Here is a 124,248-nt window from a genome sequence, read left to right on the forward strand (position 1 = left end):
TGTCAGTTACAGCTAAAACTGGAAGCAGCTGCAGTTCTAATCCGAGCTGAGCCACTGATTTACTGTCTGACTTTAGATGAGTCACTTGACCTTCTTGCTCCTCAGTTCTCCCAGCTGGAGAGTTGATGTAAATGGCTGAGTGTATGGTCCATATTGCAAACATACCAAAGATTCAAAAATATTTGGGGAGTTTAGAATTAGTGGCTAATACAAATGTGTTGTAAACTAGTCGGCATGGAAAGCAGGTCTGAAGACTAAAAGACATTTCAAACATCACCTACAATTTTGGGTGTCATTTTTTGAGTGCCCAACTACTGACAGTTTGGAGCTATAGAGGGCATGGCAGGAGGGAGAGGGATGGCTGGAAGGCAGCTGCATTCTGGCAATTCACAGCTCCTTGGCATTATACTAGGAATAAATATCCTTTTGGAGTTTAATTGAACACTTCAGTACATTGTGGTCCTGTTTGGCTACACACTGCAAGAGTCATGGAAAACCCAGCAGACACTGTAGTTAGATTTCTGCCTTGAAAACTTTTGACCAGTTTGTCCCCTGTCCCTGAGCTTCATTTGGCAGAAGAGAGGTGGGGTGGGGATGTCAGGGAGCCATGAGTGACTCCTTGAACCTTAGGGCTGGCTCCAGCCTCTGCACCACTTTAGAACTGCTGATAGGGCTGCTCTCAGATACATCACTGACATGGAATTGGTGTAGCAGAGTTCCAGCCTCATGCCTAATGAACTTCTTCCTGCCCCACAACATGCCCCCTATCAAGGAGGAGGCTGGGGCAGCTGGTACAGGACCCAGGTTTGGCACATCCATTCCACCAGAGAATTCATCTACACCAGGAGAATTCACTGTTGGCCATTTGCAGCCAGTTTCTAATTTTTGTGTCTGAATAGATAAAGAAAGCAGACCTGTATCTGGGTAGCATCTGTATGTAAACGGCCTGTTACTGTGAGTATTAATGGCAGCTGGATGAGAGACAAGTGGAAGTGACTCACAGGCCGTTACTCACAGTAATTAGCCATGCAGAAGAGTGATGCCCACTCAGCACCCCCCTATTTGGCTGAGCATGAAGTTGCGGGCTATCCTCCTGTGGTGCCCCCTAGTGGCAGCTGCCCTGGCTCTGGATAGTCTGCTTCTTCACATGACTCAGCCCTTTAGTCAGGTCACATGCAGTCCCACCTCTTCCAGGATAACACAGAGTCTCCCAAAATAATCCAATGACCACATGCCAGGTCTTTAGCCTAACTCTGGGCTCGGTGATCCTTACACCACTTATCACACAGGGCTTTGATATCATTTTCCTTCGTGGCTGGTAGGGGAATCCAGGGCCTCCTTCTACTCTGGGTTCCAGTCCCAGGAGCCTGCAGCAAGCAGCAAAGGTCTGCTTCCTCACACTCCCTGATACCTCACTAACCACTTCCTAGCTCAGCCTATCCCGAGGCCCTTTTCCCCAGCCCCTTCCTGGGCTCCTTCCTCTGCAGACTCCTCACCCCTTCCTGGGCTCTGCACAGTTCTTTCCAGGTCCTGTTTTGAATGACACTTTCCCTGGAGGCATGGATCCTGTCTGCCTCTCCCGAGGCTGTGCGTGTACATCTCTTTCCTCTGGAAACCCAACCTCCAGGCTGCCTCCCTAGGATTTTGCTCTTTTGTTAAGGTTTCCTATAGGTGCCTGCTCCACCCATGTAGATTCCCATCCCAGTGTATGTCCTGGCCCTGTGCCAGAGTGCCCACCTTAGTAGAGGCTCCCAAAACCTATCTTCTGCTTCCCTTCTACTGCCTTGAAGTCTTTCCTTTATTAGTCACCTCACTTCTCTCAGCTGGGGCTCATCCTTAATTCAGCCACCCACCTCCTCCCCAACTAAGCCTAAAATCAAATTGGACTGACTCACCCTCCAAGTGCATCCAGGTGCACTAACTGCTCTGGATCTGGTTAATTTTCTCTCTGCTGGTGTGGGGTATACACCCTGTCACAAGCTGGTACGAGAATAGCTTTGTGTAGGCTGGAGAAATGTTATGTGAGCTCTGTGAGTTTTGTGTGTCTCCATTTCCCTCCACTGTATGAAAAAAGGAACTCATGGGATAGGAACCCTTCCTAACTGATCCCACCTGTACATCTAGCCTCTATGTCCTGGAATAACAGGATGGCAAGACTTTTGTTGACCTGCCTGTTTACAGGAGTTAGATGCTGCATACAGCTATTGAGTGAACTCCACTGACTCACTCTGGCAAGTGCAGTTTGTTAATGGCAGCTGGATGAGACACAAGTGGAAGTGACCCTATGGGCAGTGGAAGCAGGGAGAAAGGACATGAAGGTCCTTCAGGAAATCCTATGAACAGCTAGGCTAGGGCAGAAAGCTTATGCTGAAGCTGGTGTTCTGTTATTGCTATTTGAGTTACTAATGAAGTCAAACCCTAGCCAGAAGGAATAGTAACGTAGGTGTAAGCTTTATCTGGACTACGGTAGAACGTACACAGGAGCTTTCAAATAGCACCTCCTTTCTTCTAAAATTACCTGCAGAATATACTGTGGCATCCCACTTATAAATAAAATATCCTTTGTGAAATAAAACACTGTCTGTTTAAATGAATGGAGGCACAGCTAATAAACAGTACATCAGTCGTTCGTGCGGATGCATATGCATATTTATAAATAATGCATAATAACAACAAATATGCATCATTGCTTTAAAATGTACCCTGTCTTCTGCTCATCATAATATGAAGAGAGTGAAATTCTAGCTATATCCGTGGGCTGGCACTTACATAAACTGAAAAACACATCAACAAACATTTCCTAAATATTACTCATTGAATTATTTTCTGCCAATGTTCATTAAATCAAATCTTTTATCATAATCCACATAGCCAACTTTACAACATCATTCAGTAGTTCAGATGCAATACATTAAAATATACTAATGGCATGACATTTTACCAAGGAAAATTGTCAACAATGGAGAGGTGGTTTCTTGGCCATTTGCTGAGAAATTGCAGAAAATCTCTCTTTAATATGGATCACTTCACCTCACCATGTAGGAGAACTGACTAGAAAGTAAGCTTTAAAACTGGATGCCTAGCATCGTGACTAATATGGAAACATGTCTACATTCTTCATAGCTTATGAAGAAATCAGAAATACCCCCCACCAGGGAAAAGACACATACATGCTCCAGATCTTTCTCCTGTAAATTTCTACTGCAGTATAATGAATCACTGCTCACCGGTAGTTAAATTCTAATTGCAAACAACAGAAATGAAAGAGAGAAAGAGATTCATTCTTGAAAGATTCTAGTGAATACAGTGCAAAGATCTGCCACGATGGACATCTTTGCATCATTGGCATGATTTCTTTCCAGATTGGCTGAAGAGAGATATAATCACAGTCACATGGTAATTATGTGAAATTTTCTTCTGTTCAGAATATATTGTGGAATGTGATAAGTGTTTCCTGGATCTGGTAGGGTTTCTTTTTGTTTTTTGGGGGGGAGGGTTGCGGGGGGGTGAGAGTACAGTGACTTTCATAGCCCAGACCGCCTGGTTGGCTGATTCTTTTTCCCAGGCTGCATGCAAATTGTTCTCTAGTAAGTCACTGTTTAGTGTAGATGTCTGTTAATTTTCTTAAGGTGGTGGTAAAAATATCACAGAGGAAAAGAGAGTTCAGTTTGTAAGGGTGTGAGAGATACATTGTACCATTTTACAACATCCACCCCAGGAGAGAACACTTGCAGTGCTATCAAAATTCATTACTACACTGGGGACTTCCTCAGGAGGCTCAGTCAAATAATGCTATTTAAGAGAAAGATACTGTAACTTTTTGGGAGAGGCAGAAGTCATATCAAGAATCTTGTAAGGATGCTGGTGTACAACCTGATATACTCTACATCTCGTTTCATCAAAGCTGGTGCATGAAAATAGACATGATTAGATGGTACATATGCTTCCTGTCTCTGCACAAATGTAGCTTCAGTGTAGATGTTTCACATGAATGGATCAATTACTGGCACTATTTTGGGTAAGAGACATATTAGGCCCAATTCCCAGGTGTGTCAGAGCTCCTGGTACACAGGAAGAGAAGTGAAGCTTTCCACCATCTTTCTGCCTGTCCTGATCCTGGAGGCTGCTGAGCTAAGCCAGCCCCTGACACAACTGCCACTCTAGTTTGCACCAGAGGATAATGGCTCCCAGGGACTTCAGTAGCAAGGAGCACAATTCACTCTGGTCCTGTCTCCTCCCACTCCTGATATGACCCCTTTCCCACCGAAGAACCCCTCTATGGTTGGAAAGAGCAGGAGCAGCTACAGTAGGGTGACTAGATCAGTCTTATGCAAGCTGAGGATTCTCCCATGAGAGGGAAACCTCCAGTGCTGCATCAAGGCAGCTTTAAATCCAGCTGCACAAAGGGGATTTAGAAGGGGCTGAGGATCTGGCCCGTTATCTGGAACTCTTAAATGTTATACCATGGGCCAAATAGGTTCTGGGTTCACTTCTGTAACTTCCATTGTTATCTAAAGCTGAATTACATCATCTGGCCAGTCCAAAATTACATGCTTTGTACTGGCAGCCAAAAAGGAACATACATCACTATTAAAGACACACACTGGATTTTGTTGCAATGCTATGCTCAGTAAAGATAGCCACTCGCATGTTATTGCCCCTCTTCTTCCATATCCTGTTCAAGCCTTTTGTTCTCACATACAAGGCGAAGGACACCTCTATTCCCACCCACAGCTCCGACCCCCATTTCTTCCTGCACTCTGTTACACTCCCAGAGCAAAGTACTGTTTCAAACTGGAGCACATTATTAAAACATTTGCCATAAATCAAACAACATATGCACAGCTTGTACAAACCCCACTGCTGGGAAGTTTCTCTGGAACACCAAACTCTGCTATGTCTCTTCAACCTCTTCAGCACAGTTCCAAACCTTAAAGGGACAGGGTGCTGGAAAATACAGCCCTGGCATTCCATCTAGTTCTTGCACAAAAGTAGTTTGTGGATATAGATTCTACTTGACGAGTGTTACAACTCTACCCAGGCTGCTCTCCTAGCTTCCCCCTTTGTTCCCATCATGCACCCCAACTCAGTGCTGTCTAAAATGTCATCCTCTACACTTGGAACAACCTCCCCATCAACATTAGCCAAGCTTATTCCCTGTCCCCCTTCAAACTACACCTGAACACCCACTTATTTCAGAGCCCTTATGCTCTACCAATGATCACATGTATCTCCTTTTCCTACAGCTTCTGTATTACTCTGCTGCATTGTTTTATCCACATTGGGACCAATCCTGCTCCCAATTTGGTCCACTCACCGCTAATCTGCCAGTGATTTCAACAAGAGCAAGACTGAGTACATGCTCTTTGGGCCAGGATTTCCCTTTTTTGCTGTGTGTACTGTAATTTCTGTCATGTGCTACACACACCTATTTGGTATTATAGAATAATACAAAAAAACCTGTTTATTTCACTAGTCCACTCATTTATTCAGACAACATCTTGAATCCCAATTTTTATCTCAGAGCAATATACATATCCATTTACTATAAAGGTCTGAGGTACATAGACAGCTAAATATCAGGTGGGTTATAATTAAAACAAATTATGGAACTTTAATGACAGTACTGTAGATGAGACCTCAACAGTGTGCTGAATTTAAACGAACAAGAAGCAGCAGATATGTTTTGTGAAACTGAAGATGCACATGGGTTATTTTAAAGCCCATTTATTTATTAGGTAATCTATTTGCATTATGTGTGAATCCATGGTCAACTATTTTAAGCGTCCAGTGATGAATGCCACTAAATGATTATGCAGCACAAATGGAAATACAGCCAGTGTCCATATAAGCACTAAATGAGATCATAATGATTAGCTGTTTCAAAGCAATATCAGATTAATTCACAGGGGATACTTAAATTGTCATACTTCATTTATAATTTAAACATTGCAGTCATGAAACAAATATATGCATACCCTCAGAATCTGATATATTCACTGCCTCACATTTCTTAAAAATGTGTCTTCATTCCTATACTGTATAAATGTAAATCAGACAGCTGAGCTTTCAACTAGGTTCATCTATTTCAGTTTATCAGTAAAATGGGGTATCAATGGGGCAACAGATCTCCAATCAAGTCAGTAAAGGAAAGCTTGTAAATTGTAGAGAATTTATCCCTAGAATGTGTGTGTCAACAAGTTAATTATTATTAATATTGCTTAATCTCTGTTTGCTGTTCATACTCAGATAGGTTTATGTCTATAGAATTGCTTTGGAAGCTCACAAAGGAATGCAACGTGATCTAGGGCTAGGGAAGGCATCTGTGGGTCAGGGGTACTGGATTCCCTTTGTGAGTCTTCCACCATTCTTCTACCTCAAATGAAAGGTAGTATATATGTTTAAAATATCATCATAATTACTTGGAAGGCCTAATTTTGTGCTTATTGGGTGAAATTCATCCCTGGTCTACCTCCATTGATTCCAGTGAAGTTAGACCATAGACACATTTAGCCTATATTTTTTTTCCTTCCCATCTGCTCCCCGAGAAAAAATAATTGAAAATCAACACTGAATAGTTATGTAAAATACACTGCTGATAATTGTAGCTCCTTTCTTATCTACTACTGATGGGAATACAATGCAAGAGAAATACAGGTAAAGGCCAGATTGCAATTCCCTTACTCACGCAGGGTGATAACTTACTCAAATGGTCCCAGTGGTTTTAAAGGGACTGGAATAAGGTAGTACCTAACTTGTGCAAGTGCATCACAATCTGGATCTAACTGAGTTTAACTTTCCTTTTCAGACATGGACAGTAATTTACAGTTTGGTCTATTATTTTCCCACATTTCATCATTGCAAGCTACAGAGTATTTTCATTTGCACCTAACAAAACAAGTTGCCATGGTACATGTAGACTGCTAACATTACCTATGAATGGCTACGTTTTCTGCTGGATTTAGCTGATTCATAAACAGGAAAACTAAAAGTTGATAAACCTGTAAATCTGACCTCAACTCCCTTTCTTCTACTCCTTCTGCAAGGCCAGTTAGTGAAGGACTAACCAAAGAGAAGGAATGACAGAGAATAATTATGGAATTTGAGGAAGACTTTATGATTGAAGTAATAAAGCTTGGAGCTACATTTTACATTTACTTTGCCATGAGCCCCGAACAAGGAGCAATGCATTGCCTAACCCTAACCAGGAGCAATCTGGGAACCTGACAGACTCTGAAAGTCAATCGGTCTTACACGTTTCCCCTTCACCTTCACAGTGGAACCCCCTTGGTCATGTCTGTCTATACCTGATTCAGACTATTTCTTCTGATTAAGGTGGTTATATATAGTGTACTTAGGTTCTGTTCTAAGCAGGATGAGAACTTTACTTGCTCACAATCACTTTAAATCCTTATGTCAGGTACCGAGTGGTCTATGACTCTCGCATACAAATGCTCAAACTCCCCTCCGATATAAACAGGGCTTACCTCTTTTGGCTAACTGATTCTGAGCCAGGCATACACATGTAAAATGCAAACCGAACTTTAATGTCGCTAATCAGGAAAAAGTCTTATAGGAACACGGCACAAACAAGTGACAGCGGGGAAAATAATAACATAAGAACAGCCATATTGGGTCAGACCAAAGGTCCATCAAGCCCAGTATCCTGTCCTCTGACAGTGGCCAATGGCAGATGCCCCAAAGGGAATGAACAGACAGAGGACAGGATACTGGGCTTGATGGACCTTTGGTAAACAGAGGCTAGGGACACCATTCCTGCCCATCCTGGCTAATAATGTGGCAGTATTCCCTGAGATATGAACTAAGGACCAAACGGATGACACAACTTTTTTAAGGGTAAATTAAGTCAGTGGTAGATCCTGGAATAGAACCAAGTTGTTCCGTTTCCTAGTACCTTGCTTTATCTAATAGACTACCTTGCCTCCTGCTATAGCCTTGTCTACACTAGAAAACTTCACCATTGCACCTGCACTGGTGTGAATGAATGGGTGTAAGCTGCAGTGAAGAGAGCGTCTACAGTAGTCATCCTGTTTTGGGTTCACCATGTCCACATATCGTAGCACTGCAATAGGACGGTTTGGGGGATACCTGTCTTGCAGTTCTCTGCAAAAATGCCCATCTACTGCACTGTCCAGATTCCTATTTGTAATCTATAACCATTTCACATTTATGAGCCAGATCCTCTCCTAGTGTCGATATGTTGCATTAGCTGAGGATGTGGCTCTGCATGTATAAAAAGTGTACATATGAAATATAAACATCATATGGGAAATACCATATTGGTAGGGCCTTGATGGGAATGGTTTCTAGGGACATTGTGGAACGGTAACAGGAGAACCCAACTGGATCAGTGGATCCAAAATGTCAGTGCTTCTGAGCCTTCTGTCCACACAGATAATGCAATGATGCAGAGTGGCCTGATGAAGGCTGCAACTGATGCATGCCTAGCTCAGAGCAAGTGCCATTGCAATGATGTTGGCAATGCCTGTGTGTAACACCAACAGACCCCAGTCGTCGGCAGGCGGGATCGAACCTGGGGCCTCTGGAGCTTAGTGCATGAGTCTCTTTCTACTGCATGAGCTAAAAGCCATATGGCTATTAGCTAAAGTTGTAGAGCAGACTCATTCATCTCGCTCTCTCTCGTCTCTGGGCCACTAGATGGGACAGAACACCACACCCAGGAGATGTGTGGGTTACATGTGCACTGTTGCAAGCCCTTTTGATGAGTGTTGACACAATGGTTATTACCAGCATTGCAGTTCTTTGTAAGAGCGCTGGCAGCAATAAAACACTTTGGTATAAACAAGCCTCAGGATGGCTGTGAGAACGGGTTTTGTGTGCATCACCATTCTTCTTGGCTGTCCTTTGAGTGCGGTTCTCATCGTGATGAACAGCATATGATTCGTAACTCCACTTAGTGTTAATAGGCATTACTATACACAGACACATCACTAAGAAAACAGAGCCCTTTATCTTCTGAACAGACGCCTGTTCAATTTTCTTCTCTTCAAAACATGTGATAAAAACAAGGCTTCTTGTAACCTGTTTTATAAAGCTTTTTTTTTTTTAAGCTATCCGTTCTAATTCTTCCTTTTTAGAGCCTCAGAAACCCAATGGACTGAATGGCCCGCTGCAGCAGAGTACACTGTGTTTCACGACTTTTAAGAAAATCAGGTTTGCATTAAAGCAGAAGGCAGGGCAGAGCAGATTTAAGACATTCAGCCTTATATCCACAACTGAAGTGTGCTGTTTAATAAAAAGATTTACGGAACTGTATTTTCATAATTAATGCTGGTTATATATTTAAGATCAAATGGTAGCCTGGCTTGCTCGGAGGCACAAGGCAGTAATGGGAGGCCTGAAAAGGTACCCCCTTACACTGTTGTGCTGGCTACCTGCATTACAGGTAGCAGTGTGGGAGGGGAAGAAGGCATGGCAGAGCTGCTACATCCCACCTGCACAGGCACAGACCTCATGCAGTTTACTCCTTCCCAGGCTGCTTAGAGCAGACGCTGTAGTCAAGAATCTTTGTCCAGCTCTTATTGAATATTCACTTACACGCTTTGGAATAGTTTGTTCTTTCCCAATACAGTCTGAAACATTCAGAAATTATCTGTAACTAATCAGTTAATAGATGAATACACCAGAGTTATCCAGAAGCTTCTACATCACATGAGAGTGCAATCTGGAAAATGCTCCTTGGTACTCAACAGGGCTGAGTATTACAAATTACAAATAGAAGATGTGCACAAAAACCAAAGACTTTGGCCCTTGGCATTGGAATACACTCTTCAACTTTGGGGCAAAGTGTACATGTAAAGAAGGCTATGCCACTTCATGCTCCTCTGGTCCTATGTCCTCCAGTCTGGGCCCCTGAACATAAGAACAGCCATACTGGGTCAGACCAATGGTCCATCTAGCCCAGTATCCTGTTTTCCAACAGTGGCCAATGCCAGGTGCTTCAGAGGGAATGAATAGAACAGGGCAATCATTGAGTGCTCCATCCCCTGTCATCTACTCCCAGTTTCTGGCAGTCAGAAGCTAGGGATACCCAGAGAATTGGGTTGCATCCCTGACTGTTTGGCTAATAGCCATTGATGGACCTATCCTCCATGAACTTGTCTAATTCTATTTTGAACCCCATTATAGTTTTGGCCTTCACAACATCCTTTGGCTATGAGTTCCACAGGTTGACTATGTTGTGTGAAGTGTTTCCTTTTGTTTGTTTTAAACCTGCCGCCTATTAATTGCATTGTGTGACCACTGATTCTTCTGAAGGAGTAAATAACACTTCCTTATTCACTTTCTCCACACCATTCATGATTTAATAGACCTCTGTCATATCCCCTCTTAGTTGTCTCTTTTCCAAGCTGAAAAGTCCCAGTCTTTTTAATCTCTCCTCATATGGAAGCCGTTCCATACCATTAATCATTTTTGTTGCCCTTCTCTGTACCTTTTCTAATTCTAGCATATCTTTTTTTGAGGTGGGGCAACCAGCAGTGCATGCAGTATTCAAAGTGTGGGCGTACCATGGATTTATAGATGCTCTGCTGGTGCCAATCTACAAAGCTCCACAGAAGTCAATAGTGGTATACCCATTTATATGAGCCGATGATCCAGCCTATATTTTTAAAGTGTAACAATCTCTCTACAGTATCTATCCAAATTTTTAAATTGCACTCATCAGCAGAGTGTCTGAGTATTGGGTGGAGCTTGAGAAAGCTTAAGAGAATTTTTTGCCAAAATTAGGTATTTTACAAAAAGACATCTTCAAGAAAACCTTTTAAATTCCCTCCTAGTGCATGTTCTATATTTAAATTCCTGAACATTTCCACTTTTAATATAGAATAATAATTATATGCCAAGCATTGGATGTTCATTTCCAAGACACTGCAAATCCAAATTAAGTCTTGAGAGACATGACTCTGTTGGTTTTAGCTCATATACTACTGAACAGTAATCCACATTTCAAAACTAACATAATATAATTATGCCATATGTCACTTTAAAATCCGAGAACTGTGCGCGTTGAGAAACTGAAAATAACAGTTACCTCTCCAGCATAGGAGGCCACAAGTGGGGTGGTGAAGGGGAAAACTGCTTTATTGCTTCTTTCACAGAACTGTATGGGAATTCGCTATGATCAGCGGCGAGTGGAAGATGGATTTCATTCTCCAACCTTAGCAGCCTTTCACAGTTCACTGGCTAAATATTTTTAAACAATACATTTCATGTGTTTGCTCACATGCTTCTGTGCCATCACCACATATTCATCTGGGACCAAGTCACTGTTTGAAGTACATATTGATTATGCAATATACAACAGTAACACCATTTTAAAAATAGCAACAAAACTCTAGCAAGAGCAGACCAGGATATCAACAATAAAACCCAAAGGCGTTAATGTTCCTGACATGAGCTACCCTGCACAGGACAGAGGAAACTCTGTGTTTTTCCACACCGAGTTTCATGTCAACTCTTCTGAGGAATGGTTTGCCACTTGGAGCAGATTCCCCAAGATCTTCAGAGGTCACGGCCACCTGTGTGAAAGCCCTTGCTTCCTGACTGGCTGTTCGCTCGCTCCCCCACAGCTCTCCTGAAGCAGCTATACTGCCAGACAACTTTCTCAGCCACTTGTTGTTCCCAGACCTTCCCAGAACAGAAGTGAGAGGAAAGCAGGCATGTTCATGCTGACAGCTTCATCATTCACTTACCTGCAAAAGTCCCATGGCTTTCCAGTGGGTCAGGCAAGTTGAGTGTGATCCCACTCACACCTCCAGTTTGCCCTATCTCACACCTTGTGAAGCCCTTGTGGAAGGAGGTAACCATTCAGTGGAGGTGTATTTCCTTCTTCTCTCGTCTGATCCACCAGTTTCTTTTCCCCTCTGACCAGGGGACAATAGGCTTCAAGTGAAATTGACATAAGACTCGTCTTCTCTAATTCAGCAATCTTTATAGGTAATTTCCTTTTGTTCTCCCAAGCTCTCCAAGTGCCTTTATAGGTAATTGTTTAATAATTTGTTCCAGTGTCTTTCTAGGTATTGAAATTAGGCTGTCCAGTCTATAATTCCCTGTCCTCTTTGTTCTTCTTTTAAAGATAGGTAATATATTAGCCCTTCTCCATTTCTTTGGGCTCTCACCTGTGCTCCAGACGTTCTCAAAGATAATTGCTAATGGTTCTGAGATTGCTTCAGCTAGTTCCTTAAGTACCAATAAGATGAATTTCATCAGGCCCTGATGACGTGAATTCTTCTAATTTCTGTAAGTATTCTTTAAACTATTCTTTCCCCATTTTGGTTTGTGTTCCTTCCCCCTTGTTGTTAATTGTGTTGAGTATCTGGCCACCATTAATCTATTTAGTGAAGAGTGCAGCAAAATAGGCATTAAATACTTCCAGCTTCTTGATTTCATGAGTTATTAGCTCTTCTTCCCTGCCAAGTAGAGGACCTACGCTTCCCTTCATCTTTCTCCTGCTCCTACTGTATTTAAAGAACCCCTTTCTCATTGCCTTATGCCCCTTCCTAGATGTAACTCATTTTGTGCCTTAGCCTTTCTGATTTTATCCCTACATGCTTGTGTGCTTGTGCTGTTCTTTTGTACTCCTCCTTAGCAATCTGTCCACGTTTCCACTGTTTTGTAGGATTTCTCTCTCATTTTCTGGTCACTAAAGAGTTTCTGATGGTGTCATGTTGGCCTCTTCCTATTCTTCTAATCTTTCCATTGCATTGGGATAGTTTGCTCTTGTGACTTTAATATTGTCTGAGAAATTACCAACTCTCCTGAACTTCTTTTTCCTTTAAATTTTCTTCCCAGGGGATCTTACCTACTAGTTCTCTGACTTTGTTAAGGTCTGCTTTTTTTGAAGTCCTTCCTGACTTAAGTTACTACCTACACATACAGTGGAACTGTCATTTGAGTAGCATTTGCTTCAGCATTTGCTTCTGACCACCTGTGCATAAAGGTGCTGATTTCTCCAAATTCTTTCTAGCCGAGGTCCGAGATACGTAACCTAATACAATTCACTTCAGAGGAAAGACTATGTAATTAAAAAAAAAAAAAAAAACCACATGAGATTCAGCACCACTCAGTGCCTGTCCGCTTTCTAAGCTAACTTTCCGCCTAACCCTCCTGATCTGTAGAACTATCTGTTCTACCTCTAAATCAGTATTAAGGGATAGATTGGTGGGTTGTGGCATCTTTCGATATTCATCTATTTCCTTTTTCTTTTCTCCCATAGTCTCTATGCAGTCCCCTAGAAAAGGATGTATTTTAATTTCATATCCTCCTAATTAACTCTTCTTGTAATAACTAGGATTTGATGGATCAAGACGAGACTATGGCGATAAAGCTCCAAATCTCCCCAGAGCACTAATTTGGAAATTATGCTAAATGCAAGCACAGAATGGCATGGAAACAGCAAAACCTTTTGAAATGATGAGCAATTTTACAAGGGCGGTAAAATGGATACTAAGTGTCTTCTTTAGGAAATGTAACTGTTTGATAAAATTGTTTTGTGCCAGACTAAGCCTTTAGGATACGCACTCTTCAAGAGACAGAACTCAACTGTGCCTCCCTAGGAAAAACCTCATGAAGGCTACCTTTCTGCTACAGCTCTTTTTAGAGCACAGGGCATTCTACCCTTCCACACTCCAACCCCTCTCTTTGTACTATATACACTGTGTTTACTATTGAACTGCTCCAGCCCAGGGCGGGAGGAGTTGAGCAGGACTTTCCCAGCAACTGCTGCTGCATGCTGCTGTAGGAAACTATCTACTTAGCCAGCTCTGCTGCCTCTGCAGTGCACCCTCTCCATGCTTGCTTGGTTGCGGAACGCATTATCATGCACACAACCTCTACCTTCATCCCCATGCCCGGCTGCAATGGCAGCTGGCGCTACGGTGCTGCACAGAGGAGTTGGGAGCCTGTTCTCCTGTGAACATGCATGGGAACAAGTGGCCTTAAAAAGCATTTCTAAATAGAAAACAAAAGCCTATGCAGTTGTCTGTTCGCAGTAAAGATTACACCGAGAGTTCTATTGCACAAGTCCTATTTTCACTGCTCCTTTAGATTTACATAGAAAAACAATTTTGATCTCAGAACTTGATTATTATTTTCAGCCACTTGTAAAAATACTGGAAAGTCGGAAATAAACTGAGCAAACTTTTTTTTAAGTTATAGGAACTACATGGAAACCTTTTATTAAAGTGTTCTTGCAGTTTAATTCTGCACTTTAAACTGAAATATCTATGAAAACTCAAGTTTATATTAGATTTAAAATATACATGCTAGGTGGTGCTATCAGTTCTGTCTCTTATTAAGGCTGCCGGAGACTTCCCCTTATAATACTTGGTGATCAGTTAATTATAATTTTGCCAAACTTCAACTGTTTGGGCTGAATTTTTCCACACAGGCTATTTGCCTCAGACGGAATTCTTCTGGAAATTTTCAGCCAAACAGCTCAGCCAGCAAGGCTAAGGAAAAAATACATTGCCTTGCCTTTAAAAAATATCTGGCAACCTTTTATTTGAAAAGCTTTAGCATTCCCATACTTTGGAGTAGGGACTTGCAATATGCTTGAAATTTAGCAGGAGAGGGATGACCTTTGTACCAGGGATGTGCTTTTTGCTGTTCCTGTGAAAATCGACCAAAATTTGGCCAAGTTCTAACCCTTTGAAAGAAAAAAAAAATCAGTTCACCCATGAGAGAGAGACTTCTTTGAGTTTAACAGCTAAAATCTCTGAAGAGCCCATCTTCATTGAGCATGTTCCACTTCCTCACAGCTCTGCCTTGTGATCAGACAGCATGTGTGCCAATCCCAGAGAACAAATGAGCATCCTCCAGCCCAGGGCTGTATCTCCTGGCTACTGCAGGCTGGGCACCAGAACTGAGAACAGGTAGCTTGTTTTCCCTGTCATCTCAATGACCCCACTGTTGGCACCCTGCCGCAGGGCCAATTGCTGTGCCTCGGTTTCCCCTTTTAGCTATATAAATCAGTCCCCACTTAGGCTTTGCCTTCAAGAATCCCATACTAATTAATAACCAATAGCTAATGTAAAGAAATAGTCTCTGGCTTCTGTTTTCTCCTTTGTGGAATCTTATCCTTCTTCTTGCCTTCTGTCATCAGTAAGTCACCCGCAGCCCCTATTGCCCTCCTAGCCCATGCTGGGGTTCAGTCTTTACTTACTCTCTCTGTGGGGTCTCCCTGTCAACACACTTCATCTTCCTATTCACTTCCCAGGAAGCATATTCACACTGTAGACCTCTCTGCTTTAGAGGAGGCCACCAACCCTCTTCCTAACTGCCCACTCTCTCCCTTCCCCAGGTAGTCTGACAGTTCTCTTAGGAATCTTACCATCATCTCCTGTTTAGGGCTTGTTACACAGAGATCTAGTCTATCTCCTGTGCATTCCTCTGCCCGGAAACACTCGCAAGACTTCTCTAGAGAGAACTCCTCTAGTAGTGTAACTTCCTTTTTATACTGTTCTAGCAGTCTCTTCCTAACTCAGCTGCTCCATTCTAATTAGCTAAAGGGGCACCACCTGGAGTACCTGTCTGCTTCCAGGTATTTCCTACAAAGGTCATCGTGGGCCAGTTAGGCCCTGATCCTTCCTGAAGTGCAGCTGGCCTCATGACATACCCAGGCAGTATGAAGGAGGAAGCCACCTGACTAATGCACTGGGGAACAGCATTAGACTTGGGAAGGGGGAAACGGGAAAAGAATAGACTAGAACAAGGGGTCTGGTGAGAAACTGGGACTGGGAACAGACTGGGTAGGCAAGGAGAAAGGTGTGAATTAGAAGAGGAGTATGGGACTGGGAGCTGGTGAGGAAGAAGGTGGAGAAGAAGGGGACAATTTTGAGGGGCAGAGGAATACTGAGATCAGAGAAGGATATATAATAGAGCTATTAGCATTGTCTGTCATGACTGACAGATTCCGTATCACCAAAGCCAATGTATAGCATTATCATCATCAAGAATTTGTCATTTAAAAAGTTTCCAGATGAGAGGATTAGGATAGGGAAACTTCCTAGGTGCACAGATCCCTGCAAATTGTGAACCTCAGGGGAAAAAAAAAGTTGGCAATGGTCTGAATGGTCTCGGTTCTCCCCTTGGTCCATGTTGCTCATTATCTCCCTAGAGAAAAGAAGCCTTAGGTTCCAAGTCTGCATTCCCTCCCAACAAATCCACTCCATGTGAGGCACCTAGGCTCTTTGGGAAAAGTCACAAAATTTAGAATCTCAGGCCACATAAACCATGCATGCCTCCAAGCCATGTGCCTGTCTATGCTGAGTTTGGTGTGAGCATGGACCCAAGTTTTTGACTGGGAGTTGGGAAGGAGAGAAACGTGGGAGGGACAGGCACCCTTTATCCCATTCATTTTGTTTCACGTAGAGAAGTTTTTAAGGGCTGAAGTCTTTTCATTGCATAAAATGTTTTGCCACCATCTTTGGGCACTGAAAATAGTTCAGCGCCTTACACTTTATGTACATAACATTTTATGTGACTAAATGACTTGAGCGCATGGACTCACAAGCAGCCTGTAGAGAAGAGCTCTGCATTGGCTCAGAATAGTAGAAGTTTAGGGGTGGCCCCGAAGTTCAAACATCTATATAAAGGGCACAGAATTCAACAGCCGCTACATCAACCTATGGATTGAGGTAGTGGTGATATTCCCAAAACATTTTATTTCACTTACTGTTTCCCCTGGCTTCTGTCAATCCACACCCTGCTGCAACCAAGCTAATGAAGGAGGGGAAGCCAATTACAATACATCTGTCTGGATCAACTCCTCTCTGTAGGGAGTATATAACATTCTCAAACCAGAAATACAATATATACCTACACAGTTATTAACACATAGCTTTAACTGTCATCTTTGCAACTACAAGAGACTGCCCATAGATACGGACTCTCTAATAATCTGTGTATAGGGAGCACTTAGAATAGAGACAACAAAGCATTACATTAGTAGAGAGACAAAGTTGTGGAAATAAACTAGTCCATATTGGAATTGATTCTTCAGAACAACAGGGTGTCCTGAGTACTTTGCTTCTGAGATTGTCCAGGATATGTTCGCTGAAATCTCTCTCTGGTGTTGATAATGCACTAGGAATTAATTAGCGAACAGTCAAGTATGTACTAGAGAAATATCACCTTTTTTCCCCCCCTCCCCAGCCCCACTTTGGACCTAAAACTCACAGCCATTCCCTGCTAATTACATTGGGCGGATTACTTGAGTGCCACTGTAAGCTGCATGAAAATGATAACACTTGACTGGGAGATGAGTGAAAAGAATCTGACCTTCTTAGTCAAGGTCACTGATAGTGTAATTGTTCTGAAGTGCTAGAAGTAAAGATCTCATGAGCCATCAAGATACACAGGCTGTTCAGTACAGTGAAATGACATTGAGTATTGTAGAGCACAATACATGAATTTTGTTTAAAAATATATAATGTAGGCTAAACTCCAAGCCCCAGTGACCAGCCTGAATAACCAGACTGTGTGCTGGGGAGGTGTGTCAAGTGGAAGCAGGGAAAGGATTAAAGCTTGAAATAACATATGCCAGGCCCTTATACAGTCTTCCCACCAGAGGGGGACCAAAATAGGACGATTCATACAACAGTCGATTCCCTGTCCCCACCTTTCCTCCGCACTGTGCACGCCCTGCTCCTTCACAACCTGCTGCAGGCTACTGCAAAGCAATCATCTATCCCATACAAAGTGTGTACATTCCTTCCATAACAACCCAATAATCATGTTCCCCCACTGTGCAGTAGAACCTTTTCAATTGTGCTGCAAAGGGCCTTTGGTAGGGAATGAATTTGTTCCTTACCACTTAAAAGACATCAGTACGTTGCATTTTTGCTGTACAAAATACACCTCTACCCCGATATAAGTGACCCGATAGAACATGAATTTGGATATAACACGATAAAGCAGTGCTCTGGGGGGTCGGGGGGGCTGCGCACTCCGGCGGATCAAAGCAAGCTCGATATAATGCGGTTTCACCTATAAAGCGATAAGATTTTTTGGCTCCCAAGGACTGTGTTATATAGAGGTAGAGGTGTAGATTGTGTTGTAAAGAAACTCTGTGAGGTTGTGGAATTTTCTGGAGAACATTAAATCTATGTTGCAATATTTGAAGTTCAACCATAGTCTGATTGGCAGGCTGAGATGAGCCATGTGACTATTAATCATTTAGCATATATAGCTCTCCTATCTGCTGTTCAATATCTTTGGCACTAAAGACTATTGATTGGCTACCAAGAGCCTGAATAAGGTGACATAAGCCTGGCATTTGTAATGCAAAGAAACACCAGATGTGAACTTTAGGGAAATTTGGTTATGGCTCAGAATCCATCCAAACACTGTTGCTGGGACTCATCTCCAGTTTTGCATTTCACAGGATGAAGCCTTTCATCTTTTTATTAGAGCGACTAACATAGAATCATAGAACTGGAAGGGACCTCGAGAGGGCATCTAGTCCAGTCCCCTGCACTCAAGACAAGACCAAGTATTATCTAGACCGTCCCTGACAGATGTTTGTCTAACCTGCTCTTAAAAATCTCCAGTGATGGAGAGCCCACAACCTCCCTAGGCAATTTATATCCAATTTATTCCAATTTATTAACCACTCTGACAATTAGGAAGTTTTTCCTAATATCCAACCTAAATCACCCTTGCTGCAACTTAAGCCCATTGCTTCTTGTCCTATCCTCAGAGGTTAAGAAGAACAATTTTTCTCCCTCCTCCTTGTAATAACCTGTTATGTACTTGAAAACTGTTATGTCCCCTCTCAGTCTTCTCTTCTTCAGAGTAAACAAACCCAATTTTTTCAATCTTCCCTCATAGGTCATGTTTTCTAGACCTTTAATAATTTTTGTTGCTCTTCTCTGGACTTTCTCCAATTTGTCCACATCTTTCCTGAAATGTGGTGCTCAGAACTGTACACAATATCCCAGTTGAGGCCTAATCAGTGCAGAGTAGAGCAGAAGAATTACTTGTGTCTTGCTTCAAATACTCCTGCTAATACATTCCAGAATGATGTTTGCTTTTTTGGCAACAGTTTTACACTGTTGACTCATATTTAGCTTGTGATCCATTATGACCCCCAGATCCCTTTCTGAAGTACTCCTTTCTAGGCAGTCATTTCCCATTTTGTATGTGTGCAACTGATTGTTCCTTCCTAAGAGGAGTACTTTGCATTTGTTCTTATTGAATTTCATCCTATTTACTTCAGACCATTTCTCCAGTTTGTCCAGATCATTTTGAATTTTAATCCTATCCTCCAAAGACTTGCAACGCCTCCCAGCTTGGTATCGTCCGCAAACTTTATAAGTGTACTCTCTATACCATTATCTAAATTATCTAAATCATTGATGCCATAGTGTATGCTTTGTGTACCGCTAAGCTACAACAGGGATCTGCTAAGATGCAGTCATCAGCATCTTCAAGGTTGCCAAAGATCTGCTACCAGGGTCTGTGGCAGTGTTGTGGCAGCTGGTGAATCTGTTTAAAACTTTCAAAGGGACCCAAAGAAGCTAGGTGCTCAACACCCATTGAAATTCATACATACGCAAACTCACTTAAACCCATCACATGTATTGAGATAAATCTCTATGTATCATACAGAAAATGTAACCAAAGAACTCCTATTACCACAGTGTTAATGGGAGTTATGTGACTACACTTTGTACATCATGGTGATTATTTGTTTGCTTCTAGCTGTCATAGTTTACTTTGGAGTTAATACACCATTCAGACCTAATCCTGGATTTGGATTGGCTAACTTTGCTTTTCTGTGATAGTTTTTAGGTAAGACTTGCTTCTCTCCTATCTGCCAAACCAAGGCCAGGAGGTACAAAGCACAAGGGGCCAGATTTTTAATGAAATTAAGCACCTAAAAGGTGCAGATAGGCACCTAAATACCTTTAAAAATCTGCTCAAGGAACCTTTCCCTCAATTTTTTGTCCATGTGCAAGAGTCAGATGCATTCCTGATCATTCAGCTTCCAGTGCACAAGGACTAGAGTGGGCAGGGCTTCTAGACTCCCCAAAGGGCAGCAGTGGGGCTGTGATGGAGCCACCACTTATGCACCAGCTAACAGAGCAGAGACAAAGCGGTAGGGTGGTGGATCTTCCCCAGCAGTCCTAGCCAAATTAGCCATCATGCTTCTAGAGTATTCTCAGTGCATTATCCCAACACTCCCACTGCACATTAAGGCTCAATAGCCAAAATAGAGCACTAAAGAGAAGTCACCTGCTCTGTACAACTGGTTCTGTTTCGGGTAGCTGATGAAGCAAGTCTGTGTAGGTTTATTGTGGAGCTTAAAGTTCAGAGGGAATTGCTCTGACCCTCTCAACAAACACTGTGTTGAAAGAAATCTCAGTCCTCAATTAATCCCTGAATTTAAAAAAGCTGTAATCTGTATTCAAAAGGAAATTATTTATGCATGCACAGTAGACAAGACAAAATGCAAAGTTTCATTGAACTTCAGGCTGGCTGCACTTATTTTTCCCTTGAGCTGTACAAATAAATTTCAGCGTGACAATGAAAAGCAAGCTACATCATATGGATTCCTCTAAAATCCCTACATGGATTTACACTGTGTAGAAAATACATCTAGGATAACACGTTTTGGTACCACCAACATTAAATGTTGTGACACTTATGTAGAGATGTATTCACAAACATATGACCAAATCCTGCAGATTATTCTGTGTGACAGGCAGGAAATTATATATCCACCACACAGGATTCACATCACAATGGAAGGGAAAAGCAGCTGGAGAAAAAGCAGCAAGCGGAAGTCCATGGGCAGCTAAGGAGTGAAAGGCTTTGGAAAGAATCACCTCTTCAAGAGAGTGCCATGGGGTTTAGAAAGATCAGCTTGGATTGAGAGGAAGGGCTACGTCTCTGTGAAGAGCATTGGCACTGACAGAGTTTGGGAGAGCAAAAGGAAAATTTCCTATTGTTCAGACTGAATCAAAATGAATTAGTGCCCGCTGGCAAAACTGGTGAAAAATTAATCACATTTCTGCAGTTTCATGAAAACACTGAACATTTCACAGATTTGCTTCTAATTGGAAGTGAAAATGGAAAAGCTCTTTTTCTTTTTGTCAAATGGGAAGGTATTATCTTTCCACCCACAGAGGGAAATGCACTAGGGTTCCTCCCCTGGCCACAATTATAGGCTAGATTGTATTTGTAATACACACCCATGTAGCAGAGAAAGGCTGAGGAAGAGTCTCTCTTATACCCCATTGTGGACTATATGGACCTGGGGGCCAGGCACACAAAAGTGTAAGATTCCCCTACAGCAGGTGGCTGGTTAGTGGGCAGGGATGGGTGGAACTTTGGTTCTGCTCCTAATGCAGCAGCCATTATAGTTGAGCCAGTGCAGAGGTTTTGTAATGCACTCCATTGGCTCAGAGCAGTGCCTAAAGATATGCTTTAACTCATAGAAAAAACACAGTTGCTGCCCCACCGAGCTTTCAATCACTGCTAAGAAGAGCCTGAAAGTTGTTGGTAAAGGAGAGAGCAGACCAGAATCGGCAGAATCAGCACAAGATTGAGATCCAGAAAGGCCCATCTTAAACACCACTGAATCACCCGACAGTGTCTCCCTTAAGCAGAATTAAATAGGAATCAGTGCCATTAAATATCATTGGGCTTAAATCATTTCCCTGGGAGATGTTTGTTCCAGTTTGGGAGCAGATTCGGATATATGTCTGTACAAAAGACATTGCCTTATTCAGCAAGCAGAGCAATGTACTGCTTAGGGCAGAATCTGGCCATAAGTACAGTTTATTGTAGTTCAGTTGCATCATGTACTGGTGTAACTCAGTGTCGCTTCACTGACTTCAGTGAGGCTACACTGATTTACACCAGCTGAGGGTCTGTTTCCTTGATCCCACCTACAAGAAATTTTTTCCAACATACATTTGTGATTAATAACACATTTAAGCAAGTCTTGGCATTAAAATCACTTTACTGTAACCCGATACTGAGTTACTATGGTGTTTGTTGGGTTTATTTCTCTAATATATTGCCATTGCTTTCATTAGAATGGTAGTGCTATTATACTACTAGGATATCGTTACTAGATTACTCACTCTTCTATTGCTCAAATGCTTTCACATACATAATAAATCCACAGAAGTGCTAAAATGCCCAGAAAATATGCAAGAGAATGCGCAGACCCAAAGCGCCAAGAGTACCAGAGTCCCCCAGAAAACAGGGGTCTTTGCAAATGACATCCTTCTTAGTATACCAAGCCCTGAGGTTTCTGCTCTGGGCAGAACCACTGAAGATGGCTTAAGCTTTAAAAAAGAATTGGCCAAAGTCAGAGATAATGCCAGTGTTGCATTTCTATCTTCTTGCCTTGGTGATAGAACTTTACCAGGATGCTGAAATCCACCACATGACTAGATATTGGTCCCAATATCTGCTCAGAAAAATAACTATTGACAACTTCTTCCTCCTCTTAACCAAAATCCAAAAGGACAAATGGCAAATATGCTTCTTTCTTCTTCACCTAATAACCCTGATCCCTGGCTACATGCTATTGGCTTCCATCTAGGACCTGTGATAAGGAAGCAGACACTCTGGGTGCTTTGACCCGCCTACAAAATACTCTCAGATCCAAGCCATCACAGGAACTTCTTGGTCCCTGATCAGGGGATGCACTAACTTCAACATAGACAAAAGAAGTTTCTGCGTTACTGTATCAGCTGTTATGAAAATGGATGTATTCTAGTCTGTGCAAACCTCCCTCTGGCTTAATCCTCATTTCTGGTCAGGCAAATCTCCTTTTCCCTGGTGATTCTACCTCTCCTGTGGAATGCACATCTTTAATTACATTTTGCTACACAATAAGCATAAGTCATCCATTGTTGCAGATATGACAATCCAACTTAAAAAGTATTATACAATCAGGCTTGTAGCTAGGCAGAATAAAGGCTGCAGAGAAGAAAAAAAAATCTGAATGGCGAGTCCAGGAATCCCTTCTCTGGGGAAGTGTGAAAATGCCAGGTGTGTTTTCCTGCATTCTAGAAGATTCTAGATGGATTTTACATGAACAACAAGAACATAAAAAGGAGCTTTACCTATGATTTGTTTGGAATTCTAGACTAGCTTGCCAGTGGAAAATTATATTAAATCACAAAAATATAAAGCATGGACCCAGACTCCAACCGTATGCACGTAGTTTGCATTTAGAAAGCATCAAAATTAGTTTAGAATGTTATTTCCTTTCTCTCCCCTTTTATATCTGTCTTGTCTGTTTAAATTCTTCAGGACAGAGACTGTTTCTTGCGATGCATTTGTACAGAGCCCGGCACGACGGAGCCAATACTTATCTCTATGTGCTGTTGTACTGCAAATAAAAATAATAAAAGGAAAACCAAGCTCCATAGTGTCTAATGCTGAACCTTCGTACTAGGAAAATCACGCTCTCTACCTACTTTGGATTTATGGGAACAGAGGTGGCTTCTGAGGCAGCAATAACAGCCAAAGGAATTGTATCGATCAACTTGGGAAACAAAAACTGTACCACACATTGATTTATGGACTATTGCCCTCCAGAACAGAGCGAGATGTCAGAAAACTGCTTTACTTGTACTAATATAATGCAAATCCCACTCTCTCATATGGAAACCGTTTCTGGAGTTTTACTGTGAATTAATGACATCTGGGTTTGCCTTGTCAGCTTCCCCATCCCATATGCTCCTGGTGGCCAGTTGTGTAGGATTTGGGATAAACAGTAACATGTTTGGATTTTATTTGTGTCTTTGCCCTTCTTTTGCCCTCCTTTGTTTCTATCTATTTCCTTTTCTAGACTCTCTAGTATTATTAGGACATTGGTTTCCTTACACGATAGAATCCAATATCATACTAGAGCTGGGCAAATACTTCTTTATAAATAATTGATCTGAATTGAATTGTGCCCCTTTTTTTAGTTCATAAATTGTCAGTGCACAGACTGGCACTGTCTCGGGTTTGAAATTACTCATGAATAAATTCTGAATTATTGGCCGAATAATTCCTGCAAATAAATCCTGCTCTGAAGCATGTGAGCCTTTTGTTGCACGTATTCATTCTTCGAAAATATAAATGAGAGCAAGTTGGTCAGCTAGACGCTATGTTTCTGTTCCCTAACTGGAGGAGCAGAACTCTTAGAATCGGATTTCCAGTGGGCGTTTAAAATGGACCTTCTGCAAATATGATCCAACATTAGCTTAAGGCCATAACGTGGCTGGCTGCGCTATGGGTGTGCAAGAGCTGGGAGATGGCAAAGAAAGCCCCTGCCCTATTGAGCCCCCGTCCGGCAGATGAGCACAATTGCAGGCCCACTGCTTCCTGGCTGGGTGAGCAAGGGGATTATTCAATCCCCAAAGGTGTGTAGCCTCCCACACACTCCCTTGAAGCAGAGTGCTTACTGGCGCTCCCCAAATGCAGCCACATGCCTAAATGGCATGACAGAGCCCTTGAAATTAACGGTTTCTGCCATCATTCCTGCCAGTAAACGTATCCCCCAGAAAGTTTCCAGGAATTGGATGCAAAAGGGGTATAAAACTCAACCCAGGACAATTAATTAAAATACTTCCTACGAATATTGACAGAAATGTTTGTGCAGGACATAACTTTCCTCACTGTGCAGTTATCTTTGCCATTTTCTGTTATGAAAATTCAGGAACCCTTGACTGAGGAAAGCACACCTGCTTATACTTTATATTTGTGCATAAGTTGTTTGTAAAAGTTTGTCACTCTTTAGGAGCAAAGATACAGCCAAGATTTTCATATGTAAGTACCAGCGATTCTGGGTCCCTCAATTTTTAAGCATGCAACTTGAAGTACAGTCCAGGGGCCTGATTTTCAGAAAATACTGAGCAAACACTTTCTGAAAATCAGGCCTTTTTAAGGTGTTTAAAGTTAGGCAGCCGAAAAGCAAAGTACCCAAAATCGCCTCAGTCCTTTTAAATTGCCAAACCATGTCATGAGTCAAGGCACATAAACAGCAGGGCCGGCTCTGGCTTTTTTGCCGCCCCAGGCAAAAAAGCCTCCGGCCGGCCGGAGCCAGGGGGGGCGGCCAGAGCCCCGGCGGGGGCTCGGCTCTCCCCCCGGCGGCCGGGGGGGGGGGCGCGCGGGGGGAGGGCGGCCAGAGCGCCAGGGGGAGGGCGGCGAGCCCGGCTGTGGCCCCGCACTCCCAGGCGGCCGGAACGCCGCGCCGCCCCCCTCCAGGTGCCGCCCCAAGCACCAGCTTGGGTGCCTGGTGCTGGCCCTGATAAACAGTGCCAGCCATCTCCATGTCTGCCTCAGCGCCTTTATGCTATTAGAACGTATGATGGGAAGTCCCTTAAATAGGTGCCTCCTGTTACACTCTCTGCTACTGTACTTCTTTACTAGATAATTAAGTAAGAAATTGCAATTTTGTCATGTCTTCACTAAATTAAATTCTGCTCACATTAATCTGCTCCATATGGTCATTAGCCTAGTTACATTTCATCTGTGGGATAATAAGATGGGATTTATTGCAGTTATCCCACAATTGTAGATATGGCTGCGCAGACATGGGTTGAAAAAGTTAATTTCCCTTCCCCACCCCCATCCCTGTTACAGATTTTGCTTCTTAGAAGCCCAATAATATGCCAGCATTGTCTGATGAAGAACACCGAAGAATGCAATATAATAAACTCCAAGTGAATACAATTGCTGGTGTCCTCTGATTAAAAAATTGTAAGCTTATTTTGAGCTGTGGGGAGGCAAATATGGTTCAAATGAACAATAGGTATGGATGGACGGTAATAAATTCCCTAGTTCCAAACAAATTATCTTAATTAGGCAAGTCCTTCTTCTCATTTATTTCTGTGCATTACTTTGCTCAGTGATGAATAGCACAGGCTGTCTGCAAAGGAGTAATGGAAAAAGCAGCTGCATATCTGCATATGTTTTCTCATCACACTAAGAAAAAGGCAAATACACTTTTTTCAATCATCCACTTCTGATATGAGTGGAATTTTTGAGGCATTTAACTCAGTGGATGTCAAGAATGCTACAGTGATTGACCATTATCTTGTCACATCTGTTTAGAGGCAATGTATAACTCTGAAAAATCTAGGTCAGGCTAGCTTATTACCCATCTGCACTGGCAAAATATAGTGACTTATTTAAGGCTAAGACCCGTGTTAGAGAAACAAAGTAATAGAAATAAGATGTGGGACTTGTTAACGATAGGGCTGAGAAGAAATCCCCTATTAGCAAACAGTGGCATCTTTTGTCAAGTTCAGTGTCCCAGCTAGCAATGCAAGAGGTTTAATAAAATGGAAATAGGGGGAGAAAATTCAGTGAGGAGATTAAGCAAAGAAGGATCCCATTAGAAAAACAGGTGCATCTATGTGGTGTTTTAGGTGCTCTTTAATTAAAAAATAAAAAACAACACACAAGAGAGCAAAATGTGACTGTAAAAGAAAACTAACAACTAAGCCTGGCAGTGCTGCGTTAGGCGTCCCAGGAATCAAGACTCCCTTCAGCCACAGATTTGTGTACGGGCAGGTTCCCGTCAGCTTTGTCTCTCTGGGGCAGATGCTGTAAACTGAGCTCCATGTAGTGGACTGAATTGTGGGCCTTGTGGGTAAGACTTCAGAAAACGAATCCACTGCCTGTTCTCAATGGACATATTGGAACTAGGCCATGCTTCCTAGGAGCATGGGCTTGCTCCATATCTGGGTCACTTCCCGCAACACTTATTTCTATACATCAGTTATCTATCTGTACACTTATTTATGTTTTGCTAATTATTACACTTTCTAGGTGCTGGATACAAGTATTTTAAAAGCAGCCTCCCCCTACACAGATTATATCCTCGGCTCTTGGGGGAGGTGGCTTATATTCTATTACTGCCCTTATGTGGTCATCTTTTTCTTTGTATTGAACTTGCATTCGGGGAGATGGCTGGGAGGTGTTCCATCAAAGTGCTATGGAATCTTCTTGAGTTGAAGAACCTTCAAGAGTGAAACATTCTGTTTAGTCTGTATCCAGCTGGGAAGACTATAACCTCTGCTTGAAAGGAGATGATTCTATAACTTTAAGGAGCTGCCTACCCAGTTTGTGATGTTTAATCCTCAGTTAAATATGAAGTGCAGGTTATGTCCAGTTTTGTTGGTTGGGCTGATACCCTTGGAGAATCCTATAGTCACCACAATTGAGGTTACTTCTTAGGACACTGGACCATAAATGTCAACCACACGTTTCAGAACGTCCCAGGAGGGTGGATTGATGGATTTTGGAGTTTCCAGCCTCAAGGCCTGCTCTATAAAATCTGCCGTGAAGCCTGCAGAGGTGCTCGGTTTCCAAAGTACTGTGAGAATTCCCACACTAGTTCTCTCTCCCTGAACTCTCATATCAGCCACATGCATTCAAATAATTTGGTCTTCAGGGAAGGATCCCTTCTGCATGTGAGAACAGACAGATATACAATTGCTACCCCAGCCTTTTTTAAAAGTCTGGACTCAGTAGATTAGATCCTCATCTGGTGTAAACCAGCAATGCTCCATTAACCTGTACAACTACACCTCTACCCCGATATAACGCGACCCGATATAACATGAATTCGGATATAACGCAGTAAAGCAGAGTTCCGGGAGGCGGGACTGCGCACTCCAGTGGATCAAAGCAAGTTCGATATAATGCGGTTTCACCTATGACGCGGTAAGATTTTTTGGCTCCCGAAGACAGTGTTATATCGGGGTAGAGGTGTATATATGTTTATTGAAAACCTCATCCTCCATCCCCAGTTTCCTCTTTTTTGGTCACATTCACTTGTGTCTTTTCTCAAATTAGTCCCCAGTCCTCCAAACTCTTCCATGAAGGCTGTGGACTCCTGTGCAGAGCCCCATTTAAAGCAATGGGACTTTGTGCAGTTGAAATGGGTCTGTCTGCACAGAGGAGTTTGCAGAACTGGGGCCTGAGACTGTAAGGTTTCTGGGGCCGGGACGATGACTTCCCAATGTGCTTGTACAGCATGTTGTACAGTGATTCAGTTGTCGGGGTGTTTGTTGCAGTACAAGAGTAATAAGAAAAAAAAATAGGAAAGAATAGAGAGAGGAAGCACAAAAGCTTTGTAAGGGAAAAGGTCACCTTCTGCATGAAAATTCAATAAAACAGCAGGATAACTTGCCTATTTGCTTCTGTTGTGTTTTTTTATTGACAACAACTTTCCGAATAAGGCTCTCATAAAGCATAATGCTCAGGAATTTTGTGCCAATGTAAGACATATAATTCTATAATAGAACCTGCTGACATGATTTCAGTTGCTACAAACTGAATGTTTGTGGTTTCCCCTTTTCTTTTCCTTCTATTTAGTTGCAGGTTTTTACCTTACTTTTGTGATTTGTCTTCTTCTAAACACCAATCTGGGCAATTGTGAGGTTAATACATGATGAGAATTTTAGGGAAACACAGAAGTGGAATTGCTTATGCCATTACTGTTGGGAATGTGTCTGTTTTTTTATTTTAATCTTATTGTTTTGGTTGAATAAGTAGAGATTACTAGGAAGAAAACAAAAGCGATCATACTACTGAATTTCCCCTCCTCTCTACAATATGGACTGATGACAAAGGCATCACCTTGGCTGTAAATCTTTCAGGTGCAGGTGATCAGGAGAGGATAAAGAAGGTTTTCTTTGAGGAATCTAAGCTAGTCTTCTTTCCGGATTTCAGTCTGATCACTCAGGGTAACAGAAAGAATTAGCAACAGTGAAGAAAGCATTCCTAAGGGAGGATTTAGCAGCAGCAGCAGTTTTGTATCTAGTGCAATTATATGACACCTACCATCAGTTTTCTGTGTGTGTGTGTGTGTGTGTGTGTGTGTGTGTATATACACACATACAATAGATAGATTAAATTAGATAGATTAGATAGAGAAAGGCTCAGCCATGCATTTACTGAAAGGGCCATCAGAAGTGAGATTGTCTAGGGAAAAAAAGGGAGACCCACGAGACGGACTATTGTGTACCCAATTGTCAGTATAACAGCACAACTGAAGGAGTAGTATATACCTTCTTGCTATTGTGGCTCAGTCAGAACAAAACCTAGCGAGGGCTTTTTGTAGGTGCAGTAATGGAAGTTTTACCTGAGTAAGGACCGTAGGGCCCATACCTCTCAGGATGCATGTCTAAATTGCGATAGAAGAGCCGCAGCGCAGCTGCAGCTGGCCCGGGGCAGCTGACTCCAGCTCGCAGGGCTCAGGTTGTAGGGCTATACAACTGCAGTTTAGACATTCGGGCTTAGATAGCTGCACTGCAATTATATAGCCCCACTGCCCAAGACCTGCAAGCTTGAGTCAGCTGACCCAGCCAGCCGTGGGTCTTCTGTTGCAGTGTAGACATGCCCTCAAAGGGGAATATGGGGCAGAATGTTTGACAATTCTCCAGAATGAGGGACACCAAAAAATTAATCATGTAGGAAACTTAAAACATCGTGTAAAAGACTCTTTCTATAACCTCTGCTTTGTGATTTTTTGTTTCTCGTATAAACAGTTTTCAGTAATGAAAGTGAGGGAACCCCACAGGTGATTTTTGGGACTAAAATGAGTTACGTAGAGAGATGGCAGGGTTCATCAGATTAATGTATGTGTAATAATCCTGTGCTGATCCATTTACTTTTTGGTTTTCTTTATCTTGTTTCCTTTATCCTATAAAATTGTTCTTGTTTCTGCCTTGAATCAGAGGGTTGTATTGACTTTACTTTTTATTCTGCTTCTTGCTGGATATGGCTGCTCCTATTCTAAACAGTGCTGTGCAAATGTCAAGGCATCTGAAATTTGGGGTTGGGTCAGAAAAACATCCACAAAATTCTGATTCTTAAACCCTTGATTCTGTAAAACTGGACTGGAAATCTTTCAAGGACAGGGTTTTTGGCCGTCCCATCCCCATGCGATTCCTACCACTACAACTTCCAGGCAGCACAATGAACACTCCCCAACATCACTGCCCAAACAGTAGCTATAAAGGGCTATAAAAGAAGGGATATAGTGTAAATTTTGCAAAAGCTCCTAAATCACTTAGTTCCAGATCCTCAAAATCAGTGGGAGTTAGGCACCTAAATTCTTTTGAGGATCTGGGCCTTAGACATTTTTGAAAATGTTACCCACTAACCGTAATGCTTCAGGGCATAAGCCAACCTCTGACTAACTGAAAGACAGTATATGGGGTTAGATAGACCTCTGGTCTGACGATTTTTATGTGCTAGTGAGGTCAGTGGTAGTTGTGCAATAGGTCTGCTGTATATTGAGAAATTATTTTTCTACACATATTTCTGAGGCTGTGCTGAGAAAAGTAAAGAACCTCCTTATCAGCGATGACTGACTTAAAATGATACATGTTATGTATCTTTGCTTCACAGGGAGCTGAAAGCAAAGGACAAACTATACTAGAAATGGAAAATAAGAGAGACAATGAAAAATATATAGAGAGTAAAAGTTTATACGAGAAAGACAAGGGTGGAAAATGAATTATTGCTAGCTAACAGGGCTAACAGTAACAATAAGTGCCTTTATCAAATAAATACTAGAGAAAAGTAGTCCATTGATAAACGAGGAGGTAATCAAATCAACAAGAATTTTATAAGGGTAGGGTTAATGAACTGCTCTTTTATACCAGTCATTGAGAAGAAGAAAAAGGCATATGGGCAATTATGCATTAGTGAAGACCTTGATGGAAATAGTGGATTAACGTAATGAAATGGTACCAAGAACATTTATTGGGGGTATCTGGAGAAATGTCCTAAATTAAGAGCAATCAGACTATGGAATAAAAGGGAGTGTTGGAATCTCCATCTCTCTGGTGATTCAAACTTAATTTAGAAAACAGTCGGGAAAGCTAGGGAACAATCTTGCACTAGGAGGGCTTGATCCAAAGCACACTGAAGACAGTAGGAGTTTTTCCATTTACTTCAATGGGCTTTCGATCAGGCCTAAGTGGATGAATAGACTGGGTAAGGGGTCAATCCCACAAGGCGCGGAGCTCCCTGGCCCATATCCAGAAAAGCACTTAAGCAAGTGCTATATTTTAAACCTGTGACTACTCATTTGCTTAAAGTTAAGCACGTGCTTAAATGATTTGCTAGATTAGGGCCAGAATTGCTCTATATTTTGTAAGGCTGTGCCCTTAGTGAATAGCGTTTTTACATCTCAAAATTTCAAGATTCTGTAGTTACTGATACTTAATACTGTGTAGCGAGACCATTCACTGTATTTCCACAAAGGGAGGGAATGAACTAAAACCATAAATGGATTGTCATTAGAGAAGAAATCAATGAAGATTATTCTTTTTAATTAGAGTTCATGCAATTCCTTTTTCTCATGTCCATTGTAGGCAAGTCATCAGTTTCTGATCGAGGTAAACTGTAGAAAGAAAGAAAATCAGTGACATGTAATTGGTTCTTTTAGTAATATACGGTGGAGTAGCAGCAATTCTGGACACATATCATAACTGAACACAGCCATTTCTGCTTCTGTGGGCATAGATTTTATATCCCCTGAATTAAGATATGAAATATTCTGTTGCTGTTTTTAGTCATTTTCACACAAAAGATTTCTGTGTTGAAATTAAAAATTCAAGAAACTGGAAAGAATAGGAACTGCAAGGCTGTTCTCCAGCACAATGCTTATTTTTATATGTGCAATTGACAGTCAGAATTGTGATTTATAATTAGGAAAGGGACAATTCCCTGGCTCAGAACAGGTTCCACTTATTCACCCACCAAAATGTGAGTATCAAATAATTAACCATTTTATGGATCAGATTAAAAATAAGCAATCTCCTTTTCTAAGCAACTCAACATTTAAATTGACTACATATGCTTAATTCTATACATTGCTTGAAAAATAGTTTGCACAGTCTTCTTTTAAATGAATAGTATTAAAAAATAATGTAGTCAGACATTCAGTTTTAGGTGAGAGAATTTAAATTGTCCATCTTATAGTCTTTCCAGTTTAATATTTGTATGCGTGGATGCACGTTTTGGCAAAATAGCTAATGGGCCCCTTTTGTCCCCAGTCTGCTGATGGGAAGGGATAGAAGGGCTGTAGACTGATCTCCCTATAACCTGATGTATCCAATTGTGAAGGGGACGTGGTGCACTACTCCTCTTTTCTACAAGGTTGCTCATCCTGCACTCTGTGGTCTTCAGCCTACCAAGTTTGTCTGAAATACATCATGTACTTTTCGGGGCCTGGCATTCTCTGATTCCATCTCTGCCGGTTAGGTCCTCTCTGCTGCCGCTGTCCACCCTTTTCTCTGTCTTTTCAGTGGTAGGGCACTAGACACATGGCAATTCTGCATGGTGAGGCTATCAGTTCAGCAAGCTCATCTACAACTTCTTACCCTCTCTTTCTTTCTCGAGTCCCACTCCCGGCTTCACTGAACCTGTCCAGGGGACCAGCAGCCAGTCTCAGCACTACTTTTTCAAGGACTTAAGTGGTACACAGACCTTCTACTGGTTCTCTACTTTCAGATGAATCTTTTAGTCCAGATTTAACATGTGCAGTGGAAAAGCATTTTGTGGAGTCCACACTGAAAAGCAGGAAGCATCAAGCAGCCCATTCAGAAGTCAAACTTCAGTCTAGTTTGCCTCTATGCCCTGGCACCCCTCTTTATTGGTAGAAACAGATGCAGTCTCTGCCTGAACTAATGTTAGTTAATAGAAGACTGTGATATCACTTGCTATTGTCCAGCAACAGAAGAAAGCAGCTAGAATTTGGTACAGGACAATTTCTTAAATGGCGTTTTTTTCCACATAGATTCTTAAAAATAAAAACAGGTAAGTGCAGACAAAGGGGATTTGGATAATTAAACAAGTAAGAAAAACTGGTTCATTTAAGGTTTCAGAGTAGCAGCCGTGTTAGTCTGTATCCGCAAAAAGAACCGGAGTACTTGTAGCACCTTAGAGGCTAACAAATTTATTTGAGCATAAGCTTTCGAAGAGTACCCAGAAGTCACCTACTGCAGGACAGGCCCAACAAAGAAATTAACAGAATGCCACAAGCCGTCACCTACAGCCCCCAACTAAAACCTCTCCAGCGCATCATCAAAGAGCTACAACCTATCCTGAAAGATGATCCCTCACTCTCACAGATCTTGGGAGACAGACCAGTCCTCGCTTACAGACAGCACCCCAATCTGAAGCAAATACTCACCTCTCAACCACGCAACCACACACCAAAAACACGAACCCAGGAACCTATCCTTGCAACAAACCCCGATGCCAACTCTGTCCACATATTTATTCAAATGACACCATCATAGGACCTAATCACATTAGCCACGCCATCAGGGGCTCATTCACCTGCACATCTACCAATGTGATATATGCTATCATGTGCCAGCAATGCCCCTCTGCCATGTACACTGGCCAAACCGGACGGTCTCTACACAAAAGAATAAATGGACACAAATCTGACATCAGGAAGCATAACATTCAAAAACCAGTAGGAGAACACTTCAACCTCTCTCGTCACTAAGTAACAGACTTAAAGGTGGCAATTTTGCAACAGAAAAGCTTCAAAAACAGACTCCAACGAGAAACTGCTGAGCTTGAATTAATATGCAAACTAGATACCATTAACTTGGGTTTGACTAGAGACTGGGAGTGGCTGGGTCATTACACATATTGAATCTATTTCCCCATGTTAAATATCCTCACACCTTCTTGTCAACTGTCTAAAATGGGCCATTTTGATTATCACTACAAAAGTTTTTTTTCCTCCTGCTGATAATAGTTCATCTTAATTAATTAGCCTCTTACAGTTGATATGGCTAGTTCCACTTTTTCATGTTCTCTGTATGTAGATATATATCTTCTTACTATATGTTCTATTCTATGCATCTGATTAAGTGGGCTGTAGCCCACGAAAGCTTATGCTCAAATAAATTTGTTAGTCTCTATGGTTCATTTAACTATCTGGCATTTCAAAGAAGTACCTGGATTTCAAAGGAACAAAAGCATATAGTATCCACTCCCACCAACCTGACGCAAGAATTTATAACAAGAGATTCCTTGAAAACATAGGTAATTAGATTATTTCTCCATATGAAATACAAATACAATTTAAGTCCATGCATTGTCTGTTTTGTCATCAGTTAGAAATGCCTTCATAGAGACCCTTTGAAATGAAATTATTTTCCTTACCACAAAGAAAACTAAAACTCACTGTTTCCCTCATATTGTGTGTTTAAGGATCAAATGGGATGGAGTGAAAAGTTGAGAGTCCAAGCCCAGCAGGACCTTGCCTTAGGCAGGTTGTTATTCTCATATGACCTGAAAGCACACTGTCACAGTAGACATTGTTAAGAACAAATTTTGTGATTCTGTAGGTCTCTGTTATCGCTGTTTTTTTTTTCCTGAACTCTCTCTCACCAATGGGCAGTTTTTTCTAAGGCATGCAAACATATCTAAGTCCAATATATGTTTCTATTTAAACATTTTTATTTTCTTTCTCCTCTTGTGCAACGTAAACCTTGTCTGACTGTACTATACCAGTAAATACATAAATATATGTCAGGTAATGTGATGGAGTGTGACAGAAGGAGCTCAGATACTCTAGTGACAGGAATGAGAGAGAGCTCCGTGTACATTCATTGAGAAGACATTACTTCAAGTTTAAGGCCTCTCTTTTTGACTGAGCAGCAAGAAGCAATGCAAAACGTGGTGTGTGCACTCAAAACGTTTGATAAAAGATGGGGGCTCCAGATTTTCAGAGGTGATTGCCTAAGGTTGGCTCCTAGATGAAGATTTTCAAGGCACTTTGGCACACAAATTCCACTGAAAGTCAATGGGAGTTGAGCACCTAACTCCCATTTGTGCTTTTGAAAATCTCCCAGTCAAAGCCTTAATTAGTGGCCTGATTTTCAAACATCTTGAATCCTCATCTTTTGAGGCTTTATGATGACTTCACATACCAAGTTTTTCAGTGTTTCCTACAGAGAGAGACCATGCACCTTGATTAACGAACACAGAATATGTCCAGTATATTATAGCTATCTCTCTCTCTTGCTCAGACATTTTGATGATAAAGTCTCTTATTTAGGTGCCTAAATATGATTTAGGTGCCTAATTGGAGGCACTCTGTTTTGAAAACCTTGGCAGGGGATTTTACCATTCCCAAGTATTTTGGAGAAGGCTCACTGCACAACAGCAGTGAGTAGAGAGGCAAGGGCACCGAGAGAAGATAATGTATGTAAAATATCAGAGGGGTAGCCATGTTAGTCTGGATCTGTAAAAAGCAACAGAGAGTCCTGTGGCACCTTTAAGACTAACAGATGTATTGGAGCATAAGCTTTCGTGGGTGAATACCCACTTCGTCAGACACATGTATGTAAAATGTGCACTTAAAGGCATTGTAAAAAATCACCAAAATGGTGGAGGAAAAACGTCAAGAGGAGTTAAATACTGAGGGTGATTGTTTAAAAGAGAGGCAATAAACAGGGAAGGGGGGAGCCTGATATCAGGTATATATACACCAGTAAGGAGAAATCTAGAAGTTGCTGAGAAAAGACATATTTAAGAAGAGTAGAATCACTGCTATTTAAAAGTAGAGAAAGTAAGGCCATTATCTTGCTTCCAATCAATTGCAAAACTCCCATTGATTTCAGTGGTGAAGGAGAAGGCCCTACGTGGGTCACCTTGTAGTAGTAGGAAAGGTTTGCATTTTAAGAATAATTGAGTTAAATTTGGAAGGGAGGAAACACATTGATTACAAATGTTGCCCGCCTGTGATGTGGCGTATGAAAATAATTCAAGACGGTCTGCTATACTGAAACTATGGCAAAATGACTTAAACAGAGGACAACAATTCCGTTTCACAAAGGAATTTGAAATTTGGCTTCATTTTGAATTGCAAGAAAACTCAAAAATTTTGAAATGTTCTGCATATACATTTTTTTTTAAATGTTTTGGATTAAAACATTTCATTTTGACAAAAGTGAAACATTTCATCTTATATTAAAAGTCAAAATCGGTATAAACATAACTACGTAAAAATCAATTTTAAAAAATCAAAACATTTCAGTCCAAAAATGTTGCAAAGAGTTGTTTCAACATTGTAGGAACTTGTTTTAGTTTTTCTCCAAAATGAATTTGTTGAGAATTTGATACGATTGTCTGACATGTTTCAGTTTTGATGGAACTGTGCTTTCAGACAGAAAATGGTGCCATCAAAGTTTTTCTGACCAGCTCTAGTCATCACCATTTTTCGAGTCACCATTAAAACAGAGATGGGTTTAGTTGGTTAGGAAGATAGGGAGTACCCCTGAGCACGACAATGTTCTGAATCACATTAAAGAATAGGGTGGTAAGTTTGTTTCCAACCACTCTACATTTTATGGGTGCTGCCAGATAGACTAATATTGCAATATCAGAAATACAACTTGACTGGTGCTATTATGTCCTCCTCAGAACCAATGTGTCACTCTCTTTTCCCTTAGACTTAGCACGCTTGGTGGCCTGATTACCTTTTCGCTCTCTCACTAATAAGATCTTTGGTTCGTGCTTGTGTCTCCCACTCTAGCTGCTGTCACCAAGAATACATTCTTTTTGATTCCGTTGTTCACTTTCCTCCCTCCTGGGCCTTCCACCAGAGGATATCAGCAAATCTGCATCTCAACTTTAGAGGTGCACAACACAGAGTAAAATGGAGATGCCTTGTGACACAAGGAACTGAGAATGGCGTCGTACCCAAGGCCCATTTGATATACATGTTGGCAGATGTAGATTGTTCTCTTGTTAAAGCAAAGACTCAACACATCTGGGTTAAATCTGTGAACCAGCCACCTTTACAACCCCCTCCTGATGCACTGTGAATTCCTTGTCTGTAGCCAAAGATCAGGGTCAAAATCTTTCCAATTACCATTACAAGTAGTATTTGTGGTATTCTCTGTACTAAATCTAGGGCGTGACATGAATACCACCATAACATTGTCTACTTGGAGAGTCAACTTATAAAGGTTTTAATGGCAATCACTGTATGGGGAATATCTACAGCAACTCTCTGCAGTCAGTGAACTGGATCCTGAGAAACAATTTCCAGCCCTTCTAAGTCTCATTGGCACCAATGCTTAGTCCCTGCTTGGAAATCTTATTGCCCCAGAGGATCCTGAAGAAATATTTTTGTTGAACCAGAGCCTCTTATTTTGAGGAATATGTTTGTCTCTCCCTTGAGGCTTCATAATCCTTAAAAGCAAACACAGAATTGGTTAATTTTTAAACTAGCATTAAACTGACTTTGATTAGAGGAATGAATGGTCTGATTTTTCTCACCTAGCCAGATTATTTTCAAAAATGGTGTATTTGTATATTGCCCTAGTAATATAAAAAGAACTAATGCCAGTAGATCTCCCTTTTCCTCTGCCTGTCCCTCTCCATTTCTGCTTTAGGGACCATGGAAAAATAACCCTAAACTACTTGATGACAAAAATATTATATACACTTGGTTTAGCAGTAGGAAGCATGTTTCAAATCTTCATGGACTTCAGGCAAACACATCTATTATTAGAACATCAGCAAATACCCTCTTTTAAGCTGAAAATGGCAGACTTTTAATGACACTTCCTTGTAGGGAGGAGGGCAACTCTGAATTAACTTTTTCTACTTTTGAAGCCTAACTCTGTCCTTATTCAAGCAAAACTGTCATGACGATAGATAAACTGTGCTCTGTGTTACACCAAATTAATGTTAAATAACTTTACTGACTTCAGCAGATGAACTCAGGTCTTACCGCAAAGCCCACTGGAATCAATGCAAATCAATTGGAATCAATTATTTTAACTGGCTGTGTGGACCAAACCCTAAATGAGAGCAGACTCTAGTTCATATGGGTGTTTTGTATGAGTGAGGACTTAAGGATAGGGTTTGTGATTGGTTGGTCTGGGGCTAGGTAGGTGAAGTTAAACTCTCCTTCAGACTCTCCATAAGACACACTCTAAAGCATTAAGGAAAATCTTAAGAGTTTTGATTATGTCAAGAAATATCACTATTACAACCCTGGATATTCTGTAAAACATCTCTCATATGGTTCCATCCTGCCAGGCACTGGGCCTTCTGGCTCAAATCCAGCAAAGCACTTACGCATATCAGTCATCTCACTGAAGTCAGTAGGATGATATGTACTTAAAGTTACGCATGTGCTTAAGTGCTTTGGATTGGGGCCAGAATGCTCAGCACTTTGCAGGACCAAAGCTACAAGCTCAATTTTCAATCTCTAACAGATGTTGTTTCTCAGACTGTGTGTTAAACCAACTGTACTGCTTTACCAAATGTTGCAAAATTTAAAAAAGTGAATAAAACTATGCCATCACAATTGCTCAGATACTTACCACTGCATCGTCAGCAGGAAGGAGCAGTGAGATACAGTTCCTCCTTGTGATACAGTTTGTATCAGTTTTACTATAGGGAAAAAATGTACGTATAATTTTCTTTGCCAATAATAAGGCTTTTACAACAGTTTCCACTCAAATTTAAAACATCACCCTTTAAGAAAGTAACAAGGTTATACAAAGGATGGCACTTCCAATTAGATTTTAGACAAAAACGTTGTTAATCTGATGTTAAATTCAAACGCACATATCAATTATTTAAAGGTAAAAAACCGCACAAGAACATTGTCAGTATCAAAGAACAGCAGAGGTCAGAAATAAGACTAAAATTAATTCTATCACTATAGGGAGAGCCATACTGGATAATGATAAAAGGAGAATTTTTGTCCTAATCCCAGACAATTAGTAGCTGGCTGATATCCTCTAGCATGAGGGTTGACATCCCTTATACATTTTCTCCAAGCTAGTGTAACTACTCTTATTATTCATGTATGTCCCTATTCAGGACAGCACTTAATCTTACCAATATGCATTCTAACCTTGGGATATTACTGAAGAAAATAATATGATGAGCTCTTTATGGCCAGGATTCAGGAAAGTACTCACATTCAGGAGAGCCCATAAGCATATGCAGTGTGGAGGAATCCCGAGCTGACGTTACTGGTTGTATGTTACTCTTCCAGGGGTGGGGTAGGGATCTGCCTGATGGCTAGAGAGATGCTGAACTCTGGGCAGGGCCGGCTCCAGGGTTTTGGCCGCCCCAAGCAGCCAAAACAAAAAAACAAACAAACAAACAAAAAAAGCCGCGATCGCGATCTGCGGCGGCAATTCGGCGGGAGGTCCTTCGCTCCCGGGTGGAGTGAGGGATCGTCCGCCGAATTGCCGCCGAATATCTGGACTTGCTGCCCCTCTCCGGAGCGGCCGCCCCAAGCACCTGCTTGACAAGCTGGTGCCTGGAGCCGGCCCTGACTCTGGGGATCCCCATTTGGCCTAATAGTCCCTTGGGGGCAGTTACAGTGGGGTAAGTTAAGACAGCACTGGGCAAACCAATAGGGGGATCAGATCAGAGCCTTCCTTTGCCCCTCCCCATGGTTCCTCAGTGAAGAACAACTTGGCCACACTGAAAGATCAGAGCCTAGTCATTTTAGGAAATCACAACTCAAGCCACAAAGAATTTTCTACAGAATCATCCTACCACCCTTTCTAGGCAGATGAATGCAAAGATGCAAAGAGGATAAAATTCAGTGCTTTCACTTTTGACATGTAGTGTTTGTATTGATCTCTACAGGAAACCTGATGGGAAGCAAATGAGAAATGCAAATGAAGCCACCCAGTAGATAAAAGCACAAGACATTTTAGGGAAAAAGGCCGTTTGGTCATCAAAGCTGAGTTTTACCTTCCATATATCAGTATATCCTGCAGTGTAGCAACTAGCTGTAATTGTTTCATGAATTATCTTTGCTTTAATAACTTTGCTTCATAAGCTTTTCTTCACATTTCTTTTTCTATACATGAAAAATAATTCCTTATATCTTCTCTGATGTGCATGCTTTCATTTTTATTTAGTCATTGCCTTTTTTCCCCACCCTCTCTGCTTGGTTAAAAATAGTATCTCATTGGCAAAATTTGTACCACTTTAATTTTTATATTTTAGCCTATTAAACTCTTGCTCTCATTTTCTCCATTTCTGATGTTCTTTTTATACTTAAAAAAGAATTTTAATTTTTTCACCCTTGCTTCAGAGTTCCCCATTTTGGTCTGGTACAAATCATGTCCTCATTTCTGAGCCTTTAATGTTCCAAGTTAACATATTTCTGTGTTTTTCCCCCATGCAAGGAAGAACCAAAAGTGAACCCAAACTCTGAAGGGAAGTCTTTACCACAGAATGTAATTGTCTCACTTCCTCAACCTTACTATAAAGCTCTGTAGTGTTGTTTCTTTGTTGGTCTTTTAACTGGTTTTGTACACTGTCTGAATGCTCACAGAAAGGCAAATGAATTCACCTTCATAAACTCCTTAATGCTTCCATTTAAACATAGTCACAAGAAATACCTTTCCTTTCTGACTTTTGTTCTTTGTTTCCTCCTCAAGGACCATCTATTCTGTGTGTTTTCAGAGGCAGGGTTTAACATGCAGTGTTTGAATGGGTTTTCATTTTAATAAAGCTCCCTCAACTGGCTTTTTGTCCGCATTTGAAGCACTGCAGTAAATGTCCAATTAACTGAAGTCTAAGTCAAAGATAGCTTGTCTAATGGAGTTACAACCCTGTGCATGGCACTGAAATGTGTACACAAGCTTCATCAGGAAATATTCCCTGGTAGGAGGACTTTTATTCTGAGCTGCTTGTTAACTTTGCCTACCTGATGAAAGGCAGATGTTTCAGCCTCCTTTCTCCCCCTTTATATGAAAGATCCATGAAATTCAGAGGCGCATGTTTCTAGTTGTATCATTATCTGTGTTACTTTTACATTTTTATGTAAGTGTTTTCACTTACATAAAAACTGTAGAAGTGAGAGTAACAATAAATAGTAGTAACTAGAGGGCTAGCTCCTTAGCACTGCAATATCACTCTGCGGAGCTGAGAGGGAGATGGGACAAAAGTGGCTTTATGCCACCTTTGTAGTCTAATCCTGGGGTAACTTCCAGAGATTTCTCTAGGACAGAGCGATTCTCATGTATCTGATTAAGTAGCCTTCCCAGAATCTGGGCAGGCATGGTGATCTAATGGGTGGGGTGCAGGAATGGAAATCAGAAAACCTGGGTTCAAGTGCTGGCTCTGCTATTGAGCTGCTGAGTGACTTCAGCAAGTCACTCCATCTCTCTATTTTCCTGTCCCGCCTTTTTGTTCTCCCAAAGGCAGCTACTGTCTTTCAACGTGTGCTTGGACAGTGCCGAGAACAAGTGGGCCCCACACTCTGTCGGGACCTCTAGGTGCTACTGTAATACAAATAATTTGCATTTATATAGGTCTCAAAGCACTTGGCAATCATTCATTCATTATGCCTGAAACATTGCAGGGAGGCAGGTCAAATACTAAAATACACCTGCTAAAATATTAAAATACTTCTATCTGCAGACACAGTATTGGTTAAATACTCATGTCTTGCAGAAACAGTTATTATACAGATTAAGGGGTCCCCAATAATATGCATTGATGGGAAGCATCACAGTAACTCATCAGTCTTGTGTTTAAACGTTTGCGTAAAAGACTCATGGGTTAATGGATGTTTGCTAGTCATTGACACGGTGCATCACATGTAGAACTTTAATACAATAAAGTAGTTTATCTCTATGCACAGAACTTAAGTGGTGCACAGGGCCATGTGCTCTGCAGCGTGTTGAATTTCCACCTTTAAGCATGTGATATGATTGCTCTTATAGTCTCATCATCTTGACCACGTTTTGAGGCCCATTGAAGCCTTGGCACAAACCGCCATATCCTGGAGGCATTTTACAGCAAGTATCCTTGACAAAAAAGGATCCAAAGACATAGGCTGTAATTGCTTCAAGAACTCAGCAAGGTGTGCCAGGGCTCTACTGTTCCAGGGCAATTCACCACAGTGCCCCCTGTACCTCATAAGCCCCATAGGGAGGAGCTGCACGGGGCTTGCAGAATTCAAAAGGCACTGGTGTTAATTTAGCTCAGGAGAGAAATTAGAGAGCCCTAAACACCCATCCTTGTGCAGAATTTAGCAATTAGTCAGAAAAGTGACAGTACATACTCTAGGCCTCATCGACAAAGACCCTTTTTGCCCACTGTTAGTACTACAGAGCCAATGCAGCTCTGCTTTATGCACCACCAGCAAAACTGTTAGCTAAACTCTGAATGCAGGATAGTTATTACTTGGTGACACTGTAAGAAGCTGAGACTTTCAGCTTGACTTGCCTATCCCAGGCTCAAGTTTACAGCACAAGAAATTAGAAAAACCCAACCCAACCCTTTTTTTTTTCATTTGCAAACTGAGACAGGTTAGGGATAGATCGATCCCTCCCAGGATAAAAAAAGAAAAAAGAGGAGGACATCTCTGTGAGGTTCCCCATGGAGAGAGTTGACCACATTGAGTATGTGGGGTTTGTTGACAACCTCACCCCATAAAAGGCCACAGGGTCCACCTCCAAACCTGGTGGTTACCAGAGCTTTCTGCATAGAGGCCCTATGTATCCCTACCAGCTCTGTTTCCTCATGGCAGCTCAGCTCCATTGGAGCTATGCTGCAAGAGACTCCTCATGGTTCCAGTCGGCCCCAGGAAAGAGCTGAGGAATGATAACTCAGCCCCAAGCTGAATTATCTTCTCTAAAGACTCTTCTGAAGGGGTAGCTCACTCTGGTCTTCCCCTCCCTAGAACCCCTCACCCAGGAAATGCCATCTCTAGCGTCTGGAAGAGGAGAATGGTGCCATAGAGGTAGTTGAGTCCACTGTTCTCAATAGAAGGATATCCTCTGTACTTACGTGATGGCCACCATCTTAGCCAACACGCTGAGGATTGAATCAGGGCCTCCTGAGCTAAGCACATGACCTACTACAAATTTGAGCTAAAGCATTCTAGCTGAGGTGGTAACAGACCCATACCTCCTCTGCCAATCAGTCACAGTGACGGCCCCTTAGCACCCACTCACCAGTAGGTTACACACGGATCTAAGGGGAACAATCTGTGCCTTGGAAATCACTGAGAGAAAATACACATGCATGAGGTGCTTATGGTTGTTTTTCCTCAGTTACACCAGGCCCATTTTTCAGTAAGGAAATATATTGTTTTGGTAAATGACAATTTTTAACAATTTTGGAAACTAATTAAAATATTACTATAAAATGTGGAAAATTGTGTGTCAGAAGCGGGAAATAGGTCCATTTCAAACCCTGCAAAACAGAAACAACTTTGAAATTTCAGTGTTTCATGAAGTTGTTTCCCCATTTTTCAGCCAGCTCTTATGTGGACCAATATGCCTCAATTCTGATCTGGCATGAAAAAACTAGTTCAGTCTCTCTGTATGCGAAGACACAACCATGAAGTGTGCTAAGGGTGACAGTGGTTTCTGTGATATGGACATACCTCTCCACAAAGAACTGGACTAATCCCACAAGGTCACTTTTATATAGGTTACCAAACAGCTATCAGATGGTAATGACTTCTTCTGATCAATAATGACCTGGACAGATTTGGAACTGGTGATCTAGAAGCAAAAGGCTTTGTAGCCTATTACTAATCTCCTGAGCTATCCTTTTCCCTCTGAGGTGTAGCTTTCTAATGAATATATTGCACATTCAAGATGATAAATGGTTTCAATTAAAAAAAAACAATCTTTGGGAAAATATGCCTGTTGTTTAGCAAATGAATATATAGTATTATTCATTTATTCTCTTAGGCCATTGGAGTTAATGTGTCAGTTCTGTAAATTAAACGTTTTTGTATGAATCATGGGGAGGGGGGAACATGCCTAAAAGCCACATAGCCTTGGGAAACAGGCAGTTCCTTTTCCACTAACAATTAAATGAGAAGTATGGGGCGGTTAGGAGTGGGGGGAGGGGAGATGCATTCCCATAATATGCGCCTCAGAGAAAATTGCATTGATATTTATAGAATAAAAGCTCTACCTGCTCTTAAGGTTTTCTAATTGTTAAAGATGCCATCTATAAAAAAAGAACAGAGCCTGTAAATGCTGTGATGCCGAGGGAACCGGGTAAGCTTAGTAACTGTGAGAGGAAATCCCCACTGTTTCTCTCACTCCTGTGAAGCTGTGAAGCTAGGGAAAGGAGGGCAGCTGTTGCAAAATTGAGCTTTTAATTGGAAATTTTGCTCCTTTCTTCCTTATCTCAGGTTATTTTCCTACTGTTACCTGCTGCTGTGGAATGCAAGTGCATTCTTTCAACCCCGGTTGCTTGCAACAGATGGAGAGCTAATGCAGAGGTCAGAGTACACATACTGAGACAACAGATTTCTTTGTGAGCGCCTGACCATTTTATGTATGGTATGTTTTTCAAAGTTAAGCCCTTTAATCCATCTATTCGGGGCCAAATCCTCAAGTCCTTATTCAAACCAAACTCCTACTGATGTCAAGCAAAGGCTGCAGGGACCATGACATTTTTAGCCAAATCTCCCTCTCTCTCACTGACCTGACCACCAGACTTTGAAGAGCTGGTACTCAGAGACACCTGATAGATGGGCAGTATAAACAGTCTCAAATCCACCTGAGTCTATGATAGGAACTGGAGCGGGAGGGTGGGAATTTTACATTAAGAGTATAAACAAAAATGACTTATTCTTGGTCAATTTAATCTAAGTGTTGCCCTATTTACACTATGCTGTAGGGTGACAAAGATGTAAAGTCACAGAAAGGGTTATTGCCTATGAGGGATATAACTCATAGATTAATAGTTTAAGTGCTTAAAGATACTTGAATGAGACTAATAGGCACTGAGTGCTGACATATCGTTAGCAGCCAACACTCAAGCCCTCAAGCCAGAATCTCAGATGTGCCAAAGCTCTGTACAGGGAAGGGAGGAGCAAAGGTAGCTTTATACCATCTTTGTATCCCCCCAATTCTTCAGACTACTGGGGTTCAGGTCAACCCACAGCATGATTTAGAGTAGCCTCCGCACTGTTCTAAATTATGCCCAGATGCAATTGCTCACACCCGCGTACCCAGTGGCTCGCCAAGGGAGATCATTGGAGCATAGCAGCACACACCAGCACCATACCCTACCTCTGACAATGCCCCCAATACATACATATAATACATAACGTATGCTGGGGCCAGCTTAAGTGGCCCCGTGCTATCCAGAGGTTCTTCTATGCAAGGAAAATCTGCATATAGCTTGTTGGTGCTAGTCCTTAGCTCTACCAGAGAGACTCAAAGTGGCTTTATTGTGCTGGGTACATTGTGCTTGATTCTCCGGTGTTCTGCTTCTTGTGTAGTGATTTACATCCATGCAAAGTAGGCGTAAAACACTACATTTCTGATGTGGCAATGATTTACCCCCTCTTTGCACAGGTGTGAATGATGCCACAAGATCAAGTCACTAGAGAATAAGGCCAGAATCTTTAATGGCGCCAACAGCTTGATACTAGTTGCCCGCAGGATGCTTTATTTATAAAAAATGAGGCTTTGGAAGGAAGTTGTATTTCACGGGAATCACATCATAGCCTTGAATCTTATTGTATTAATGGTATGGCTGCGACATATACGCTGTTGTTTTTTTGTTAGATTGCTGGGAGAGATTTATACAGCTTGACTTTGTTAAAAGGTCACCGAGGTCATAAAGACAGCAATTTCCATCTGTCTCTTCTTTCTCATGTTCAGAGACTACAAATTCTAGATTCTCCTCTCTTTGAAAAGACTTCAAGGATTAGATTGTGGGAGGGGGAGTTCTTTTAGTGTGTTTATCTTGTGTATTTCAGCAAATATAAAGAAGGTGCCCACGCCTCCAAATAATCAAGTGGCTAGAATGGACCCATTGCAAATGCCGGGAAAATTAAGAGGACATAGGGATGAACCCAGCCTCCACCTTCATGGCTGGGAAGGGCCTGTATGCCCTGGAACTGCTGCAGTTCTGCTGCAGGAATGTGGGGGTTGGGGGATGATCTGGGGAGGTACGCCAGGGGAGGTGAGGAAAGGCAGGATCAGTTCAGAAAAGGGAATAGAGGAGCTGCCTCTACTGGGATCCTCCTATCCTTCCTATGGCTTCTGGAATGCTAAAATCAGCAAGTCTTGTTCATTAGCAAGTGATGCTCAAATAACAGACATCTAAAATTGTTTCCTTTAATGGGATGGTGCTTTTCACTAGAGGATGGAATACATGAAGAACTCCCTTGCACATCTAAGATGATGCTGACAACAGTGCTGACATGATTGCGGCTAAGGGTAACACAATACTGGAAGAGAAATCGTTGAAGCTGGATGATGCAAACAGCATCTACTAGTGCTGACATTGCCTCCTGGAACTAAAGCAAGCATCATACTGTCTTCAGCCTTTTGAACTTACTCCATCCAATGTTCACAAGACTGAATGAAGCCATCATGTATTACACAGTATAGCCAAGGTTCTCTCATCTAGGATATAAAGGCCAAGTGTTTTTAAAATGTTGTCTAAAGTTAAATGCCAAAGCGGTCTCACTTTCCAAAGTGTAGTGCACTAGTAGCTCCTATGAACTGTAATGGAGTTATACCTGGTGTGAACTAGGCCTATATTTTTCTGACCATAAATTAATTTTAATGCAGTTGAACTGGGGAGTAGAACCAGTGGTAATTTTTTCCTAAAATTTCCTTGTGTACACAGAGCCAAAGAGGTTTTGGCTGACTCTCTTCCCCGCAACCCGAGGAAAGGACTGAGGCTAAGGTAAGCAAGACACTTAGGTTTACAATTTTTTTTCTTTTTCTTACCACTTTTGACTTCTAACATACTTCTCTTTTCTATTGTATTAGGCTATTGGAAATTGAGGACACCACTCAGATTTACATCAAGCCCCATGGTTTTGGTTGGCAGTTCATTAATCTATGATATCATGATAAGCAAAGCAATAAGTTTAAGAGAAATCGGTTATTGTCCCTGTCAAAGAGCGGAAGTGCTTGGGGGGCAAAAATCTAGCCCACCTGGAAGTCCAATACTCTAAAATAGCTTAATTCTTCAAGTGTAGGTCTCAGCACATTTTCCTATCGGGTCTGGTAACTGTGCTAGTCTCCGGCACATCTGTCAGTACATTAGTGTTATTATTAAGCATCTGACAGTAACAAGACATCTGTAGCATTTCTGAGAGCAATAAAAACGTATACCAACAATAAGATGAGAACTCGGTGGTAAACACATTCATTTTCATTTGGTAGTGACCCTAGACAGCGATCTGAACACTAATTCCAGAGATGAGATAGGGAGCATCCAGAGGGCTTTAAGCTGAAGAAACTCACCTATGAATCATAAAACCAGATATACATTACAGACTGTACCAGGCATTTTCTCTGACACAGGAGAAATTTTTTTTAAAGGTTTAAAGTTATTTAAGAATTTCCTTCATACTTACGTTTACTGTTGGTTAATTTGTACGTGACTATTTGTCTTGTAGCTTGTTAAGTTTTCTAATCATATAATTTTTTATTAAGGATCTAGCCAAGGCTCTAAACCTGATTTTAAGAGCAGAAAAATATTATATATCCTTGTCTGGTCAATGGAGATGTTTGTATTAATGAACTACAGTCATCAATACAGAAGGTTTATATTTAATTTTTATGGAAGTTAACTGCTATGATCAAAAGGGTAGTAATGTGAAATCTTATTACTCAACAAATCTGTCCCAAGGATACATTCAGAGACCTGCCTATGGACATTTTGGACCAAAAATATTTTTTTCTGCATTTTGCTCATGTTAGAACTGCTGAGCAATGTCAGCTATATCAGAGAGAGAAGAATTCTATTCTGTCTCACACATCAACACGAGCAATGCTAAGTTTTATCTGTTAAATCTTTGCCTAGTGCTAGCCTACACCTCAAATGCACCTTATCAATGCCTGTAATAAGGGTCCATTGGGAATGAATGATGATTTATTTGGGCTGTAAGGTCCTTGCGGAAGGCAGTGTGTCGTCTTTTGTGTCTGTCAGGGCTTAACAAATAATAATCATAGAATATCAGGGTTGGAAGGGACCTCAGGAGGTCATCTAGTCCAATCCCCTGCTCAAAGCAGGACCAATTCCCAACTAAATCATCCCAGCCAGGGCTTTGTCAAGCCTGACCTTAAAAACCTCTAAGGAAGGAGATTCCACCACCTCCCTAGAGAACCCATTCCAGTGCTTCACCACCCTCCTCATGAAAAAGCTTTTCCTAATATCCAACCTAAACCTCCCCCACTGTAACTTGAGACCATTACTCCTTGTTCTGTCATCTGGTACCACTGAGAACAGTCTAGATCCATCTTCTTTGGAACCCCCTTTCAGGTAGTTGAAAGCAGCTATCAAATCCCCCCTCATTCTTCTCTTCTGCAGACTAAACAATCCCAGTTCCCTCAGCCTCTCCTCATAAGTCATGTGCTCCAGCCCCCTAATCATTTTTGTTGCCCTCCGCTGGATCCTTTCCAATTTTTCCACATCCTTCTTGTAATGTGGGGCCCAAAACTGGACACAGTACTCCAGATGAGGCCTCACCAATGTCGAATAGAGGGGAACGATCATGTTCCTCGATCTGCTGGCAATGCCCCTACTTATACAGCCCAAAATGCCGTTAGCCTTCTTGGCAACAAGGGCACACTGTCGACTCATATCCAGCTTCTCATCCACTGTAACCCCTAGGTCCTTTTCTGCAGAACTGCTTCCTAGCCATTCGGTCCCTAGTCTGTAACAGTGCATGGGATTCTTCTGTCCTAAGTGCAGGACTCTGCACTTGTCCTTGTTGAACCTCATCAGGTTTCTCTTAGCCCAATCCTCTAATTTGTCTAGGTCCCTCTGTATCCTATCCCTACCCTCCAAGGTATCTACCACTCCTCCCAGTTTAGTGTCATCTGCAATCTTGCTGAGAGTGCAGTCCACACCATCCTCCAGATCATTAATGAAGATATTGAACAAAACCAGCCCCAGGACCAACCCTTGGGGCACTCTGCTTGAAACCGGCTGCCAACTAGACATGGAACCATTGATCACTACCCGTTGAGCCCGACGATCTAGCCAGCTTTCTATCCACCTTATTGTCTATTCATCCAGCCCATACTTCTTTAACTTACTGGCAAGAAAACTGGGAGACAGTATCAAAAGCTTTGCTAAAGTCAAGGAATAACACATCCACTGCTTTCCCCTCATCCACAGACCAAGTTATCTCCTCATAGAAGGCAATTAGATTAATCAGGCATGACTTGCCCTTGGTGAATCCATGCTGACTGTTCCTGATCACTAATGATTAATAATGCTTAACAACAATCACTACATTTGAGCCAGGAAGAACACAGCTTGACTTTCAGATCCCAAGCTGGGTTTGGAGTGCTGGCACTGAGCTAAAATCATACTTTTACATGTAAACTGAATACACTTTGGTGCTCGTTCTTGCATGCGCCAGGGTAGCTTTGCATTGCTCTGGAGGGGACAAAGCAACCTAAAAAGGCAGCTTAGCCAGCCAGGGGACGAGTCTCACTGTCTAGGGGACTCCTCGGGTGGTGCTGAACCTCTGCAGTGGCTCTGACACTGCCCCCTGCCCAGCTCCCCTTCCAAGCCCAGGGGGCCTGGCTGGAGAATTAACTGTGTGGCCAGAAGATTTAGACATCCCCAGTTGCTGGTTGGCCCTTTGGGCAGATGTTGGCAATGAAGACTGTTATACTTTGCGCTAGGGACCACACCAGCACCACCATGGGCCCAAGATCAGGGAAGATAAAGGTGGCTTAAAATCATTCTTAGTTGTGCTGAGCGCTCCTCAGCTACAGCTCAGGATCTAGCCCTCAGTCAGTATGAGTGGAGTGGACAGCTCAGGTGTTATGGCATACAAGCTATTTGCACACCTACATCACTGGTTCACATTTGCCTCCAGCAGAGGCAAAGGGACTAAGGGCAGTTCAGTGGTCCCCCTAGGACAGGGCTGAGGCCTACTGGCTGGATAGCATTGGGGACGCTTGCATTGTTGCTCATCATATTGTGCCTGCTGTAGCGTATAAGTATAGATAATTGCTAGGTAAGGCATAGATATAAGTAAAGGCGTTAATGCAATGAAATTGAACAAAAGGCTTGTAAGACAATAGCTTAGCTAAACAAGGCATAAGGCTCAAAAGCCTTAGCAGCTAACCAGCAGTAATCTTAGATCACATGATACCACAAGAGAGAGCGCTGTAATGGCTCAACAGCTGCCAGGTAACCACAGGATGCCAGTTGATATCAGCTTTAGATATTTTTAAGATAGGAACATCAGCAAATGTCCGACCATAAGAATGCCAGGGTAGCTAATTGACGTATCTGCTAATAAACTGGAGATAAAAGGCCCAATAACCCATGGAGAAGGGCACCCCAACATGTGTCAGGTGTGGATGTTCAAACAAGGAAAAGGGGCTGAAACCCCTACCCAATATGCATTTGGCCTAGTGGTGTCAGCATAACTCATTCTGACAGCTGTTCCCTGGCCTGAGTGCCTTACGAGATGCTAGGATGATGACCACTGGTGGGGATGAAGATGAGGATGATGATACACTTCAGGTTTTTCTGCAAGGGATTGTGTGAGTATATGAATGCTCAGACACTCATTCTGTATCATCTCTATCTACCTGGCTGAGTGGGAGTGTGACACTATTGCAAATACAGAAGGTTCTGTCAAAGTGTGAGTGTTGCACTTATACACGTCGGGATTCCCAATTCTAATAACACTGGGCCTGGTCTCGGGACTAGAACCTACCACACCTCAGAGTGTTAATTGGGAATTCTTAAGTAATCAATCAATCAGGCAAAACTGCTGTATGGATAAACAGAATCTTTCTGTCCCCAGAGTGGTCTATCCACACACCCCGAGAATCCAAATAAGCCACATGCGTTAAAATGATATACCTCCATACCAATACCCTTTGCTTCCAGGTTCATTTATCATCACCAAGCTGCAGTGGGGAAGACGAGAGCGTGCATGCTCCTGTTCTGAAGTACTTATTGTGTGCCATTCCAAAAGCCAATAAGACACAGCTGAAGAGATATAGCTCAGGTTCCACACTGCTGAATTTCAGACATACTGGAAGTGTGTTCTAAATGGCTAAACTGAGCAAGGAATGATAGGGAAGTCAAAAGGTGCTAATATACATATTGCATTATTTTTTCTGCACCTGTGTCGTTAGAGGACCAGAACCTACAATAAATTGAGAACGTGGAGTTGCCTGTTTTGATTTTTATTTAGTAACAGTAGTGGAGCCAGCCTGTCATTTCTGCTGCTAGTTCCGGGCAAATGTACACTTGTTCTCCATCTGGACTGCCACTGAATACCGCCACTAACTAATGGAAGTACCCCTTACCCCCTAAAGAAAGAAAAACGCTTTGTGAAAATTACCTTATGTCTGTTCAAACATCTATTGCTGACTGCCCATCATGGTACCAGTCCCCCTCTACTTAGCCCTACTGATAGGGTAAATGAAGGAACTTTTTATGTCTTCAGACTTCCCATTATGATCCACAGTGTGGTGCCCTTAAATAGCACCCTTTGTGTGTAGGTGTAATTGGCCAATGCGAAGTAGTTTCTATGGACTCCTTTTAGTAAATGCACAGCACACTGAACGTGTATGCACATAATTTATCATGTCAAAGTCATTTTATTTTACCCAGTATTGTTCTTTCCTTTCCTCTCCCCCCACAAATTATTATTCTGTGTGAATTTCCTACATAATTAAGTGGTTTGGTTGCCGTTCCAAGGTCTATAAAACGACAAAGAGAAAACTGAAATAGCTGGCTCTGAAATTGGTTTACATTCAGCAGTGCTGCCTACCATTTGCTTAGACCAGCAGATGTCAGCCTAAATTGAGAAATGGAAAAGAAATACTGTATCATAACGTTAGTGTCTCATGTACCAGATGGGAGTTTTACACAACACGGCAGGAGCAGTTAGCCAGCAGTGGTTAAAATTCAGTGTTGGGACTAGCACGGTGACACTGCATGCACTGATAACGTTTTTTTGATTATGGAACTTAATTGTATCATAGATCAATGATAGTTTAATTTATGAGGATTGATTTTGTTAATTCAAGCAGTTCAAAAGGCACTGTTAAAGCTTCAATCCATTTAATTGTATCTGACTTGAGCTTTGCTCGCTGTATCGGAAGATAAATGACTGTATACAGCTAATACCTTTTAATTTTTCCTCTTTTTGTCTATTTATTTCAACATCTGTCATTTACTGTGAGTTACACTTAAATGAGAACTGTTAGTTATACATAGGGCCCTACCAAATTCACGGCCATGAAAAACGCATCATGGACCGTGAAATCCAGTCTCCCCTGTGAAATCTGGTCTTTTGTGTGCTTTTACCCTATACTATAGCGATTTTACCGGGGAGAGACCAGCGTTTCTCAAATTGGGAGTCCTGACCCAAAAGGGAGTTGCAGGGGGGTCGCAAGGTTATTTTAGGGGGGTTGCAGTATTGCCACCTTTACTTCTGCGCTGCCTTCAGAGCTGGACGGCCGGAAAACGGTGACTGTTGGCCAGGTGCCCAGCTCTGAAGGCAGCGCCCTGCCAGCAGCAGTGCAGAAGTAAGAGTGGCAGTACCATACCATGCCATCCTTACTTTGCACTGCTGCCTTCAGAGCTGGGCGGCCAAAGAGTGGCGGCTTCTGACTGAGGGCCCAACTCTGCAGGCAGCAGCGCAGAAGTAAGGGTGGCAATACCATACCATGCCATCCTTACCTCTGCGCTGCTGCTGGCAGTGGCTCTGCCTTCAGAGCTGGGCTCCCAGCCAGCAGCTGCCACTCTCCAGCTGCCCAGAGCCATCAGCAGCAGCAGCGCAGAAGGAAGGGTAGCAGTACCGCAAGTCCCCTATCATAACCTTGCAACCCCCCACATATCCTTTTTGGGTCAGGACCCCTACAATTACAACACTGTGAAATTTCAGATTTAAATAGCTGAAATCATGAAAATTTTATGATTTTTTAAATCCCATGACTGTGAAATTGACCAAAATAAACTGTGAATTTGGTAGGGCCCTAGTTATACAGGATACAGTTTGGGCTTCTGATATTTAAGCTCCAGTGGCAATCCCCCCCCCCTGTCATTTTACTATTACCAGATATCTGTAATAACAATTCGACAACTAACCCTTCATAAAAAATAATGTTTTGGTGCAGCTATATTGAATTGTACAAGAGGATGTCTGCTCAGGGAGACAGTGAGTGTATGTATGTGAGTGAGTGTGAGAGAGAGAGACCACCATCCTCCAGAGATGATGGTTTCAGGGTATTTTAGATGATCAGGCGGGGCATAAAACTTTCCAAAAGCTACAGACCTGGTGCAATTACCTCACATCCAGTACCAGCGAACACAACTGTTGCCAAGTCTCATGATTTTATTACAAGTCCCATGCTGTTTGGGATTTTTCTTATACCCCCACATCCTTAGAATCATTTTATCTGAGAAGCTCAGATTTCACTGACAATCAATCAGTGTGTAGCTCTCAAGGTTGAGGAGTAACACCTGGAAACTCGAACCTGAAAAGTTCAAAACCCAGAAGGCAAATCAAAAGAATCAAAAATGTTTTATTTTTTAAAATCTTATGAATTTTGAGCCCTCACTGATGACTTTTGAATGCTTGTGATTGGCAACACTGACTGAGCAAATCCCATGAGCAATAATAAACAAACAGTACAGGAACACCTTGCTGGCTTTAACTAGGTTGCTTTTCCAAGGGAAATCCTTTGCAGGCCCCCCTTTAGCCTAGGATCAGTTCCTGGCTCCTTCCTCTAACTCTGGCCTAGCCTGACAGATGGCATGAACCACACTATCAATAGAGAGCCTGTGTCCCTGCACTCTCTCTGGTGTATGCATTATACTCAGGGCCCAGTCTTGCTGCAGCCTAGGCCCTTTATAATGAGATTCCACCACCACAGCCAGGCAAATCAATGAACATTTTCTCTTTGCTTGAATCTTTAATCCCAATTTACCCTAAGTCACTACCAAGTAGAAGCCCAGGGAATTCTCTAGAGCCATCCCAAGTGTACATTGCTAGATGGGTGATCAACTTCGCATGGGCGCTCAAGGAATGGGTAAAGCCTCACCATGTGACAGGCACCGCTGTACAGACTGTTCCAAAAGCAAATGAATCATCACCACCCAGTAAACAAATGTCATATCGCTGGAGATGAGAAAATGGAAAGCTTTCCTACTATGTACTTTGTTACAACAGCACAGGCAGTGAGAAGACAGACTAGAAATGCAGGTATTGCTATTAACTTTGGTCTTGTGACTTTCAGATAAAAGACAACAACAGGCCAGGTTCTCAGCTGGTTCCAGTTTAGCTCATTAGAAGCCAATGGAGCTAGGCTGATGCAGACCAGCTCAGGACTCCGGCCCAATGTAAAAGAAGACTCCAGAGAAAGCTTAGTATGTGCTTCATGATTACATGCTTCCCAACCCCAAAAGCTCCAAAACCATGAGCCAGACCCCCAAATCATGAGATTTTTTTTTTTAAAAGGTGAAATGGTGCTTTTGGTCTGTCTTGTGATTTCTGAACTCTCCCTGCCCCTCCCCAGTTACAGGGTCACCAGCTCTCCCCCATTTGTACAGTAAAATGATTTTAGACTCCCCTGACCCCCTCTACAGGAGCTGTTGCTAACTGCCTGATGGTGCAGAGCTCCCAGCTTCTCTCCAAATCCCAAATTCTACTTAATTAATTCTGTGTTCCCAGCCCCATGTCTAAGCCTTGCCCCTCAGTGTACCTGTGCTTCTCCTGAAGTGGGGGAGTGGCTGCAGAGAGGTCTTCTTCTTCCCCTTCCTAGCTCCTGGATTTCTTCACTCCTTCTCAGTTAGGCCTGGCAGAGGGCAGCTGCAGCAGGGCCCAGCTCCAGGGCTTCTGTTCCCCCTTATCCCAGGCCTGGTGTTGTAGGTATGGGGAGGGGCAGACTGCTCCATTGTTCACAGGAGGGTTGGGGGAGGAGTGAGCAGAATCACCCTGAACTATTGGGCTCTTTCTGCTCTCCCCTTCCCTCCCGCGAGAACAGCATGCTGCTCCCTTTCCTCTCTTCTCCCCCAACACTCCTCTGGCTCCTGAGGGGAGGTGGGAGAGCTCTGGTTGCCTCCTGCAGAAGAGCTAATTGGCTACTCTTCCTCAAGAAGCAGGGAAGCAGCCAGTCAGAGGGGAGGCTTTCAGCCAAGCAGGGCTGAAATTCCCACAAGGTTAGAGAGTCTTGTTATCCTAAGACTGGTTTCAGCAGTGGCCAAAGTCACATAACTTGCAAGGCAATCAGGAGAGTTGGCAAAGCTGGCGAAGAGAACAGACTGGTTAATTTGCCCACTTACTATTGGTCTCCTCCCATGCCTTTTACAGAATTGCACCAGTCCTGGATGGAGAGCCTTCTTCTCTGCACCTTCTGTCCTTTGGAACAGCTGTCCCGTGCCTCTTCACCTCACTGTCTCTCCTCTCTTCAAATTTCAACTGAAAACATTATGTTTTTCCCTTTGTCTATGATATAAGATCCATCTCACTTCTCTCTATTTTGTATTATTTAAATCATGATGGGGTATGATTTGTAGGAAATGCACTGTGTAGTAAGGAGTTGTATTGTATTTTTGAGGAGATGACTAAACAGCAACTGAAAAAAAGGAAGTGATTTGGCTTTAAAATAAATAAATGGAGAGTGGGAAAAATTTGTTCCCCCTCTTCCTCTAAAATCCTTCAATTATGCATAGTGAAGTCTTGATCCTGCAAACATTTGGCAAATGACTTTGTTCATCTGAGTAGTCCTACTGAATTCAGTGGCACTACTCCCATAAGTGAAGTTATGCCTATGCTTCAGAGTTTGTGGGGTCAGGCCCTTAGTGTTTGAACAGTGCACTAAAATCATACCACTAATACTCACAAATTAATTCAGCAATTCCCACTTCCTTATTTGCTGCTCATTTTCCATGTAATCAGGAAAAATGTGCTAAACAAACACCTCAGATTGACTAGTTGAGTCACAGAATATCACCCTTTGTCAACACAAATGGACTGCCAGATTAACTGAGGACAGGGAACATCTACCCATCATTCTGTGGGAAAGAGAAATGAGCTGGAGGCACCAGTAGTAGCTGGACAATAAATAAAAACCAAGCAGAAGTATTTAAGTTATTAAGGCTAAACTATTAAGAGAGGAAGGATGGTCAAGGCAACAGACTAGGCCTTGGGAAACTTGGTTTAAGTCCCTGCTGCACCACAGACTTCCTGTGTGACCTTGGGTAAATAACTCATCCTCTTTGTGCCTCGGTTCCTCTATGTAATATGGGGATGATTGTGTAATGCTGACATGACCCCTGCCATTGGTGGGCAGGATTGAACCGGGGAGCTCTGGAGCTTAGTGCATGAGCTTCTACAGCATGAGCTAAAAAGCCAACTGGCTTATAGCTAAGGCTCTTTCTCTCTCTTTGGGTGGTCTCAGTGCCACTAGATGGGACATAACACCACACTAGGAGATGTGTGGGTTACAATTGCACTGCCCTACCTCACTGGGACGTGGTGAGGTAAAATGTATTAATGATTATTAGGCACAATAAGTTCCCTACAGAGGTAGCTGAAGGATGAGATCATTTTCTAATTTATTTGTTTCTGCCACTGTATTCCTCTGTTCTAGTTTGCTAAACAATTGTAATCATTCCCCATTGTTTCCCGAGACTTGTATGCATTATGAAATGCACCTCTAGGTAAGCTTCAGCCCTCTGAGTGCAAGCTAATGAATCAGTCATCTTTCTTTTGTGTTTCCTGTTTTGCTTCTTGTTCCTGCTATGTTCCATAGTCTTCTCCCTTTTCTCATCTGATTCAGCATTGCTTGCCAAGTATTGCTTTTCCTTTGTTACTTCCTGTTTTCCTGTTTTGCATATTATAATCTGTTGGCTTTGCAATGTTCAGGTTACATTGCAGTTTCTTTCCTTTCCATTTTATGGCTGCTTTCCCCCCACATCTGTTTCTCTCCCCCACCCCCCGCTCACTCCTGTTATGTAGTACTTTTCATCATTATTGGCAGGATGCATCTCTCACTTAGTGCTTTTAATTTTTTTTTTTGCTTGCTAAAGCTTTTTGTCCTGAATCTAGTTTGTCTCTCTCTCTCCATCTCGCATTTTCAGGTTTACATTCCTAGGCTCTGATCCCGCTGTGCAGCCGCCTGTTACAAAGCAGAGCATAGGAATCTCTGGGGAATGGCCTGTCAAATTCGTCTACTTGGCGATCAGTTACGATGGGTTGGCAGGTGGTGTGTAACTGATCACTGCATGAGCAGAAATGTATTAGACTGATAGCAATGTTGCAACAATCTAAGACAGATTCTGTAAGAGATACAAGCAGGAAGTTGGAGATAGAGAACTGTATGAACATTGGAGAAACAAAGAAGTGAACTCTGTTGCAATGTAATTGTACTTTCCAGAGTATCAGGGTTATTATAATCAAAATATTATTTTTAAGGGTCATGTTACTTGTTTTAATTGTAGCCAGAGAATGTGGTTTCAGTGGCACTAGAATGAGGGAAGAACACATCCGCAATGTAAAGCAGTCCCGGCCCCTTTTTAATGTTTACATTACGTTTTTCTTTTTAAGACTTGCCTTATAAACCCATTCCATGCAGACAACAAATATTTGGCAAAAAACATCGACAAATAAAGTACAATATAATTGGGCATAGGGATTTTGAGGATTGTGTTCATGTATGAAAATGTTGTTTTTGTAAGAATTTGTGGAATGTTTGTTCCCCCCACCCAGTATTTTTTGCTAGCTGTTTATGGTGAAACTGGTGGCTATATGCAGGTTAATTAAAGTAAAGTCACAAAAGCAAGATTTAATCATATTCATAAAGAAAATGACAGAATTTCACAAGTAGGTGTACATTTTCAAAATGGTACAGAGGATTTCATTTCATGCTTTCAATTAGAATTAGTGTGGATTAAACTAGTCAGTTGGTTTAAAATTTTTCAACTAGACCTTCTGCATCATGTGCTAAATAGTTACAGGCAGATTTGGCAGAGTTTGGGAGCCTTCATACTGGTGAATGGGGCATGAAAATAAAATTTTGTGGAATTTTCTTGGAAATGGCTGAACATTAATCTTTGTACAATTGAAATGTTAAGCAAAAATGCCTTCTCATTTTGAAAGGTTTAATTAACTTAGTTTGTTTTTTCTGAATTCATGAGGAAATGTAAAGTCTCTTATTGCAACAGTTTTTTTTAAATTTTATTTCATTTGTGAATATTTTGCATAAGAACAGCCATACTGGGTCAAACCAAAGGTCCATCTAGCCCAGTATCCTGTCTTCCGACAGTGGCCAATGCCAGGCGCCCCAGAGGGAATGACTAGAACAGGTAATCACCAAGTGATCCATCAGTAATAGAATTTTTCAGAAATGGCTCATTTGTGCTTCTGACATTAGCTGGTTCCTTTTCTTTTGCAGTGATAAGCCCTTACTGAGTCTGAGCCAAATTCTGCAATCTTTACTACAGCAAATCTCCACTAAATGTAATGAGAATTTTCATCAAATAAATATAGTAGAATTTGGTCCATAGTGTTGAGCCCTTTCTTTTTCAATTCCAAAAAGTCAAAGGACTCAGTGCCAACGAAAGATGATGTCTCACCCTGGAAGAAAGAACTCCAAGAGAGAGAGAAATGTGATTGTTTAACTGTATTACAGTGTCTGCTTTTTCATCATAAATAAATAGAACCTTCTCGGATAGATTATTTTTCAAAAAATACTTTTAGCCAGGAAGGAACACAGGGCCAGATTCTCCATTGGTATGGGGCAGCATGGCTCTATTGAAGTTATTTTACATCTGCAGAGAATGTGGCCCATCATGTTCTCTTTGGACACTCTTGCTTGACATGTACTGTGTGTTTGTGGACTGATCCTATCGGGTGCGATTGTTGTCTCCTAGCTGTTGAGCACCCTCAATTCCCTTTGAAATCAGTTGGGTAGACTCTGCTTTGAGTTACGCTGGTCTAAAACGGGGTGGATTTAGGTCACCATAACTGAGAGCACAGTCTGGTCTGAGAAGAATTAAGGGCGATCAGCACCTTTGAGAAGGAGCTCAACATCTCATTTTTGGCAGGAATGAAGACGAAGGAGTCCAGATGTAGCATTATGAGTGAACCACTTAGCTTCTTGAGACAAAACTTGTTATATCTGGTGTATATCTTCTATATATGCTGGTGTATATCATCTCAGTGGTGTTTTTGAGATGAAACTAACCTTCACCACTCAAAATGGCCCCGGACTGTTGAAAAGAAATGCAAAGCAGTATTTAGATGGTGGAGAAAGACACTCCTCACACTTTAACTTCAGGAGATTTTCAGACATCCCAGACTAAAATATCACTTAGGTACTTAATCAAATTTGAAATAGCTTCCCTGGGAGGTTGATAAATAAACCTGTGTATCAGCAGCATAACAATGACTGAAAATTGTGCTCCAGACTACTGAGAGAAAGCTGTGGACTCAGAACAGTGTTGGTTTAAGGATGGGGCCTTGTGGGACTTCACAGCACCTTTGTACTGAACCGGCAGAAAAAAGCATCTTACAAGCAAGGAACTGCGTATGATGCACTAACTAAGAGACTAAAACTACTAACAGGCAATATCGAGGCCCATGGAGAGATGAGCTCCCATGATCAGTTCCATCACACTCAACAGACAGATTGAGCAAGGTAAGGCCTGGCAGCATGCTATTATCAGCATACATGAGCACATGACTGGTAATGTAGCTCTGCAAAGAGCGGTAATCATGCTGTGGGAAGATCAAAACCCAGACAGAAATTTCTCATTAAGGTTGTTAGCTGGGAAGCAACTCTGTAATTTTGTTGTCATTGTCAGTGCTTTTTAAAATAATCTTCCTCAGAAAAGTAGCAATGTGGCGGTTGGTAAAAAAACTTGCCCTGAATCATCAGTCTTCCCCACCCTGGACCTTTCCTTTTATTTTTCCTCGATGCTTAGGAAATAAAAATTATCCAGTTTAAAAAGGTGAAAGCAAACAAAGAGTTACATACAACATTGCCATCAGGAAAGAGTACTGCTCAATGCCAATCTAGTACTATTCACCTCAAAAGTGATTTAATTAAATAATTCTGATAATACTCCAGGGATGTAGATAAATATTATCCACATTTTACAGCTGGTGAAATTGAGGCTCTGATTCAGCATCCTTTCTTTATTCAGCCACACTCAAACTGACTGTAGATGCGGAACTCATGATTCTATGACTTCCTTCATATAGGGCATCAGAGTGAAGTGGCACAATGAGTAGAGAAGTCCAGTGCTGAAGGCATAAACGTGAAATCTTACCCAAATTGAAGTAAGTGGCAAAACTCCCTTTGACTTCAAAGGGGTCAGGATTTCATGCATATTCTATGGAATCTATGTACAATGTGATTTCCCCACATTTTTTAATTTGCAGATATTCACACCCTGTGTGTGTGTCTGTAACACATTAGTTCCTTCTTCCACAATAGCCTTTCCAGATCTTTGTTTTAAATCTGTACAAATAGGGCAGTCTTTTCAGCATCACTAAGCTAAAGTACTCATGACATAAGACATTATAGTCATTCTGCATAGATCTCCTACATACGGAAGATATAGCTGTTCACATACATTTTATATTTATTCATAAATGCTCATTGGTACCTGTCACCATATTACCCTGGTTCTCAAAGATTTTTTTTAAAAAGACGCCTGTATATAGTGGGCAGGCAGAATAAAACATCCTTCCTCCTGACTACAGCTGGTTGAAAATTTTTGAACATTTTTGCTGTTGTTGGTAAAAAAAAAAAAAAAGGCATTTGAACCCCCCCCCCAAACATTTTTAGTGAAAAATTGTGAACATGGTTTTGCTTTCAATTAATTTTCATGCTGTTTTTAAGATCGAAATGATTAAAATGACTATAATGTCACCTCCATTCTCTTATTGGTCACCCATAGGCAATCCAGTAGCATGTCTTGAAATCTGTAAGGATCTCACCAAAATATTTGTATACTATGTCTAATATTTTCCTACCCAAAGAAAATTTCAGTCTTTGCTGCGTCAGCATGTTCTCAGCAACGGTCACTGGGAGAGTCATTTCAGAAAAAGTCACCTGTGCAAAGTGGAGCAAATCATAATGGTGTTCTCATATACTTGCTTTGCACTCACTTTACACAAATGGAACTGACTGTACCTAGTGCAAGACAATGGAGAGTCAGTCCCATTCTGCATAGCTTCTATTCAGAGTAGGCCAGGAACTCCATCTGCTTCCAACCAGAGAAATGTAAATCAATCATGTGATTGAAAAAAAGGAATTGTCACCAGCTCTTCCCACTTGTGCCTGAGAAATGGACCAAAACAAGCATAACAGAAGTAGGAAAAGAGGCTAAATATTTGTGTATGAATATATGTCTCAACACAGATTAGAAAATTGTGGGTCCAACCTTTCTCCCATGAAAGCTACTCAGAGTTTTTCTACTGATTACAATGAGAGCAGAGTTGATCCCTACAGTCTTTGCAGTTAACACAGCTGAATCCATATTATGAGATGGAAACTGTTGACTATTTTGTGGTTCTAAAAAACTTAGGCACAGAAGTGAATACATTGATTCTTTAAAAACAGCCTCCACAATCTGAACCACTTCAGATTCTGATCAGTTCAGGAAAGTATTATTCTCTCACAGACAGGTCTTTTCTTAGGTGATATTGGCATCAAAGCATTCAGCAGGTTTAAAGTTAGTCTGCCGCCCCCAGACAGGCTAATCTGTTGAATGGAGTTCCCCTCTGTCACGTGCTGCAGGACTCCAGTTTATGTTCATTAGGGAAGTGGCAGTTCTGATCTTAGGGAAACCCCCTGGTGTGCATATTTCAATAGAACCAACCCCTACTCAGCAGAGACTGACCGTCATCTCAAAATTATATTACTCAGGTTAAGGGCATCTAGCAATCAAGGAAAGAGAGGTAAGAGCTGGAAGAGGAAATAAACAAGGGAAGGTACCAGGGCTTATTGTACTCAAACCCAGGAAGGAAATTAAAGATGGGGCTCATGACAGGGGAGTTTGGGGGAAAGGATAAGGGTAGTGGGTAGGGTAGGATTGCATGTAGTTGGATTGGGAGAAGATTGGGCAGTGTTTCAGATTAGTATGGTGTCCAATAGTACTAATAACAAAAGTCTTTTCATAACGCTGATGACTAGAGTTGGTTGGGAATTTTCTATTGAAATGATTTTTTTGATGGAAAAAGCTGTGTCCACAACATGGACATTTACTCTTTAATTTTCAGCCAAACATATTTTATGTTTCTCCTGTGTTTTCTGTATATGTCAGTGGGTATCTGTGCACAAACTGCACTATTGTTCAGGTCTCTGGGGCATATAGTGTTAAAGGGGGTGGTTAAACAGATACATTTTGGGCTAAATCCTGGAAGTCAATAGGATCCTTGCAGCACTCGACCCACTGAGAATACACCCCTGTGTTCTGAGGCTTAATGCTGTCTTTTGTAAGTATAAGCAGGTAATGACACATTCTTTGATAGACACTAATCATAAACAACAAATGCACATGTATGTTTTTACCTTTTATGATAAAAATCAATAAGTAGACCAGTACTGAACTCATTTTTCCCCCCAGTAAGGAAATTTGCAGAGGGGTCAGATTGTTCAGATAGAGCCAAAGATAATTTTCCCTCTAAAGATGTGTATCATTTTAGCCATTTTTAATTGCAGTCTTTCGTGGCTTTGCAACAAGATTACAAGCTGGAATACTCTAACAGGGTCAGACACTTGCCATGCTAAATCTTCATCGATATGAAATGTACTGATTTTCAATAACGTGTTCACACAGCTTTCAAAAGACTTATGGTATTTACCAAGAACTTTTGTTCATTGCAGAGATAACACTTGTACAAATCCCATAGATTTGAATAGCAAGCTTTCTGGAAGCTGTGTATGCTATTTGTAAACAGTCATATCCTTGGTTGTGCTTTGTTTGTATGTTGCATTTTCTAAGATAAGAATCCTTTATAACAACATAGCAACCTGCCATCAAGAAGATTTTCATAAGCATTTTTGCTTAGGTATATGAAATATGTGACTGTACAGTTGGCGTTTCTGTTAGGTAACCAACCCAAATGTCTAAGTATTGGGTACTGGGGCACTGAAGTACATTTAAAGTGAACATGCTGCCGATAATATATTTCTTAGCAATTTTATTACCAAGATAACAGATTGAATTTTCTTGCTTAAACATTTACAGGATGAAACCCTATTTAAAAGGCAAAGGTTTACTAGATCTTACTCATGAAGGCAAAATGGCATTTACAACACACATTATTGCTATAGTTCAAGAAAGAGTGCCAATTTTTCACACAGAAAATGAAAAAAAAAAGATTTCACTGCACACATTAAATATACAGCAATGTTAAATTCATAGTATTTCTCATTGAACATTACTGAAACAGTGACTTGGATTAATGTGGTTCAGCAAATACAAAGGCTTCCCCCCAAACAAAACAAGAAGATTCTCCTTTTCCACCTACTTCATAGATCTCCAGAATGGTAATGATTTCACCTAGGTCAATGAAAGGGCCTGTGCATTCTAACAATAGGCTGAATGGGTAAAGAAGTGTGAAGTTGATCCATTAAGGATTAGATGAAAAATATGGACTCAAGTATCCTAGCTTCGGTATATCTGACACCCCTGAAAAGGTTAATCAAGTCTCAGAAGTTACTCAGTCACTGTGGAATGCACTCAGGATATGATCAGTCAATGAGAGTTTGATTTTACATTATAAAGCTCAGCATGGCAGGGTCCATGTCTTTATCTGTGTCTTGTACAATGCGAAGCTCAGTATCAGCACTTCATTAATAAGGATAACATAATGCTTAGACTGTTGTGGGTGACGTTCCTTTGGAAATAGTCTAAAATTGTCTTTTTGGCTTTCAGGAGTATGCATCGCTCCTGCTTATGTAGTTGAATCCTAAAGATTCGGATAAGGCTGTAATAGGACTTTCAAAAGCATGTAGGCTTCCATAGAAGAGTTTTCTCAGCCAAAAAATAAACAAAAGGAAAAGGACAGGAATGCAAGGAAGCCAATAACTCTTCTATCTACAATTCATGACAGCGATTCAGGTGCTAATTTTGAGGCTGGTTTAGAGGAGTGAGGTGGAAAGGACTTGGGGCAACGCTGCTTGTTCCGCTAGAGAAGAAGGTATACACAGTTTGCTAGAAAAAAACTGCAGATTTCAGCATGAATGATAAAAAAGATGAGGGGGAATGCATTCAGTGATAACTAGGTTTGTGTAGGTGAGGAAATGATAATGCGAGCTCCAGAGTAAATTGGATGGGCTTGTCAAAGCCAAACCAGATAATGTTGCCATGGTTATTGAGTCACCCAGATAAAGAGACCAATGTTCGCTATACTGTATAAAGGTTTGGGATAGTCTTTGTGATCCTTTATGAGGGCTTTCGGTAGATACTAATGTTCAGATGTGCAGCTGGGTATCTCTGTATCATCAGGGAAAACAAATCAAAGAGTTAAAAGGAAGGGGAAGGGATGTCAAAATGCTGTTGGAGCCATGATTTGGGACGATATCTAACAGGGTCTCATGAGAATCTAGACTGATTGATTTATCACTATTTTTTCTGCATAATGGGTAGTCTTACTGATTTTATTGATCCTCAGTTATGTTCAGTATCATGTGCTTTATTAGACCAAGTGGCTTATATACTTAGTCACATGCCCAGAAATGAGTTTTAAAGGCTGTGGCAGATACATACACACGCTGTAGAATCTGCATTTAAGTTTTTAACAGTTACACACAGGCAATTCTACTTTGTTTTATGAGTGAAATGATCATTGTGAGTTAATGCACAATATCTACTTGCAGGGAGATGCAGCTTGGTGTGTATTTTTTTAAAAAAAAGTTATTTTCCCCCTTTATTGGTGCAATAGGAATAGCAACAATGCTACTGGGGAAGATGATTTCCAATTTATTGCTACTCAAGACCTGGATACTAATCAGAGTTCTTGGTCCATAGCTAATTAATTTGGAATTTTTGTGGCAGAAAAATTAAAAAACATGATGACCTATCAAGAATCTGGCTGCTGTGAGAATATAATTAGTGCCTATGAAGCTGGAGACCCAGCTCGAAGGATTTTGTGGCAAGGGCAGCAAGGGCAAAGAAAGTCACATTAAAAAGAGATGCAATCTCTGGTGGGTCATTTGAATTTCATCTGCAGGGTAATTTCCACGCCATTTAGCCATCTCCACAGCAGGAATAAAGAGGACTAAATATGTTATTAAAATGACAAAGTCGTACAAGGGGGGGATTTGGGTATGTGGGCAGTATGTTTGATGAAATTCAGTGAGAGAGTAGGATGAGTTAGTGTCAGATCAGGGATTTCAAGTGTTCACAGAAAGATACGGTACACTGGGGAGGAAGGGGCTGGAACACACACATTCAAGGTTCATGGTGTGTTGAGGATTAGTCCCATATAAGCAGAAGAGAGGATTACAAAACCACTACACTAGCATGGTTTGCAATTCTTCCCAACACTGGTGACTGCTCATTTGGATGTGTAGGACAACGAGCTGCAGGATCTCTTTCTGACAACTTATGCATTGTGAGATCCATTAACAAATAATTAGTGGATTTAGACCTACAATACATGCACTGTTATTGAGGTTTTTTTCCTCCTTGAAATTCAGATTTTTAAATCTAGGCTTTTCAGAGCAAAGCATGTGCCTCACTTGTTAACTGTCTGACTGATATGGGCAAAGAAAAAGGAAGGGGCTTTCTTGCTTTCAGATCACACGGGAGTCAGAGGAAAAACAAATGCAATAGGTCAAACTGGTCTGTGGAGGTGAGATGCATTTTTTCAGTCCCAAACACGCCTACTGTTCCCCATTGGTGATGAACCCAAGGTTAGAACAGATGGTGATATCACTGTTTGCTCTCCCTTGGGGTTTTCGTCAGTTGAGAGCAGCCTCCATTTTCAGTGTAGGCTCCATGGAATCTCCTGCTGGCATCTGCTGCCAGGGGATATGATGAATCAACTCACCTCCTAACCACCCTAAGAACACCTCTACCCTGCTTGTGGTGAATGTAGCCATGTAACTCTCCTTATTTTGCTTTCTAGGCACGGCCCCTTTAACTTTCTACAGACTGCCCCTCTCCGCAGGGGGAGCTGCCATTTTATGAGGCAGGGTTAATGCAGCATATTTCAGAGGAGACATGCCTCGCCCTCTCTCATGGAGACTTTATTTTTGTTCTTTCTGGTTGTGTTGTTTTCCTTAATCTAAAGTAAACACCAGACTGCACAGGAAACATAACTGCCCATGTTTAGGGTGGACTATCTGACTGACACTCTTAAGGGAGGATTTTCTGTGGGAAGAATCCCTATCAGGGTCAGTTAGGACATAAGGTAGAGCAGACCTGGTGCAAATTTGGCCTATAATGTTTGGTCCTGCTACGTGTGGGAGTCAGAGCTTTTTGGAAGGACAAGTGCCTGTCCATCACCTTTACTTACAGAGAAAACCACTGACCTTCATTAAAATCACAAGTCCTGAATCGGGGCAGTGTTCAAATACCTTGAATTCCTAAAAAAAAGCAGTTATGAATAGTATGCCTAGCTTTATGCTATATTTTTGGATTATGGGACTCTAAATTCATTCTCCTTACTTCAGTGCATTTCTTTCTTTCTTATTTAAGATTCAGGTATATCTATTAATGAGTACTAAGAATAAACCTGGTGTTTTGTGACTTTCTTAGAAATAAGTTCCTGGCAAATGAAAGCAATATAATTTAGAGAGCATCCAAAACACGTTGGACCAGATTTTCAGCTGCTGTATACTGTATACTTCAATGAAACAGTGCTGATTTATAGCAATTGAAGATCTGAGCCGCAGTGAGAAAATGTATTTAAATAAGTCCGGCTAGAAGTCTGATACCCAGTGCCTTGTACCCTGTGTAGTCATTTACATCTGAGAAAAGTGAAAGCCAGTTGGGAGGAAATGCTACCAGAACAGAGTTCTCTGCTCGTTCATGTCACTGATAGCATTTTACACCCACTTTGCACTGGTGTAGATGACTATAAATGGTGTCAGGCAGTGGGGAATCATTCATAGATTCATAGACTTCAAGGCCAGAAGGGACCATTATGATAAGTCTAGTCTGACCTCCTGCATAACTCAGGACAAAGAACCTTATGCAATAATTTCTGTATCAAGCCCATAACTTCTGTCTGAGCATATATAATACAATATAGAATATATTTTTAAAAGATATCCAGTCCTGATTTAAAGGCTCAGTGTTGGAAAATCTACCAATTCCCTAACTAAGTTCTTCCAATAGTCAATTACCCTCACTGTTAAAATGTTGCACCTTATTTCTTGTCTGAATTTGTCTAGCATCAGTTTCCAACCACTAGATCTTGTTATGCCTTTTTCTAGTAAAGAGCTATTTGCTACCATGTTGTTTACATACAAGACAATGTACAAAAGTAAATATATCCTTAAAATACAAAGATATTCACAAATCATATAAGGCAAAAAAGAAAATATACATAGTTTTCACTTGATGCAATAAGCTAAAGAGGAGCCCAAATTCTGAGCTGCAAAACCTATGCAACACCTCGGAAGTGAAGCGGGTTGCACAGGGAAAATCAGGTCAAAATTTGACCCACCATATCCAGATCTGGTGGCTGATTCTCCACTGCCTTGTAAAAGCACGCTTACCCGTTCAAGGTGAGCACAAAACTTGACCAGATCAGAATTCTCCACTCACTTACGATGGTGATTTTTTCATCTTACAGTCCCTGTGGACTCTCTTGTCACAGGTGTAAATGGTTATACAAGGAACAAGGTTGTGGAGAATCAGGCCCGTGAAATTTCATCTGTCCTGCAGGATGAGAGTATCTTTCTTAGAGAAACTCTGTGTTATGCAATGGAATTTACCTTGCAGGAGAGGTGGAAATTCAAGGTACAGATAAATAATTCTGCAGGCTGCTTCATTCAAAGGTAGTATTTTGCATTTATGGCTGACTTATGTACGGTACAACAAGTAACCAGTAAATGTAGTGACAGGTGGATACTTGGCTGGGATGGAGCCACTTGCCAGTCTGAGCCAGACTTCTTGACCGTAGTTTAACTCCAGTAAAGCATGCCCAGTTATTACCCTGTCAATGTACTTGTTACCGTTGACATTTTCAGACTGGAAAGCGAGCTTGTCTATTCCATCAACCACTAAATAGCCAGAGACGCGAGGACTGAATGATGCAATGGTGTACTCGAAAACATACACCCCAAGATATGGAACACGGAACTTTCCACTTGCTGGGACATAGGAAGATCCATAGTTGACATCCAGATTATTAAATCTGATGGGGCCAGGAGTCGTCATCCCATAGGTGTGAGAGGCAAAGAAAGCCACCATAGGTGCATATCTGTAAGATCCTTTGGAAAAATCTGCAAAGAGTAAAGAGTATTTCTGAGATATGTTTCTTGGTCTTTCCCTCCCACTCCCCATCTGTTGCATGATTAAAGAGGACCCATACTGTATGTCAGAGTTTCAAGTAGGAATTGAAACAGAGACAGTGTAGAAACATTTAAGGCATCTCGTCAAGTAGCTTCAACAGCTAGAATAGAAACAAAATGAATCCCTATGCACTGCAGAAAATGCACAATTAGTGCCAAGTGCACCTACAAAAGCTATATGTCAGAAACAGCAAGGGAACTTCATTGTTGACTGTATTGCATTATTATTAAGAAAAGCTTTTATTTTTCCGCTTGCCCCCACTGCAGGATCTCTTTCTTTCCCTGTGTCACAAATCTTTACACAGTGTGTATGGGTGTTCTGAAGCCAGGAATTGTGCTCACAGGCCCTAGACAAATATGGGAGAGATTTAGCACTCCTGACAACAAACGGGGGAAATAAAAATGTATGGGTTTTTTTCCCATTCCAGCTGAGCATACACGCTAATATCCCTGCTACTGTACAAATGATTTTACTCACTATTCATATGTAGTCATGAATGAGAAGCAGCCAAACAGCTGCTGCAAGTAGCATTCAAATCACATTTCATGTGGCTTGGATGTAAAATGTGTATTTATTTATTTTTAAGCTTGGCTGAACAAGTATATTTTCTGCTTTCCCTGTTACCAGTAGCATTTATGTGGCTTTCAGGGTACAGATCATTAGGTGGCCTAGTAATTCCTCTGATTTGATTGACTGGCTGAGGATCTGGCCCCAGGCTCAGTAGTAGCTAATGGGATTTACAGCACACCCCAAGAGGTGCTGGGCCCATCATTTCCCAGTGAAGGGACTTCACTATTGTGTAATAAAATTCCATCTCAGTTTGTTCAAATACATTTCTAACACCTTCCCCAGTAACCTGTCTACTCAACCCACCATGGAGCTCTCTGGGTTTGTGGCTGGCTCTGTGACCCAGACCAATTAAACCTTGTGATGTGGGCCACACTAAAATAGGGGATTATGGGTCATCAACAGGGATTAAGTCCTTCAATACTAAAGCACAGGACTCTTCTACTTGAGCTAAAGGAGTAACTTTAAGTGGTAGCAGCAGTAGTAGGCCCTTATCCTCTGTGAACCAGTCTCTAGAGGGGGCCACAAGATATTTAGACAGTGTATTATGTTAGCAAATGCTGGCTGATTAGTGCATGATGCAAATTGCTCATATGCATTAGTATGCTACCTTGCTAAATACTGTACTTACCTACAGTCACAGAATTTTCGTCTACCAACTTCATACTGCAGTTGACTCCTCCAAAGGGGTGGCGACAAGCACAAATAAAACTCTGCTTTTCATTGATACAGGTTCCTCCATTCTGGCAGGGGGAGGTAGTGCAGCCCAAATACTCATCTGTTTTAAAGGAAAAAAAATAACCTGAATTGTCATGGTCGCTATATTCACAAACATTAATTACAATGATGCCTACTGGGTCTTGACTAGGGCCATGCAAAACTTTTTTATCCATACTTGAAATCAGGTGAAATTCCCCTTCTGAATTTGTGTGTGAAAGTCAACCTCAGAGAGGGTTCAGTCAGAGCAGGACCCTCCCTGTCAGTCAGTTCTACCTGCACATCTTCATTCCAGGCAGCCGGTTCCAGAAGCATTCTCTCTCTCTCTCTCTCTCTCTCTCTCTCTCACACACACACCCCTACCTACCTCTACATATCTTGTCAAAGTTGGCTAGATGAGATAAGATGGAAGATGTTACCTACTATGGGTGGATGGCCCAGGGTCATCTAACAGATTTGCAATTAGGCCATGGCAAGTAGGCCCATTTCTGGCCCTGAATCAGTGTCCACCAACCCACTGCAAGCTATCTCAGGGATGGCGTTCATTGCCCACCACTCCACTTGGTGCCAGCAGAACTTGGAAAGGTCACCAAATTTGGGTTATTCTGGACCAAGAAGGGCATCAAGTTCCCATGTCTTGGAGCTCTGCCAGCTGCCCCTCTCTTATAAAGTCAACAGGATTCAGCTTGGATTCTCCTGAAGTCGTGGCGGTATGGCACAGGGACAGAGGCAATCCCTAAGACATAATATCTGAGCTCTGGAACACCATGATTTGTTCACTTAAAATCTTGCCCCTGCAATTTTGGGCATGCTACCACAGAGGCTGTTTTGAAAGTGTGTCCCAGAAATTAAAGAACGTACAAGGTTCATACTGTTCAATGGAAGGTGATGAAGATTAAGAGCTCCCAAACCACCTGCAGGCTTATGCACTTTTCTGAGCAGGGAAGCTCGCAAATTTTTCTTCTCCTGTTATATTGGTCAATCAAAGCCAAAAACTGTAGAGAACATTTTTCTTTGCTATAATTTGCGGTGCACTCGTCTCAGCCATACTATACAACAGACTCTGGTCTTAAGAGCAGAGTCCAGCAATTGAAATTGTGTATAGTTCTATGAAAAAGACAGCAAGTTGGACAACTTCTAGGTGTGTAAGAATAGGATGGTAAATTTAAAGGGGTAGTTGAGAGATGAAAGGTCCTTTCAAATAAGCTCTGATTGCCAGGGGAAGTGTTGTATTGTCTCTTTTCACAGATAACTCCATGACTGCAAATGAGGTATCTTTAGTTTCCAGCACAGCCCTTTCAGGTGCTACTGCATTTAGTCACATTATTTATATGATGAATTTTATTTCACTGAACAGAATGTTAAAGCTTTTTTCTCTTTGTGCAATGTCTCTTGAGTTTAGACTGATCAGACTTATGGACTGAAATACCAAAAAGGTTCTTGTGTATCTCATGTAATTTTTTCCTACAGTGAGTATCATCCATCACAATAGTGCTTGAAATAAAGCAATGTAAGATTGCAGTGTCAAAAGTCACAACACAGGCAGCTGAAGATGAAGCACTTGTTTGCTCCTGCCTGGATAATCGCTTTGCTCTAGATTTAATTGAAGTGACTCTTGACTCACATTTCTCAGACTCTCACAACTGCTTTTGTTGTATGTGAGGAAGGATGGATAGTGGCTGATTGTGCTGTAGTTCAAAAGCACCAGCTCCTCTGGGTGGACAGCCCAGGGTGCATGGGATGCTGAATGCATCTCAGCCTGTTAACTGGCCTGTGTTTGTGCCTAGCTGCCAGGGACAACCAAAAAGGAACAAATAGGTCCATGAAGCAGCCAGGAGGAGAGGCCAGTGAAGCAATCTGCATTGGGGAGGAGAAGGTTGGTTAAAGGGCTGCAAAGGGAGGAACATGTGTATTGTGGAGAGTGAAGTTAAACTCATCAAGAGAGACCCTCAGATGATATAAATTGGCATAAGCCAATGGAGTTACACCAATTTACAGCAGCTGAGCATCTGACCCTCCAATTCCTAGAGAGGACCAAGCCAAGTTATTAAATCATCCATAAAAAGTGAGGAATTTCCCAGAAGGAGCTCATCCTCTAGCTGTCTGCTGAAGCACCATAGTCTCTGTGCTGTGCTTGTAGCACACTATGACCCTGTCAAGCCACCAAATATTTTCCTTCTCCTTGCACCATTCAGCACTACATGACATCCCTAAACACAACTGCCATACTGCACACATCTTCTGAATGAAGGAAAGTTGCAAACAGACTTCACTTAGGGAAATGTCTCTGAGCACAGCATTTAATCTCTTTATTTAAGCCTTCACAAGTCACTAGGACAGGTAAGTGGAGGAGAGACTTGGCAAGGATAGTTAAATGAAAGGTTTAAATGGCAGAAATAACTGCAGAGGATAAGATAAATGAGGTTACTAGTTACATGCAATTCAGTGGGACGGAGGACAGATGTAATATTAAAGCAGAGTTCTGCTACTCTTAGTAAAGGCACACAGCCACAGTCTCTCTTTAGGGAATATTCTGCTGATTGTGGCACAAACAAATCTTCAAACAAGTAATGAAACTCTGTCAGTATCCACTGAGGTGCTATTTAGAAAGAAATCAGATATTTAATAATCTGATGGAACAGATTATTGCAGTTGGCCTGCTTATTGAGAGGCATGAGTCCAATTATTTAATTTGGGAATGGCTTAAGAGGAAGGCATTTGGAAGTCATTTCTCAATGCTTGGTTTTCAGTAACTGTGACTGTCTAACTATCTGCAACCATTAAAAGATGGGCAGAGTTTGGGATTATCCTGAGCCAGATTGATTTCTAACACTCCCATAGGCTGTCATACCACAACGTAGTCGCAATTAGGTCAGTAGTCTGAATCTGGCCCAGTCTGACAGCGATAAAAGTAATGGCTGTTTAGTGGCCCAGGCGAAATGAATTCCGGGTCTCAGTCCAGTGGCTAGATGTCCATGGCACAAAAGGCACAGATTGACTGACTCCCCTGTAGGCAATCTCAGCAGAGAGGCCAAAGCATGGAATTACGCTGTCCCCTCACTAGTAGCATTCAGGGTTGAAGCACATTGGCCTTGCAGTGGGGAGGTAGCTTGTACTGCAGTAGCTCTATCCTTACTGGTTCTTTTTTAAAACAGAGAATGTGAGTCTCCAGGACTTCCATTGCAATGCCTTTTGTGAGCACTAAATTAAAAAAAAAAAAAACCCATCACCATCGCCTTTCATCTGCCTATTATTCTATCAAACTAAATATGCACAATTGAAGTATGAAGAGTCAAATTGAATTAGAATAATGATCAGTCTCTTGCAATTAAAACACTTAATGCAAAATACAAATGGGCTTATTTTACTGCAGGCTTGAATGATAAAGCAACAATGAAAGCTTAACATTTCTGTCAGGAAGAGTCAGAATTTACATGTATCAGTAAAATGTGACCCAAAATAGATCTCTAATTCCACATCTACAGACTGCAGAACTCCAACTTAACCCTCATTATGAGTGTCCCACCCCCAATGGAACAAATGGGAAGTGTGCGTTAAAATTAAATGGTCTGATATAGCTTATTGAAAGACAAAAACGTTCAGTCTGTACTGTTGTTATCCATTATTACACATACCATGCTTCTGGGAGTCTGGGCCAGAAACAATAAGGAGGAAGATAGGAAATAAAGTGGAAATATTTTTGAAACCTTAATAAACTATAACTTCTGGGATGCTTGATTCTCTGATGAACTGTGAACGGTTGACTTTAGTCAGGTCCATGTGAGTGTATTGAGATGGAAGGAATGAAAATAAGTTACTGGAGATGAGAACTAAGAGAAAATAACCTTTTTGCTTATCTCTCCCTTTCCTGGTCTCTTGCTCTCTCACACACAGACACAAAATACATCACCTGCTCAATGACTGTCATCCCACTGAAGTCGGTTACTTGGTGGAGCCATTACTTAGATATTACTTTGCATTCACCCCAAATTCCCATTATATTCAGCACAAGATAGGATGAAAGGGCTTGAATTGACTCTGCTTTCCTTGTGTACACCTGTAACCACAAATGGCTTCAGAACTGCTGTCTCCTTGATTTCAAAACCTCAGTCACAAAATTCCCATTCATTTAAGTAGGGCCAAATCCTGATCACATGGAAGTCAAAGGTAATTCTACCATTGACTTCAATGGGACCAAAATTTGGCTCTAGTTGCATATGGGTTGCAGGATTAGGCTCCTGAAGCTGTCACAAAACTAAACAGAGGGCTCGTCTTCACTATGGGGAGATCGACGCCGCTGCAATCGATGCAGTGGGTGTCGATTTTGCAGGTCTAGCGAAGGCCCGCTAAATCGACAGCAGATCACTCTCTGGTCGACTCCGGTACTCCACCATTCCGAGAATAGTAAGGGAAGTCGACCAGAGAACGTCTCCCACCAATGCAGTGCAGTGAAGACACCGGGGTAAGTCAACCTAAGCTATGTCAACTCCAGCTATGTTATTCACATAGCTGGAGTAGCTTAACTTAGGTCGACTTACCCCGATAGTGAAGACAAGCCTAGAAAAACAAACATCTAAGTCCTATTAAAATCTGTAATTAGAGACTTGTAACTCAATGGTGATGCTGACCATTTGGTGGGGGAGGGATACTTCAGTGGTTTGAGCATTGGCCTGCTAAACCCAGGATTGTGAGTTCAATCCTTGAGGGGGCCATTTAGGGATCTGGGGCAAAAATCTGTCTTGGGATTGGTCCTGCTTTGAGAAGGGGGTTGGACTAGATGACCTCCTGAGGTCCCTTCCAACCCTGATATTCTATGACTCTTATGGAGCTGACACATATCACTTGTGTTGTGTATGGTTTCTTAAAATATGAATAGGAAGAGCCTTTCTGGATGAGAAAAATCCATCCCACAAGGAATAGGACAGAGCAGACCAGAGGCATAAGAGGGATAATGTTTAGACTATTTGTAGAACTATACAGTAATAAACTAGTGACAGTGCTAAGGGGTTATCTACAGTGCATACAAAAGCCTCAATAGCTTTAGAAAATCCTATAGAAACCTTACTTTCAAACTGTATAGAAAAATTACTTTTAAAAAATTGTGTTTGCTATTATCTGCAAAGATCCCTGCTGTCTACAAGCACATCCAAAGTTATCAAGAAAGCTATTTGTGAAAATTCAGAGTCATATAAATAATAAATAGGAAGGACATTTATTCATTAATGCTTAAAAATAAGCAGCTGGCAGCTTCCTGTGCTCCAGGCAGTGGCCCTTGTGACAGTTTCCAACAAAGTGAAAGATCCAGGAGGGATCAGAGTGACATCAATTTTTTCTCCTTTTAGTTTTAATTAGGATCAAGGTTTTTTGAATTTCCATCTTTTGTGCAATGACAGAGGCAGGCAGAAAACAGAGATGGCTCAAAAGGAGTTGCTGTACTAAGGATAAATAATTGAAATTTGCTTTTATTGTATGGAAAGGGTTTTGCAAATTTCAGTGCATTTTTAAGCATCTTTCAGGTGCCAGATAAAAGATTGACATATCTTCCTAAGGATAAGACAACTTTGGGCCCAATTCTTTAATCTCTGGGTTAATGGGGTTAATGTGTGTTTAAACTGAAGCATGTGCTTAAATACTCTGCTGAATAGTTGGACTTAAACACATGCTTAAATACTTGAACTGAGGCCTTAGTCAGTGTTCATTCCAATAAAGCTCAAGCACTTGCAAGCTACCACAAAAGGGTCTCAAACAGAGTGAAACTGAAGTTGGCTTTTTAAATCAAATGGATTTTTAGGAATAATTTTTTTGCACTATTGACTTAGCTTTAGTAATGGATGTGTGGAAATCAGAAACTGATCACAGATGGGGAAAAAACTGGATAGGTTCCTGCACATAATGCAGATTCCAGTTAAACCTAGTAAAGAACCTGGGAGAAAATGGGATAGAAAATGTGGATGAGTGATACAAAGAGATTTGCCAACACTTGAGCACATATAAAAGGGAAGTGTAACATGGAAATGTTTATTTCCCTTACCATTACCTATCCTGCATAGACCGTGGATACATTTTTTAAAAAGTGCCCTTGTGACTTAGGAGCCCAAGTCCCATTTACAAAAATGACTTAGGCTCCTAAGTTACTAAACCATTTTTGAAAATTTTACCCAGCATCTTATTTTTTTCTCATTTTATTTCACTTTCACAGAAGTGACACAGACTAAGCATTTGCGTGTATTATAGAATTTCAGTCAAAGCTGATGCCTAATATTGTACCTCAAATTTTATATTTTTATTTTTTGCTATTAGACCTCTGACATGAAGTTAGGAAACCATTCACATGTGGTTCTTCTCTGAAAAGTGCCTTTGTAAAAATGACATCATCTTACTTGCTTTTTAGGTATACTTAGTCACACCCATTTTACTGACTAGAGCCCTGATCCTGCACATACTTAGGGATATGTTTAACTTTAAGTACACTGGTAGTCTTACCGAAGCTTTGAAGTAGCTAGCAGTAGTCCCATAAAATCAGTGGGATTGCTCACATACTCAAAGTGAAACATGTGCCTAAGTGTTTGCAGGCTTGGGGCCTATATTAAATTTTTTTTTTTTTTTTTTACTCCCGTTAGTACTGCAAAGCCAGGCCTGCCGACAGCAACCCCAGGCCCCAGGGCAGAACAGTCAATGGGCCCCCACGCACGCACAAGCCGTGCCCATGCGGACGCGGTCCGCCTGACATTTGGGCGACGCTACGCCTGTGCTGGCTGGTGCCCAGTGAGCTGCCGGCTGCACTGCTGGGTGCGCTCTTCCGGCACATTCAGGGCTTTCACATGCCCGCCTGGTAGGGTTGCCAACTGTCTAATCGCACAAACCCAAAGACCCTTGCCCCACCCCCGTCCCGTCCCTTCCCTGAGACCACGCCTCTGTCCTGACCCTTCTCTGAGGCCCCACCCCCTGCTCACTCCATCCTCCATCGCTCGCTCTCCCCCACCCTCACTCACTTTCACCAGCCTGGGGCAGGGGATTGGGGTGCGAGAGGGGGTGCGGGATGTAGGCTCTGGGAGGGAGTTTGGGTGCGGGAGGGGGTGCAGGGGCCACCCGGGCCCTTTTAAATTGCCTGGGCCCCTGGGCAATTGTACTCTTTGCCCTCCCTCCCCCATCGGCGGGCCTGTGCAAAGCTGATGCAACTCTTGAAGAGCAAACTGGATTCCTATTCTGGTTTTCACATCTTTATTCTGACATCCAACTGCAGAATCTTTATAGCTAATGCATTAGCTGGACTGCCACTTGATTTTCAGATTCTCAGTTGAATTTGAAAGGCTGGGCTGGTATTTAAAAACTAACCCATCGTTACTTTTACATCCTAAACTGAGCAGATGTGGCTTCACTGAGGAAAAAAAACCATGGGACCTCAGGAGGTCTTTTGCAAAAAGTCCATTTCCAGAGGACAAATACACTTTAAGAGTATGTCTACACTGCAGTTAGACACCTGCAGCTGGCCCATGCCAGCTGACTTGGGCTCAAAGGACTTGGGCTAAGAAGCTATTTAACTGTGGTGTAGATGTTCAGGCTTGGGCTGTAGACCAAGCTCTGGGACGCTCGCACCTCAGACGATCCTAGAGCCTGGGCTGCCACCTATACTTGAACATCTACACTGCAATTAAACAATCCTGCAGCCCGAGCCCCATGAGCCCACGTCAGCTGGCATGGGCCCACTGCAGGATTTTAATTGCATTATACAGACACCCATAGTCACAGATATGTTGAGAGTGATCGGCTGCATTATTTCCTCCTATTCATTTTTAGTCAAGTTCTCCTGCCAATTCTGTTGGGACTGCTAATTGACTTGGTTAATTACATTGATTACATAAGCCTTTATTATAACAGTAAAGACCCCAGCAGTTAGTGTCTGTAAAATGCATTACCTGGTTCTATAGCGTTGTCTGTGTTTCTCTGACTTCGGCCTGCCAGACTTGTGGTGGCATTCACGGTCCCTTTTTTCACCACAGCTGGTTTCTTTACAGCCTGTTTCATCTGTTTCTGGAGTTTGGTAATATTGCTCAGAGCGTCAGCCATGGATTTGTCCACATACCAGGTCAAATTAGACAGGATAGTCCCTGTTTTTATTTCTAACACAGACTCTATGAGCTCTTTTAGGCCTCTCTGCAGCAGTGGGATATCAGGTTGAGCAAGTTTAATTAACTGGGGTACACTAGCATTCACTTTTCGAATGCTGGCGGAGGCATCCTGACACAGCCCCCAAGCCTCATAAGCAGTCTTGTTTAAACGGGGGATATTAACTGAGAAACGGACAGATTTTGCTTCCAGTGCCTTGACTCTGGAACTCAGTGTCTGAAGCTTGGGAGAGACCATTTGTTCTTGTTCTGTTGAAGCAACTTTGCCTTTTTTTAGTGAAACACAATTATTCACCAAAAGCTTGGTTATATTCGACTCGATACTCTTCAGGCGAACTTCTTGATCTTTTGATACCTCTGTAGAGTGTAACAGCTTTTCTTCTAGGTGACTGATGTCTTGTTGGTGCTCAACCATTTTGGATGATGTTTCATTTAAAATGTGGTAAACTTTTCTGAGGTCAGGGAGGCTTATTTTCTCATGCTCTTCATATGGAAATTCGGAAAGGTCCTGAATTACTTTTGAAGCATATTGGTGCCTTTGCTTGTCATTGACCAGTGTCTGAAGGGACTCATTCAACAGTTGGAACTGGGGAATAAATGCCAATATGCTGTCCATCTTCTCAGCACCACCACAGCAGGCCTCGGTCTTATTTTGCAGGACATTTAGAGTATCTTTCAGAACGTAGTTATCCTGAATGGAATCAACAGCATTGTTTAAAACGGTCATGGTCTTATTTAAGCCATCTTCTAGGTCCATGAGGCATTCATTAATACGGCTGTCAAAGACTTCATCTCGAGTCTGAGCCTCACTTTTAAGTCCCTCCTGGCTTTTGACAAGTTCTTTGACGGTGGAACTCAGACTATTAACAACAGTGGTTAGATTTTCCAATGTCCTGCTGATTGCTTCCACTTCAATTTGCTGTTCATACTCTGCTGTCAGACTAAACGGTGGTCCCTGCTCAATCAAGGGTTGGAGGATCTCCATATCATAACACAAATCATTAATTTGCTCATTCATTTTGTCCATCTTATTGTCCAATGGAAAGACAACAGCAGCTAGGGTTTTGTTTAAGAAATGCACATTCTCTTCTGTGCCCTTTAGCTTTGTTTGGAAATCATTCCTGCACTTTGACAATATGTCTTCACATTCTGTATGAACAGAATCTCTCTGAATCTCTAATGTAACAGTGAGGTTGCTGATCTTCATATCTTGTTCTCTTAAGTCGTCATGCAGCTGCAGCACCATTAGGCCATGTTTCTTCACTTTCTCATGTAGAGTGAGAATATATTCTGTAACATTATCATTCACTGCTGTATCTGTTGGAGGGACATTTTGGTCTGACATCCGTTCAGCTGATAACAGTTGCTCGTGGACCTCTTTCATTTCTGTAAGAGTCTTATTCAGAGATTCATAGTAAATGGTGCTTCTTGTCTGCTCATGCTCCAAGTCAACTTCCAAGGATTTCTGCTTTGCCTGTAGTTCTTTGATGGGCTTGTCATAAGCAAGGCTCATCTCCTCTTTCATCTGCACCAGATCATTCTTCAGCTCCAGGATTTCATTCTTCGTTGGCCTGTCTTCTTTCTCCTGGGCATACTTTTGTTGGGTCTCATTCAGCTGTTTGACTATTTCTTTTGTGCTCTCAAGATCCTCTGATAAACTAGACACAGTCTTGAAAATTTGGGCCACTGTCTCTTGTATGTCACTTTGGTAGACTTTAAACTGCTCTCTGATAAGGTCTTTGACTAGTTCATTGATACTTTTAGACTTGAGACCTAAAAAAAAAAAGGCAAAAAACAAATAACTAAATAGTCTTTTGTTTATAGACATCCAACATTCTTTCATTTAATGAGTACACACAGTGTGTTGTAAGGAACTGGAATGTAATCGTTGTCTCATTGTGATCTGCTTACTTATCAATTTAATTTAATATGGTAGTAATTGTTGGTGTTTGAGGACCCGATACTGTTCCCAGTGAAGTCAAATGGAGCTTTACTGATGATTTCAATAGGCTCAGAATCAGAGATTGAATGTATGGGATCAACGTTCATTTGCCTAGTCCCAAGAAGAGCAACAGAGAAGATAAGTGTGTTCTCTTGGCTTACTCTGAGAAAAAGGCTTATCCTGCCCCTCAACCACCATGTTTAGAAGATTAGGGGAGGAAATATCTGTTTTACCTTGGCTGTGTTGGGTCAGGAGGGGGAGAAATAAAGAAAATTAATTGTAGCCTTCCTGTCATACATGGAGAGTGAGTAGGTAAAAGGAGATGGGAGGGAAAAAGGGAATCGAGATGGAGGGGATGGATCCTTCTAATTTTGGTACTACCAACACTTTAGAACTTGTAGGCAGCAGCAGACCCATTGAAAAAGGCTGGGGCTCTGCAGGTCACACCTTTGCCTAGTTGTAGTGGCGCCTCTTGTACTTTCAATATAGTTCACATAAGTACCAATTCTAGAAGAAGCTATGCCCATGGAGTTAAACCATGGTGAAATTTGGCCGAAGGAAGAGCATACGTCATGCCTGACACATGGCTCTTCCTGGGTCTTTACGAGTAGTCAAATGTTTCCAAATGCCACAGATGCTTTTGGTTCTTGCCTCTATAACTTCTGAAAATTATTTGGGCTGCAATTAGGATTCAAAATAAAAATTGTTTCATTCAACAAGCCTGACTATATAGGAAGCTTCTTGTGGTAAGCATCTTGAATTGTGTGTGTATTTCCAGCTGGAAAAGTAGTGAGCCAAATTGGTAATAGCAGCTTTTTAGGACATAAGAACAGACCTGCTGTATACTGTGTCTGGTGAAATGACCGGTAAACACTTCAGATGCTTAGACAAAGAAGCTGTCACTTGTTCAGCAAGTGGCTTTTTTGAGCCAAGAGATATAATAGGGAGGAGGGGCAGTTGGTGCAAGAGCATGAAGAGATGCCGTTTAAGAAATGGCAGGGAGTTCTCCTGGCAATTCACACACTTATTTATTGTGTTCTAGGGTCACAGATGTTTGGGTGATTTTTACACATAGAATAATAGAGCAAAGGAAGAAAATTGGGCTGCCCCCTATTTTTTTACTTTTCACCCCTACAAACAAGCAGAGTTTATATATAGTACATTGGTGCTTAACTGCTGGGCACAACTCTGCTGCAGCAGGAAAGCAGCAAAGTTAGAGAAGATTGTAAGGAGGAAACCTGAGAATGAAAACCCAATGGGTGAAGAACTGAAGATGTGGTTTAAGACTAAAATAATTTACATACATAATGTGGTGTCTTCACCCAGGATTCAAAAAAGTTGCTTCATTTTGGAATATGTTCCGGATTTTTAAAAGAGTAATCAGAGGGCAGGGCAGGATCTTAATAGTTATGGAGAGGGACAAGGTACCCTTATCAGATCTCTTCAGCTAAGCAGCATCAAGTCTTGCTAATATTTGGATGGGAGACCACTTGAAAGAAAATCTGGGTGCTGTAGAAAGAGATGTTTGTTGGGGGCTATATTGTACCCTTACCTTCCTGGTCACTCAGTGCTCCACCTTAACTAAAAGCAACCTGCCTGCTGTGGAGCACAACACCCCTGCTTTTCAGATATTCCCCCATTATCAAGCAGATCGGCAAAATGCACAAGCCTAGGTTCTGCCCTCCCACTGCTGGGGGGCATGGATCAGCGTTCACATTGCATTCCCCGTCAGTACCCGTCCCAGGCTGGGGAAGCTAATGATCCAACCAGCGGACCAAATTTGGCGATGAATCCTGGTCACATGCCACATGAAGCTTATGGTACATATGCTAAGAAGACGACTGCTTGCAGACCAGGGTAGCCAGCCAGCTGCTACACAGGGAGAAATCTACATCCTTTCAGTGGCTGCAGTCACCTTTTTTTTGCCCTGGAGAGAGCAGGGCAGGAATTGTGCCTTCGCAGGGTTTTCGGTCTCTGAGTCACAGTCCCTCCCTCTTGGGGCTACTCCTTGGGTGGTGCAACTTGTATAGCCCCCTTGCTCAGGGCCGTGCCGAAAGCTGCAGGTTAGTTAATTTGTAAAACCAAGATCCCTGCTACTGGTGGTCAGTAAAGATCCCTGGCCATTTTAGCAAGATTACAGGTATTAATCCCAGTTTCCTGGCCAAATTCCAATTTGGGTACTTAATTACAGTCTGCATCTATAAATTCCCTTTGCAGTTTCAACTATTAATGAAGGAATAGCATGTATCATAGTGTACATGCAAAAGAGGGCAGAGTTAAGGTTTCATGTCCAATTGTAACTGGCATTTTTGACTTCTAATTGCTTAACTCTACAGTCAATTTAGTGTTTTAAATATAATATAAAGATACTGTTATAATAATGGAAGGATTCAATTTAAATATGTCAGAAGAGAAAAAAAGCAAATGGGAGAGCAAGAATGTAATTTGGGGGAGAAAATAGATATAAAACCTAGACAGAAAATAGAGGGAAAATGTTCAGAGAGAATAACTTGGGCATGAAGAAGGAAGGGAGGTCTGGTAATGCAGTGAAGAACCTACTGAAAAGGTCTTTCTATTCTTGGAGTATCTGATTCTCATTATAAAAATGCAAGGAACATGACAGACACCCTGGTGATTGGTGCCATTTGTGTAAGGTAGGACAGAAGTATCCAAGTATGCTCTCAGGTGCAAAGAGATGAAGACTTTGGCATATATGGTACTGTTAGTACACAGAATAGATCTCAACAAGCAGCCATTGTGGCCGAGCAAATAGAGCACTGTACTGGACACAAGAGACATGGGTTTGAATCCTGGCTCTACTGATACCTTGCTGGGTGACCTCAGGCAAGTCACTTGTGGCTCCGTTTCCCCATATGTAAATTGGGGGAAATGATACTGGCCTCTTTGATATGATAAAGTGCTTTGAGATCCACTGATTGAGAGCTAGGTACTGATATTACAAGTGTTGGGATAAGGAGGCAGAGGAAAAACATGTGGCGAGCACAGGAAAGGAGCAGAAGATCTCAATGGAAAGAAAGATTGGCTGTAACTGAAAGAGGACAAACTGAGTGGCATACAATCCTTATGGGCTCAGTAGTGCTGTACAAGCAAATCACTGCATTGGGGTGGTGCAGATCTACCCCAAGTCAGGGGAGCATTCAGTGCTCCTGGGAAACATGTGCTGCTGCTACACCTTTTCATGGGGTGCAGCATCCTATCCACTGTGCATCTGTCCTGCTCCTCAGGTCAGTGTGGAAGTGGTCTGAGGACATGGCCAATCTGGTATGCTGTTTGCCCCGGGGGAATATGGAGGGAGTAGTACTTGTGTACTGCAGAGTGCAGGAACTGCAATTATTCCTAGCCCTCATGAAGACAGCACCGGGGGGAGATGTGACCCTAGTTCCCTGTCTCCCCACAGTGCACCTGAATAAAGATCAGCAACAACCCGGGCCTGAGGTTTATAATTAGAGCTAATAAACGCAGTTGATGGCAGCACTTTCATCAGAGCAACTTGATTAGGAGATTGATTTATGTTGGTAATCTAACACAGAACTAGTAATGGGAGATTTCATCTAGCCAGGTAAAACATGGGACATGATAGGTAAAGGCAATAAAGGCTCAAAAACTGTAGACAGACATAGTATAAAAGCTGCTATTCTTATAATGTACATTCATAATTAGGTTTATAATGATTCCAAAATAGAGGTGGAAGGCATGGGCATGGGATTTCAGCAATGCACATCTTGGAAGAATGTGGAAATGCAGAAAGGAATAAAGAAATGCATAGAAAAGATGCAGAGGGGAAATGGGAAATGTTTGAAGACAAATTAAATGTATGCCCAAGAGTCAATAAATGTAGAAGTGAAAGCAGGCCAATATGAATGATAGAGACAATATAAATGTGATCAAGGGTAAAGGAGAGCCACACAGTATGTGGAGTATACAACTCTGGAGACAGAAGGATTGGAAATGTGAATTACATTTCATAGACTTAGAAAAGCAAAGGCATGTTGTTTATGCCTACAGTACCAGTTTCCTAAAATTATTCTCAGCCAATAGATAAAAAAACAAAGTAAGTAGTTGGGGGCAAATCCTGGGAAACTGAACAAAATGTTGCAGTTCTGAGGGAAGGAATTTTCGGCCCTGATGAGCTGAGGTATCTGTGCCGCTGGACCATAGTTATTACTACGGGGTATGCAAGGGAGTAGTCAATGTGTGTCATTGCTCCTCCTTGTTTTCTACAGGCGGATCCGCACTGACACATTGGCCATGCCCTTGCCACCTTCCCAAAATAGCTATTTTCTATTTTCTTGCCTATTTTAGGGGTCAGGGTTCATGTCATCTTTTAAAAAAAAACATAGAGGTCAAGAAAGAACTTGACTTAACTACAAATAGATAGCAAGGTTTCATAAAAGGGAGATCATGTCTAATAAATATTGCTTTGAGTTTTCCTCTGTTAATTGGATCCACTTACTCTTTGAGGTCATGAAGAATTATTTTCTATGGGTGAAATCCTGGCTGTACTGAAATCAGTGGGACTTTTGGCACTGACTTTAATGAGGCCAGGGTTCCACCCTTCATGTTTAATCTAATCTTTCCTTCGTTTTTTCCCTCTGGCTAAACTTGTCTCTACTGTGCTTATCACTGGGGCATCTGAGCACCGCATTGGCTATCTTTATCCTGTTACTTTCAGTCTTTCAGTTGTATTAGCAGTCCTAGATTCTTCCATTGTGAAAGCTCCTTTCTCTTAGGAAATCTCTCCTCCCCCTGGCATCCATCAGGATTACTGGGGAGAAAGGTATCCCCTGAATTCACATTCCTGAGGGGGCCTCTCCTTTATTTCCAGAGAAAACTGTCATGTTTTAGGATGCATGAGTTGGGATAATGTGAGATTCATAGAGTCCTGATGAATTGGACTTTAAAAAAAAAAAGTGTCACATCAGTGCTAAGTTTACTACTGTATAAAACACATTTACCTTTGATCTGTACATGATTTTCCCTTCAGAAGAATGTGCAGAGCCAATTAAGTGTCACTTAGGTGGAAATTTTCATAGCAGTGTAAAGAAATTTTACCTTACAATGCTATTGCTGCCAAAGGGAATTGTGCTAATCATTTATTATTTGTACTACAGTAGTGCCTAGAAACCCCTGTGTGGTGGATGCTGTATGAATATAGAGTAAGGGACAGTCCCAACCCTAAATGCTTATAAACTATATACCCCTAACACACCAAGAAATCTGTTATCTACAGCCAGGCACTCAGATACCACAGAATATGCTCCAAGGAGAAAGTCCAGGACATACACTTTAACAAACTTAAAACCCCCTTCACTAAACAAGGATACACCATGAGACAAGTAGATCATGTCCTGAAATGGACCACCCAACTACTCCAAGAGAACCTGGTTCAATACAGAAATAAAACCCCCTCCAACCGCACACCTCTAGTTATCACCTACCACCCTACACTGGAACCTGTATGGGTAACAAACAACACAACTCATACCCAATGTGGACCATATCCTGAAAGAAATCTTTCCTTAACCCCCCTCATCTGACCTTCAAACAACCCCCCAACTTCTCCAAGCTCATTATCAGAAACAAGCTGCCTAGAGACCAGGACACATCAACTCAAAGCAGCACCAGATCCTGCCAGAACAACAGATGCAAAACCTGCAGATATATCTCCACTGCTACAATGATCAATACCCCACACATCACACCTTTCAAGATTCATGGGTCCTACACATGCCTATTACAACGTGTGGTGTACCTCATCCAGTGCACTAAACGCCCCAATAACAACTATGTGGGTGAAACCAGACAATCGCTACGCTCTCAAATGAGCTCACACAGGAAAATAATAAAAGACCAAAACACCACATCACCTGTGGGTGAACACTTTTCAAAAAGCAATCACTCTATATCTGACCTATCAGTCCTCATCCTCAAAGGAAACCTGTGCAAACCTTCAAAAGATGAGCCTGGGAGCTTAAATTCATAACTTTGCTAGATACTCAAAATCATGGACTGCACACAGACACTGCGTTTATGCCTTATTACAATAATCTATAACCCATTTAAACTCTGCCCCCAGCTTTTGTTTTTTCCTTCCCCCCCTCCATGACTGGAAAGGTGTTAACGGTTCACTTCAACTTGAATAGTCCCTTGAAGTATGTTAACTTCTTATGTTAAGCAATCTGTTCCTATTTGTATCTAGCTGTGTCACTCTGGACACGTCTACACTGCAATTAAGCATCTGTAGCTGGCCCATGTCAGCAGACCTGGGCTTACGGGACTCAGGGCTACAGGGCTATTTAATTGCAGTGTAGATATTTGGGCTTGGGCTGGAGCCCTGATTCTGGGATCCTCCCCCTTTGCAGGGTCCCAGAGCCTGGGCAAGCCCAACATCTATACCACAATTAAACAGCCATGTAGTCCAAACCCTGTGAGCCTGAGTCAGCTGGCACAGGCCAGTTGCAGGTTTTTAATTGCAGTGTAGACATGTCCTCTGAGTACATTTCCTAGACCTGAAGAAGAGCTCTGTATACGCCTGATGGCTTGTCTCTCTCCCCAACAGAAGTTGGTCCAGTAAAACATATTACTTCACCCACCTTGTGTCTCTACAATCTAACAAGACAAGACAGACCAGAGAAGTATTATCCCCATTTTACAGATGGTGATCAGAGGCACAGGTATGTTAAGGTACATTGATTCGGTCAAACACTTAAGCAGGTGCTTGATTTGAAGCCAATGGGACTTAAGCACTAAAGGAGGGATTTAAGTGCAGCCTTAAGCGCTTTGATGAACTGGGGCCAAAGTGACTTGCCAAAGTCATACAAGAAGTATGTGGCAAAGCTGGGAATTAAACCCGGCTTTCTAACATCAGGGCTTGTCTTCACTGCTTTAAAAAAAGAAGAAGTGTTTTTCTACCTCACGGTAACTAAAGCACATGAGCTCCCCAAAATAAAATCCCTTTGTGACACTCCGCACCCCATATTCACCATCGTGATATGATTATGACATAGTCATGATGCATCTTGTACAAAATATGTCATGTGAGGTGTCAATGGAAAAGTTATGGTTTGCTGAATATGATTATCCTATTTGTATGCATGTATCATTTTTTGTATCAGGAGTTATGAATAGTGAAGCTGTATTTCAAATATACTTGCTCCTGGGTAACTCCCACAAGTCAGTTTACATCCAGTCTAGCCAACGCATTGTGAAGGAACTATTCTATATAAAACCGCATCAGCAAAAACAATGGGCCACGGGAAAAGCTTATCCTCACATGAGGAGTTTTCCTGTGTACGCTTCAGTCAATAAATGGGTAATGGCTGCTATGACTCATCGAAGCATGAAAGGGAAGATGACCAGATCATGTAATACTAAACTCCATCTTGTGCCTATATTTTTCCACAAACTGTGATGGGGATTTTGCTTGAAACGACGAAGTTCCCTCCACATGGAAAAAACTATAAAAGGGGAAGTGACATTACCACCTGGCTTCACTTCCCTTACAATTCAATACCTGGAAACACCGTAGGAACAAAGACTGAACTGGGGAAGGTGGTCCCAGGCAGGAAAGAAGGTAGCCCTGTCTGTGTATGGAAGATTGGTGGACTGTTTGTACCATCACGGCGAGACACTGCTTAATTCAAATCATGTCTAGGGTACAGAACTTAGATTGCAATTTTATTTATTTCTTAGGTAACCAAATTTGATCTGTACGCTATTACTTATAATCACTTAAAATCTATCTTTCTGTAGTTAATAAATGTGTTTTATATTTTTTACCTAAAACTGTGTGTTTTGCTAAAAGTGCTTGGGGAATCTGCTCAGGAACAAAAACTGGTGCATGTCCTCTCCACATTGAAGGAGGGGCAGACTGGGTAATAAACTTATACTGGTCAGGTTTTTGACGCGGACAAGATGGTACATCTCTGGGTCCTAAGCTGTGGAGCTTAGGGGCGAGGGGAGAGCTGGCTGGCGCCTCTCTATTGTTAGTTCATTAGTGCCTGAGGAGAAGCATTCATGTAACTGCAGCTGCGTGTGTCGCTGCCTATGTAAATGTTTGTGTGAGTGCAGAACCGGGAGCGGTCTGCAGTTTGTCACAGCCTCACAATGTGAGAGGGGGCCAGATTGATATGCCAGAGGGCTCAGCGGTAAACCCCGTTCCAGGTTGCACCCCAGGGAAGCTCATCACCCCCTTATCTTGGCCAAAGTCAGCCTTATAATCCCCATGTGGGGTTGACCTCAGTGAGTTTACCTCATGCTAAAACAGAAGTGCCTTGTCTTTGCTATGTTTTTACCTCAGGAGAGCTCTCTCAGTTAAAAAAAGTAAAAAAGCCACAGCTTTTTTTTTTTTTTAAAAAGCAGTGAAGACAAGCCCTCATTCCAATACCTTAGCCACAGCTATCCTTCTCCTTGGAGATATGGCTAAACCCTCACTTACCATTTAGAAAATTTTACTCTTTATCACAAAGGCAAATTTTTCAACAGAATGAATGCTGGATTGTAAACCAAACAACAATAAACCTCCTCAAAGGTTTGCCCAAAACTTGCGTGAAACATGTATTGCACACACATTATTCAGACTTCTCAGAAACAGAGCTAATCCCACCTCTCCAACAGCAAGCAAAATGGAGAAAGTGCAAAGGAAAGGAAATTTGCAGAATAGTGACTTGGTTTAACTTACCTTGGAGAGTACACAACATATTGTATTGATTATTTGTTATTATTAAAGAGACCAAAATAAAGGCCTTTTAAAAATTGTACTCTCAGAAGAAACAAAGAAAGAGTTCCCTCTACAAATATGGAATAATAATAGAGGTCAGCATAAGAACATTTTTCCTGGCACCTTTAACGGGGTGAGTGATTGCCTTAATTTCTTTCTTTCTTTTACCTTTTAGGAAAGACTGGAACTCTCTGCCCTTATCTTCATTGATTTTGCCTTCCAGAGAGGAGAGTGTCTTGCTCACATCACTCATGGTAGCAGAAATGTTGTCAACCTTCTTCTGTAGAAAAGTCAGTTTCATCTCCTGGCTGCTAATCTGTTCATTCATTTTTTGTGTAACTGCTTGGTGGAAGAATAGAGCAAAGAAGAAGCTTTATTAAATCACAGGGGAAAGAGGAAGTAGATTTTTTTTTTGAGAAACATTAGCTGAAAGTAGAATGCAAAGTTTCTGAGTTACAATTCGTGAGTGAGTTGTCTTAATTTTTGTCATATATCACATATTAGTGACATTCAGCAGCACAGCAGTAACTAATTACTGAAGCATCCCATATCCATTATCAAGTATTTATAATTCTAGAAGAGCTCTTTAATCTTAATCAGCATAATCCCAGTCTTCTCCCACCTACTACCCGGTGGAGGATTCTGTTACCACTCTCTCATTAATTCTTTGTCCCTTAATAGCATCACCAAGATATTTATTTTTACTTATCATTTACAAATCAATGAACACATGTAGTTTCAATGCTTCAGTCTAAAGAAGATATATCCATTTATGAGTGATAGGATCAAAAGAAGGACCCTCTAAACAGGGCAGCCAGATCCTACAAGAATGAGCACCAGAAAAAAAAATACAGGCTAGAACCATTATAGTTCTGACACTATCATTCGAAAAAGAGTAAATTGCCCAGTCTGGGAAGTTCAGTTATTAAAATATCAATCCAAATTGTCCCTCCTTGTGGTTGTAGTCTATTGAGATTAGTGGATGTCTGGTTCCCAGCTTTTAAATTAGCCAGTAGAGAAGTAAGGAACTGATCCTGCATTATTGGGGCTCCACGCATATGTCTGCATTGAACATCTTGCAGGAGTGAGTTTTAAGATTGGGATTTTCAAGAGCCTGGAGAGTTAAGCACTCAAAATATGAGGGAGTTGCTGTGCCCAACGCCCTTAGACTCCTTTGAAAATCCCACCTAAATGACAACGTTAAATATATAGATCAGGAGTGGCCAACCTGTGGCTCCGGAGCCACATGCGGCTCCTTGTATAGGCACCGCCTCCGGGGCTGGAGCTACAGGCACCAACTTTCCAATGTGCCAGGGGGTGCTCACTGCTCAACCTCTGGCTCTGCCACAGGCCCTGCCCCCACTCCATCCCTTCTCGCCCTCTCCCCTGAGCCTGCCATGCCCTCACTCCTCCCTCTCTCCCTCCGAGCCTCCTGCATGCCCTGAAACAGCTGATCAGGAGGTGCAGGGAGGAAGGGGGAGGCGCTGGGAGCAGAGGGGGGAAGAGAGGGGAGCTGATGGGGGGCTGCTGACATATTACTGTGGCTCTTTGGCAATGTACATTGGTAAATTCTGGCTCCTTCTCAGGCTCAGGTTGGCCACCCCGATATAGATAGATAAATACAGATATGTTTTCACTACCCCATATGGACCAAACCATATTTTGGCTTAATAAACCACCTTGCAATGGATCCATACAAATATTTATTAGTGGAGATCCATAGTATTAGTATTGATCTTGTGTCATTTCTCATTATGGCCTCAGTGTCTTTTTCCATGGCAGCAAATGGCCATAGTCACAAATATTGTGGAAGGGTGGAAGTATAAAGACCACACAAAGGAAGTAGCCTGCAAAGGGGAATTTTCTTTCAACTGTGCAGTAGTGTAATGGGACAACGATTCTTCAAAATTCTAGTTAGCAGACTTGGCATTTACACCATCTAGTTTAAAGTGTGGGTCTACGCTGAAAAGTGACTATTTGACACTGGCACTTTCTTATTTAACAGTTCTTCCTGTGGGTAATCTTAGGATATTCTTGTCAAGGGTATGTCTACAGTATGCATGGACATGAGGCTGCACAAGTATGGGTTTAAGTACAGGCCCTACAAGCCCGCACAGGCCCTGGGTTTACTCAGGTGACTAGCCTGCTCTGAAGCCTGTACTGCTATCACTACCTGAGCTAACTAGATAGCTTGGGTATGTCTGTGTGCTGCAATTACACCCTGGTTGCAGTGTAGATGTGTCTTTTATCAGCTACTGGCCTTACTGACATTAATAAGAGCGTTTGACTACTTTTCACTCCTGCTTACATTTCAGCAATGGGAAGGCAAGTTGAATTCAATTTTGGCTCATGCATAATTGAGAGAACTGTTAACTATATTACATCTGCAGATTCTCTCCTCAGTTATGTTTGTTGATCCTCCCCTTCGCTGCCCATTGTAGACAGCAGAATTGGATAAGCAATGGCAATGGTCTGCAGAAAATGGGGTTGAGCAGGTATAAGTGAGAACAGAATTTGGCACGCAGAATCGGTGTAACTGGTAATGAAGCAAGAGGCAGGAAGATTTGAGTGTCTTGTCCCAGGATGTGTTTGCAGGGCTGGCAGCCAGAGGAGACATCTTTTTACTGGTCAAATGCTATCTGTATAGAGTCACTTTTCAGAGTAGACTTGCACTGTAAGAATTTAGGAGTGAAATAAAATAGAGAAGAAGTGGTGTGCATTCATTTGCCCGACCAGGAAAGGCCCAAGGAGGGTTCCTCCAGCAAACAAAAAGAAATCATTTTACAAACACAGAACAAAAAGGGAACACCTTTGTCCCCACCCCCTTTCCTGAGGGGTTGTTGTCCTGCTGTGGGCCCCAGGGTGTCAATCCTTCTCCTAAACAGGCACTCAACTTTGGGAGTTCCCGCTGTAGGGAGGATTGCAGCTGCCACTAGCCCTGCAGCAGCTCATCTCCCCTTCCCCTTGCTAGCCAGAGGAGGGGACGTTTAAAGGTCTCCGACAGCCTAATTGGACTCAGGTGTCCCTAATTGACCTGAAGTAACCCTTCTCAGTTTATAGGAACAAGGACCTTTATCATTCTAGGCCGGGGTTAACATATCTGCCTTCCCTCACATTCTTGCAGCTGCCCAGCCTGACTTTGTCACCACAGGCTACAATGGAATTCATTGTCTGGAACATTTACGCTAATAAAACTCCAACATAAAATAGGAGTGGAAAATTAGTCCAAAAGGGAAGTGAGCATGGCCAAAGCATATGCATTCAACACTGTAAGAGAATACAATATGTGAGGGGGCCTTTCTTACGGTATCTAGCTTTATCAATATTAGATCCTCTCTGACTTTAGCTTACTGATTGTATAAAATTACTCATGTTACTGGTTGGGGTCTGACTTGGCTAGGCTCTGCCTACATGTGCATAACAAAGAGCCAATCCTTGCCCCAAAGTCCTCACAATCTAACTATGAAATGATAGACAACAGGTGGTTGCAACTAAGAGAAGGGAGGAACAGAGTAACAGAGAGACAATTATGATTAGCAACATAAGCTGGGGTCATATCACACTCTATTCAGAACAGAGCTGTAAAGTATTATTGGATAGCTTGCTTATGATTCCATTTGGGAAGATGACATTCAAGTTACACCAAACTCCTCTTGTCAAATGTTGAGCACTCTGGCAGTGAACTGGTTTAGAATAAACACATCAGTCCAATAAGAACATACGCAACAGAGAGGGCTAAATCCTCAGCTGGTGTAAATCAGCGTAACTCTCCTTTCTTCTGCGATGCAGTGCTAAGCTATGCTGCCTGTGGATCTGGATTAGATATGTCTATTTTTAATAGCGGCATTGTGGCCAGTAACACAGTGGGTTTTGGTTTTATTTTGCAGACTGACTCTCTTAGTTGCATGCTCTGAGACACACTGACCCAGCAGATTCAGTTCCCTCCCCTCACTCCTCTCAGAGTAGCACCACCAGTGGAACAGGTCTGCAAGAGAATCTGATGCTTCATCCCAGAGCTTTTGGCAGCTGGGACTGTCTTTTGTAGTAGCTTTAATAAATAGTGTTGACAATGATTGTGTTAGAGATGACAGTAATTGCTACTACTGACCTGGGTCATTGGGGTCCTGCTGGTTTCCCCCTGTTTCCGCATTGATAGCTGTGTTGCTCTCAGCTTGGTTGCTATGTATAAGCAATTGATGTTGTTGGTCTAAAAGGGGGAGGGAGGGAAGAAAGGAGGTAAGCAAAACATTCAGCATGACTACTTTATCCAGTACTCAGCAATATTGGTACTGCTCTTCAGTTCTCCATTCTCTCTCTTCCAAAACCTAATTGTCTGTGGTGATTCCTGGGTAGCAGTTTAGCCCATCTGTAAACACATGTGGACCACTGGTGAAGACACTGACTGGATTTAATTCTGACCAGAGAAGATTATAAATGTCTCATTGATGTTGCAATTTATTGTGATTTGTAGAAGTTGGTGCTAATACAAGTTTAAACCTCCCCTATAATTAGGAACATTTAGAAATCTGGATTAAATTTAGAGTAGAGGCTTTAAGATAGATATAAAACAAAACTAATATATAAAAATATCTCATGTCTTTGCCTGATGGCTAACTAAAGACATTTTCAGCTGGTGTCCAACAAAGAATAGAGAATGGCTTTTTGCTTATTGAAAATCAAACATATTAAAAAAACAGAACTGTATAAACAATACATTTTGTGAGCATCAAACTAAGTACAGAAAGGTAATGAAAGTCACCTTAACTGAATACTGAAAGCAGCATAGTCTAGTGATAGGGATTTGGTACTCACATCTGACTTGACCGGTGACCTTCATATAGTTTCTCTGTGCCTCAGTTTCCCTAGATATGATTGGGGGTTATCTGTGCTTTACCACTACAAGTATTTTGAGAGCAGCAGATAAAAAGTGCCACATAAATGACAGGCATCATTATAATTTATAAGTGAATAACAGAGCTAATTATATACACTTTTACCAAGAGTTAAGCTACAAAAGAAATAAGAGATTTGCCTGAGCTGCAAAGTAAAGATTCATGTTTGGATCTGAACTTTCCCTCAACTGCAGGACAAGAGGAGGGAGATTTGAGATGAAGGCTTTTATGTGCTGCAGCTCCTCTCTAAATGGAAATAACTTTTTTTGTGTGAAGAGAATGGCGATATTAAAGTATTGCAGGGCATTCTTCTATAAATCAACCACAATATTTAATAAAATAACTCCTTATCTATATAAAGAGGATATTTTCTAAAAGAAGGAAAACAGTTGTGTAATCATGTATTTAAAACACAGTTGCTGTTATATTGGTTTCCTTAGAACAAGCAGTATTTATGGTAGGATTTTCAAATGTGTAGGGGAGCTCAAAACTTCAAGTGAATGGAAGCTAAAACAGAAACTTTCTTAAGATTAAGAAAAGATTCAGATAAGTGGTTCCCTCCCCCCATTTTTCTTCTCTTTGTATCAGTATATCTGTTGGGCTGGCTGCTTTCTTTAGATCTCAGGTGTTATGAGACTTCGTGAGGGCCACGGGGTAGGTAAGAGAAACCTGAGAAGCAGGTTTCAGAGTGGTAGCTGTGTTAGTCTGTATCAGCAAAAAGAATGAGGAGTCCTTGTGGCACCTTAGAGACTAACAAATGTATTTGAGCATAAGCTTTCGTGGCTAAAACCCTCTTCATCAGATGCATGCAGTAGAAAATACAGTAGGAAGACAGCAGGGCAAGATACCTGCAACTCTCCCTCTGGCAGAGGGCCCTATCACCAATGGAAATTCAAAGTGTGAAGCCAGCGCCGGCTTTAGGCCGATTCCCCGGAATCGGGCCCCGCGCCTAAGAGGGTCCTGCGCGTTAGGCACACCTGGCGGTGGTCCGCTCCGGCGGCATTTCGGCAGCGGGGGGTCCACTCTGGGGTCTTCGGTGGCATTTCGGACCGTGGAATCGGGCCCCGCAGGTCCTAAAGCTGGCCCTGTATGAAGCACTACTGGGGTGGAGAAGAATGATCATGGAATGTGCCGATTCAGCACATACACTGGGCAACCTTTGCTGGTACAATTCCTAATGACCCCAACTGTTATTTAAAGCTCATCTCTCCCTCCAGAACCCCTGATACAGCTTGCCAAAGCAAACACTCTCTAATCTCCTCAGGGGTGAACCCAAACTGACTAGGGATGAATCTAGCCCAATTCATTCAGGGGCTCATCTAACTCAGGCAAGACATGGAGATTGCTATATATGTGGGTAGTATTTGGCCAGAATTCAAAGGAATATTTAGCCTAGAGATCTCTACACCCTAGAATAGCATTCAAACTCCTTGGGCTCAGGGAGGAGGAGTTAAGAGTCAGGCTAAAGGGAAGGTGAGGACAGGGGAAGGATCTATTTGGAGTGAGAGAAGAAAGGCAGAGGCAAGATGGAAAAGAGCAGAGACGGAGACCTGAAAAGGTTCAGATAAATTCAAATATCCAAATTTTGTAGGAATTGTCTGAACCTTTTGAAGCTTGCCCATTATTCGTATAATAATCAATACATACTTTGCACTTCATAACAAGGGGTCCTGTATGGACCTTCATGGAGATTCAGAGCTATCCTGGTGCCACTCTTTGGCAACCAGACCTAGCGTGACCAGATGTCCCGATTTTATAGGGACAGTCCTGATATTTGGGGCTTTTTCTTATATAGGCTCCTATTACCACCCCCACCCTCTGTCCCAATTTTTCACACTTGCTATCTGGTCACCCTAACCAGACCAGATGGGTCCTATAAGTTCCAAACTTAGAATATTAAGGTATTTGAGTGTGTCTGTAATGTAAAGAGAACTAGTGGCAGGGACAATGAGGTTCTGCAAGGAAAAACTCAAAACAGCCATGCAGAGGAGGAAGCTTAGACCGAAGTTGATATTGATTGGTATTTAAATGAACAATAAAGGCAAATCCAAGAAAGGTTGTAAGTTTGGAAAACATCCACTATCTCTATTGGCAGCTGGGTGGGAACTCCATCCATTTATGCACGTTTGTGGCACTTTTTACATGAGGATCTCAAAGCATTTTATACAAGTAGGCAAATTGTATTATTCTCATTTTACAGGATGGGAAACAAAGTCTCAGAAAAGGTAATTGTCTTGCCTGTGTCAAACAGGGAGCCACTGGCAGAGTCAAGAATAGAACCAAAGTTTCCTCCCTCCCAGACCACTGCTCTAACCACTAGACAATGTTGTCTCTCTTATGCCTATCTTATTATTGAAATCAATAGGACGGTTTGCAGTGTAAAGTACTACTTACACTGAGTAGGGGTGGCCAAAATAGACACTACACATTTACTAAGTGTGCAAAATATTTCATAAAGAACTTGGCTCTAGTTGGAAGGTTATGGACAGGAGCAAGTGATAATTTAGTTGACAGGATTTCTGACCCCAGATACAGTACAAGTAGAAAAGGCTAGGTTTAGGGAGACTATTTTTAGGTAAAGAACTAAAATCTAGTTTGGTCCTAACCTGACTCTCCAAGGTAACTGAATGGAATGAAGTATATATATACATTTCCCTACATTCCGTCAGCCTCATAACAATATTTATGGTAATCAATCAATGACATTTAAGGAAGATACAAGGAGCTGTATTATGGGGTAAGTGAATATGGGAAATATCAATTAGCTACTGAACAGGTGCTCATTACATCAAATTATCACCTGGACTGTTCCATGGAACCCATTGGAACTGCAATCACGCTGGGTAATAAATTGAAAGGTCTGATTACGGTGGAGTCAGTTACTCGCCTGTAATAAAGGACCAGCTGATCGACGTCCTTTTATTCTTTCATTTACCAATCTTTCTGTCTTTCCAAATGTATTCACTAGCACCCTTACTGCTAAAGACACCAGATTTTTCAAGCAATCTTATCTTTCATCTCCCCCCCGCCCATCAAATCAAGCAGCTTATTCACTGCTTCAGACAGGTTGCACATTCCTGATCCTTATAGTCCTTTCTATTCATGTTTATAGTTTCAAGGAATTATATTTCTCCTTTCATGTTTATTTCACTAATGTTTTAAATTGTCTAGTTAATTTAATGCCTGCGAGAACGGGAACATGGGAATTGCCATACTGCATCAGACTAGTGGCCCCTCTAGTCCTGTATCCTGTCTCCTACTGTAGCCAGGACAAACTGCTTCTGGGTTTTCTTGTGCTTTCCTCTGAGTGACCAATTATGGAATAACCTGCCCATATGGGAAAGGTACAAGATGGACCACTTTAGAAATTCGGGTCCTTTATCCACAAAAAAGGTCCAGAACAGTCAGCACTGCAGCAACATGACTTGTCTCACCTCATCCCGCTAACACGTCTCAGTCCTGTTCTGAAGGAACCATCTGGAGAGATAAGATGGTAGTTGAATCCCTATGCTTATCTATTCATTGGACACAAGGATGTCCTAACAAGGATGAAAGTAGTGCCAGCTGTAATGTGAGCACTGGACTGAAATCATTAAATTTGTTTCCCATAGGCCAGCAAACAGTCACCAAATGGCAAAAACTTTTGCTTTCTACCCACATCTTTTGCTTCCCATGTAATTGGGAGAATTGGCCACAAGTCTAAGGCTAGATTTCTCAGCCAGTCTGGCCATCAATTTTGTGCACAAGAAGTGTAGAGGTCTAAATGAAGAAATTGCACATATGGAATTTGAGGCTGCCTTTTAAAAGTTTCACCCACAATGTTAAATTTAGGCCAAGATTTTCAAAAATACAAGACTGAAGTTAGGTTCTTAAACCCTAGGGTGACCAGACAGCAAGTGTAAAAAATCAGGTCGGGGGTGAGGGATGATAGGTGCCTATATACGAAAAAGCCCCCAAAATCAGGACTGTCCGTGTAAAATCAGGACATCTGGTCACCCTATTAAATCCACTCGAAGGCATAATAAATAAAACAACTGCCCGTTATTTAAAAGTGCTGAGCAACCAGCAGCACCTGTTGGGCACTCAGCACTTCTGAAAAATTAGGTCACCTATTCAGGAGCCCAACATCAGACTCCTATCTTTGCAAATCTTGGGCTAGATATGTAATATATTGCCCCATGTATTTTTAAATACATATATGCATGAAATGATTTTCAGGAAGTATTAAAATATGGAAATTAGATCATCTTTTTCTCTGAATATATTTTTGATGTAGCAGGAGCAGCTAAAGGGGAATCACTGTGGGGAGTTTCTGAGTTTCATTACAAAAATCCTCCCCATCCCTATTATAATCCTTCTGACAGTTCTGTGCTTAAATTTGAATTGCTGCCCTTTGTGTCTTTTACACTACGTTGTGGATTGCTTGCTTCTGTTCAGAACATTTTAGAGCCATCTACTGGAAAAAGTGTATTATTGCAGACATATTTAGAGTTAACAATAGTTACTGTACTCTCTCCGCAATTCTGAGAATATTGTGTGTTCTAAGCCGCAGCCAGCACAGATGAAATAAATCGGGGGGAAGGGAGACGGAATTTAATCCATGCACTTAAAATCAACTTACTGCCTTTCATTGCAATACTGCATTTGGATGCAACCTGACCTACATTCATGAGGGTGCAGTTTTCCCTTTCCAGAAATGTTTTGTGGTGCATAATGCACTGTATGTAAGCAGAGCTGAGCAAAAATCAGAACTCCTATCCTGTGAGGAAATTCCAATATTTCAACATTTGTTTTCATCACATATTGGGACGAAAAGGTGATAATTTTATTTTATTTATTTATTTTGCAGAACAAAATGTTACAAAACATTTTGATTTGGATGTGGTGAAACATTTTGTTTTGGCATTCTTGATTAAAAAAAAAAAATTTCAATATTCCCCTACCAAAACATTTTGTTTTGAACTGACCGTAAACGTTTCATTTCAAGTCAATTCAGCATTAAATGACGCTTTCCTACGGTGCTACATTGCTTCATTAGAGTTATAATTCTGAAACCTTATGACCTTGTTCATTCTTCCTTATGGGTCAGGCTCTGTGACTGGACTACATCTTCCATGATGCACTCATAGTCACAGGACTCCCATAAATGCATCAGGCAGCCACAGTTCTACTGTGTAGAGAGGGCAAGGTCAGGAGAGGCCACATAGACCACTCAGCTCTGTGTGAGACAGAACAGTGTGTACATAGTCGTTCTCTCTGCAGCTGTGTAAAAGGGAGGCCCGGGGACATGGCCATTGGCTCACCACTCTGCAAATTCACTTGCCGAAAGCCCTACTTGTGAGGTGGGTGTCAGTGGCTTTGGAGTGGTTGGGTAGGATTCTGGAGACAGAAAAGAGGAATACTTTGTTCTTACATAACACTTTTAATCCAAGGCCAGCCCTTCAGGTGCTTTACAAGCATTCATTAATTAAGCTTCTCTATGTCCTGGTGAGATGTCCCATCCCATTTTTCTAGCTGGGCAAACTGAGACGTGGAGTGGTTAAGTGACTTTCCCAGGTCACAGAGCGAGTTAGTGGAAGATTTGGGAGTAGAAGCCAGGAGTTCTGACTCTAGGTCACCATCTGTAACCCGACACAACTCCCCTTTCTATTTTTCTACACTAATATATAATGAATTGGGGTATAAACCTCGTTTCCCATATTACCTTGATGCTGGACCAGTTACTTTGATTGTACTCTGCCTCGTTCTTAAGCTTTCATTTTTTTAAATCTGTTTTTGTCAATGTTTTGTATTTTTTAAAAAAAGTCAACCCTGGAAATGTCAAACGGAGTTTTGGATATAAATCATGGTGACGGATCGCGCCACATTAGAGCCTGACCCAATGCTCACTAGCTTTCAATACTGTACGAGAGACTTCCCTGACTGCTGGGGTCCGAGCTCTTCGACATTTCCCTCTCCTAGGTGGGGATGGCTGTGGCTTCTCTACATTCCTCTACATTAATTTTTAATCACAGCCTCTATTCTACCACTGTTGATGGAATTCCCTACCACATCTAATAGCCTTTCTTGTAATATTCATTCTTTTAAAATATGTATGCTAATGCCATATCTTATTTTTCAAGGGCAGTTTGTTTAAGGCCAGGAGCAAAGTAGTAGCAGTTATACAGATGTTAAATGACAGCACATTGCCATATGTTTGATCACCAGGGCAATGGTAAACGCTACATGCTTTGTATTAAAAAGGCACAGTTATACGTAGGCCATGTATAATATCCGGTGTGGCTTTTTGTAAAAGTCAGTCAGCAGGTCCAATCCTGCTACCATTGAAATCAGTAACAATTTTTCTATTGACTTCAGTGGTAAAATGGTTCGGGCACATTATCTTATCTACTGGCTGAAATATATTCCAAGTGGCTGAATCTGAAAAGGCAAAGGGGTCAGCCTACTATAGGTCGATTAATTTTACAGTAGGTACTCAGTGGAAGACCTTGATTTAATATCCCCGAGACTGCAATTCTGTACGCCCTCTCTGCCCCCCAAAAAGGTCAGACAGAAGTAGTGAAGCATTTAATACAGATTCCAGGTTGCTGCACAATAGAATCAGAATCAAGAGTTCATGAGTTTTATTTATTTAGGGAAGAGGTAGGGGAGGTAATTTCTCTCTCCCTCTCAATAATGTGGCATGAACAGTAAAAACTGAAAGCAGGGACAGTAAATAAATGTTGCCAATATTTTTGGCCCAATCTGCACTTTTCTGATTTTAATGGATTTCATTCTGTGAGGAAAAGATCTGAACTAGACTGATTTTCATCTGGGACTTTTGCTCTTGAATCAGGTTGCCTTTTCTTTCTTTAAACTGAATTGGATTCATATCAATACAACTCTGACACACCTTTGGGTTGACACTTTTCTCCACTGTACCCAGGACAGCACTTCCACTCCAGTGATGTTACAATTTTATGTTTGATTCTGTAGGCTTGGCGGATCATCGTCTGGGATCTGGAGATCAAGAAGATATTGGAAATCAAATGTTACGAGTGTCTCAGAAGATTGAATATGATGTTGAATATGATATGATCTATCATAAATAAATAGATAGATAAATCTGCAATCAGCACATTACACTGCACATTTCACCTATGAATTTTTTTACAACTACTTTGGAATGAAAGGAATTAAAAAATCCCAACAACAAAAACCAAAACCAAAAAACCCTTCATATATTTTCAATACTAACTACTGATTCTGGGTGCCCAGCTTCAGACATCTTAAAGGGGCCTGATTTTCAGATGATGGTCAACTCAGTGCTTTCTTTAAAAAAATCAGCCCCCTTTATGGTATTTTAGATTGGGCACCTAAACATTCAGAAGCTCTGGTCCCTCACGGAATTGACTTAAGGTGGAAAACCTTGTGGAGCGGGGAAGAGACGGAAGCTTCAGAGGGCTCTTGGTGAAGAACTGAGGGAGGATGGGAAGAGAGAACCCAAGAGCCAATCGGAAAGTCAAATGAAGGCAGATATAGCTGTGTAACTGTGCTGCCTCCATTTGAAGTGTACTGCACCTTTATAATGAGGAACTTTGCCTGAGTGCAGAGAAAGTAGCCATTTTGTTCTTAGAGTTGCTTGGCCCATCAGAGAGACAGCACACACATGCCACAATTGCTCTTGGGCATTTGGTCTTTCTTGTTTCTTTCCCCCTTAATTTCATACAAGAATCAGTCTAGACTGGAAGCTAGTGTGTGTTTATATATATATATAAAAAAAATCTCCTCTGCCCCTTTTAACATTCTAAATATAAACCCCAAACACAAGCAGTGATAAAAAATGCTACTGGCTACTAGACACTGTCCCCAATGAGAGGGCTAAAGTTACAAAGTTCAGGAGCTCAGAAGGTAGCTGCCACAGAATTCTTCAGTCCTTTTATAACAGCACAATTCCAATCTAAAGGACTGCTGGAAAAGGGCAAACTTGGAGATTAAATCCACCAGGTTTGTGTCAGAAAACATCCTCCCAGTGAACTCTAAAATACTATTTTGTTTTACTCTACAGTTAATCTCAACACCATCTCACAACGGATAGTCTTATATCATCTACTTTTCTGCAGCTGCCAGAAGCTCTCCCTTTGTCCCCCACATGGCTGAGCTCTGACTAGAAGAGTAAGACTGTGTGCAATACTTACTTACACAACCAGCCTAAAGAGCTTATTTTCCTACAAAGTCAGATTATTTTTGCATGCTGAAATTTTTGAATTAATAAAAAAAAAAAAACCTTAAAAGAGACAATGTTACAACTGCAAGATTCATCTCATGCACAGTGTATTAGTAACACATGTTATGGCCTTCCCTGGAGCCACTTAAAGCATTCCTAAAATGCGGAGAGTAATTTACATGCTGTAGATAGGCAGTAGCAAAACCACAGGCAGACTCCAGCACGTGATGTTTATACAGTACAAGAGAATGCTATAGCCAAGTGGTCAGAGCCACAGACCGAGAGCCAATAAGTCCTACCTTCTGATTAGAACAACTCAGACACGCTTAGGAGATTTCTCCCTTGGCACACCCCAAGTAGCAGTGGAGTGTACTAGGGAAACCACCAAAGCACACACCAGGCCAAATTCAGATGGACTCTGGAAATAAAACTTTTTAAGCACAGGCAATTAGTCTTGGATGGAGGTTATCACAGACAAGAAAAGAAGGAGCTGAAGGCGAGATGAAGGACAGCAGTGCCAAACTTCAATCTACTCCTAACCTAAACTTGAATCCTGTCCTCTGTACACAATCCTACCACCAAGTGGACAATGCATGAAAAAGTCCAGTCCAAATAGAGGGACTGGAAAATAAAGCTGGTAAAAAAAAATACCAAATTATGAAAATTTTCAATAAAACAAAAGACAAATGTTTTGCAAACATTTCATCCCATCCCCCCAACCCTGCCCAAGCTCTACTAGCAGGTTATTGAAAACTAATGTTTGTAGAATCCAGTGAGGCAATCCAACTATAGCCACATCAGTTGGAATACACAATATGAATATGCTTAGCACAGTGAGTGGGTTCTAATCAGTAAAGTACACCCAGGGCTCAGTCTTCAGCCAACTCCAGTTGCAACATGTGTGACTGAGATAGTTTTTTGAATTCTCTTTTTCATAGAATGTTCCAGACCTTAAAGGTGCAATGACAGCACAATCATCATGGTTCTCAAATTGCCTTATGCCACACAAATAATCAACTCCCCCACTTGGGTACGACAGTGAAACTTCTGTTGCCTTCCGTAGGAGTTATAATTGCTCACTTCAGATTTGAATTTGATCCCTACAGAACAGGTGTAAGTTACACAAGTTTTGCACATCCACCAAATACCAACTCCATTCCTGTAACACTGCTTTGCTAACCCTATGTACACCCGTTTTCTGGCAATATTACAGCTCCATCTGGCCCACTGCCTTCAGACCACATGCTGCCCACACCATTTGTGTGGGGAAGGCCTCGTGATTGTGGGGAATCTGTGGGTGTGGGGAGCTTGAAAGGAAGCTGTGCGTGGGAGGCTCTGACCGCATAGGTGCTTTAGAGCTCTGCTCTCACGTGCCTTTTTTCAAAACAACCTGGGAGGGCATGGGGGGGAGGGGTGGGGATCAGACAGCAGCCCTACTTCCAGTCATCTATAGAAGGCTCTGTACTGGCAGAGGGAGCACCACATTGAGGGACTGCAAGTGCCTCAGCTGCTTCTAGTATAAGAGTGTCTGCATCAAGTCAGTCAGTCATTCCCTGGCAGGGATTCCTTTCCTCCATGGGACCTCTTAGAACTTCGACACAAAACCTGTTTACCCTGACTGGTAAAGGGCCAGTATTTGGTCCTTGGTACAGTAGCTGAATAGCAATTTGCACCGAGTTACCTACTATGTTTTGCTTCAGAACTTTACATCGATATGATCAAAGAATCATACAAGATGCTTGTCCCTCCATATTTGGCTTAGGGCTATAAGCAGGATGGATTGAATTGCTATTTTTCATTCAAAGTAATAGCAGGTTACCTGCTCATTCATAATTAAAGTGCATGCAAATGCTATTTCTGCAAAGGATTACGCACCTCACACTACAGGCTCCAGTAGTCCAGGTACACGGCTTCGCTTTGCCTGATGTCAAGGTTTCCATGTTGTCCACTACGACGGTAGGTGAGAGTCTAGTGTGGACATAAGCACACCAGTTCCTGTATAAGAAAGAAGGAAACAGCTTAATTGATTTTTAAATCAAAACTGTAATATCCAAATAACATTTCCCCAAATATGATGGGAACATGATCCTTCAAGAGGAAGGATGGCCTTGTGATTAAGGAGGGGACTGGGATACAGGAGATCTGGGTACAGCACCAAGCTCTGTCATAGATTTCCATGCGATCTTGGGCAACCCATTTCATCCCTCGGTGCCTCAACTCCCCATCAGTAAAATGGGGATAATAATTCCTTTGTACCCCTCTGTAAATTTTAGGGCATGCACTGTTGTTTACTAAATGCTTGTAGAGCATCTAGTATAAAGGGATCCTAATATCAGTTGAGGCCTTTAGGTACTACAGGAACACAAACAAATAACACTAACAGTATACTTCAGCAGGCATTTTCTAGCTTTGAGGCCATAGAAACTTGTTCTCTAGGATTCACAGAAGTGGGTCCTAGAGTTTCAGCATCCACACCTCTATCAGTATTTCTATTTCATTGATAGGTTTTCACGCCCCACATTTTTAACCAGTTCTAATATTTACCCACTTTGTGTAGTGCTTTGAGAGCCTTACAGGAAAAGGAACTATGAGCACCAAGCATATGGTGGGTACTGCTGAGCCCAACTGCACTTGTGACTGCTGGACTAGAGATTTTACATCCACAGAAACTGCTCTCTCCACACTCAGCAGCACTCATGTACATCACGTTCTGGGGCACCCACACAAAGCCCATATTATATAATTATTGAAGAATGTGCTCCATATAAGAGCTGTTGTGTAGTTTCTTTGATCTTGTTTCTCTTACTCATTGTATGTTTCTTTCGGGGTTTACATCAGGAAAAACATGTCTTTTTAACTGGGGGTGTAAAAACACTGTGCTGTCGTATGAGGCTCTGTTTATATTCTCTTTCCTATGGCTGGACTCGTAGCTTCATTCTTTTGTGTCCATTTGCAAACTGCATCAATAAATATTTGGAAAACATAAATGCAGCCTCCAACAGTAAACGTAAAGATCAGATTCTTCTCTCACGTAGAGGGTAAATCAGGAGTAATTCTTTCGACGTGTATGGAGTTACACTCATGCAAAACTGGTGTAAGTAAATGGAGAACCAAACACTATAGTTATAGCGGAGAGATCATAAAATCACTTACAACCACCACATGATCGTATGGGACATAAAAGTCCACCAATGGGGTGAGGAAACAAGGAAACTTCAAAAATTATCATAGTTATTCAGAATAAAAATGACATGTTTGCTAGCTCCCTATCCTGTGTTATGCAGGTGAGTTAGGTAAGGGGAGAAAAAGGCACAGGTAGCCCCTTCCACCCCAGGACACTTATGCAGCAGTAGGAAAAGATATGCTCCTAGCAGTCTCTTGCTATTGAGTAGTAGGAATAAGTTCTGGCTATAGCACCTGCTGGTGCTCTATAATCCTAAGGGAACACTGCCTTTTGTGCATGGACGTGGCCATGCCTCTTGCCCTCCTGTGCATATGGTGTGGCTGGCAACACATGCTAATGTGTTGCAGGTTACACCCATTTAGAATGTCAATCCTCAGCGTGCACCCCTCCAGCATCTGAACCCCAACCCTTGCACCCGGTATAGCTCAGGTGAGGATTCTGCATGGATAACAATGAGATCAGAGATAGTTCCACCTTTGTACCGTGCGTCAAAGATAAGGACTAAGTCTCCCATCATAGATGTGGGGTGAGTATTATCTCCTTTTTATAGATATGGAATACAAGACTGGACCAAAGTGAGCCATGGTATACAGAGGTGGAGCTCCTATTGAAGCCAGTTGTTTATGCTCAAGCTGAATTTGGTACGTGGCTTATAATTTTATGTGCCCCACCTATGACATGGAGAGCTTGATTTGCAGTAGTACTGAGTATCCTCAATTTCAACTGTTGCAGATATTCAGAATGTCAGAAAAATCATGCCTCTGAATTTCTAAAGCTGGCCACCCAGCAACTGAGGCACTCAAAATTAGAGGCAAAAATTTAAAATGGGGTCTGAAATAACGCACTCAAAGCTACAGGGAGCCAGTGGCAAGGTTAGAATTTAAGAATTCCTGGTTCCCACACCTGTGCTCTAACTGCTAGATCACACTTCTCCCCACAGAAATAAATTAACTAAGATAAATCTGGTAGCCCTCTTTTAAAATTAGATGCTTTACACTTGAACAAAGGACAAAATGGAAAAAGAAAAAAAAAAGCAGCCACATTAAAGGCCTGAAACACAGAGAGCGTTTACTTTTCAGAAACGTAGCCTACTTTTTAAGATTCATAGTGCAAATCCACTAATTATCATAATTAGTGAGAGTGGACGAGTTATTGGAACTTGCACACATAGTTGTTGCTAGAAGCATTCAATGGGGGACGGGAGAGGAAGCAGCCAAGCCCACTCCAAAATATTGGCTAAGCATTGTTTTGTTTAAAAAAAAAAAAAAAAGTCAACATAAATCTCTGATCTCTGTAAAAAATGAACTCTAGTGTTACCTGCAAAAAGCATTTGTATTTAAAATGGTTACACTGATTTCAAGCTACATCAGGGCAACGGCTGAAGTGGTTCTCTCATAGCCTAGCAATCTTTGATCAGCCTAAATTGGAGGAAGGATGGATGGTAAAAGAGCCCCTGGTGAGACTCATAATTAGGTTTGTGCTACCAATGAAATAAGCTCATTAAGTGATGTTGAAAATGTAAATATAATTTTGAAACCAAATAGTCTGAAAAAAAATGTAGGTTTAAAAATAGAAAATGAAGCATGACGGAAGGATGATGACGGGGTGTGTAAAGGCAAAGGCAGCCACTCAAAACAACTGTTTTGCATAAAGGGAATTTAAACCTGAAAATCCCCTTTACCTTTCATGGAATAATTTATTCCAGACTGGAAATACTGACTTCTAAATCTGTGGACTTTGTCACAACCTGCAGTTGCTATTGCGCTCCTTTTGCACTGACAGATTTGATTTGTGAAACATTGTATTTAAAAGAACAAAAACAACTGCATTGGTAGTAAGAGTGGAAGATCCCCGGGTGACATAAAGCCTGTGTAGCAGCTTTTCACAATCCTTTTGCAGCTCCCAGCATGGGGAGTGGCGCGGGGAAATGATTGCTGGAAAGAGGCTGCAGTAAGAATACCTCTACACTCCCACTGTTCCTAGCTGCTAGAGAACACCCTTTTGGCAGGGCCAAATTTAGGATAGTGTTTGGGTGTAAAGCCAACTTTGCTCCACAGCCATTGAGTTCTGCACCAAGTGCCTCATGGCTAGATCTGAGAATCTGAGCCATATTAAGTAGTGACAAGGACATTTGCCTGGATAGCGATAAAGGATCAAATTATGGTGCACTGCAGATGAAAGAATGCAGAAAGCCTTCTCCTCTCTCCCCAATGCTCCAATATAAAAAGCAGCCATGCTGGTGGCTGGGCTGTCCCATGCCCCGGAGGGTGCATGCCAGGGGAGTTTGGGGTTGTTGAGGGAATTCATGCTGCACGTATAGGAAAGGTTAGCAAGCATCACTCCCACCGGCACCAATGCAAGCATTATGGAGACTCAGGGTCCAATTCTCCTGCCAATGCAAGATAAGAAGCCAATGTAAATAATTCTCATGTTGTAGGTCTTGGGAGCGGGACTAATCAGGCCTATGAAGCGTCCAGTCCCCACCTCTCATGCACCACGCACATTGCCATGCTCTAGCATATATTCACTAATAATGCATTTTCCTCCTCAATAGGCAGAAAGTATTAAGCTAACTGCAGGGTAGGGATGCTTACCCATTTGTAGCTGACTGAGCCATGTCAGAGTGAATTGTAATAAACTCATGATATCAGGGTGTGGATGGAGCAGGAGTATGAGCAGCATTTTTGAACTTCAAAATGATCTAATCCCCAGAAAAATGCTCTCTCTGTCTGTGGAGTAAGAACAAGTAGCATACGAACCCTGAGCTGTGGTGCAGCCTTAGCACATGAAAAATAGCTAACATCACTGCACACATTATTTACTGTACTTTTGTTTAACCTTTGATAAGAACATAAGAATGGTCATACTGTGTCAGACCAATGGTCCATCTAGCCCAGTATCCTGTCTTCCAACAATGGCCAGTGCCAAATGCTTCAGAGGGAAGAGAACAGGGCAATTAACAAGTGATTCATCCCCTGTTGTCCAGCCTCAGCTTCTGGCAGTTGGAACACCCAGAGCATGGAGTTGCATCCCTGATCTTGGCTAATAGCTGTTGAGGGACCTGTGCTCTGTGAACTTATCTAATTCTTCTTTGAGCCCAGTTATCCTTTTGACTTTTACAACATCCCCTGGCAACAAGTTCCGCAGGTTGCCTGTGCGTTGTATGAAGTAGTACTTCCTTTTGTTTATTTTAGAGCTTCTCCCTATTAGCTTAATTGGGTGATCCCTGGCTCTTGTGTTATGTGAAGAGGTAAATAACATTTCCTTATTTACTTTCTCCACACCATTCATGATTTTATGATAACATTCATGATAATGAGCAGACATAATTCACTGATTGTCTGAGCTTCTGAAGTTGTCATGGATTATGGATCGTATATGTTGAAGAAAGAGATGGTTGGGTTAAAAAGATTGCAGGGACAGAATGTTCATCTTGAAAGTCAAATGTATGTTGCTCATTCTTGGGCAGGCTGGGATCTGCACATGATTAAGTCCGTTGCTGAATTGGGGTTTAGCAATAATACCAACTCCCCTTTGTAATGTGGTTGGAGCAAATGACGTTCTTTCCACTGCCCCAAATCCAGTTAAAAGCTAGCAGAAGGCTAGTAAATCATAAACTTTGCTCAAGCACAGGGTTCATTGGTGAAGGTCTGTTCTAATTTCTTTGGTTTAATGTCTCTGTCTTTTTCTAGGTGCTGAAACCATCCTTTTCTGGGTTGCTGAATTTCTTTCAATTTCTGTATTAAAATCTTCCATCCCAGTGTATCTATTTCACTCACTAACAGTAAAAGCCAGCAGGTGGCAACCTTTCCTAACATACACAGCTGAAAGGACCATGCACAACAATTCACTCACTATATCCACACAATTAAATACATCAGAACGATTCACCTTGCTCCCCACACTGTGGTTTTTCTCCTGTTTCCAACTGTGTAATGTGGTGCGTGCACATGAGAATCTTAGATTTTGCTAAGAGAGCTTCCCATATGAATAACAATTGTTTTTTTAAAAAACAATTTAAAACAATTTTGCATTCTAAACCGCATTAGAAAAAATATTTGTTAGGTTCATGGCATTCAGAGAAATAGCCAGATCCTCCAGAGGAATAGAGCAGCAAAATCCACTGAAGTCAATATAGAGTCATCAGTTTACACCAGCTGAGGATCTTGTCTCCTTGTGAGCCGGAATTGTTTAGCTGCACTACATGGTTGTGCAAAATTCACACATAGCCATAAAGGTGCTCCTAAACACATCAGTTAATATAATACATTGCCTCGAACAAGCAGAATGAGGCCAGGATTCTTATACTAATCACACCACCAAGCCAGCGTTGTAGGAACGATAGAGATCACTGAACTGTAATTAAAAAACAAGACAAAAATATTCCATTTAATTCCAATAACTGCAAGAAAAAAAGGGGTATTTTTAAGCGGGGACATGTGTATCCTGCTTTGGAGCAGTTCAATCAGCCCCCTTTCTATAAAGAAGGCTAGCCTTGCAAAATTGTCATGAAAATTTACCAGCCCGCTGACAAAATCAGCTTGTTCATTGGGGACTTATGCCAAAGGCCATTGAAGTGAATGGAGGGAGTATTTCTATGGGCTTTGGATCAGGCCCCTTATGATTAGGATGACTGAAGCAAATGTAAAGTGAAATGTAATTTATTCAACCATCAAAAAAATGTTTATTCCCTGGGGCGACTGGGAGAGTGGACGTTTACGAGGCTGTAATAACCACTTCCATATCATGTCGCCACTGTAAATACATTACAAAGCAAAAAAGAATATCCACTGCTAGCTCTGTAACTTAGAGCCGTTGCTTCCATTTGCTTAGAAACACAGATGATGCTTCTGAACAATCCTTGCAACTGTTCCTAAACCCCAGCAAAATGCACACTACCGTTAGCTAAAAGCCCAAAGGGCATGGATTTAGTTCTGCTCCCTTACTCATTTTGTACTGCTGCTGAAAAGGGGTTTATTTTTATCCACAAGTAAATTAGATTACTTAGCTTTTAACTGACGCAATATTGAATCTGCACAGTTGAACTGCATTGAACCATGGGATTACTGTGTAGCTGAAGAAATACAAAAGGACCTAGATCTGGAGCATTAATTAAAGGCAACACATGGCTCTGTGATTGATTCAGATGATATTCACTGTATACATTGCATGGAATAGTGTAGGCGATACAGAGCCTGATTCTCCCCGACTTTGCACTTTGTGTCATCATTTACACCAGTGCAAAATGGTTGTAAAATGCTACCAAATGAGAATGGTAGCATGTTACACCTGCTGTGCACTGACATGTACGTCTCCCCAAGGTACAGAGCTTGGAGAATCAGGCTCATAGAATAGTAAAGTAAAATTCAGGAATAGGGGTGTTGAGTCCAGCGTTCTTATATTCCAACTTCTGAATCCTCATTGCATCTATGTAAATTCCCCTTACAATTTAAACTGGATATGAGATTCTTCACTTTCTTTCCAAGGCTCCAGTGCAGCAAAAGACATAAGCACATAGTTAACTTTAAGCATGTGAACCTTCCCATTGACTTCAAGTTAAGCGCATGCTTAAGTGCTTTGTTAAAGCATGGCACTATAGTGTTGTGTAGCAGTATGGTGTGCAAAGAATTACTGCTTTTTTTAAAAAAAAGGATGATTTTCCTTTATTTGTGTCTCATCTTGCAGCCTTTACCACATTTAGCTACTCCACATTCAAGCAGGTAGATCAGTTGGGCTAATTTTCTACTGCCTTACACTTTTTATAGTTACTTGCACCTGTTCAAAAGAAGCGTAGAGTGAGTGTAATATGCCCACCCTGGTATAAGTGAATCTTTGCATGTATTAGAAGTGGTCCCACTTTAACCAAAGGTGTATTTTTAAATCAAAAGTTTAAAAAGTTCAAACCCTTCTTTGGCTAATTTTAAATTGATTCACTTATTGATTGATTTATAGTTATTTAGATACTTAAAGGAGTCCATACATAGATTTGCACCTCTTTAATTATTTCATTTTAAAACAATTTTTCTTTAACTGGTGCATGTTTTAATTCAGAAAAGCTTTGAGAGAAGAATTCTATTCCGGTAGCATTTTACGCTCATTCTGCATAAACTTAAATGCTAATCAAGATGCAAGTCAGGGTAGAATCTGACTTCAATGGGACTGCTCATGTGAGTAAGGGTTGCAATGATTATGTCTTTTATTAAAAAACATTAACCTCATAATAAGTTTTCCCCATCTGAAAATAGTGTTATTCAAGGAACACAGTTAGGTTGAGTCAGGCCTTGAATTTAGATTATGTAGAAACAAGATGTTCCAAAACCTATGATTCATAGAAATATATCCATACATTTTTATTTTATAAAAGATTCCAATGAGAATATTGCTTAGCTTGATTTAAACAGCCTGCCAAGTATTTGTACTGAGAGAGTCTGCACATTTATATAATGCAAATCAGCATACTAAGAACAGAAAGAAACATCACAGTGTTTTGCTACTGCACAAGAGCCCAAAAACAACAGGATCAATTATTTCCCCCTCAATCATTTTCTTGGTACCCAATGGGTGACATAATAAGAGACTCTTCACCTGTTCAGTACCTAAAGACATGATGGATTCTCGATCACTTGCACTCTCTGAGGCGACGTCTGTACTATGAGCTAGGGATGTGATTCTCAGCTCATGTACACAATGAGAGCTAGACAAGTATAAGTAGTAGCACTAGCATAGTCGCACAGGCAGCAGTGGCACGACTTCCCTATGCTGAATACGCATCCACAGAGTTCAGGTGACTTTGTATTCAGCATGGCTGAGCCATGCCGCCACGGCCCATGCTACTGGGGCTAGGCTTCCACCTATACTCACGCCAGCTCTCATTGGGCTAGCAGAAATATGTGTACGTGAGCTGGGAACCACACCCCCAGCTCCCAAGTGTAGATGCCACCTGAGCTAAGACTGGATATCTTGTTAAAAGATATGCTGTAACTCAAGCAAAAGTTATGGACTTGATGGGGAAATTATTGGATGAGGTTCTGTGGCCTCTATCATGCAGGTCAGAGAAGATACCTGTAATAGTCCCTTCTGGCCTTAAAATCTCTGATTTTATTAATCCCAATTGAAAGGTAAAAAAAATGCTTATACTGGCTAGAAATGGACTATAAAAAGTGAAATTGACTAGTCTATTTTCATTGTCCATGCTAAATGGAATGCAAAAAAAAAAAAAAAAAAAATCTGCAAAGAATTCCCTCAGCTCAAATCAGTTTGCATGTAATGGTACCACATTCAGTGGAGGCTGTCTTTGAAATATGTAGTTTTTATTGAGAGAGAGAGTGCACTCTTGTTGATATAAAAGAATAAGGGGAAATAAAGGTGTACAATTTGTTTGCTCAGGATTGAAGGCCCTGACATTTTGTCCTGCATTCTCCAAAACAGATGCTTTTCTGTCATCATTCATTTCCTTTGTCGCACATAGCATGTTGAAATCTTGGACAGTGAACAGTCCCTTTGTGTTATTCAAATTTTGATTTAATATCATGAGCCATTAAATCTTCTTTCCAATGCTGCAGTGTCAATCCACAGCGTCCACTCACCTATTAGCTTATTATCATTTCTAGGGATCAGTAAACTGGCTCAGATAAAATAAGGACTATCCTGTGACTGACATGTCAGGTAAACTGGGGTGGGATTTGAGACCTTTACTCCACTATTTCAAAGTCCAACTGACAGCTACACCTGACCTTTCCGAGCCCAGTCAAAATAACCAACATCTCCTGCAGTCAAAGTGTAAACTAACCATTCAAAAATACTTCCATTAGCCTAGTTTGAAAGTAAGCCCTCAAAATACAGCTGAGAAACCAACCTATATCCAGTCTCTAAAATGCTCATAGTTACAGTTAAATTTGAGATCTTTTTCTCGAGTATTATCTCCCATAACCTAATCAGCCACAAGCATGAAGTCCCAGATGCGATCATCCTTTTGGCTTACTGCCTGCTTATATCATTGAGTCTCACCTGACATTCAACAGTACTGATTTTCACAGTCGGCTTAGTCATCCTCTAATCTGAAAATAATAGGCTATCCTTACTTATCCTTAGCTAGCAGTTCAGTGAGACTGCACGGAGCTGAGGACACACTTTTTGTATTTAGTTTCAGGAAATTTGTAAATTGACTTACCCATCACCTGCGGATTCTGCCACTGAGAAGTACCTTTCACTTCAAGTGGTTTGATTTATTTCAGTGGAACTCCTTGCAGGATAAGGCCCTGATGCAAAACCCATAGAAGTCAATGGGAGTTTTTCTAGGGACTTCAGTGGGTTTTGGATCAGGCCCTTAGTACTTACTAGGAGCACAAGCAGCAGAATCTTCCCTTCCTTCATTTTCAGTATGAAATTTGCCTTTTAAACCACTTTCAGCACACAAGAAACAGGCCGCAAAAGAAAGACCTTGTGAGAACATACGAGGACACCTAGCTGCTGTTCTTTTTCTTGACACATTTATTTCTAGGAATTAGTGCATTCATTTTCTAAAGTGTTCATTGTGTTCATATCTGTGAGAGTTCATATCTTCTGTGCAAATTTAAATAGATGTTACAGGTGCACCTGATAAGAAATACAGCAAAGAACTGAATGTCAGACCTATGTGAATGGTTTGGAACTAAATCCTAACACTAACTGGCAAATTTGTGAGCGTAATCTTAATCTGTATAATGGGAAGGAGTGACAATAATGTGAGAAACTTGCTGCTCACATGGAACATGAAACAAGGCATATGTTGACCATTAAGCCAAAGGGCCTGTTGCTAAGAAAAGGCCTATTGTTAAGTGAACTAACCCCCTATCAAACTTTAAGAATAATTTGCAATAATAAATGTTAACTCGTGCAACCTTTAGTTCAGTAAGAGTAGAATGTTTCATATAATATCCTGTGTATCAGAAGAAGTGTTTTTAACTGCAAAATGTACTAACCACATTACTATCGAAAGTCTGGCTATTGCAATATGTACTTGGAAGTTTGCAACATGTACCAGAGAAAAGGAGATATACGTAAGTGTCGTGTAAAAAGAGAAGTTATGGCTTGACAACAATCTGTCTATAAAAGATTAAGTTTGAGTTACTGATGCAATAGAAGTACTAGGACCAGCCTGTCATTCGTGTCAGTGGTTGCAAGCTTTGGTTCCGTAAAGATTAGGTATTATACACCTCTTCTTATTATGAGCTATTCTTAATAATATAGGCGACTTTATTAATAAAGGCAATCAAGCTTGACTACTCCTATCTCACGATTTTATTGTTACTAAGACCGAACCACTAAATACATATGTTCTTATGTGTTACCTTTATATAGAGAGTAACTAAACATCTAACATTAAAGTAATTAGTATAACGGGGAGAGCGGGAGCAGTTATTACCACCTTAAAAATATTGCAGACTTTAGAAAGCAAAACCATGGGCATTTAGAACATCACTTCATCGCAATCTGATCTGAAGAGGAAACTAAGTGCCCCAATTTGGCCTCTTACTGAAGGAGCGAAGGGAAGAGCTATACCGAGAGCGTTCCTCTGTAATAAATTCCTAGTTCATGTTGCAAAAATGCCACTTGGAGAGATGGGCTGGATTCCTTTAGTACTGTATTGAGTACTGTATTCCAAAACAGAGCCTGCCTCTCTAATACCTTGTAATCTTAACCACCAGCCTGAGGCTTAGAAAACCTGCATTTTAGATGTTGCTGTTTTTCTAAACCACAATGTTTGTTTTCAGCAATTAGCATTTTCACTTAAGTTTCATAAGTACAGGGGCAGCTCACATAACACCTCTTTCCTTCCTTCCTGAGTGGTTGCGGGAAAAGACAAGTGATAGTTTTTAGTGTGCTGGTACCTGTAAACACTGCAGAGCAGAACTCCTCCAACAACCCCAAGTAGCCTTTACTGTCACTCTGTGTGCCAAGTCCCAAAAGCGACTCATCCAACACTGTATATTGTAGCTATTTGTAATGTTAATCTCACAACTGAACTACATTGCCTGTCCATTCATTCCATGCACGGGGCACTACTACTGGGAATGATCATCTGTAACATAACATCGTTGCAGTACTGATGCAAATAAATTAGTCTCCCACCACCTCCCTGAACTGTATCAGCCCTATTCAACCTAGCTAAATGAAAAAATCCATGCAGTGTGCAGGTTTGCCTTTGTCACCTTATAGAAGCATGTTTAGTGATCCATCAGTACTTAACCATACTAAACCTTTCACTTCTGCATTCAGCAATGAAATTCTTGTAGGTACTCCCTGTTAAAGTTCTTTTTGGGACATTATCATTTCCTTGCCATGGGGCTATAGTGACATATCAGGTAGTTACATGGACCGGCCATGGAGGTACATTATTAACCCTAATACCTAGTATATAACATAGCAATGAGTTGATGAAATAATGCCAGTACCTGGTTTAGCAATATGCTTTGGGCGCTGGGATCATAATGGTAGTAAACGTGCTCAGAATAGACAGATAGGAAAATTAAAAGCTGCTAGACCGGGGGATTAGAGACAAGGTTCAGGAATATCATCATCTCCTTACACTACTGGAGAGGAAGTACTTGACTTAGGCTCTGGGAAGGAAGGTGAAGGACCACTCACTCTTCAAGAATCTCCTGCTAGTTACTAGAGCAACCTTACACAGGAGGCCTCTCTCCATACAGACCGTTGTGAAAGTGCAGTAATCACAGCCCACAGGTAAAATAAAAAGCAGGGCTTAAGATGGTGTGTCTAAAATACAGGGATATCCAAGGTCTTCTGAAATCCACTCGAGAATCTCTCTCCACTGAATTTAAAACTCCAAAAGGCCAGATTCACCACCATGTGCAACTCTGGTGATGCAAAGCATCCATAAACGTGGCTTAACCAATCGGTTAAACCGGGTTTACAGCTGTTCTCAGTCATCGAAGCAGCCAGATTGTACGGTGAACACTGTGCATCAGCTTTTATTTCTATGTTCACTACACATTCCTCCATGTCAAAAACATCACAAAAAATATACAGGGAACTGCTGAGAATTTCAGAGCACTGGTTATGTCTAGGAATTGTTGCAGCACACACATCAGCTATGACAACTGAGCAAATCCATCATGGCTGTTGGGTTGATTAAACCTTTCTCTGCTTAATAGATGTAATAATAGCAATGAATAGCAGCATATTCGGGGTGGAAAGATAGGTTTATAGAGGTCTCTGAGACCCTGTATGGATTAGCCTGTGACTGCCTCTGTACCCCCAACATAATAAAATCATTACACTACCACTTGCAGTGAAATATTGTGGTAATCTAGCCTTTGTTGTAAGTTAAGTTGAGTCATATTGGACCCAATGGTGTAGTTCCAAAACAACTCTTCATTTAATTTTTATTGTAACTTTCTTGCTTATGGCATTTTAAGTATTTAAATGACAACTAGTCCTAAAACAGTAAATTGCTATCAATTCAGGGTTTGGTTTTTTACAACACTTACATATATAGACTTACCTATAATAAAGCCCTATAATAGTTGTCAATAAAGTGTTGTTAATATTAAACTGCAGCTCGCTCTCTCTCCAAGGCCCACTGAGTCAATTATAAGGCTTTGCACTTCTATAGCACTTTCCATTTTAGGAACGTAATTAAGTCCAATTCCTGAGACCAGTGGCCAGTCGGAATAGCCATGATCAGCTTGGATATGGGAAAAAGATAGCAAGATCTGTTTAGCTGCAGTCATGCTGCTCTGCCCACATAAAGTCAATGAGTTACTCTGAATTTACAGTAACTGAGAACAGAATTGGGCCCTAAATGATCACATATATCATCCAGCAAGTCAATTTGAGCTGGAAAATTAGCTTTGATCCAGGTTGTCCAATTGTCCAGTCAACTAATATTTGTCTTACGTGGAGTCAACGTAGTAATGTGCTTCACTAATTAACTAACTTAGGAGATAACAAGGAGACAGATATTATAATTAATGCCCCAATTAAAGGACCATTTGCCATATTTACGTAACTACATTAGGATAGAAAATAAAATTTTAAAGTGGCTAATCCAGTTTTTAATTCTATTTCTGTGTAGGATCCCCTTGTTTTTGGGTTGCCACATTGTTTGACTTTTGCTATTTTTTAATGGATTTTTATAGTGAATTTTATTTTGTTTTGATTGTCTGCACAGCATGGAGTGGCCTGGTGGTGGGAGTATTCTCTAAATAAAGTGATCACTAATAATGATTAGTTAGTACCAAATTATTTAAAACTATGATAAACTTATGAGGAATATTTTTTATTTCTTAAGCATATGCACACACACCTATACACAAACAAAGCAGCACACAGTGAACTGGTGGAATTTTTCTAAAATTTGATTATTTTGACCTTTTTTGATGACATTTTGAATATTAACCAAAAGGAATGAATTTTTCATGAAAATGTTTGCAAAAAGATGCTCATTTTTCACCTGCTCTAATGTACATGTAATGTGTATATATGCAAAACAACTTTATTATCCAAATGTCTTCTGGGACAATGATTAAGTTCAGCTAATCAAGGTTAGGTATTACTGAGGGAATTTCCATTGTAGTTAATAGTCAGCAGGGCACATGACCCTTTTTTGAAAGGCAGAGTAGTTGGATAATTAAAGTTATACTGTAGATACATATTGTAGATCTTGGGAAAGGTGCTGATTTCCTCCCTCCACAAAATAACTTTATTTATCGCATAATAAGTGATGTTATGTTTTTTCCCCCTATTATCTCTTCCCCTTCTTCAAGGTCTCTTCCTATTGTGCTTTGTATACGGAACCTTTTGACATCGGTGTGTCTGTACATATGCGAACACAATGGGTCGCTGTGAAGGGTATGATGTCAGATAGCTTATACAAGGTCACTGGAAGAGTCTGTTTCAAACTGAATTTAACAAAAATGGATGTGCCCATTCAAAATAAAGTAAAGGGCAAGTTGGATTTCTAAGTTAGCAGATTTTAATAGCTTAAAGATAATGCACTGTAAAGCTATTGACATATTTGTGCTATGCTCATTACACAATGAAGGAAACTCACAGAAAGCCATATGTATTGACATCAAGTGTTACAGTGTGCCATTCTATTTTTATTTAACACCATACTGCAAAAAAGGGTTAGCCGTAATCATGTTTAAGTACTTTGTGGGGACGTTAAAAACCCCACATTTATTTAAAATAGTTAATATTTAGCTCTTAAATAGCACTTTCATCTCATAGTAGATCTCAAAGTGCTTAACAAAGGTGGTCAGTATCAGAACCCCAATTTTACAGATGGGGAAACTGAGGCAGAGAGGTGAAGTGACTTGCCCAGGGTCACCCAGCAAGCCAGTAACAGAGCCAGGAATAGAACCCAAGTCTCCGTAAATTGTTGTAAACATACTCACATATAGTTATGACTATATTATAGGACTATAAAGAATTAGGATCTTGGAATGAGAAGCAGAATATTAACCATTCTACCTGAAAGACCACCAGGATCAAATCTAACCTTGTACTGTAGGAGTTAGCTCAGAGTGACAAGTCATGTGGCTTGAGTTTGGCATTCTGATCCATCTTATTGCCCTATACTGCAACTCATCCCTGTAATATCTCAACGTGATATCTAATTCTTGCTTTGCAACTTAACCTGCTATATGAGGTTTGAGCAAAATGAGATTTGAGTGGAGTAGTAGTAGCTTAGTCCTCAAGTAACCCCACTAACTTCCATGGGGCTACTCCTGGAAAAAGATACTATTTAACATGAGGTTTATTTAACTATTTAACACATCCAGCCCTGATGGGTGTGACTCCAGTGAGCTCACTTACTCCAGGGCTGAATTTGGCCCTCTATATCCATTTCTCCCCCCCGCCCTCCCTAAACTAGAAAATAGGGACAATACGCACCTACTCCATGGTGGTATTGTGAACATTAATTGTAAGTTGTTGAATACTGCAAAGGGAGGTCTGCCAGAGTTGGCTATGGCTGTTTTTGAGGGGTTTAGAAAGGCTGAGAAATTCCATTTCCTAATCAGTAGTTACACCAGTTGGAAGCTGAATCAATGTGGAAAAGCCTAGGGACTTCAGTTTTATCAAGTGTGAAAGTTTTCACCTATTTCTTCATTCAAACAAATATGAAATTGAGGATAGTAGCATGATCTCTCACCAATAAAGAGATCCAGTTTAACTCCAGTTTACCCAGACCACTGTGACAAGGAGTTTGTTATAACACACTATATTCATCTTCGAGAACTTCAGTGGAATACTGCTTTTATGGAAGTGCTCTCCTTACTGTAATCTCTTCCTAGGTTAGACCAAATGGACTTTGGTTATTTGTGTCTGTTATCACTTGCACACAGAGCCTGCTCCAAAGCCCAGCAAGGTCAATGGGAATCTTTTCATTGCCCAAAAGCTTTAGATCAAATCCCTGCATACCGTGCAGGGAGATGTTTCTAGGAGTTTGTCAGTTATCTTTTGTTTAAATTAAAGAGAAAAACAAGTCTACATTTTTAGCATTAAGATGTAAATAAGCACTGTAGAAGAGGAAACTTCTATTGTATAGCCACATAGTGGTAAATATTACTGAAAAATAGCAATACTTTGCACCATTCCGCCAAATAGCCAAACTCTTACCAACAATTAGGGAAGCCTCAACACCTCGTTGAGGTAAGTAAGGATTATCGTCCCCATTTAAAGTGTAAGGAATTTTACAAACAAGGTAAGTGACTCACCCAAGCTACTCTGCCCAGTGGCGAGATGATTCACTAAAGACAGTTGGTCTAACAAGTACCCAGTCATGAATGTTAACGGTGCTGCAGTGCCACTTGGTTTGGCTTTCAATTAATTTTTTTTATTAGGCAGCATCGTATTTTAATAGTTCGTGATTCCTTTAACAAAGAGACAAGGTGGGCGAGGTAATATCTTTTACTGGACCCACTTCTGTTTGTCTCTCTCACCAACAGAAGTGGGTCCAATAAAAGATATTACCTCACCTGCTTTGTCTCTAATATCTTGGGACCAACACGGCTTCACCACCACTGCATACCCTTTAACAGGGGCAGTTCAGGAACACAAGGCCAAACATTTTTTAAAAGGCCCCTATGTTTGTGCACCCAAACAAGTGGGTGTGCAATCTCTTGAACCCACAAAAATGAAAATTTTCAAGAGGGAGAATTTAGACACCACACTGCTCAATGAGTGCCTAAAACAGGAAGCATAGACAATCTACAATAAAATGTGTGTTGTGGGCAGCTCCTTAAAACCCTGAAGAATATTGACCACAGATAATTAGGTTATTCCATCTTCCATTCTAATCATACATGATAGTGAGGACTTGCACACTGGCTTTAAAATAATAAGCATGACAGGCTAAACTCTGCAGTCTTTACTTAGCCACTACAATGGGAGTTTTGATGATGGTATGGGGCCAAGGGAACTTGGCAATCATGAGTTTGCAGGTGTGGGTGCATGGACTTGGATACACTGAGTAAGGACTACAGATGTTGGCCCCGGCTCCCCCCCATCCCCCTCAAAACCAAGTCCTACTGAAATCAATGGAAACTTTGCCTTGGATTTCAGTAGGACCAGGATATGGCCCATGGCCTTGATAAGCAGATCATAAGATAAGAGAATAAAATAAGTAGTTTTCCTTACTTTCCCCGGGTAGTTTCAAAGCCGGATTTTTTGAAGTCAGCATCCTTCTTAGTGCTGGTGCTGGCGGCGCTGTAGTACGACAGCCTGGGAGATCTGTTCCCTGTTCTTTGCTGGCTTTTAACAGCCCCTTGTTGGGGAGGCATCTTTCTAGGAGCGCTCTGTGCAAAGCTCCCCGTGCTGTTGGATAGGGCTCCTTGCTTAGCATTAGCACCACCACGATTGCTGTTTCCACTGGACTGTGTTGTAGGGGTGGAGGTTTTCTTCTCCTCGGTCCCTGGCAGGGTTTTCAATCCCTGAGCCTCTTCTGTGAACGCAGGGGTGATTTTCACAGCATGTTCCCATGATGTACTTGCTGCAGCTGTTTGGATCTCAGAAGGGGTGGATATGGGGGTTGCCACCAGGTTTCTGAGGCTGTGCGTTGCAGTAGGAGGTGAAGTCAAGTCTGCGTGGCTTGGTTGGGTCTCACCATCCCTAGTCATGGGCCAGGGCTTGCCAGTGGTAGCAGATCCCAGGCTGCCACTCTGCAAGTGCGAGAGAAGCAATAAGAAGATTATCTCCTTCATCCTGTGTTGTTTTGTAAGAGCCACGAGATGTCTCGCATGTATTCCTTGTGTGAGGATCCTGCAGCTGCCTTCTCCTCCTCCTGAGGTGCAGCTCAGAGTGAACCTGCACAGAGAGTGCTCTGCCAGTTTTGTTTCTGTAGAAGAGGAAACAGGTTTTTAGTTGTTTCAAAACTGACTGAGGAAGCTCAATTTCCTGTTTCTGTGAATTTCTCTGCAACCTGTGCCCCCTTACAGGGCTGGAGCCTGGAAGCCTTAGGGGAAAGAAAAAAGGGTTCTCTGCTGAAGCTACAGGATGAAGATTAATGGCACAATGTGTATGTGGAAACATTGTCAGTGAAGTTAGTTTGAAGGGGAAACAACATCAAACCAGTTAAGTAATTTCCCTTTCACATGCATCTGTGCACAGAACATGAGTTACTTGTCAAATGTGCCACTTAGTTGTTCATATTTGCTGTGAACTTGCTATTGAGTTCCCTAGAAAAGGACTTGGATGGACTTCAATACACTGGTACATCATGTAATGTTTGCCATGTTTCTCATTGGGGTTTGAATACTCATGCAAACAACTGCTGCAGGAATGGAGCTGGTAGGGAAGAGATTGCCTTTGCACTAGACTGAAAAAGTATAAATGAATACAATAAAACCTTCAATATAATAACTTGATCTACATGCCATGAGCTAATACCTGGCCCCTTCTTTGTAACACTACTCTGTAGGACCAGAGCACTTTGAAGTTTATGACAAGGAGTGCTATAGTTATTATGGACTCATTAGCAGTAACTCCAGAGTTGAGGTTGCATTCAAATTTTGCATTTAAAGCCATTTTTATATTTAACAATTGAATTTAGTCTCCAAATTTAATATATGCTCTTTGTGGGTCAACTGAATTTTCTATAATATTTTTGTTCAAAGATTTACTAACTTCAGCAGAGGAAACATTTCTGAATGAACCCTTTTTGAATTTTTTCCCTACACTTACAAAATGTCCCCCCGATCCTCTAGCTTAAGAGCCACAGCAACTCCAACACACACAAAAATTCTTAAACGGTTAACTTTAAACACAAATAGACTTATTCCCTTTCCTCATTATAACCTGCTTTATCTCTGGGATGAAAAGCCAATGGACATTTTGAGTTCTACTAGCTACTTCTGTCCTCTGATGCTGCTAGCCTGACTCCCTCTATCTCCACTCAGCACAGAGACCCTGAGGAGCCAAGGAAGAAAAACAGGCAGCAACAGGTATTTGGGAGGCATAGGGGATAGACTGAAGATTTGTCAGGCCATGAAAGGTAGAGTGGGGCAGTTAGTGAATAGTGGGGCTACATAACAGGTTCCTTCCTATGTATCAGGGCTATGGAGAGAATCAAGTCTTTATGTGGTTCATACAGACTCAGCTCTTCATAGCACTGATGATGTCTTGACTTCACAGCACAGCAGGCAATAGTGAACTAAGGAACCAAGCGTGGAGTGTAACAGGGTGCTCTGTTCACCACTAGACTGGCACGTCCTCCTGGTCACGGTGGGGAATAGCTCACCAGGTCAACACCCTTTCCCACAGTTGCACACCAGCCTGCACCTCTCTCTCTCTCCACAAGCTGCTACTGCCTCTTTGTGACTCAGCCTTCCAGCCAGGTCATTGTACGCATTTTCTGCTCCTAGGGTTGGAAAGTCTATCTTTACCAGCAGCCCTAGGCAGCCTTCCCATTCCCTGCTTCATAATGCCACTCTCTCAGTGACTGGCAGGGAAACCTGGGTCCACCCTCTCCTCCAGGTTCCAGCTCAGGGACCCCACTCGTCAACAGTCAAGGTCTGGTCTCTTCTAGAACCTTACCGCCTTTCCCTGAGCCCTGGCTACCCCTAACTCCAGGTTTACTAACCCAACCATACCTCCCTTCTCCAAGGCTGTAACTACAGAGTTTCCTACCAGCCCTCTTTTGCTTCCAATCTCGTGTCTTTATAGTCCTAGTCCAGCTTGTTCCTCCTCAGGTGGGCTCCCTCATTCAGCCAGGAAATTACTTGGCCACCTGATTCCCCTCAGCTGTGGCTTGTTGGGTTAATTAGCCCCCTTCTCAGTCTGCATCAACCCTTTGCAGGCAAGGGTGGGGTAAACACCCCATCACAGGAAGGAATGAAACAGACAGAGAGAATGTGTGAGAGAAAGTGTGTGTGTGGGGGTGGTGGGGGCGTTCATATAGGCAAACTAGGCGGTCACCTAGGATGCCAAGGTAAATGGGGTTCCAAATTCGAGGAAAAAACATAAAATTAAAAAAAAAATTAAAAAAAATACAAATAAAATAACAAAGATGTCGTCATTTCAATTCCCGTGTGTGTACGGAGGGAATATGAATTATAATTCATTTCTCTACATTTCTGAGAATTTATTAATATGTCAAATATTTTATTTACTACAAAAATAAATAATATTGTACTGAAATTTTTTTTCAATTTGCGTCCTTGCTGATTCCCTCCCAGTTGGAATGACTTCCCCAAATGGTCTTTGGTCCTGTTCACCCCAGCATGGCCACGAAGGTGATCGTGGGCTAAGCTCAAGAGCTTTTCCCTATACTTAGTTGGAACTACCAACTGGCTCTGAAGATGCCAGTCCTCCTTGTGCCCACCAGAAACGGTCTCCTCGTGTGAGAGTCCACCTTCTACAACAAACATAGACCTATGAGAAAAGCTGAGAGGTGGTGGGTTGTTCTGGGCTGCCGTCCAAGCTCCCTTGAGGCTCTCATCCACTTCCTGCTTTGCCTGGAACTGGTGGGATTGTAAGCATAGGCTTTGGTGCTGACTGCTCCGCCTGTTCTGATCCTTGGACTGGTTCTGGATGGGTGCCAGGAACCTGGGTCTCTCGACTTGGGAGAACAGACAGACAGCAGGAGAGTTTTTCCTCAATTTTAAAAAGTTCAAGCCCTGTGCGCACTCACTTCTTTTTACCTATGCAATGCAGTGAGACTTTTTAACCCTTCACAGGTAAAGCAAGTAGAGAACATCTACTAAGAGGGATTTTATAGAAAACGGGCTGACTGGGTGTCCATAAAAGGGAACTACCTTCCCCACCCCAATTCATTTATCACAACATCTTTATGAAACCGGCCAATCGGGGCGCCCCTCTGGCCTTGCGGCCAATCGGGGCGCCC

General features: G+C 41.6%; 1 protein-coding gene across 1 annotated transcript; it reads right to left on the reverse strand.

The window, feature by feature from the left end:
• Nucleotides 1-67,518: 67,518 nt before the first annotated feature.
• On the reverse strand, nucleotides 67,519-121,183 carry MMRN1 (multimerin 1). Its single transcript, XM_024216928.3, has 8 exons — nucleotides 120,546-121,183; nucleotides 103,592-103,711; nucleotides 100,403-100,509; nucleotides 92,727-92,825; nucleotides 88,787-88,957; nucleotides 77,727-79,709; nucleotides 69,725-69,871; nucleotides 67,519-68,456 (listed from the first exon to the last, which is right to left on the reverse strand). The coding sequence occupies exons 1-8, from the start codon at nucleotides 121,106-121,108 to the stop codon at nucleotides 68,035-68,037; spliced, it is 3,612 nt and encodes a 1,203-aa protein (XP_024072696.2). The 5' UTR covers nucleotides 121,109-121,183; the 3' UTR covers nucleotides 67,519-68,034.
• Between the last annotated feature and the right edge of the window lie 3,065 nt (nucleotides 121,184-124,248).

The sequence above is a fragment of the Terrapene carolina genome, unplaced genomic scaffold (assembly GCF_002925995.2).
Source record: "Terrapene carolina triunguis isolate 2854851 unplaced genomic scaffold, T_m_triunguis-2.0 Scaffold789, whole genome shotgun sequence".
NCBI classification, from domain to species: Eukaryota; Metazoa; Chordata; order Testudines; family Emydidae; genus Terrapene; species Terrapene triunguis.

Excerpts from the sequence above, each read along its gene's own strand:
- MMRN1 (XM_024216928.3), bottom strand. The coding sequence starts at position 121,108 with ATGAAGGAGATAATCTTCTTATTGCTTCTCTCGCACTTGCAGAGTGGC. Across the intron at positions 69,872-77,726 it reads AGACAACGCTATAGAACCAG|ATGAGTATTTGGGCTGCACT; the intron begins GTAATGCATTTT and ends CCTTTAAAACAG. Across the intron at positions 68,457-69,724 it reads CGAAAATTCTGTGACTGTAG|ATTTTTCCAAAGGATCTTAC; the intron begins GTAAGTACAGTA and ends TACTCTTTGCAG.